The 129,773-nt window shown below is 30.1% G+C and overlaps 12 protein-coding genes and 1 long non-coding RNA gene across 17 annotated transcripts; 5 read left to right on the plus strand and 8 right to left on the minus strand.

Moving 5' to 3' along the window:
• Window positions 1-2,890: 2,890 nt before the first annotated feature.
• On the minus strand, window positions 2,891-4,973 carry LOC112776544 (uncharacterized). Its single transcript, XR_003190039.3, has 4 exons — window positions 4,797-4,973; window positions 4,040-4,098; window positions 3,498-3,706; window positions 2,891-3,183 (listed from the first exon to the last, which is right to left on the minus strand). It is a non-coding gene; the product is annotated as an uncharacterized lncRNA (long non-coding RNA).
• Window positions 4,974-7,198: 2,225 nt separating this feature from the next.
• LOC112775753 (beta-ketoacyl-[acyl-carrier-protein] synthase III A, chloroplastic) lies at window positions 7,199-11,254 on the plus strand. The gene is made up of 8 exons (XM_025819587.3): window positions 7,199-7,610; window positions 7,942-8,090; window positions 8,326-8,462; window positions 8,559-8,664; window positions 8,750-8,868; window positions 9,864-9,928; window positions 10,009-10,231; window positions 10,745-11,254. The coding sequence occupies exons 1-8, from the start codon at window positions 7,477-7,479 to the stop codon at window positions 10,964-10,966; spliced, it is 1,155 nt and encodes a 384-aa protein (XP_025675372.1). The 5' UTR covers window positions 7,199-7,476; the 3' UTR covers window positions 10,967-11,254.
• Window positions 10,512-13,195, minus strand: LOC112775752 (uncharacterized). 2 transcript variants are annotated; one of them, XR_003189664.3, is made up of 3 exons: window positions 13,036-13,174; window positions 11,292-12,790; window positions 10,512-11,198 (listed from the first exon to the last, which is right to left on the minus strand). XR_003189664.3 is itself a non-coding variant. In XM_025819586.3 (2 exons), the coding sequence occupies exon 2, from the start codon at window positions 12,763-12,765 to the stop codon at window positions 11,356-11,358; it is 1,410 nt and encodes a 469-aa protein (XP_025675371.1). In that variant the 5' UTR covers window positions 12,766-12,790; window positions 13,036-13,195; the 3' UTR covers window positions 10,512-11,355. The 2 variants fall into 2 exon arrangements, 1 of the variants encoding a protein (XP_025675371.1); XM_025819586.3 differs by having other exon boundaries at window positions 10,512-12,790; window positions 13,036-13,195.
• Window positions 13,196-14,281: 1,086 nt separating this feature from the next.
• On the plus strand, window positions 14,282-18,122 carry LOC112776248 (ACT domain-containing protein ACR11). The gene is made up of 10 exons (XM_025820326.2): window positions 14,282-14,910; window positions 15,721-15,778; window positions 15,923-16,048; window positions 16,231-16,325; window positions 16,487-16,571; window positions 16,676-16,735; window positions 17,048-17,103; window positions 17,293-17,398; window positions 17,526-17,594; window positions 17,911-18,122. Exons 1-10 carry the CDS (start codon window positions 14,738-14,740, stop codon window positions 17,971-17,973), a joined length of 891 nt encoding a protein of 296 aa, XP_025676111.1. The 5' UTR covers window positions 14,282-14,737; the 3' UTR covers window positions 17,974-18,122.
• A 1,011-nt stretch (window positions 18,123-19,133) lies between these two features.
• LOC112776249 (probable N-acetyltransferase HLS1) lies at window positions 19,134-23,138 on the minus strand. Of its 2 annotated transcripts, XM_072227074.1 has the most exons (4): window positions 22,692-23,047; window positions 21,873-22,003; window positions 19,815-20,191; window positions 19,134-19,709 (listed from the first exon to the last, which is right to left on the minus strand). In XM_072227074.1, the coding sequence occupies exons 1-4, from the start codon at window positions 22,905-22,907 to the stop codon at window positions 19,345-19,347; spliced, it is 1,089 nt and encodes a 362-aa protein (XP_072083175.1). In that variant the 5' UTR covers window positions 22,908-23,047; the 3' UTR covers window positions 19,134-19,344. The 2 variants fall into 2 exon arrangements, with proteins under 2 accessions (XP_072083175.1, XP_025676112.1); XM_025820327.3 differs by having other exon boundaries at window positions 19,134-20,191; window positions 22,692-23,138.
• Window positions 23,139-43,113: 19,975 nt separating this feature from the next.
• LOC112776975 (phosphatidyl-N-methylethanolamine N-methyltransferase) lies at window positions 43,114-45,193 on the plus strand. Its single transcript, XM_025821251.3, has 2 exons — window positions 43,114-43,647; window positions 44,656-45,193. Exons 1-2 carry the CDS (start codon window positions 43,403-43,405, stop codon window positions 44,903-44,905), a joined length of 495 nt encoding a protein of 164 aa, XP_025677036.1. The 5' UTR covers window positions 43,114-43,402; the 3' UTR covers window positions 44,906-45,193.
• A 139-nt stretch (window positions 45,194-45,332) lies between these two features.
• Window positions 45,333-49,482, minus strand: LOC112776974 (photosynthetic NDH subunit of subcomplex B 1, chloroplastic). Its single transcript, XM_025821250.3, has 7 exons — window positions 48,897-49,482; window positions 48,460-48,610; window positions 48,182-48,372; window positions 47,527-47,784; window positions 46,632-46,737; window positions 46,281-46,366; window positions 45,333-45,606 (listed from the first exon to the last, which is right to left on the minus strand). Exons 1-7 carry the CDS (start codon window positions 49,367-49,369, stop codon window positions 45,441-45,443), a joined length of 1,431 nt encoding a protein of 476 aa, XP_025677035.1. The 5' UTR covers window positions 49,370-49,482; the 3' UTR covers window positions 45,333-45,440.
• A 794-nt stretch (window positions 49,483-50,276) lies between these two features.
• Window positions 50,277-54,555, plus strand: LOC112775436 (uncharacterized). The gene is made up of 5 exons (XM_025819043.3): window positions 50,277-51,439; window positions 52,946-53,003; window positions 53,101-53,184; window positions 53,534-53,675; window positions 53,980-54,555. Exons 1-5 carry the CDS (start codon window positions 50,941-50,943, stop codon window positions 54,343-54,345), a joined length of 1,149 nt encoding a protein of 382 aa, XP_025674828.1. The 5' UTR covers window positions 50,277-50,940; the 3' UTR covers window positions 54,346-54,555.
• Window positions 54,556-55,306: 751 nt separating this feature from the next.
• LOC112775437 (probable WRKY transcription factor 40) lies at window positions 55,307-57,709 on the minus strand. The gene is made up of 5 exons (XM_025819044.3): window positions 57,321-57,709; window positions 57,166-57,228; window positions 56,491-56,832; window positions 56,254-56,370; window positions 55,307-56,055 (listed from the first exon to the last, which is right to left on the minus strand). Exons 1-5 carry the CDS (start codon window positions 57,402-57,404, stop codon window positions 55,699-55,701), a joined length of 963 nt encoding a protein of 320 aa, XP_025674829.1. The 5' UTR covers window positions 57,405-57,709; the 3' UTR covers window positions 55,307-55,698.
• A 17,656-nt stretch (window positions 57,710-75,365) lies between these two features.
• LOC112775872 (uncharacterized) lies at window positions 75,366-76,691 on the minus strand. Its single transcript, XM_025819769.1, has one exon. It carries the CDS (start codon window positions 76,689-76,691, stop codon window positions 75,366-75,368), a length of 1,326 nt encoding a protein of 441 aa, XP_025675554.1.
• A 107-nt stretch (window positions 76,692-76,798) lies between these two features.
• On the minus strand, window positions 76,799-78,181 carry LOC140181868 (uncharacterized). Its single transcript, XM_072227489.1, has 2 exons — window positions 77,238-78,181; window positions 76,799-77,072 (listed from the first exon to the last, which is right to left on the minus strand). The coding sequence occupies exons 1-2, from the start codon at window positions 78,179-78,181 to the stop codon at window positions 76,799-76,801; spliced, it is 1,218 nt and encodes a 405-aa protein (XP_072083590.1).
• An 18,360-nt stretch (window positions 78,182-96,541) lies between these two features.
• On the plus strand, window positions 96,542-98,823 carry LOC112775357 (V-type proton ATPase subunit D). The gene is made up of 2 exons (XM_025818930.3): window positions 96,542-96,701; window positions 97,670-98,823. Exon 2 carries the CDS (start codon window positions 97,697-97,699, stop codon window positions 98,483-98,485), a length of 789 nt encoding a protein of 262 aa, XP_025674715.1. The 5' UTR covers window positions 96,542-96,701; window positions 97,670-97,696; the 3' UTR covers window positions 98,486-98,823.
• Window positions 98,824-99,712: 889 nt separating this feature from the next.
• Window positions 99,713-108,301, minus strand: LOC112775358 (uncharacterized). 3 transcript variants are annotated; one of them, XM_025818931.2, is made up of 3 exons: window positions 107,805-108,301; window positions 107,526-107,715; window positions 99,713-99,899 (listed from the first exon to the last, which is right to left on the minus strand). In XM_025818931.2, the coding sequence occupies exons 1-2, from the start codon at window positions 108,165-108,167 to the stop codon at window positions 107,530-107,532; spliced, it is 549 nt and encodes a 182-aa protein (XP_025674716.1). In that variant the 5' UTR covers window positions 108,168-108,301; the 3' UTR covers window positions 99,713-99,899; window positions 107,526-107,529. The 3 variants fall into 3 exon arrangements, with proteins under 3 accessions (XP_025674716.1, XP_072083176.1, XP_025674717.1); XM_072227075.1 differs by lacking the exon at window positions 99,713-99,899 and adding an exon at window positions 100,403-100,814 and having other exon boundaries at window positions 107,805-108,216; XM_025818932.2 differs by lacking the exon at window positions 99,713-99,899 and adding an exon at window positions 106,372-106,581 and having other exon boundaries at window positions 107,805-108,216.
• Between the last annotated feature and the right edge of the window lie 21,472 nt (window positions 108,302-129,773).

The following is a 129,773-nucleotide window of genomic DNA, read 5'->3' on the forward strand; positions in this document are numbered from 1 at the left end:
AAACTAATTAAGTACAAATTATTTTATTGGTAACAACTCTATTATTAAGACCAAATAAAATCAACTGCGTTACAATTAAATAAAAATAGATTATTATGTTTATTTTTAAATAACAATTATGTTTATTTATGCTTTATCTTATGCTCCACCTGCAGAAGATGACTATGCACCATGTCTAGGGGTGGTAAAGCGGGCCGGCCCACCCCAACCCTCCTAGGCCCGCCCTATAAACGGGGCGGACTGGCCCGCCCACCAAATAAAATGGGTTCAAAATGCTAGTCCGTCCCACTTTATGGCGGATTGGCGGGCTAACCCGCTTCTTTTTTTTTGAAAAATAAAATTTATTAAAATTAACCAAAAAATAATAATTAAAAAATCAAATACAAATAAAAAATAGTCAAATTATAATATAATTTTTTTACTATTTTTTTAAATTTTTAACTTTAATAAAATTGTTCAAAATAATATTTGTCAATAGAATATCTTTATCTTAAAAAATAAGTCACATAATTTGAGTATATATACGAAATTGTAAAATAAAATAAATAAAATTAATAACTAAAATATAAGAATAAAAACAAAAAATGAAAAAAAGTGTTTAAAAATTTTATAATAGTAATCACTCTTTTATTTAATAAAAAAATAAAAAATAAAAATCTTCGACCCGCTTAGACCGGCCCGCCCTGCCCCGCCAAAACCCGCCAATTTGGCGGTGCAGATTTGGCGGGCTCCAAATCCTAACCCGACCCACCTTTTTTTAGCGGGTTTAGCGGATCGGTCTGACGGAGCTCGACCTGTTTTGTCACCCCTAACCATGTCTTTCACATCATATTTTTTATGTTTGTTATCAGTGTGCTGGGATTGGAAAAGAAAATATTTTATGAACACAAATATAGTAGAATGAAATCACAAAAAATAGCCTTAATAATGGTGAATCATAAGATTTTAAAGATTTAAAGTGTGCCAATTACTTCTTTCGTTTCGAAACTATATACAGGTACAATCACATAAACAAGGGGGCAAATAAATAATAATAACAATAATAAAAGAAGAAGAAGGTGCTATCTGACTTCATCATGAGAACATTTTGGATGAGTTTCAAAACGAGAAAGTGGTGTTATCACATTTAAGAATGTAATGTAAAAGAAAGAAGAAGAAACCGTGTTTTTTATATGAAGTAATGTAAAAGAAAGAATGAAATAATGTGAAAATTCAGGTGAAATCGACTTCATGTAAAGTTGATATCTGAGAGCTGTTATATAAAAATTTAGTCAAATCAATCAAATTATCTATCGGCTCTCAGTTATCAACTTCACGTGAAGTCGACTGCACTTGAGTTTCCACCATAAAACAATAACTAACTATGAAGTTAACAAGAAGTTAGAAAATTTTAAGTTTTTTAAATTATAAATATGTATCTAAAAAATAGAGATATATTTTTTTCAATATTTTATTGGTTCTTATTTTTTAAAATTTTACTTTAATTTATGTATTTATTCTTATTACACCTAACATTTTTTATTTATGTGTAATATACATTCTTATATATGTTATAAAAATATGATTTGATTCCATTAACTTGTCAATTTTTTTTTTTTTAAATTTAAAGCTAAAGCACAAAAATATATTTATAGATATTTTACTTTTTTAACTAAAAAATATAATATTTTTATCATATTTGTTGAAATTCTAAGTTAAATATGAATATTAATTTTTGAAATAGAATAAATATATTTTAAATTTTTTGCATCTAAAGATAATATTTTATCTATGTTAAAATTATTTAGATGGATAAGTAATTGTGAATATAGAATTATTTAGGATGGATAGAACTAAGTACATATTTTTATTGAAAATACGAATTTAAAAATATTATATTCAATTCTCAATAGTGAACCTCTCATTGAACTATTATATGTTCAAAAATTTTTTGAAGAAATGAAATAATTTTAGGTATATAATTTTTTGTAAAAATCTAATTAATTCAAGTTATTTATTGTCGTTGATTAAAAAAGTAAAGTGAAATGACAATTTAATATATATTTCTATACTCTTAAAATATTATTTATTTATTTTTCTAACATTTTTTATCATCTAATGATCATATTATTATAATTTAATTCAATAAATTTATTTATCATTATTTGATTGAATAAAAATTCTATTTTATTTGAAAATTTTAGTATTTCTCAATCTCAAGATCATCCATGTTAAATTATTAAGAAATATAACTGAGAGCGAGAAAACGTCACTTCATTCGAGAGCATAGTTGAGATAAGAGAGCTTAGCTCTTGTGCTTCTTTGATCTTCGTCAACCAAAATCTTCTGCATCCCTAATAGGGCTGAATCACAACTCCACTGTGGGAAAAGAGATACGGATACGAGTTTGATGTGTTGGAGACCAAAATTCTGAAATATTCTTTATATTTGAGTGTAACACTCATTAAACCCTAAAACTTAAATAAAATAGTATATATGGTTTTAATCTCATTTATCCAAATCAAAAGTAATAATGATTTATTTAATTTAATATTTATGACAATAAATGAGATAACCGTTATATAAGTCATTTAATGTGAAATTACTTAATTTGTGATTATAATTAATATATATGTATTATCCATAAATATATTAAGAAATAATAATTTCCTAACAATCTTCTACTTGGGCTATACATATATATTTGTTATGCATGTTAGCAAATCAAACTATGGGATTACATAGACAATAAATGCAACATGATTCCATGAAGTTAAATTCTCTCATGTTTGAAGCAAACATGATCTGGTTAGAGCAAACTTTTTTATTCTAAGTATGAGAGGATCCAAATCAATTCCGCAAGATAGAGAGATTAATGGTCTTTTCAGGGATATGATGGGTTTCTTTAACCTTTTATCAAACTAATTGCTGGTATACTTTGGTGGATTCCCACAATATGATTTGTTACAATTGGGTTTGGAAATTCCATCTGATATTTGTTTGCAACAATTCAACTATAAATGCCACAAAATGGGTCACATTGGTTTCAAACTGAACAGAAAATTGGGAATATTACATAATACTTACATTTAAATAACAAAAAAAACAGAGAGAATCTCTTATATTAGTTTTATAGTGTAGTGATCAGCTCCTCCATGCAGAAGATGCTTCCAAATCAAAATCTTCTTCCCACCATGTGCTTGCCTGCAATATCAAATGAGGCAGGTAAAAGATTTCAGGCATGTTTGACAAAAGTTTCTTTATAATTGAAAAAACTAAAAGTTGATTTTTCTTATATGCTACTATCTTCAGCTCCAACAAAATAAAAAAAGCTTAAAACTCGCAAAATCCTAATTATTTCTAAATTTTATCCAAATATGTGAAACCTGGCTTTCTTATACAGTATTTTGGCAAAATAAGCTGAAAAAAAGGACCCTTATATGTGAATAAGAGACGCCAACAAACAAGCCACAAGCATAAACAAAAACATAGACTGATAAACTAACAAAATAGAACACCTTGTAGCCTCTTCGAAGAAATTGTAGAGAGCTTCTCTCCTCTTCCAAAAAACATACACGAAGTAATTAAAGAAGATTTATATCTTACTGTAAACATCATACATAATAGAATTCAATGAAATTATTTAATTCATATAATCGACCCACCAAGTGAAATAAGACTTTGTTGATGTTGTATGTATAGCATTTGTTTGTGTCTTTGTGAATTCCTGTTTCAGAGGAAAAGGGAGGGAGAGTCAGGTCTTGAAATGTTACATTTTAAACCTTTACACTCTAAATTCTATAATTCTAACTCGCAAATGTTATAAGCATTTTTTCCCTGAACATATAAGTAACAGTAATCCTCTATTTTTTTTTTAACACAGCTTCAAAGGTTGTTATGCAGTGTCATAAACATATAAAAACGTCAAGAATCTTTGGGAGGGAAGCCCAAAAGGCCTAAATCGGCACTGTAAATTCAATACTAACTCTGTCAAAAATAATTGTATTAAAACTATGGATTTAGGCACAGCAACATGTATGTATATATAAAGAGAATATACCGTAGTGTGTCTAGTTCAAGATTAAATAGAAGTGTTGGTGTAGACACGGCAAATTTTTCCTGCAAAATTCAAGAGGTAACAACATATAAAATGAGTAAAATGAACATCATCCGTACTATCCAGAATAACCATCCGGATACTAGGGATAATAAACATCTCATGTTATAAAACCACTTATTTCAAAAGCTTAAGCTGATTTTGGGGTTCACCAAGAATCGAACTTTTAATCTTTTGGATCTAGAACTCTAATATCATATCATGAAACCATTCCTCCCAAAAGCGTAACCTGACAGGATAATGTAACACTAATGGTCATATCTCTAATACTTCCTAAACCTCCATTGTACACATTGTACGCTTAGACCATTGACTCTCTATACTTATTCATATAAAATACATTAAAGTAACTACCACCAACATGAAACGAGTCAGAAATATAACCTGATCAATAGCTAATAATTAAGAATTTAAGAATTGCTTATACAGCCAACAAAGGCCATCAAAATCTAGATTTGGAAGGAAATAGTATACAAAAAAGAGTGATACATGCTGTCCCAAAATCAAATGAAAGGATTCAAGCTTTATATTCCATTGCATATTATCACCAAAGAAAAAAACTAAATATTTTCTGAATGGATAAGCCAACAAGTCAACAACAACCCAATGCAAATAAAGAATAGCGAAATTTCATAAGCACATCAGATATTAAAAGTGAAAAGAGGTTCAAGAAACATTCCAAATGGCAGAGACATCATACCACATACTTCTCTCTATCTGCAGTTCAAGTATCAAGTCATGCCATTTTCCCCAAAATCCTGTTAAAGTGGGAGAAGCTTCTCTTTTTTATATCAGAGCCTGGTTTCGATCCAGGGACCTGTGGGTTATGGGCCCACCACGCTTCCGCTGCGCCACTCTGATGGTTAGTAATTATAAGTCGGTTATTTTAAAACTATTATGATCTTTATTAGTCTTGTTTCTAGCCTTGTGCCCTCACTTAATTTAAAAAAAAAAAAAAGCGTTAATATCAATGTTCGGAATAATTTATTATTACGTATGTCCAAAAAGAAAAAAAGAATAATTTATTAGGGGAATCAAATTTAACTATTGAGGTGCCTTGAGTCCTTGACTTGGCAAACATGCACAGGGTTAAGGGTCCCAAACATGGATCAATCTTTCCCCACCATTTATTAGTAGGAAAATTTGGTTTAGAAATTTATATAACATGTGAGCCAAATGTCATTGTAAATTAAAAACTCTCTCTTGCCCCTTCTTTCATATAAGATATTGACTTATTGATTGAGTATTTTTATTACTAAAAGAAGAATTTGATTTTTACATATTGAGGTTGTGTTTAGATAAAAGTATTTTAAAATTTTATAGAATTTTAAACACATAGACATTTATGTTTTAATTAAATTTTAATCAATTGCAACATTTTTTATTTGGATGAAATAAATATATTACTTGCATTTATAAAATTTTTTGTATGGGCAATGTAATTAAATTACTTCTATTGGTTTATTTTTCTCTCATTTGACTTCTTTTTTTGTTAATTTTAATTAAGATAAAAGAATGAGAAATTAAAATCCATTTACTATAAGTGAAAATTGAAATCCTTTATTTTAGCTAATTAAAATTATTCATTAAATTTTCTTAAATGTTATAATTCTTCTATTGAATGCCCAAACACAATTTTGTTATAAATTATTTTAAATATTTTCCATAATTATTTTCTTTTCTTTAATAATTTAATGACCCCATCCAAATACACTTTGAAAGTATATTTGATTAGAAGATAAGATTTATGCTACACTAGCTTTATTTTCATCTTTTAAGTTAATAATATAGTTAATTTTCACCCATATATATTATTTGATTATTTTAATAACTATGCAAGAAAAAATACTACAATTAGTTAATGAGCATAAATCTTTTTAAATTTGATAAAGCATCAAAGTCATACTCTAAAATAATTGATTAATTAAAAAGTATAGTTAGTAATACTCATAAAACATTAAACTATTTTTTGCAAAGCAGGTAGCCAGATATGTAACTACATTAATTAGTACTTTAAATTAAACACATGATTGTTGCTTGGAAGAATAAGGATGGTATTGGTGGGTAGTGGGTTACAACAATTGAACAAGCCACAAAAGCAGTTGGATCAATAACACAAGAAAAGAAAATGATGGTGATATTATATTAAAAGTGAGCTATCAATCAATTATTTATATAGATTATATATATTAGAATATAAACATATATTAAAAATATATAAAATAATATATGTAAATACATATAATAATTGTTCTTTTATACAATACTTTTATGTATATTTTCTTTCTTTTTTAAAAATTATATCTACTCAATGTATAATCATCTATATATTATCATATAAGAATAAGATATTAGCCACTAAATAAAAAGTAAAACTAAAAACAAAAAATTATGTCTTTATTTTTATTTTTCAAAACAACTTGTATGTTTTATATCTAATTATCTATATTATTATCAAATAAAGCCTACTAAATGAAAAATGTGTGTTAATTGATTAATTCTTCTATATTAAACAAAATAAGTTAATTTGAAAAGTTTAATTTTAACTTAATAATAATATAAAAAAATTTACATAGTCATTTGACTACAATTCCAATTTTTTAAATGATTATTAACATTTTAAGTGACAAAATAATTATCTGACTGATCTTTTAATATATGATTAGATACATGTGTATAATTTATTTAAATCAAATTAAATAAATTTAAAATTCAACTTATTTAAAAAATAAGTGAGTTGAAATAATAATTAGTTTGAATTAATCAAATAGTTAATTTATTTATTCACTTAAATAAATATTCAAATTTTATCTTATATAAATAATAATTCATTAATCAACAAAATGTTTAAATAAAATTTTGATTACATAAGATTTGGATTTTCTAAAGTTTGAATTTTACTTTAAAGAATAAAGTATAATCTTCTAGACTTGAATAGTTTCTCTTTTATATTTATTTTTAGTCTCACTTATGAAATAAATAATAAAAAATTACACTTTATTTTTTAAAGTAAAATTCAAATTTTAGAGGATTCAAATCCCGTGACATAATCTCTAATTTTTTTTGTTAATGAAAAAGAATTGACAGGTTTTTTTTTCTTTTGTAATCTCCGCCGCAAAACGGCGACACATTAGGCACCGCTTTTGTTTGGTTCAATTCGTGTGCGTGTTAGTTTCAATTCCCAACGACTCTGAAAACACATTAACATAACAAACAACATTAACATCTCTCTCACAAAATCTTACTTGGATTTTGACGATCTCACTCTTTTCTTCTCTTTTTTCAGTTCGTTTTTTTCTTTCTTTCTTTCTCATATGACATAATTCACACACAAATACATACATCAATCTCTTTTGCTTTTATAGTTTTCTGGTGCAAAAATGCCAAATGTATCTTCTACCTTCTTCCTTGCCCCTTATTCTTCACTTGGGTATCCCAAAGTTGTTTGCTTTAGTGCACTCCAAGGCAAAGCTTCTTCCATTGATTCTTCTCCTTCCCAATCTCCCATACCCAGGTCTCTTTCTCTTTCCAAGCTCCATTTTTTAGTCCTTTTTTGTGCTTAACTTAATTCTGCACATGCCGTGTTTGTTAATTTGCTCCACTGAACACTAGCTTTGACTTTCATACTCATTTTTTGGAATTTGATGGATTTTGGGATATAATAATTTCTTTTTGTTTTCAAAACTTATCTGATGCTTGTAATCATTTCTGCTCATTCTCAAAAGGTTACAATTTCTTGCATCATGGTTGAATTTGGATTTTCCAAGACATATGTAATTTCCTTGTTTTGGGGGGGTCTTTTGTTTTCTCTTTCTTATTTATACAAGTAAACTCTTTGTTTGCAGGCTTTTTAGCAGGGGATGCAAGTTAGTTGGATGTGGTTCAGCTGTTCCTTCTCTTCAGATTTCCAATGATGACCTCGCAAAAATAGTTGATACTAATGATGAGTGGATATCAGTTCGTACTGGGATTCGTAACCGCCGAGTTCTTTCAGGTTAGTGAATTGCTATTTGCTACTGCTAGAGCTACTATGGTTAGGTTACATAGCATGTTCTTAGGGTGGCTCTAGAATTTAGTTGCTGTAGAAGTCAATGGAGCATCGATAACTTATAAAGCAGGCCATTGTTTCCGTGGATTCATCACATAAATATATTGATAACAACTTGTTCAAAATATCATTCGAAGTCGTATTGTGTGGTGATGGACCTGGCTTGATGTTGTGCTTGCAGGCAGGGATAGCTTGACAACTTTAGCAGTAGACGCGGCACAGAAAGCTCTTGACATGGCAAAGGTTGATCCGGATGATGTTGATCTAATATTGTTGTGCTCGTCTACTCCAGAGGATCTTTTCGGCTCTGCCCCTCAGGTATGGGTTAAGGCTGGACTATAAGAGAAGCTGCACAACTGTATCAAATGATTGAATCACTTTCATGATCTCTTATATTGTCCTTATGAATTTCAGATTCAAAAGCACCTTGGCTGCAAAAGAAATCCATTGTCTTATGACATTACAGCTGCTTGTAGTGGATTTGTGTTGGGTTTAATCTCAGCGGCTTGTCACATTAGGGGTATGGATTCATTATTTTGTTGAAATGAGGTTGTAATATCTTTTTAATCTGGTGAAAAAATCTCTGTTTATCAATATGAATGTAGGTGGTGGGTTTCAAAATGTCCTGGTAGTTGGTGCTGATGGTCTTTCAAGATTTGTCGACTGGACTGACAGGGGGTCCTGTATCCTTTTTGGAGATGCAGCCGCTGCTGTACTAGTACAGGTAAATGTAAACCTTCCTAATGGTGTCTGTCATTTATAGCAGTATTCAATATTTCCATTTAATAAGTTGAACAGTCGAACATCATTTGTGACTGGGCAAAGTATTTGATGGAGCTCTTATAGAAAGTTCCATCAAATGGAGTTGACTAAAATATTTATAAATTGGGAACAAAACTCTTAAAAAAAATTTATTAACGACCCCTTCTTCTTCATGGTTGCAATCCTCACCAATTCACCATACTCTATTTTATCCAAACTCTGCACAGTTTAAAAATTTGACTCAGGTTTACTCATCTATGAATATTAATTTAGTATTTACAAAGTAATATTTTGTATTTAGTTGTATCGATCAGATCCACAATAATTATGTCACATTAGTAGTAACTTTGAACCAAAAAGCAACCTTTTTTATAGCAACCTTTGTTGGTCTTGTTTTATAACGATGACTAAAATCATCTTCGAACCTTGAATCTGTCCGGGAGACCCATTTTGGTCGCCACAGTGTTCCCACTGGCAAGAAAATCTTCCGACTGAAACAGAAGACCACCAATGGAGTTCTCAGGAAGAAGTTTCAACTGAGTTGCTGCCTAATGACCAGTAACAATTTCTCGTTATCTTTCTCTTCGTATTTCCATTATTGAATAATGAGAACACACTAATCTTAGTGGCTTAGTGGCAGTGCAAAGGGTAGTATTCTTTTGAGTTAAAAGATTTTTTTCTTTTTTCTGTTTAACCTCAACCATAGAGAAGAGACTGATAAAAAATTGTTAATTATTTTGTTCCCAATCTATAAATCTAGAAAAGTGAGATAGGACGAGTTTTAAATATTTTAGACAGCTCCATTTGATGGAACTTTTTGTGAGAGCTCCATGAAATACTTTGCCTTCTTACTGTTAATTTTAGCTTATTATAATGTTTGCATTGTTATCTTCTCAGTTTGAGTTGAAAGGAAACAAAAATTGATGACATTGCTCCCGTTTTACGATTATACTGCAGGCTTGTAGCGGTGATGAAGATGGTTTATTCGGTTTTGATTTGCATAGTGATGGTGATGGTCAAAGGTATGTGCTCCTTGCTCCTCAATTTTTTAATGCCATTCTCTTATGTTTTGTGACTAAGCATCTGATTTCACTTCCTGTAGGCATTTGAATGCTACAATTAAAGAAGATGAGACCAATGATGCAGCAGAATCAAATGGTTCGGTGTTCAACTTTCCTCCCAGGCGACATTCATATTCATGCATTCACATGAATGGCAAAGAAGTCTTTCGCTTTGCAGTGCGAACTGTTCCACAGTCAATTGAAGCTGCCCTACAAAAGGCTGGTCTACCTGCATCGAGCATCGATTGGTTACTTCTCCATCAGGTATCGGGAACATATCATCTGATATCTAAGAAAGTGGTACCACTGTTGAATGTTAATATAATCTTTATATGAATGTTGTCCAAACTCCATGATTCTTTTTCTGTGCCATCATGTGAAGTTCCATATAGCTATTAATTTCTTATTTATCTACTTTCTTGCTAAACCAGTAGGTATCGAGTTCATTCATTCTTTTGGTTTTTGTTAAATCCTATTATTGAAAATGAATTTAAAGGAGAAAAAAACCGTAGCTTGATAGAATTTTTTGCAACCACCAAATCACTAACTCCACAACACTGCTTTTTATAATATCATTTTGCTGAAAGAGAAGCAATAAGTACAAAAAAGGATGAGCATTCTCAACAAGTAGTCAAAATGACAAAGTTAAATCTTAAGATAAACCATTGAAGATTAAATATCAATGCCTTTGCATGACAAAGCTGAGTGGTAAAATTTAACTCATGATTAGTAGAGTATAAATTGGGTAACTTGCTCCTTATTTCTGAACAAGTGTAGGCAAACCAGAGGATCATTGATGCAGTCGCTGATCGGTTAGAAATCCCCTCGGAACGTGTAATATCAAATTTGGCTAATTATGGTAACACAAGTGCAGCTTCTATTCCGTTGGCTTTAGATGAAGCAGTTCGGAGTGGGAAGATCAAGGCAGGCCATACTGTTGCGACTGCCGGCTTTGGTGCTGGTCTTACTTGGGGATCAGCAATATTGAGATGGGGCTGAGCGAAAATTGAACCTGTCCAAACACTGTTACACACTTGTAGAAATGAGGGAGAGTTTTGCTGTTGGATAAAAGGATCATGCAGCATTCTCAATTCAATTAGTTCTTCATTTTTGTCTTCAATTCATAGTCTGATATTTTTTCCCCTTTCTCCGAGTTATGTATCTACGATTCGGATTGATCTTATAATGGCATTTTAGCCAAGAAGCTCTCTTGTTGCAAAATGAATTCAGACTGCAAAAATAAGAATTTGAATGTTAAAATAGTTTTTCCAAATGAAGTTTCAAGAAGTGGGCCTTTTATTTGTGTGCATTGGTTGCTACATACTCAACATTCTTCAGATAATGAGTTCAAATAAAAGACAGATTTGGCAGAAATCCATTACAGCATCCTAGCTTTTTACACCTGATATCAACCTTCCCAGACCCTCTTTTAGAGTGGGTGAAAGTGCAGGACAATAAGTCAAAACATCATATGACTGAATCACACCCTTCTTGGCAAGTAACTGAAGAGCTGATGATACACCCTTAGCTATGAGAATCTTATTCTCCACCTGAACATCATAGTTGTCCACAAGATATAACAAGAACTCAAGAAGATTGTGTGTGATGTCAATGTACTTCTGAATAGAATGCACCATCAACAAAATTGCAGGCTCTATGTTCATCACACTGTCAACACTTTCATCAAAAAAGAGCCAATCATAAAACAGAGCAAATTTAACACTTCTCTCAACATAACTGCTCCTACATGACTTCAAAAGCCAGCCTATAACAGCCCATCGAGGAACAATGTCTGATTGAATGATCTCATTAGGTGGATGGTGTGCACAACATATGAATCTAACTATATCAACTATGATAGTTTCTCTATCTGGTTCATGAAGAAACTTCTGAAAAAACCATATTTGGTGCCTCTTTTGATGTCCCAATTTAACATATGTCATCAAAAACCGCAATCTGGTCTCCATCTCAGGATTGATTCTAAGCAAAACATACTTGCTACAAGTTCTTGTGCGGTATAGCTGCAAAACATTTACAAATCTTGAAGTATTGAACTTTGATGGACAAAGCATCAAATCCTTCCAAATATCTCTAAACTCAAGAACATGAATCAAATCCTGCAACAACCGAATGAAATCCCTGCCGATTCTTAAACACAAGTGAAACTCTTCCCTCACAATCTTCACACACAAATAAACCTCCAACCTCCTCAAAGTCTCAAAATTTTGATCACTCGGCCTGTTGGTTCTACAATGATCAGCCAAAACTCTAAGAAACACATATAAAGCACATGACAAAACATTCGGTTCTTCTTCCAACAAGCACTGCCACTTGTTCAAGAAAAGTGTGGCCATCTTCAAACACAACCACAAATTTCCATCACTGAAATCACCTCCATTGATTTGCCTCAAAAGGGACACCAAAAGCGCATCGAAACCAATCCCCAACACATAAATCATTTCCTCAGCAACCCAAAGTAGCTGGCTTTTCACAGAACCAAGGAGCTTTGGGTACAACTGGTGAACTACTTTGATGAGTAAATTGATGAACATTGCATACCCATCTGTTATTATGCCATGTAAGTGCTTGATGTGGGTTTTTGCAAAGTGTGGTTCGGTTAGGATGCCATGGAGGATTGCACGGTTAAGTTGGGAGTATTGGTCAGGGTTTGGAATGGATATAGAGAAGGAAAAAGGGGGTCTTAGATTTGGTTGAAGGGACTCAAAAGCTTGTCTCAGAGATAATTCAAGTTGGTTTTCAGCTTCAAAAGGAGCCTCCACAATGAGCTTCGATGCCATGGAATAGAAGAAGCTTACTTTGATTCTGAAAAACCGTTAGGAGTTAGAACTGTGATCAGAAAAGTGATTGATAGGTTTTTTTTTTTTTTTCATTGTTTGGTTCATTCAAAGAGAAGAACACCATCAACTACTGTAACAGCAATCAATCATATTTCAACAAAAATCATATTTTGAAGTGAAATTTCAGTGTACAAATCCTTTGTGGTGAAGATTATAATGCATAATTGTAAATAAATGAAATTAATAAAATGAATTCATCAAATTACGTACCAATTCTCTCTGTTCATTGCTTCATGGAAAGAAATTGAAGGAAGGTTGCTTCTGGACCTCCACAAGAGAGAGCAGGGAGACGCGACGGCGCTAAGCTGAAGATATCACTTTTGCGGCGGCGCTGATGATTTGGGCCTTTCCGGCCCAATGGGCTCATGTTGAAAAAGATACAAAAAAAAAGGTGGCCTTTACATAGAGGCTAATTTTTTTTGTTATGGAAGTAGAAGTGGTGATATACTTTAATATTGTAATTTTTGGTATTTTTTAAAACGGTGAAAAATACACAAATTGGAGAGTCTGATTTCTGTACTTCAAATTTTTTTATTTTTTTTACCATAAATCAGACGGTCTGATTTGTGTACCTCTCACAAATCAAACGGTCCGATTTCTGTATCTCTAATAAATCGGACGATCCGATTTCTGTTTCTTTAGTTAAACGATTCCACATTTGAGTATAACACCCCAACAATCCATATTTTAAAAAAATACTACTACCACTCCAATATTAAAAATAAAAAGTTCTTACATAGCATGTAGCATTAGTTAGTAGTTGGTGAGTATAATTTAGGGTAAAAAACATATTTAAGTCAAGGGAAGAAACTTGTTACACAAATCAGCCAAATAAAAATCTGATTCATCAATCAACCAAAGCATATTATTATGTAATTCGAAGCAACTTCTTTCGAATTACATTCCTACATAATTCGAAACAATATAGTTCGAATTATGCATAAGCGTTTTGTGAAGGTATATCGAAGCAACTTGGTTCGATTTACTCCTTGGTTTTGTTTCTATATAATTCGAATGGGGCTGATTCGAATTACTATGCATTGAGCTATTACTCTATTACAAATTTTTATAGTATTCCAAACATATTTTAAGTTATTTTTAAAAATTATTTTACATAGAATAAAATTTTTTTTGTGGTATAATTTAAAAAAATATTAAAAAAATTTATTAAATTATATATTTACTCAAATTTTAAATATAATACTCTTCTACATAATTAATAATTTAAAAATTAAAAAATTATTTTATTTCATGCGAAATAATTAAAGAGAAGACTAAATTTAAAGATAAATATTTATGCATGTAGTCAAATTTTAAATAAAATACTCTACATAATCAATAATAATTTAAAAATTAAAAAAATATTTTATTTCATACAAAACAATTTATATTTACCTCAATCTATTATTTATACAATGTTATAGCATCTAAAAAAAAGTTAACAAAAAATTCAAGAAAAAAAATCTTTATTGAAATGTATAATATCCACCAAACGTGTCGCTTTTCAATGTTGCTTGTCCAAACAAAATCTCATCAAATCGAAGACACACTCTCCCAACAAGATCATGAATGGACGGCTCAGATTGTTCCTTCTCACTTTCTCTCTCATCATCTTCTCTAGAGAGAGAAACAAATATGAATGAAGGAAATGAATGAATGAATGAAACAATGCACAGCACATTGTTTTCTCTTTCTTCTTTCTCTATCCGAAAAAGAGGATGATTCACCCATTCTCTGCAAGTTCCCTCACCCACATTCATATTCCATGCAATTTCGCCACTTTTCTCTAACCCCATCTTTAAAAATCTAATCTTTTTCTCTTCCATTGCTTATTTTCTCTGCTAAAGTCAAAAGTTTTCACCTTAGCTTGAACTTGAAGAGATTTTATTACTACTATAATAATTACATTAAAATGGCTATAGCTATGGCTGCTTGGAGTCTTGGACCTCAATTCAGTGCTTTTGATAGCACCAACAGCTTTAGACCTTTGGAAAGGACAATTTGTGTTGCTCCTTCATTGAAGACTTCTTCTGGGTTTGTTGCAACTACTGCTACTAAGCTATCATGCATTATTCACAGCAGAAGGTAAACTGAGCTATTGATTACTTTTTATTTGTTGTTTTTTCAAATCTCTTTGACCATACTTGTTGATAGATAATCATTTCATAACAATTCTATTTTCTGTTGATGATTAGTTGATTTGAATGTTCTTTGGTAGTTATTGTTGTTGTTGTTTTTGCTGCTGTTTTTGTAATGCATGGAATTGTAATTTACTTAATTCAATTAGTACTTCTAAGAACTTTTTGTTAATAGTGATCCTGTGGTACTGATGTTTGGATCCTCTGCTCACTGCTTATGGTAATATTCAATTCTGGCAAATGATTTGTTCTATTTCTTCAGCCCCAATGTTTCTAGCTTGAATGATATCTGGTTGTATCATATGTAGAGTTGAAAACTTAATGGACTTATATGTAGTCAGATTCTGATTAAGGAGAAAAAAAAATTGCAGTTATTTCTTTTGAATTTTAGCTCATGTGCACTTTACACCACTAAAATTTCAAAATGTGTGATTTTTCGACACCCTGAGGTTGTCAAATAGTGCATAAAAAGCCTTTTTTTATTAAAGTTCCAAGATTGTAAACTTCACAAGCCAAAGTTCAAAGGGGTTAATTGTATATTTTAGTCTGATTAATTAAACTAGGAAGTAAAGTGCTGAAAGTGAACCATGAACTATTGAACTTCTATATTATTGCCAAATGTTGGTTTTTTTTTTTGAAGGCTATTGAACATGTAAAATTTGCAAAGTGAGTGTGGTAAGATGTAACCTTCAGCTAGGACTGCATCTGAAAGATGTGTCCATTTGTTTTATGTTAATTGTATGTACCCTTTTGTCAGATTGTCATCTTCCGGAACTACAATTATACCCCGAGCAGCACCTGTTACTGATGTGGAGGTATTGCTATTTAATGTAATATCAGCATATATGAATGTTGCTTGTTGCATGTGAATGATCATTGCTTCATTTTTTCTAGTCTTCTTGACTGCCATTGGTGAAAATTTGTTTTTTTTTTTTTTATTCTGTTTCTGTGGAGAACAGGATGGAAACCAAGGCATCACCGATACCGTTCCAACTCCAATAGTTATAATTGATCAAGACTCTGATCCAGATTCAACCGTGGTCGAGATAACTTTCGGTGATCGGCTTGGGGCTCTTCTTGATACGGTTGGTTAGCCATGCTTTGACTTAATTTAAGCTCTTATTAATTCTTCCTTTTTATATATATATAAATTTCTATATTGCCACAACATAGAATTTGTGGATTTCCAACTTTCTCTTTTATTTGGTTTTGTTGAAACATATTTGATAATGTGCATCAATAAAATTTACTCTCTGTATGGTTGCAGATGAATGCACTAAAAAACTTGGGTCTCAATGTTGTTAAGGCAAATGTTTTTCTTGATTCCTCTGGCAAGCACAACAAATTTTCGATCACAAAAGCGTAAGTGCGACATCATTACACATTATTTATGTGATGTTCATAATGCATGTTACTATCCAACCATTGTATGTCTCATTAGGACTAATATCTTGGATCAGGTTTTTCAATTAGCTTTTGTATTAATTCATTGGATATGTATGTTGCTGGAAATTTGTTTACAGTGATACTGGCAGAAAAGTGGAAGATCCGGAGTTGTTAGAGCAAATTCGTTTGACAATTATAAATAATCTAATTCAATATCACCCGGTATGCTTCCCTGACTATTCTCCTTATCATTGAAGCATGGTTTTGTTTAGATGCCGATAGCGATTCCTCTGCTGATTAGAGTTACATGTTTCATACTGGTTTAGGAATCAAGTTCCCAATTGGCAATGGGAGCAGCTTTTGGACTTTTACCTCCAAAAGAGCAGGTGATTAATGTCTACATTTTATTTTCACTCATTATGGTAATAATTGGTCATTGTAGAAATAGAGCTAAATTAGAAAGTAGGATCTGGTGTTCATTAGACCTTTAATTTCAATCTCTTTAATCTGTATTTCTTGATCTTAAACTGCAGCATAAAAGCTTGAGGAAGCGAAGACGGTAGAGTAAATTTTTAGGGCCACTTCTTGAATCTTAATAGAACTTGCAAATATTCATCAACAATGTAGTTGACTATTCATCTCTGGACTCTGATGACTAATCTTCTCTGAACTTAATGATCATTTTTCATATCTTTCAGGTTGATGTGGACATAGCAACCCACATAAACGTTTCCGCCGATGGTCCAAATCGAAGGTAAAGCATACATTTTCTTGCTTCTTCCTTACATAACTGAAATTCTGATCCAAATAGCCTCACATAGTTTTTGAGGTCTTAAAAAAAGTGCTCAGTTCCGCATTTGAATTATTATGTGTTACTTCTTCTGACCAATACATATATGCAATTGCTTAATGCTTTTTTTTTATATGTTTTTCCTTTTTGTAGTTTGTTATATGTTGAGACAGCTGATCGACCGGGATTACTGGTTGATCTTGTAAAGATTATTACTGACATAAACATTGATGTTGAATCTGGAGAATTTGATACTGAGGTATGTATATCATGTTACATTATTATGGCCTTCTAGTAATTCAAAACTATTTTTATCAATTAAATAACTCATTAAAAAAATGGTGAAATGTGCGAATCTTATCGAAAATCTTCGTTGCCGAATCTAGGGTCTCTTGGCTAAGGCAAAGTTTCATGTTAGCTACCAAGGCAAAGCAATTATCAGGCCTCTCCAGCTGGTAACATTATTCCTCCATTGATTCATAAGAAATCAAGATTTCTTTACATGCAAGTAACTAAATGTGTGTTTATTGAGAAAGTTGTAGGATTTGAATTATCTCTATAATTTCTATTATATGAGAATGAATTGTATGAGAGAAGTTGGTTTTACATGGTAAAATTACTAAAAGAAAAGTGTGGAATGGTTATTTATATTATTAAATAATTAAATACTTAGAGTCAATTTGATAAAATCATAGTAGTTGTGAAATAATCAACTTTTACTTATAATCATAAGCTTCAAAAGGTTAATTAACTTTTTCTACTAATTGGCAGGTTCTTGCTAACAGCTTGAGATATTTCTTAAGGCGTCCATCAACTGAGGAATCCAGTTTTTAATGGTATCTCTTGGTACAAAAATACAGAACAATGTATTTTCCCTTTGGAATACATGGCCACCATGGAATTGTATAATGCTTTGCATTCTTTTACTTTGGTCATTTAATGGAGAATGTAGTTAAAAAAAAAAACCCTTAAAACATAAAATTGTGTTTCACATGGATAGGATTGTAAATTACTACCGTCTATTTTATTATTATACAACTAAAAATTGTATGAAAATCTAAAATGCTAGAATTATGTGTAAAATGGTATGAGTCAAATCCAAACCGATCTAAATTAAACCGCTCATCCAATCCGATTCAATCCGAAAACCGATTAAAACCGCACTAATTCGGATTTGATTGGATTCTATTTTTTGTAAACCGCTGGATTGGATCGGATTTCGGATCTACTTTTTATAACGATCCAATTTAATCTAAACCGCACAATGTGCTATAATATTATTATTTTATTATTATATTTACAATTATATTTATAACATGTTTAATTTGTTATACATTTTTCTATTATTTATGTATTATTATTATTTAATAAATATTTTATATTCAAAATGTTATTTATTTATTTATTTTAACTAACCTATAATTTTATTTCTATTGTTATGTTATCATTAGTTTTTTAAGATATTGTTAAAACTTGTTATGTCATTGTTGATTATTTAAAATTTGATGTTGAGACTTGTTATATGTATTTAATTTTTTTTATTTAAAAACCCACAAATCCAAACCGATCCAAATCGCTTGTAATCGGATCGGATCGGATTTCCAAAAAAAATTTATCCAATTCAAACTACACCGCACATTAATTAAGCGTTTGGATCAGATGACTTTTTCCATTAAAACCGAACCAAATTGCACCGCGAACACCCGTTATGAGTTGATACCATGCCACCTAACGCTCACATAACAATTTTGCCACACCTAGCATCCATCTTTATTAAGTCCCTCTCACAACTTACACATGAATCTCCAAACATATTCACCTACCTATTTTCCAATTTTCACATGAATATTTGTTTACACTTATATACAAGACACACAACAACATGAAATGACTAGAATCATCAACAATTACTCTATCTAAAATTGTTAGTATTTGGATTGTTTAGTAGTAATTAAATTGTTCAATTTTGGATCAAATTATGGCTTGTTGTGTGATGATTATGGATAGAGCTTAATTAATCATTGCAATTTCATTAGTTACTTTACATCTTACATTGACATGAAAAAAAAAAGACTTTACCAAGATCTCCACCATTTGAACTATCTATAAGACTAATTCTGAAACTCAAACACTTCATTCAATTAGTAACTCTTCCTCTCTTTTTTTTTTTTTGTTTATTAGAATTTAGGGTTTTAGAGTTTAGAGTCAAAAATCTCGGGGATCAACAAAAATAACTGGAGAAGAGGATTTAGAAGTCAACCAATCGGACGGCTCACATTTCTTGTCAAGATTCTTGATGCACCACATGTCCTCAGCCCATGAGAACTTGGTCCAATGTGGGACAGCCTCTCTAACTGGGTCCCTTAGGCCCAACTCAGCCACAATGGCCCCACATCCACCATCATCTCTAGCCATATTGTGCACAAGTCCACATAGACCCTTCATGAGTTGTTTACCATATTTTCCCTCCATGTGTAGACCAAAAAGACAATAAACCCCAAATGGCCTAAAAACATCAGGGAATGAAGGTAACCTTAGCCATGGCATCCATTCATCTAACAACCTTGTACCTGCACAACAAGCATGTGCTAATGGTGACACACCCTTCAATTGCAATTTGAACACTTCTTTGGTGTTCCAAACACTTAGTATAGCATAGCTTGGAGGGAGAATACCCATTTTAAGATCGAATTTCGTCATATTCTTCTTTGGTATTGCTATAAAAGTCCCCAGATTGAGTTTGTTTGACAAAATTACGTCCATATCCTTAGGATAAAATTCCGAATTCGCGAAGATATAGTTGTACATCGACTCGGCTAGGCGCACTGGAAGCCGAAGCATGGCGATTTTGGAGCTTATTGGCTTGTAGTGAGCATGAACAGGTTGCACTAACATGGTTAGAGTCCTAAATTTTGAGTATCCACATTTTTTTGTGAACAAATTGAGTGAAGGCTCATTTGTGCAATCAGTTGCCATATATGCATAGTTAGCACCTTTTTGCTTGCACCATTCTTCTAAATGTTCAACTAACTTTGTGCCAATGCCATATCTCCTGCATGTGCCAATAGAACCTTTAAACTTGTTATTTCCTTCTCAACTATCACACCATTTTTATTTTATCTTTTGCTTTTGTCCTTTAGCTTTTAACTTCATTTCTTTATTTTTCTTAAAGTAGAGATCTATATTGAAAAGTATCAAACATGAATTATAATTAATCAATCAAGATTACCAAACTTTCTATTTATTTCATAAAATTTTGTGAGATCATATATCTATTATTTTTTCAGTATTTACATATAACCTATGATGCATAGACACTGACACGGACATGGGACACAACACGATATGGGACACGCCAACACGCGAATTTTAAAATTTTATATGATACGGGGACACGTATACATATAAAATATAAAGTATTTTTTAGATAAATCATAATGATATTTTGATATTTTATTGATATTAAAATATAAATTAAAATTTTTAATTATTTTTAATGTTTTATTTTAATTATATTAAGTATTTAAAATATTTTTTATTTTAATAAATAATAATATATACTATATCTAAATTTATTTTAAAAATATATGTTAAGAATAAGACAGGACATGCTGACACGTGATGGTATTTAGGTGTGTCCGGAAAAGAATTTTTTATTTTTTATTAAGACACGTTCGGACACCACAGACACGCGTGTCGGACGAATGTCGTCATGTCCGAAATGTGTCCGACACGCGGACACGACAACTCAACGAAGTGTTCATGCTTCATAGCATATAACTTATATTATTATATAATAAATTATGAAATAAAAAAATATATATATACTAAAAATAATGAAACAAGAATTAATTAAAATGAAGAGGGAGATGATGTGGATGATTTGAAGTGGGCAGAAAAAGTGGACTTTTGTGGAGCTTATTATTAAGAAGTTAGGACCAATATTTAGTGATATAGTTGAAATTAAGAATAAGACATGGTATCCTATCCAATTGTTAGTTTGTTGCTAAAGTAGCCTTGTATTAGTGGATACATGTGTCAATGACAGCCTAGCTTACCTCTCCTTTATTCACACTTTCCATGATACGAGGATCAATAACCTTCTCTTTTTTTTAGAATCTAATCTCCCCACCACTTCTTTTTCACTCCATTTTCTTTCTTTTTTTTTTTAATTATTTTATAAATAATAATAGGCAATGGCAAACAGAACAGAAGCAAAACACACTTTCTGAACTGACTTTTGTGGAGAATACACAACACTAAAAATGCTACTAACTTTTACTTGTGCTATTAAGAGATAATACTCAATTTGATCCCTGAAATTACACTCGAGTCTCAATTTACTCCATAAAATTTTAATTGCCTCAATTTAATTTCTAAACTTTTCAATTGATTCTGTGATGGAAACTACTGTAGGGACTAACGTGATTAAAATTTAAAAAGTTCAGAGACTAAATTGAGGCAATTGAAACTTCAAAGACTAAATTGAAGTTCGAGTATAACTTCAGGATCAAACTGAGTATTTTGTCTGCTATTAATAATAAAATGGTTTAATTTGTGACATCACAGAAAATTGGATATCATTTGTGTTATATATTATTGCATGTAATAAATGGGACCAAAAGACAAATGTTTTATATATTTATTGTGTATGTCTTGTAAACTAAATTAATAAATAAATAAATAAATAATATAATAGGAAACAGAGAATTTATTTAGAGAGTGTAACTAACCTGTGTAGAGGAGAGACTCTGAGTCCTAAGATATAAGCAAGCTTTATATGAAGTGATGAATTCCCCTTTGTAACTGTTTTCACACACCCTCTAATCACTCCAACTACTTCTCCTTCTCCATATTCTGCAACCTTTTTAAACCCCAAACATATAAAACTTTCAAACTTAAAACATAAATTATATATTATGCAATCTAAGCAATATACTCTACTTCAATTTGAACATCATCTATGGGTTCACATCTACTACTTTTCCTTTTTTCCAAAAAAAAAAAATTAAATTTATATTATATCTGTTAAAGATATAACCATTAATATCACATTGTCCTATCCATTGTCAAAAAGAACCGCCATTTTAATTCAAGAAATTGTGGCGGTTTTTAAAAAACCGCCGCAATAACTAGAATGGCGCTCAGAATTACGTCGCTTTACGAAACCGTCATTATTAATAATAATGACGGTTCAAACCGTTGTAAATACTAAAAAAACCGCCGTTTTTATCAAAAAAAATTTTAGTATAATTATTAATGTTACTTCCTCTTATCAACTTAAACTTTTAAAATGAGTAATTTTATGATAATATCAAATAAACAGTAAAAACAAGTTGAAAACTCTTGTCGATTAAAAATCGTTAAATTACAATTTACAACAATAACAAAATATTATCCCACTAAATAAAATCGACTATGCAGATCAAACGATATTATTGAGTTCGAAACGGTTCTACTAAAATATGTAAATTAAGGAAAGAGTTAGTAGATAAAGAACCTACTCCATTGACATTTGATGAGATTGGGTAGATATAATTATAAAAAATTACCAGCATGAGATGCAAGTGAAAGTGACGGATACGGCAAATGGGGTCTCCCATGAGGTCAGTGAGAAGAGAAGGCTTCCCTCTCTGTCCAACTTCACAAAGCTTCTCAAGTTTCTCAACTTCCATTTTGTGTCTCTCTTCATCATACTCTCTCACCTTCACTTCTTCCATCTTTGATGATGATGTTTCTCTTTCATCAGCTGCTATCTTCATAGACATGACGATTGATCAATGATGTATAGTTAATTATTTGCAAAGAAAGAAAGAAGAGTAGATACTAGATATATAGTGTATGTATGTGTATGTATGTTCCTTCTTGCGTGTTTGATGTGCTATAACTAACTCTATATATATATATACTCATCATATATTTATATGGTAAGTAGTTCATAGAACCACAAAGAATATATGTTGCCTTCAAGTGGTTAGAGGGACTCCAATTATCATATTAATTTAAATCCAACGTACTATATTATATATAAATAAAATTTATTATTTTTTACTAATATTTTGCCAATTTTAAATTCTACATGCTACATTTTATGAATAATAATATATAGTCAGAAAATATTATTATTTTTTGTTAGTATTTTATCAGTAATAATTTATACTTATATTTTCAGATATTTTACAGACAAAAAATATATAATTTATATTTATATCTTTTAAAATTTATACACATAAATTAATAATTTTTTTATTAAAGACAATTTAATATTTGTGCTAGTTAAATAATAACAAAAGATATTAAAATTTTTTGAGATAATATTCAATTTGGTCTCTAAAATTACACTTGAGTCTCAATTTAGTCCTTAAAATTTTAATTGTTTCAATTTAGTTCCCAAACTTTTCAATTGATTCTGTGACGGAAACCACTGTAGGGACTAACGTGATTAAAATTTAAAAAGTTCAGGGACTAAATTGAGATAATTGAAACTTTAATGACTAAATTAAGGCTCGAATGTAACTTTAGGGATCAAACTGAATATTTTCTCAAAAATTATTGATTCTCACAAATTTCTCAAACTCTGTATCACAAATTTTAAATCTCTAAATCATAATATATGATTATACTCATGAACCAAATGATTACACGTATTTAAAACTTTATTAAACTAATTATTATTAACTATTATATATATATGTATGTGTGTGTGTTCTTTTATTATTTTTTAATCAAATGTAATTGATATATATGAAATTAAATTATATATTTAAGCTACGAATTCTAATGGAATATGCAGAAGTGGCGTCTCCCCCACAAAGTCTAGTGGAGTTATATTATTTATTTACTTATTGGAAAAGAAACTATAAAGAAAATCTAGATTTGCATTGTGTTGTTTCTAGTTCCATATATGGTATTACATCATGCTAATATCTTCTTTTGTTTGTAGTGCGTGATCCAATACACCATCTCCATATTCAAATTAAATATCCACAATAATATAGTGCCCTAGTTTTTATATATATTGTTTTTGGGTATAGATAGAGATAATTAATTAATAAACCACAAATTATTTCCAATTATTTCAAGTTAAGAGGTACACTATATATTTAATTTCACAATGTGCAAAATAGTTGTGGGGATAATGATTTCTTGTAGTTTGTATGGTGATGTTTAAATGATTATTGATAACAACTATGACAACAAGGTAGCATGCTTAAGGTAAGGTTTATCTAAGGTCAAAGTCATGATGACCTAGCTATGCACAATAATTGTCCTTTCCTTTTTAATTTCAAGGGTTTATATCATCTCTATCTAAAATTTCAAGACTTTAAATTTCTAGAGTTTATTTGAACTTTGAAATTTGTAATAAGATAAGCCTTAGCTAGCTCTATAACTATGTCACAAGTTGAAAATACCAAAACAAACCAATTTTTGTTGTAAGATATTTTTTCTTCATTCTTGGAAAGTGAAACCATATAAGTTATTAGTACTATATTACGTATACACTAAAATTAACTATTAAAATTAAGGGTAAAGTATATTTTTTGTCCCTAAAATTTGGCAAAAGTTTTAAAAATATCTTTAAGTTTTATTTTATTTCAATTTTGTTCCAAAATTTTTCGATTTGCATCAAATATACTCCCAACGGCTAAATTTTCAAAAAATTTAAGACCAATCTAATAATAATCCATGAAAATGATGTTTGATTTGCTTATGTTGAGAGTTGTTCTTATGAGATTGTTATTGAATTTATCTTAAATTTTTTGAAAAATTACCCGTTAAGGGTATATTTGATGCAAATCGAAAATTTTTGGGACAAAATTGAAATAAAATAAAACTTAGACGTATTTTTAAAACTTTTATCAAACTTTAGAGACAAAAAATATACTTTACCCTAAAATTAATTATTAGTATAAAATATATATTGTAATATAATTAAATACATATTAAAAATAAATTAAATTATATATATATTTATATATAAATATATTAATAAAATAATAACTAATTTTAATGTATGAATAATATTTTTTTTATAAACTAAGGGTAACTTAATTAGTGTGGACTAGTAGATGGTTAAAATGTTCGAATACATGGCTTAGCCCACACATGAAGATTAATTATATGATGAGTTAAGATGAATACTAGTATGTTTTGGAAAAAAAAAGAAAGGACTACAAGATTTTTTAAAAATTAAGATGTGAGAAATAAAAAGTAGAACATTCTAAACTTAAAATTTTAAATTATAATTCTTAAGTCTAAACAATTGATGATATAAAATATAATAAATAAAAAATTAAAATTTATTTCATTAATAAATAATACAATACTACTTACTTAATAATAAAAATATTTAAGAATGAGCTGTTAAAATCTAAAATTAACCCATTTATTTGTTTTCCCCAACACTCATGAGGAAAATTTGATTAGTGCATATTATATGATTGACAAATGTTAGGATGAGTCTTAATATATGATTAATTAGAGTAAATTATTATTTTTAATAATAAAAAAATTAAATATTAATAATTCTAATCATAAAAAATATAAATTAACTTAATATCATTGTCGAACTAATCTAATCATTAAAGAGTGCTAAATTAATTTATATTTTTCATAGTTAAAATTTTGAGCCATCAAATCTTATATGAGTAAAAAATATATCAAATTGTATGTCTTTTTAACCATTTAACTTCATCTTGTATCTTTGGTAAAATCTAAAGATGACAAGTGTTGGGTCACTTTGTATTCTTGGAATCATGATGCCAAATGCATATTTTGAGATGCACCAAGTGTTTGGAAACCCATGACCCTAAACCTTAAGAAAACAAAATCTTTTCCTTTCACCAATTATTGAGGGAGGTGGCATATATATATATATATATATATATATATATATATATATATATATATATATATATATATATATATATATATATATATATATATATAGGTGTTTACCACCCATCATCATATGCACATATTGAGGCCCTTTTTTCAAATGATATAGTACCACCCTTTTGTTTGTTTATTTTTTAGGAAGAGTTTTAAGTATACCGAGAATATCGGTGTTCTAATTATTTTAACCGTTGATTTGAATTATAAAAAATATATATAATATATATTAATTAAAATCAACGGTTAAAATAACTGGAACACCAATATTCTTAGTATATTTGAAATTTTTTCTATCTTTTAAATGAAAGGAAGGTTATCAGGTGTATCGGGAATACCGGTATTCCAGTTATTTTAACCGTTGATCTGAATTATAAAAAATATATATAATATATATTAATTAAGATCAACGATTAAAACAATTGAAATACCGATATTTTCGGGTACACGTGATAACTTTCCTAAATGAAAAATGGTTTTGGCAAGTGTTATAGATATATTTAAAATAATAACTTCAAAAAAAAAAAAACAAATTAAAGGGCCTTCAATGGCTACACATGTCCCTAGAAGCTTCCCTCTACCCTATATATATATTTTTTAATATAAGATGACGTGTAATGTTTCTAAATAAGGGTAGCTTTTCATTTTTGTATATAGGACATTGTGGTCCAAATGTACTAGAAATTACCACTTTGGGAATATAAAAATTTATCATAGAATATTTAGAACAATATGAGTCCTAATCAATGCAACTACTTGCTCCAAATGATACATACAAATGGTACAAAAACAAAAAGAACACTTTCTTGGAGATGAGGAACAATAATAATTAAGAGAAGTCTAGATGCATGCATAAGAAAATTAAAATATGCATATACCAAAGTTTTTCGAAATTATTTGATGGTGTGAAATATCACTAAAATGTGGTGACGGTCATGTTGGAATTGCAAAATGTGATTTGCCATATTAATAATATTTACAAATTAAAGTCTATGAAGGTGTGATTAGGCTATGTAATAATTTGACATGAACAAGTTGTTGTGTTAATTTTTGGGTGTTGTCCTTTTACCATGACAAATTCCATCAAAGTTTTTAATTTTGGTAAATTAAAATCGTGTAGTTAATTAATTGCCTCTTTCTTTCTTTGTCCAACTCCTCAAGTATATTGTATAATCATACCAACGTGTTTAATGTTTTAGATCAAGATTTTGGTAATAGGCCAAACCTAATATTCTTTTTTTTTTCCTTGCATATATAATTAGATTAATTATTTTATTGGTTCTTATATAGTTTTATTAAATTTTTAATTAGGTCTCTGTATTTTTTTAATTGGGTATTTATATTATTTTTAATTTTATAATTAGATTATTTTCATATTAAAAACGTTAAAATTAACATAATATTTCTCCCAAAATACATACGATCAAAGATCTAATTAAGTTTTTAATTATAAATACCTTTAATTTATAAAGAAATATTCAGGTAACTCTAACATTTTTTATATTAGAAATGATCTAATTATAAAATCAAAAGCAGTGTAAGTATCCAAATAAAAAGAAAAAAAATATAAAAATCTAATTATAAATTTAATAAAATTATAGAGACCAATAAAATAATTAAACCTATATAATTCACTTTTGAGTTTTGGTATGGAATAAATTATTAGCTTTATATTTTTTTAAAATAAACAAAATTACAGGATATATTAAGTAGTCTATTATACTCAATGATTACGGGTAAATGAAAAAAAAAAAAAAAGATGTGAAACATTCTCAACTATATTGTTAAACAAAATTTTGAATAAAAAAATATAGTAGTTACTTTTATTTATATTATTGAACAAAGACAATAACCCTTAATAAAAGCATATATACTTCTGTATGTATATTTTTTTTTTTTTACAATTTTTCAAAACTATAAATTTTACCCAATAATATAAGTGTCATAAATCAAGGTGTCAATTAAGTTTGGCTGAAAGATTTTAATATTGAAGAATTATGGGTGTATATATATTTAAAATGGTTTTAATTACATTGTGTAATTAACACATATATGGAAGTAAGCAATTTGTTAGTGACTTAGTGGTAAAAAAATTAATGAAGGCAAAAAACTCTTTTCAGAGGAAGCTCAAGTAAATAATAAATTAATAATAGAGTTAACGAGTTTTTTCACTTATAGATTAATTTTTGATGTCCATATCTATGTATTATATTATTTTAACCCATCTTTTTGCAAAACACCATTTTTGTTTCCATTTAAAAAATAAAAAATGGTTAAGTTTAATTTATATCAAATTTTGTGAGTAAAATTGATCAAAGTGATTGGTATGATACTTAAAAGGAAAAGTATAGGTAACCAAGTGTGTAATCAGTCAAGAATTAAACAACTCAATTAATTATAATTATTAATAATTAATTTTAAATTTTTTAAATTCAAAATTTAAATAATTAAAAATTGATTAAGTAAATCTAATTAAAATTTATAAAAATCTTATTTTTCCATATCTGTAATACAAAAAATTCGAAAAATACATTAAAAAATATCTATTTAATATGAAAAAAAAAACATCATAATGTTTAGCAAAAAAAAAAATATCTATATATATCAACTTACCTTTGTTAAGACGGACTTCAAAATCCAATTTATTAGAAAATTAACAGAAATTGGCTGGATCCTAATTGATTCCCTAACAGAACTCTACTTAAAAATATTTGTCTAATTTATCAAAAAATTTAAAAATTAATATTTAATTTTAAAATATAAAAATAAATAATTATTAAAATTTTAAAATTTATCATAAAAAATAAAATAAATAAAAATTAAATACTAAATTATAAACACCATAAAATTCACTCCATCAACTATATAAAATGGACAGCTTCACTATTGCTTTTGAGAGTAGACTTTTGTGACAGATTGGTTTACATGGAAACTTTTTTTTCTATTAAAAAGAATAAAGTCAAAATAGTGAAGATGAAAGCCGTAATCTAAAAAACACATAAATATATCAAAACAAAAGATTTTTAATGCCAAATCTTTTGCAGAAATTTGATGCCTAGAAAACAAAGGAAAAATGATGTGACTGCTTTGGTGAGGTTTAAATGTTGCATATGCACTTGCCTACCAATTAAGCTTAGCTTGTGGTACTAACTTAAATTTAAATCACAAGTGAAAAGTAAACATAGATTCTTGTACCCAAAAAGGGAAAATTGGAAAAGATGTTAAATGATACTTACTAACATGCTTATATGTAGACACATGTAAATTTACATCACTCAGATTCACTATTATCTTCCTATATAACATTAAAGTTTATATTAGAGGGTACGTACCAAGTAGGAGAAATATAAGCCATTCATAAAATCTTTTTTTTTTTTTTTTAAATTAATGGCTAAAACAAATGGTGAATCTATGCTCTATGTTCTCACTCTTTTTATGATCAATATTTTCCATACTCCTAACTAGGGTTCTCACTCTTTTTATGATCAATATTTTCCATACTCCTAACTAGGGCTGGTTTAGAGTGTATCCTACTGTATCCTATTCGCACTTTATATATAACACATATTTTATAAAAATTAGGTATATAATGAAGAAAGTGAGAGTTGAATTCACAACTTTCTTTATGTAATGACTTACAATAAGTGAACAACCACTAAAACTAATTAGTTAATTTAGTAATTTAGAGCATTAGTTTTTTATTTTTTATGTTATTAATATATATACAATTCAAAATAATTGAATTTTATATTTATTTTAAAAAAATTTGATATTTCTGCGGGTAGGGTAGAGTAGGGTAGGGTTTAGAATTTTAGGGTGCAGGTAGAATTAGGGTTGAAAGATTCTCAACCCGCAGATAAAATAGAGTAGAATTATTTTAATAAAATTTTCAACTCATGGATAGAGTTAGGGTAGAGTCCAAACCTTACCCTACCCTACCTATTGCCAGCGCTACTCCTAACTATGATACATTGAAGAAAAACAAGTAAAATGTCCTAATTAAGTGTTAGATAAAGAAAAATCAAAGGTATAATATATATGTCCCTCCTTTATATTTATATTTATGGGGAGTCAATTTTTTTATTCAATGTCAATTAATTTTTTTGAAATTATTTTTTAAATTTAAATTAATTTAAATTCTGAATTTTAAAATTTAAAACTTGAATTTAAAAAAAAATAATTTTGCAATATATAAAAAATTGACTAATATTAATTAGTTAAAAGTTATTTTTTTATATTTATTTTATTTATTTATTTTGATGTTAAAATATCACGTTTTAAAATATGTTAAAAGCTAACTAAAAGTTATATATATATATATATATATATATATATATATATATATATATATATATATATATATATATATATATATATATATATATAAAATTTTCATTCACTACCACAGGCAATAATTGACTACAATAGCAAATAGATATTCGATTCTAAATTTACATATGATCAATGGCTTAGGTATATTGAATTAGGAAAAGTATATCGGTAGATAATAAGAATATTAAATAACATGATCAATAAATATGTCGGATATTTAATTTAATAGGTATGTAGATGATTATGTTCATTATTTTTAATTGGATGGTTATTTTTTTTTATTCGATTTACTCATGCACATTTAATAATGACTGAATGTTTAATTTACTAGATGTACAGATGATTATTCTAATATTAAAATTTAAAAAATAATTTGAGATATAATATTTTTTATTTTATTAGGTTAATTTTAGAATCCATTATTCACATTATTTACAAAAATCATTATCTACCGAGCAAAATTCAATTAATTATTGACTATATTCTTGCGTTCTCATTATTAGAGTAAACTAATAATAGAAACAAAGACTAACAATGCAACCATTCATGCCTTATATATTAGTTTTTGATGAATATAAGAATGTAGAAAAATATTAATATGGTCGGTAACGCGTAATTAGGGGGGAATGAATAGGAATTTATGCAAATTCCCTTGAAATAACTAACTTTGCATTATAAAATTCCATTATTTATATACGTTTTTTTTAGTTTCTTAAAGATTAGGGACTGACCTTAATTAGAAACTTATATATATAGGGTGTTACCAAAGTAAAAATAAAATACCAAATATTCTTATCATACAAATATTCGATCTTTTTTTATTTCCTTTGCGTTTTCCTATTATTTTTTCAACCCTATGAAGACAGAAATTTATAATTATGTAACAAGCTTTGAAAACTACTAGTATATACATAATATCGTTGGAATTCACAATCACCACAAGTATATAACATTAGTTGAATCGTAATATAAATTAAAAAATTTACATTACTAATACATTTAAAATTAAACTTATTAAATTATATCATTATATTTATAATTATTTTATGTATTTTTATTTATTAACTTAATTTAAACGTTTCGTTAGCTAATTATATATGTATAATATATATGGGTTTTGTACAATTTTCATCCATAAAAAAATTATATGTTTATTCCACAATTGTTTTTTCCAAAAAAAAAAGAAGATTAATCCAAATCTATGGATTGGTAAGATTCTTGTTATTAGTAAGCTATATGATCTTTGATATTAATTAATAAATTAAAACAAAGGACTTTAATTTGATTGCAAGAGGGATGCATGTTCAAAGAATGTGCCATTTACACTCAAAAGCAACATTCCAAATTAGAGATAGCTATGCATCTAAAATGTCCTTGTCATCACATTAGTGTAACACATTAATTTTTTATTTATATTTTTTTTTTATTTTTTGGTGATAACATCTATCATATGAAAAAAAAAAATTTTGGTTTGCACCAGGGTATCCATCAGGTCGGAAGTCTAATAACTAATCCCTCGAGTACTGCAAAGACAAAGTGGGCGACCCTCCCAAACAAGCAAGCTCCATTCTCATTCTCCGATGAGTATCGAACCCGAAAGAGATAGTTAAGAGACACAAAACCTCATCCATCTGTGCCAACTTGCGTTGGGATCACATGAAATTATTTATACCATTTATATAGCTTTCTTTTATTTTTGGGCTTTGGCATCACATGAACAAGGTGGTCCAACACCCAAAAAGATATCACAAGACATAAATAATACTACTTATCCCTAATCATTATACTGACCATAGATATATAAAATAAAGTATTCTATTCTCCCCACAATAATAAGTCTAATTAAATCCCTGTTTAATTTAATAATAAAAAGTCTTAACAAATTTTATGTGGGCATGCATAGAGCAAAGCAACAACAAATAAAAAATGCTAGTAAAGCAAACACATCTCAAGGTATTATGAAAGAGAAGTCTCTATTATTGGTTCCATTGTATGTACAAAATAACAAAAAGCATTGGCTTTCTGCTCTAAAAATACTAAATACTTTTTATAACAATTAATAAGCGACCATAAAAAATATAGTTGGACAATATTTTTTGGCACTATTATTGATTATAAAAGTCTAGACGGATCCAAAAAATTGAATATATAGAGATCGAATTTCAAACAAATTTTTTTAATTATTTTTTTGTTACATAAAAATAATTCAGACATAATATGTATATTTCACACAAAAAAAAAAATCTAAAATATGCAATTTAATTATCAATCTATAATAATATAAGGCTAATTTTTTATAAAATAAAAATATTATTAGTGTTTTAGTTAAAAATGGGTGCAATTAGTGTATTTATAAATTGGTGAACGTGTTAGAGAGAAGCTTCAACACGCAGGGGAATGTTTCTAACACGTGGGGTGTGCTGCCGCAGCACGTGGGAGACGTGTTGCCACGTGTCTCGGTCTGCTTGCTTGATGATGCAACATGTGGGGAGCATGTTGAGTCAGCACGTGTGGGCGTGTTGCCACGTGTCTCAGTCTGGTTGGTTGGTGAAGCAATACGTGGAGGGCGTGCTGAGTCAGTACATGGGGGTGTGTTGCCACGTATCTCAGTCTAGTTGGTTGGTGAAGAAACACGTGGAGAGCGTGTTGAGTGCTTCTCCTATATAAGACAAAGCTTGGTACCATTTCATTGTGAAGAAGAGAGTTGTTTGAGTGTGTTGCTAGTGTAATGGAGGGTATCGCTAATTTGGTGGTGTATCACAACAGTAAGATTATACGGAATACTCATGAGGGAGTGAGTTTTGTGTGTGAGAATTCGTTTTCGTTTGTGGTTCCATTTACCATGACGTTCATTGAGCTTCAAAATGGTCTCTATCAAAGCATGGAGAACGATATGTTCAGGAGAGTGAGCAATATTTTATATCAGAATCTCGTTATAGTTTTTGGTGGTCTAATACAGTTTGATATTATCCCGATCATTGATGAAGCAAGTATGCAAAATATGTTCCATATTCACTAGCAGACTCAAGTGCGACAGCCAAAGATTGAGTTTTATGTTGAGTTTAAAAATGTAGAAGAAGATAGGATTCAACATGATTCAGATATAGAGGATGATAGAGTTGAAGTGTGTGAAGGAATGAACAGTGATAACGAAAAGGTCTTCGAAGTTACTTATGAAGCCGACGACGAAGACGAGAATGGTGCTGTGGGAGGTGAGGCAGCAGCGGAGAATGTAGTGGTTCCTCCAGCGGTAAATCAACCGATAGCATTCCACCTTTTATGCGTATCTTGGATCTTGACGCCATGCATGCACTGAAATTTTCTGAATATGCAAATATAGGTACGTGATGAGTGAATAATATGTTTGTATTCATTTATATTTTGGATGGATCAATCAGTAACGATTTCTATTTTCTGTAGGTGTTGCCGATCCTGAGGACGGAGAATTTAGGATCATAATGGAATATAGTTCTAGAAAGTCTATCGTCGCAGCAATCAGAAGTTACACTATCTCTAGAGGAGTCGACTACAATATTTATGAGTTTGAGTCACAGACGTTCTATGCAAAATGCAAGACGTATGGGTGTGGGTGCGACTGGCTTATCCGAGCTAGCTTGATATAGAAAAAAGGTTGTTGGGAGATACGGAGATACAACAGTAGGCACACGTGCACCATTGGAACGATTTCACAGGATCATTCCAAGTTGGACTCGGACACAGTTGTTGAGGCTATAAGGCCATTGGTTGAGACCGACCCGTCCATCAAGGTCAAATCTATAATTGTGAAAGTCCAGTCAAGGTTCATATATACCATCAGTCATACTGAAAGGCTTGGTTGGCAAAGTAGAAGTCCATAGCCAAAGTTTTCGGTGGTTGGGAGGATCTTTACCAAGCTTTGCCATGGTGGCTCTTGGTCATGGTTCAGAAGATGCCGGACTCAATTGTCCAAATAGAAATACGACCTCTGTACAACGGGAGTGAGGAAGCGGACGATGTCAGAATCATCGTATATTTTGAAGTTTCAATCCATGCATTAAGGCGTTCAAGCATTGCAAGTCTCTAATTCAAGTTGACGGCACACACCTTTACGAAAAATACATAGGTACACTTCTGATTGCAATATTTATTTATTATAATATTTATTTATTAATATTTAAATTATTTATTAAATGTACAGAAAAATAATTTCATTATAACAAAAAAAGTTAAAAAAATTATATATTCACATTTATATAAAATAAAATATGATTATACTTGACAAATAAAAATATTATTCAAAAATGTTAATAAAATACCAAAAAAATAATAATAATACTAAAATAACAATGCTATATTTTCATATGATACTTAACAAAAATTTAAAAAATTTAAATATATAAAAAAATAAAATTTAGGGTAAAATATACTTTTTGTCCTTGAAGTTTGACAAAAGTTTTAAAAATATCCCTAAGTTTTATTTTGTCCCATAAGTTTTCAATTTGCATCAAATATACCCCTGACGGCTAATTTTTCAAAAATTTAAGACCGATTCAACAACAATTTCATAAGAATAACCCTTAACACAAGCAAATCAAGCATAATTTTCACGCATTATTGTTAGATTGGTCTTAAATTTTTTGAAAATTTAGTCGTCGAGGGTATATTTGATACAAATCGAAAACTTTTATGACAAAATTGAAACAAAATAAAACTTAGGGGTATTTTTGAAAATTTTGCCAAACTTCAGGGACAAAAAGTATACTTTACCCTAAAATTTATCAACTTACATAAAGTGGATGATCCAAATAAATGAATAATTGATAATATATTTTTCGGATGCAGTATAATTACGTACCATTTTTTACTAATAGAAACTAATATTTTTTTCTGTATAATCACTCTTTTTTTTTAAATAGGCTACACTAACACTACTAACCTAACTCTCTTTTTCTTCTTCTTCACTTCACCTTCTCTCTCAAACTCACTCGATCATATATCATTTTGGAGGAGGAAGATCTTTATTTAAAGAGCTTCGGTCTGTCGCTGATTTCCGGAGAAAGGAGCTGTCCCCTGCATGCAGACCGTCTTCAACACACTTACCCCTTGTTGACCGGACATCTATTGCTCCTCGAAAACGCGCACCAATCTCTGCAAAAGTTGGTGGGATTCCTGAAGCATCATGCTCCCCGCGTATTGGCAGGGCGCTGCCACGTCGCTACATCCTTGCTGCATCACGTCCTCCGCGTGTTGGTCGGGCTCTACTGCATCGCTGACGACCCTGCTTCATCACGCTCTCTGTGTGTTGAAAGGCTGCTCCACAAATCAGCAAAACACTCTCAATGTCAATATTTAACAAAAATATAACTCTATTTTTCATATTAAAAATAAATTCTGATAATATAATGTCAAATATATTAATATCTTAATATTATTTAAAAAACAAACAAATTTTTTGAAAATAAATATAAAGATGAATATGTAAAAATTAATTTAAAATATATAAAGGATTTAAATATACGATATTAAATTGATTAAGTAAAAAATACTAATGAACAAAAAAATCAAAACATAAATATTAAAATCACAATAAATCATGTAATATTTTTTATTTTTTTTATAAACACATATCTTTTATATATATATATATATATATATAATTGTTTAAATTTTGGAGACAAAAGAAAAAGTTGAGACACGCCACCCTTTATATTTGTCTCGGTGCATGTTATCAAAATAAAGTATATATATTGTTATGACTCGATCACATTTATATTTTTTATTTATTTAAATGAAAATAATGTATATATGAGATTATCTGTATGATTAACTCATGAGCATGCTTAAAGAGAACAAACAGAAAGAGGGTATTAGGGTAGCTATATTAGCTTAAGATAGACTAATGATAATTATTAATAATTAATGATGAAGTGATGTCAGCTTCAGGAAGCTTCAGCAACAATAATTATCCATATGGGAACCCTAATACATATAATTAACCACCATATCATTCATGTATTCATTCAAGAACTTTGGATTCTATCAATTTTATATTATCATCGCTCACCATCTTTGAATGTTCTCGTGTAGTGCTCAAGTATGGAGATTATAAACGAATAATTTAATTTTCATGTAGATCATATCATGGTTTTGAGCGTTAAATATATAACTATTTAGAATTTTTTTGAATTAAATATTTTTATGACACTGAATTTTGAAAATTCACATATCTAATTGAAAAAAAGTTCTTTGTTTAAATTAGACTAAATACTCATTTTGGTTTTTGAGATTCACGCAATTATTCAATTTGATCCCTAAAATTCAAAATTACCTATATTAGTCCTCCAAATTCAGATCCAGGCACCAATATAGTGTCCCTCGATTCTTTTCGATGATGACTAGGCAAACGAAGTGCTGATATAGCACCCTTCCTACTACATTGGATGATGAGTAAACGATGTCGTTTACTTTTAGTGCCCAAACAAGTCAAAAATGAAGAATAGTGGAGGTAGAGGAGAAGAAGAATACTTTATTTTGGGTCTTCATTGTTTCTTCTACCTTCGTATACAAAGCGACGACATTTCTGACTTGTTTGGATGCCAAGGGTAAACGACGTCGATTACTCATCATCCAGCGTAGCAGGGAGGATGCCATCTCAACATTCCGTTTGTCTAGTTATCGCCGAAAAGATTCGAGGGACCACATTGATGCCGAGATTTGAATCTAGAGGAACAGTATAGATAATTTTGAATTTCAAGAGCCAAAATAGATAATTGCGTGAATTTCAAGGACCAAAAATAGAAATTTAGTCTTTAAATTATCATTTTCATTAATATATAGAGCTGTATGTTTTCTTTAGTCTTACTTCAATAATTAAATTAAATTAAAGTGAGTTATCTTTATCGTCTTCGATTCGATTCTTTGTTAACCTAATTATTTTATGCGATCTCCCAATGCAAAATCATATTAATAAACATTAACATAGTTCTGGAAAAAGCGTGTGGCTGGTGCCTACTACCTCTCAGCAATTTCAATTTAATTTAGGGTTAGGCATAGCTTAGGCATGCATCTATATGAAATAATAATGAGAATCAATTTCAATTTCATTCGCATGGTCACACTCACATATACATATGTAAAACGCATGAAATTAAATTGCTTTTTCAAGGCTTTTTAGGTTCCTTTTTCGTGTAAGGCACGAGAAAGTTTATGGCCATAGAAAGCTGGTCCATGTAGCATGATTTATGAATTACCAACATTTTGTTGAGTTATTGTATTTATATATTGATTATTGATATTTATTTATTTAATATGTATTTTTTTTGTTTAATCGTGTTCTGATAAAAAATAAAAATACTTTTTTGAATATATTTAGACACATTTAAATAGTATTATATATTGATATGTATAAGAGTTACCTTTAATCACTCTCAAGTGACGTAAACAGCGTTGAATGATGTTCTGGACAAGATTCAGAAGAGGCTGGCCAACTGAAAAAGAAAATTTCTTAACAAGGCGGGAAGACTATGTTTGATCAATTCAGTAATAGTTGTGATTCCTTTTTATCGCATGCAAGTATCTTTGTTCTCTAAAGGGATATCCAATAAGATAGAATCTATAATGTGGAGATTTCTCTGGAAATGCCAAGTTGATAGTAGAGGCATGAATCTGATTAGTTGGAAGGTGTTGGCCACTCCTAAGAAGTTTGGTGGTTTGGGGATTTGAGATCTGTTTTGCGCTAATGTTGCTCTTTTTGAAAAGTTAGTTTGGCAATTTTTTTATCATCCAAACAAGTTATGGATTCAATTGTTGGCAGAAAAATACCATTCCTCTTTCGGAGACTATTTCATTCGGTCTCGAAACACGGACTCTTATGTTTAGAAGAGTATACGTAAAACTTAGGATCTCTTGAAGGATGACTTTGTTTGATGTATTGGGGATCTAAACCAGAACTTTTGGTTTTCTAATTGGAGAAAAGATATGCAACTTTGTCATAAGATGGATTATGTTCACATTTCTAATTTGGATATTCAAATCTTGGATCTTTAGTTATCTGGACAGGCACCTTCAGAATATCTATTCTCCTCTAAACCAGTTTTTGCAAGGCAACATTCTTTCCTATAATCCGGATGTGCAAGCAAGTTTAGTAGTATGATGGTTTTTGTTTGATGCGACGTCAAAAGTTTATGACTCTCGTAGTGGTTACTTGTGACTTAGTAAGAAGAAATTTAGTTGGGAGGATCAGGGGAATTGGTTTTGGCTTTGGCGTTAGCTTATTTCGATAAAACATAAATTCTTGGTTTGACTTTGTTTTAAGGAGGCTCTACCCACTGCTACTTTTCGTTTCAGAAGAGACATCTCACTGACGAATAGCTGTCCACAATATTTTTCTGGTCAGGAATTGATTGTTCATTGTATTCGGGATTGTTCGAAAGCTCAACTAGTTTAGCAGACTTTGAAGATTTCTGATCAACCTCTGGATTTGATGAAATGGTTCTTGTTTCATAGTAAAGAGCGCCCTTCTAGATTCTTTTCTGGTTTTATGGTGGATTTGGCGTTCTAGGAATAATGAGATCTTTTATCTACACAAGCCTTGGCCTCTAAATAAGGTGACTAATATGGTTTTGTCCTTGGAAAATGAGTTTTAGAATGTTTTTGAGTTGCAACGAGTTTCTATGCCTCTACCATTAATAGCTTATAGATTCCCTCTTCGATGGGTATTTTTAAGGTTAATTGCGATACAAGTTATCCTGGTATTGGTGGTCACGTTGGTTATGCCTGTGTTAACAGAGATTGGAATAGAAGTTGGCAATGAGACTGTTTGAAAACAATTGAGAGTTATAATATTCTACAAGGAGAGTTGTTTGTTATTTGGAAAGGATATCTTCTAGCCTGTGACATAGGATAAAAAGATGTTATTTGTGAAACAGATTATTTGGATACTTTTACTCTTGTCAATAATTTTCAAGATAACTCTGATTTTGTTGATCCATTAGTGCCGAAAATCGGGGACATCTTATCTTAAAAATGGCGTGTTGACTTTCGATTGATCTTGAGAGATACAAACAAAATGGCAGACATCATCATGACAAAGACGGCAATGAGAACTCATACTCACCAAGTGGAGCTCATGTTGCATTGGAAGAAATTTGAGAGTAACACTTAGCGAGACTACATGCCTTACTTCTTAAGCAGTTTTTTGTTTTTTGTTTTTTGTTTGTTCTGTTATTATTTTCCAATCACAAAAAAATATATCGATATGTCTAATCTTATTCTTATTTTTTATTTTTAAAATGAATTAAAAAATTATATATATATATATATATATATATATATATATATTTTATATTTTATATGTCATATATATTTGTGTGTATTACTAAAAATTAAAATTAGTATATATGTATGCTCTATTGCTCTGTATTATATCAGTATCTGTATAATCTATAATTAATAAAGGGTTAACGATAACTTAGAATTTAAGTATGAGAATTATGATAATTGAATATTTAAATTGATATGATCACTTACGGAGAAGATAACGAGATCTGAGAACTACATTTAAATTAATTATTAGTAAGAGTAAAATTAATTATTATATTTCTATATATGTTTATTTTTAAAAATATAATTGATTATATAGAAATTAGTTTATGTAATAGTTTTGTAAAAAGTAAATTTAAAATAATATGTTTTGTTTGGATTATTGTAAGAAAATAAAAAGGGTGCCTTTAATTAATAATTATATGATAAAGCAAGCTATCACTAAATCAATACTCTAATTACTCTTTATCCCACAAACATGAAATGACACATTAAAAGAAAAGTTGATTCGAGTAAATGTACATGTATTGGATGCTAGCTAACTTAAGTTTTCCATTTTAGCTAACTTAAGAGTTTAACTGAAATGCATAATTAATGTAACAACATTTTAATTTGTTGTTCTATTATCACATCAATTAGTAGGTTTGATGACAAATTATACTAACTTAAATATCTAGACCATTCTATGAGACTACATCATTTTTTTTTTTCACGATATCCTCTAATTTAATAGGTAAATGTACGGCTGTACACGGATTAGATCGGATCGGATATAGCCTAAAATTCTATCCGATCCGCACTGTACTCATCGGATCAGATCGGATACGATATCCATAATTTTTCAGGCCGGATCCGACTTGTGGATCGGATCGGATCGGATATCGGGTATATCCGCATAATTAAAAAAAAAAAATGTTTCCAAATTCCATTTGGCTGTTTTTACAAAAAAAAATTATTTTTCACCTGTTTAAACATATTTAATTCTAAAATATTATCAATAAAAGTTCTCTTGAATAACAAAAAAAATAATAACACAAGATTTAAGTTTAATTATTCTAAGTCGAAGTGCAACATAAAAAATAAAAAACAAGATATCATAAAATTCATAAAACAACACACTAAAATTCATATCACATTAGGGTTTATTTTGTTAAACTATGCTATTTATATGTGATGTGCGGATATGCGAATTTGCGGATATCACTACCAAATCCACAATCTGATCCTACCATAGTGCGGATTGGATCGGATCTGATCCGATGGCTCTGCGAATCAGATAATATCCACAAAATTCAGATCGGATGCGGATAATTACCGCAGATATGCGGATATTATCCAATCCATGTGCAGCCCTAGATAAATGACTAGTTTATTGCGAATTTGAATTTTGATAAATTTAAAAATTTGTCGCTAATTAATAAATTACTGTATTCACAAGGCAATATTCAAATCCAAACACTTACTTAAACAAACTATTGATAAGACACACATTGTATTTCTGAAAAAAGTTAGTACCAAGTTTCGTACAATTTTATTGCAAAATCTTGATAACCATACATAAAATATAGATATAGAAGTTGATATATGCAAATTAGGTCACTAATATGGTCCATTATGGCTCATGTGGAGCCATGCATGTTTTATAAAATAAAATAAAATAAAAACAAACCCAACAACACCACCTGAGAATTTAAAACCTAAAAAAGCTTATGTGTTGTTAGGTTTGAATTTCATTACTTAAAATTTGATTTCACTGTTTAGAATTGATTCAAGAAAAGGTAAAAATTGAGTACTTTCTATGAAAATTTTTTTATTAAGAACTACTAAACATATGTTACCTTTGGGAATTCAATGAAGAAAAAATTGGAAGCCGTGGTCCGTGAAGATGAGGAAAGATAGTTGATGGATTGTATTTAGAAAATGTTTAATTATTCTGTTAGTCTCTATAGTTTCATAAAATTTTTAATTTAGTCATTTTTTTTTTTAATTGGGTCCTTACACCAATTTTTTTTCAATTGAGTTTCTACACTTTTTTTTTCCCTTTTATTTAAGTCCTTGCACCAATTTTTTTTTTAGTTGGGTCCCTATATAATTAAGTCAATTACTATCAAGAGAGACCTAATTGAAAAAAAAATTTGGTGCAAAGACCCAATTTAAAAAAAAATATAAAGACCTAATTGAAAATTTCACGAAACTATAGAGACCAACAGAATAATTAAATCATTAAAAAAATGCATATTGTTTGTATTTAGAAACAAGTTAATAGTATAAAGTAACAATCGAAATTAAATCAATTTTAAGAGGGTAGAATTGATTTTGTAATTATCTTTAAATTTTACCATCTGCACGCGAGTCTTAATTTAATTATAAAGTTTTAATTATCTCTATTTAGTCTTTAAACTTTGCGAATGTGACTCATGTTAGTCTCCGAAATAATTTTTTACGCACAAAAGTTAACAGAAAGCCGACATAAGCAGCCAGATGCCATATTGGACTATAGAAAATGATGTTGTTTTTGTTTTGCCACTCAAATAGCTCAAAAAAAACTATTGTAAGTGGTATTTATTAAAAATTTTCCTTCCAAAGCAAGGAATTCAACGTCGTTTTTGGACTATTTCAGTGCCAAAATTAAAACGACATTGTTTTACAAATTTTAGTGTGGCATTTTGTTATCCATGTCAGTATTTTATTAATGTTTTGGTGCTGAAAATTGTCTAAAGACTAATGTGAGTCACGTTTTCAAAATTTGGAGACTAAAAAAAATAATTGAAATTTTAGGAACTAAATTGATATTCACGTACAAATTCAAGAATAAAATTGAATATTAACTCATCTAACATTGATTGCAATTTTTAAAATTTTGATTCAGGAAAAAAAAGGTAAAAATCGATGTTTTTTTATCAAATCACTTTTATAAAAAACTACTAAACAAATTCTTTTGTACATACATAACTTGTAACGAATATAGATATCACATCTTGTATTCTAGATCTTATAAAATGTATGATATATACAAAATGAATGACAATATTTTATTAAATTTCAATGTAAAAACAATTTGTTCACATTAAATTCTGAACTAAAGATAATAATTTTAATACATTATTAAGGAAAAGGAGCATCTAATTATCTGTCACTCCGCTAACGAGCTATAGTTCAAATGGCATAATTTTTTCATACTCGTCTAAAAGTTACGAGTTCGAATCTCACTTCCGAGTTTGAAAAAAAAAAAAATCATCTGCCACTCCATGTGTGGCTAAATTATCATATCAGTAAATTTTGGTAAGTGAAAAATAATATGATGACCTTGAAATAAATTTTGTAAAAAAAGGCTTCTTCCCCTTTTTATTTTGGTCTGAGGTAAATAATAATAGAAAAAAATAAGAAGAAAAAAAAAGGGTCTCAAAATAGAATCCAACAAATCTGGACTTAGGATTGGGCCAGATAGCAAAATGCACAATCCAATAACAAAAGATACATACATTATCACCTTCCCTTTTATTTTCATAATTCCAACTTTTTAGGATCCATTCCCTTTTTTTAGTTATTTTTTCTTTATTTTCAGATGAAAAAAGGAAGAAGATCTGAGTGATAGATTTTGCAGGAAAAGCAGAGAGAAGGTAAAGGTAAAAACAATAGAAAAACAAAAACAAAAAAAAAAAAGAAGAAAAGGAATCTGCTTTGGATCCCCAAAGAAAGACGCACACTAAGTGTTTGTGAAATTGTGTGAGTGAGAGTGATGGGGATTTTTGCGGCTGTTGGAGTGTTGTCACCATTCCCATTCTACTGGTGGCTATGGAACTGGCCCCAGTCATGGGTTGACCTCTGTGGCAAAGACCGTGACCCTTCTAAGGTCATGGCTCTCGTTGCTCACTTCTTGAAGCTCATTCAATTCATCTCTCTCTTCTCTGTTTCCACTCTCCATTGGCCTCCTCCTTTCTACTTCTGGCCCCTCTTTGCCTTTGGCCAATTCCTCAACTTCAGGTATTCTTCTTTCTATATCCATATATTTGTATATATATGCATATGTGAACTGTTTTTCATTGATTCTTTTCTGGGTTTGCTTGATCTAATAATGGGGTTTTGTAAATTTGGCTCCTTTTTTTACTTTGGTATGTTATGGATTTTTTAGAAATGGAAGTAACTTTTACTATACACAAAGAAAGTGCTATGTGGATCTTATAGTTATACTTTAATCAGTTAAGATCATGATTTAATGTCAAAGGTTTAGCATTGCTGATTTACATAAAGGAGAGCAATGATATTGGTAAGCTAGAGGTGGTGGATATTATAGAAAGAGAGAGACTTAGAGAAATGGTATTGCTTATTTTTTGCTTGAGGAATAATTAGCATTACTACTTGTATAAGTGTGTTGTTAATGATTGAGGCCTATTGATTATTTGGAGATTGAGGTATGATGTTATGGTTTGGAAATGGCTGTTAAGTGTATTGTTTAGGAGATAAGAAAAGTACTTGATGATGGGTTGATTGATGATACTTTTTAAGATTTTGGTAATCTCTCCCACGTTGCTACGGTTGGTTTGTCTTTCTTTTACTGTTTTTGGTGGAATGAGATAAAGATGTGAGCTTACTGATTATGACTTGGAAGGGAATCATTTGGAAATGGTCCAACAGATAACAAATGATTGGCTAGTGACAAATGCTGCACACCTTGGGGTAACTCGGTAGATTTTTATTATGAGAAATGTTTTTTATACTCATTTTCTTGTACAAATAACACAACTCACACCGTAGCACTGCCTGATGGGGGAAGGGAGATATGATAGGAGATATCATTTAAACTGCTATTAGTGCACATGTCTACAAAAACTGAAATAGGCAGAGTATAAAGACACTAAGCATTATGATTGTTTGTGATTATGGAATAGATGTTCAAGTTTGATACAATACAATGATTTGTCTATTTTTTTTCCTTCAAACTTTGTTGATGCATAATAGTAAATTAAAATTGATGAAATGTGAAATGGACAGGGTTTATCAGTTACTTGGTGAGGCTGGCACATACTATGGCGTACGCTTCGGAAAAAGCATTCCATGGGTAACGGAATTTCCATTTGGGGTCATCAAGGATCCTCAATATGTTGGCGCCATTATGAGTCTTGTTGCATGTCTCTCTTGGGTTCCTTTACAATACATTCTCCTGTGGGTTTTAGGATATTTGTTTATGATTATTGTGGAATCAAAAGAAGACCTGTCTACTCGTGCCAAGCCAATTCATTAATGTAGCTTAACAATGTGGGAATAAGACTGTGTAGATTTACCTTCCCCAGCCATATCAAGTGGGAGCCTTGTGTGCTAAGCCGCATTTTTTTCGGGTTAGAAAGAATTGGAGGAACTCGCAGCATCCAATGTGCCAATTTCTTTGCATCTTGCTGTTTCATTCCTCTTCTCTAGAATGACATTACTATTTTGGTAGTTTATAATTCTTCATTGAGGATTAAGGGTTATGTTTCTGATTCCTTCAAACTATTTCTCATGAAATGCAAACAATCCTTTCATTCGCTGGTGACTTTGACATTGTTTCCATAACATGATTCAGCATTCATTATAGATAATTTAGGATTTATTCTGGTGCTTTTCAAAGTTTTTTCTATCCTATGGTATTCATATTTCCTGCTTTATCATAAGAACACTAAGTGAACCATGAATTTCTAGAGAGAAATATGTCTTTCCTATTAATTTCAAAGTTAAACGACAACATTTGATACAATCACTTAACAGGAAGTGCAGAATCCTTCCTTCTTTTCCCTCATCCACTACACTAAGGCTAGAGAGACATTGAAAGTTTGCATTGCATTTGATACAGCCTCAACATCAATATCAATCAACTTCCCTGTCTTTGATGATATTATAGTACATTTCTTCTCTTCTGCATCAGGCACAAACTTTTTTCCCTTCTCTTCAGAACAAAACAATGCAATACTGCATCATAAGAGGAACAATTTCAACTTAGGAATTGGAATGCATGTGTTGTTTGATGGGAATAAATCCTGGCATGTGAATCACTTAATCTTTATATATTTATTGTCATTTATTTGGATCTCACCTCTTTAATTATGGTAGATCTATGTTAAAAACTCATACTAGAGAATCCACACCTTTTGATTGGTTTTTGAAATAAGCATTTTATGTGGTCATCAAATTCTAAATAAATGGCCCCTTAAGGAGTTAAGGTAGCATTTGTTTTGAGATACTGAGACAAAGACTGGGAGACTGAGACTCAGTATCATGTTTGTTAGTTTAGAGACTGGTACTAAAATTTCTGTCTCTGTCCCCAAAATTTCAGTATTTCAGTGCCTCCAAAAAGTGGGGACACAGGGGATTAAAATTTTTAGAGATGGAGACTGAAATTTTGATAATATTTTATACCTAAAATACTTTTATTTCAATTAATTAATTTCAATTTAACCCTTTGTACAAATTAAATTAGAATTTCATTCTTGTTTCAATTTCTGTCTCCCACTTTGTACCAAACAGAATACTAAGATTTATTTCAATCTCTGTCTCTTAGTCTCTGTGTCTCAGTCTTTTTGTCTCTGTCTCTCCACCAAATGCTACCTAAGGGACACTGATCATTAATTTGATTAATAAATTACCTTGGTTTGTCTCTTGCATTTGCAAGTTGAATGGCTGCTGTATTTGTAGCTATCACTCCAGCTGAGTCATTGATAAGAGCAGCCAACTGATGCATACATACAAGAGAATGAAATGCTATCATTGTTGTATAATGAAAAGGTTTTAAAACAATTTCTATCAATTAATTTATTCATTATTTTATTTTCTATCTAAAACTATAGTAAATGCCTTACTGTGTGTTCAAAAGCCTATTGCTCTCTATCAAAGGTCTTATTTATTTTAATAATTAATTCATTCATCTTATTTACAATTTAAATAAACTATCTAATTTTACTTCTTAGTTCTTACAAAAGAAGAGTATAGTTGAGTACCTGTCCAGGGGTGGTGATGAAGACTATGGAAGCATCTTCTCCAACAACTTCCTCCACATTTTCCCTTTCTTTCTCATGTGGAATCACAAAAACTGGAGTAAATTCCCTGTTCCTCAAACATTAAAAACATTTCGGTAACATTCATAATAATGGTAATAATCCTGAGGGGATGTTTCAACAGAACATGTATAGTAAACATAATTACCAAAGTTAAGCATGATGCCTTTTTTACTTGTTTAGTAAAATGAAAAGGCCGAAAGCTTAAAATTATTGAACAAGACAAACTCTTACATCACATTAAAAATGCTTTTGAGTCGACATCTTTAACTTGCTGTCACAAGTCTTCTATGCTTGAAGCAATAATTAACAATTAGTGTATTTTGGTAATAGTTTTTTTTTTTTTTTCAAAATGAAAAATGTAAACAATATTGACTCAAGAAACTCTTGATCATATGTTGAACTTGAAACACACCCTTAGATAATTACTCTATACTTTTCATGATTGATTAATAAAAATGGACAAGATAAAGATAAAGAAAATCGAGATTTTACGACAAATTAAACACGTAAAATATAAAATTTATAACAACATTCTTTTTCGTGACTCGATCATAACAATATTTAAAATGCAAAAGGTGAAAACTCAGATGCAGTTAACTTCATGTGAAGTTAATAGCTGAGAGCCGTTAAATGACAATGTAGTCAAACCTGTCAAATTATTTAACGATTTTCAGCTATCAACTTCACATGAAGTTCACTGCAACTGAGTTTTCAACAATGCAAAATTGTCCGATCTAATAACAAAATTTTAAAATTAGTTAACTCATTTAAAATCATAATATCAACCGATTTTAAGAGTTAAATTAAAATCCTTGCTACTATGAAAAGTTTGTACCTTATCTCATATGCAATATCAGCCCAAACTTGAATGGGAAGCAAGCTATCATGATCACCCCTAGATTGCATGTTGGCCTTAGAATCTGATTGAATGCCATGAATGACAATATATTTCCCTTTTTGAGCACCTGCATTTGTGTATTTAGTCTCCACAGCCTCCTTCACCTTCTTTGACAGTGATACCCTTAGGGGTGGCACTGGGGTCCTTGGAACACTTCTGAATGGCCTTCCCAACCAATCATTCATTTGTTCATACCTACTCAATCAAACTCATAGCAACAAAAAAAATCTCAGTTAGTATGTGTTTTGATTCACTTATCTTAAGGTTTAGTTACCTTAAAAATTATATTTTCACTTAATTTTCAGTGAAGCTTTTATGATCTAAATTTGTTTGAAAATAAATTTATATTAGGAATTTGATTGAAAAAACTTATATAATCAAATACTTTGTTAAAAATGTTTAATCAACACAGACCAGGTTACAAATTTGTATCCTAATATAGATAATTAACTGCAAATTTTTAAGCCTAATTAAAAATTGAATAAAGTATAGGACCTCCATAGTAATTTAACACATGCTCCTAACCAATGGCATGAAAAACCTACCTGATATGATTTAGTAAATCTTCCTGTTATGAAGCTATAAAACTCACATATAATATCCTCCATCTGAGAGATTCAAAGTTTCTGGAGTGAATGTTTCAGTTAAAAGCAATCCTGCCCCAGCAGCATTCACATTTGGGTACACATAGCTTAATTTATCTCTTGCTGTTGTCATAAACAAGAATGCTGCATGCCCAAGCCCTGCTAATTTTGTGCTCAAAACCATGTCATAGAATCTATTCTGCAATCACAATATATATAATGCAAACAATTCATCACTAGTTAACACAGAATAAAATTATTTAGAAGTAAAAATGAAAAAATGTACCCTAAGAACTCCAAGCATATCAGTATACTCTGCAGGCTCAGGCCATTCATCATCAGGATCATAAGCATTTGCCCACCTCACATTCTTATTCATTTCATATGTCTGCTTCCCCCTCTCTGATGCCAACACATCAATCTGAACTCCAGGGTATCTGTACAGTGATCGATCTAGAAAATTTTAAAACAAAATTTCGTACAATTTTTGTGTTAAACTTATTAGCCTAGGTCTACTTACTATTTTTTCAATGTCACTATCTATTTTATCTTAAAACACTTATCAAAAACTACCTATTATCTTAAAACTACTATCTCATAATTAAAAACAAAATAAAGAGTCTAAAAATAACAGAGAAAGAAATGAAAAATTGGGCAAGTTTGCATTCTCTATTCTAAAAGACATATCAAACACAATTTTAGATTCATGATGATGAAGTGTACCTATCCTTGAGCAACTGAATAGTTGGGAAAAACAAGAGGTTCTCATAAACACCACCAGAGATAACACAGCAGCACCTCCTAACATCACCTCTGACTTTGAGACCCAAAGAAGCAATCTCAACAGCATAACCAGCTGGGAACTTCAAGAATCCATAAGGGTTGTCAGGGTCATCTGGGGGCCTTGGATCCTCCTCTTGCTTCCCATCAGCAAACAATGATCCATACTCCATGTCAGGATCCTCACCATCATCAAAAGGGTCTAACCATGGATTCTTCTTCTTCTTGGCATTGCTCTGAAACAATGATGATGATGATCTTGTTGGCCTTGTTCTAGTGATGGATGAGTATGAAGAACAATATTGGGATTGGTCAAATGAGACATGAGTGAGGTTAGTGCATGGAATGGAAGGTGGGTTTGTGAGGAATGATGATAAGGATTTTGGATTTGACACTAAATTATACATTGCAGCCATTGAAATTTGTTACAAAGTTGCTTCCTTTCTTTTTGTTTAGTAGTAGTAGCAAAGGGAGGGTGATGAAATGTTTGAATGTGTGGAAAAGCGTTGGATAAGTGGGTCCCATTTTTTCTACATTCTAGTTGCGGTTTATTAGTATGAGTTATCAGTTTTTTTTTTGTTTTTTTTTTTGTTTTTTTTTTTTTTTTTTAATTTTTCCGGCAATATCTTCCAATTAGATATGTCAATACTTCGAATAGTTAGTTCACTCGTTTATTTAAATAAGTGATAAAAATTTAAATTTTGTCTTATAAATGTAATAATATATTCATCAACAACAAACTCTTAAATGAAAACGACAAATTAATCACAAACTCTTAAATGAAAACGACGAATTAGTCGTTAGCCTGCTGCTGATATGATTAGGGGTGTAAGTTATCGAATCTGACCGAAAATTACCGCAAACCGAACCGAAAATTACAACAACTGATTTAAAAACCGAAAAAATTGGTTTTTTTTGGTTTTTTTCTAACAAAATCGATCGGTTCGGTTTAGTTTTCGGTTGGCTCGAATCAAACCGAACCGAAGATATGCATCAATTTCAATATTTTAACCATTTTAACCTTTAACCTAACAACAAAAATCTCCAACTCCTAACCATTTCAATATTTTACTCTTATTATTTCAGTTTATTAATTATTTTAAACCTCTAATTATTGTGATTTATATTTTGTTCATTAGAAATTAAAAACCGAAAAAATCGACCGAACCAAACTGCTGTTAGTTCGGTTCGATTCAGTTCGATTGTTGTAAAAATAACAAACCGAACGATTGTGTGTCTGTAGGAACCGAATATATTAGTTCGGTTAATTTTTGGTCCAAAACCAAACCAAACCGAACCAATAACACCCCAAGATATGATAACAAAATATACTATGATGATATAGAAAAAAATAATATACAGAAAAAATGTGTCCTATTGTCCAAACTTTCTCTCTCATACGTTTCACTTCATGATTGGTCAAGTTATAACCTTTTCCTTTCTCTCTCATATGCTCTTCCTTGATTCGTTGCTTTCTTCACCAAACTTACCTTACCACCCCATTTTTTTTAGACTTTCCCTTTTCCAATTCTTCTTCTTCACTTTCACTCACATTGTGTTTTTTTTTTTTTAAATTTTCCTTTCACTTTCTCACCCTTTCTCATAAACTTTCTCACCACTCTAAACACACTCTCCACCATTTTCCGCCACTCTCACTCAAGCACCCACCCCATAAACAGAACAATCCAAAGCTTCAACCTTTTTCACTCACACAACAAAAAGAAAATCACAAACCCCAAAAAAAGAAGCTCAGTTTTCAGCAATGCAGCTAAAAAGAAAAAGACACACTAGGGTTTTGCATTGAATTGAAATCTTACCACTCAATTAGGAATTCAAATTTTCAAACCCAACAAAAACTCTTCTTTTTTTTTTTCCGATTGTGTGAGTGAAAGCCTTAAATTTTGAATTTTTATTCCTGTGGTGTTTCGTTATTCAGCATTGTTGACCTTCGAGAGAGTTTTCAGAAGAAGGTTCTAGAAGAGCTGTAATGTCGGGTCCACCGAGAGTCCGATCCATGAATGTGGCTGCCGCCGGCGACTCTGAGCTCCGGCAAGTGCTCGTCCCCGCCTGCAACAAGGCTCGTGCCGCCAGCGACGGGAGGAAACCTGTGAAAAAGCCTTCGCCAGAGACTGTGTCAAAGGAGAAGAAGCCTTCGCCGGCGGCGGCACCGGCAATTCTGAAGCGGCAGGAGCGCCACCATCAGGCACTGCTGAAGAACCTGTCAATGAATGCCTCTTGTTCATCCGATGCCTCGTCGACGGATTCCTCCACTCACAGCGGGGCTTCATCGAGCGGAAAGGCTGCGGCCGTGGCGGCGCGTCGGGTCAGTGTGGTGGCTAGGAAGAAGCAGGGTAGTGTCAAGGCTGAGAAGGTTGAGAAGGTCAACAATTGCAGTGTGGCTGCTGCTTCTGATAATGGTGCTGAGGTGGATTCATGTGATAGCTTGGAGGGCAAGAAAAGATGTGCTTGGGTAACACCAAATACAGGTATCTTTTGACTTATATTGCTGCTTCATGTTCATGAATCATGATTTTGTTTTAATGTAGTTAGTTTGCAAGTTGTGACATTGATGTTGTTGGTTATAGCTATAAAGATGAGATAGATAGGTATTAGTAGTATGTTATCTAATGTGGTTAATAATGGTAGGACATTATGGTGTTGTCAAATTTATGTTGCTGACCCCACCTAGGTTGTGTCTGGATTAGTTATTAGATTAAAATTACTTCAATAATTGATAGTTGATTATAATAGATATGATTGATTTTGGAAACACTTAAGATGGATAGGTTTTAATATGTTATGGTATTGTTTGAATAATGTAGCTGACTCCATCTAGTGTTACAATGCTTGGATTGTTATTTAAGAGTTATTATGTATACAATGGCATGGTTTCACTGGTAGGGTCTAGAGAGTGAGATAATGGAACAAAAATAAGAAAATAGCTGAACATGCTTCTAAAGTTGATGGGATGTGAGAAATATGTGGTTTTAGGAAAAGCAAGTGCAATGGTTATTAGAAATTTCCCGGTGTTTAAGTTTAGTGAACCAACTAGTTATTTAGCAGCTTTGTAAGTTAACTACTCAATTAGGATGTGAATATTGTGGGGATTTGTCCATAGAATAGCCATAATTGGACAGAAATTTGTGCTTGAATCCAGTATGGTAGTTGACACTTGACACTGTTTCTATTGAGATATGTTCTTAATTTTGATAGTTTCCATCTTTTTGTAAAGTCTAATTAACATCTGGTGTTTGAATATTACTAAATGCTAATACGTTTTCTCTTGTTCATCCCAATTTCAAATTATGAACTATTGGTCAAAAAGCACCTTCAGGCTTCAGCTTTGTATGTCATGTTTTTTTTACATAGAGCAAATGACAATGATAACATTAATGCCCAAAAAGGGAGAACAATAATTTTTTTTTGGGGGATGGGGTGTTGTAACTCACCATATCAAGCTCTGTTTTCCACAGATATGCCACATTCACATCTTTGATAGGCATAAGCATAAGTCATATGTATTGATTGCAAAGGAAACTAGTGGCTGCTAGTGTAGTTAAAATTGGATCATAAGCTAAAAAAAATTATTCCTCCCCCCTCCCCAATCCCCCCAAAAAAAATTATTGATGATTAATTGCTCTAAACATGTGTTCAAAACAGTTTATTTTGTTTCACCGAGATGGTAATTGCTATTGCCACTGTGAATTTGATGCAATGATGTCTGGCAAAGCAGGGTGCTATAGCAGCGAGTTAGCATCACTAATTTTCTTTCATTCTACCTCATACTGGGCATCTAAGGTGTTTTATGTCAAACAATAATTCTAAGATTCATAATTTTGCATTGGTCATATGCCTTGTTCTTTAGTCAAAATTTCTGTACCTTTAAACCTAGGGGAGGATAAATAAAATGTTATAAGTTATCTATTGCATTAACATTGTAACTATCATTTCTTGTTCTTCTTTAATTTCTGATATATTCTCATTTGTGCCAGAACCAAGTTATGTTGCTTTTCATGACGAAGAGTGGGGAGTTCCTGTTCATGATGACAAGTATGCCAGTTTGTTTTGGTGTTTGCAGAGTCTTTTCTTTTATTTTCAGCTTCTGTGTTGAATCTCTATGAATGCTGGAATTCGGTTTTTTGTGTAGGAAACTGTTTGAGTTGCTCAGCTTCTCTGGAGCCTTGGCTGAACTTACATGGCCTGCCATTCTTAGCAAAAGGCAGTTATTTCGGTACTGACATAATTTTCTTCGGATTTTATGTATTCTGGATTCAATCATATTTGTATACGAGCTCCACTTTATAGTAAAAAACAATTTGGTACAATGTTCAGAAACCCGACATGGTGGTAGACTGCACCATGACAAAAATCAGTGTGAAATGACAGTACAGACTTGTTTTCGTATTAAATATCGCTTCTCTATTAATATTACTTGTATCGGAAGAGAATGGTCATTAAATAATTAGCATGTTAATATATATTTCCAGTACTATTTGGTTTTTCATTGATTCTGAAGATTCTCATATGTAGCAACTGCTCAAAAAATTCTATTAATTGTTCTCATGTATTCCTGAACACAGTGAAGTCTTTTTGGATTTTGATCCAAGTTCTGTCTCAAAACTGAATGAGAAAAAGATAGTTGCACCAGGAAGCACTGCCAGCTCATTGCTGTCCGATCTCAGGTTGCGATCGATAATTGAAAATGCACGCCAGATTAGTAAGGTACATACTCTATAATATGGTACATCTTTATTTTCTTATACACAGAATGGTTCCTTAGTCATTGTCAAAAGGTTCTAGCTTCAGGGAATCAACCTTTAACACTTAACTTTCAAACTTTTCTGCTACCTGCCATAGAAAACATTTAGAAAATGAAAGAAACCTACTTCCTGAGACCCTGACCCACATATGAATTGATTAAGAAGACTTGGTTGAGAAAGAAAAATGTTCTTGGTCCATAACTACATACCTTGAGGCTTTCTGCACTGTCTTTAACATTTTTTTGTCTTCTTCAATTGCAATGCAGCTAATTGAAGAGTTTGGTTCCTTTGACACATTTATTTGGAACTTTGTGAACCACAAGCCAATAGTCAGCCAGTTCAGGTATCCGCGCCAAGTACCAGTCAAATCTCCAAAAGCCGAAGTCATAAGTAAAGAACTTGTAAGGAGAGGGTTCCGGAGTGTGGGTCCGACGGTCATTTATACATTCATGCAAGTAGCTGGACTAACAAATGACCACCTAATCAGTTGCTTCAGATTCAAGGAGTGTGCCTTAAACTCGGAACCAGTCTGCAAAGAAAGCTCCTTCAACTCCAAGGTCAAGGAAAAAGCAAACGACGAATCAACGGAGACAGGTCTATTGCTAGCCGTGAACAAGTTGAGCTTCACCTGAAATTAGAGTTCTAGAACTTTGATCAATGATCATATTGTCAAATGAGGTAGTTGTCAGGGAACAGGGTAGGTTGTGGAGTGTACAAAAAATCCATAGAGATATGAAGTTAGCCGAAATGCAGATGTATTTGAAAAATGCAAAATGACCTTTGGCAATTTCTTCAAGTTCTCTTGTATTAAAGATTCTTGAAATAGTCATATTTTGCTCTTAGCCTACCCTTTTATTTTTATATGCTGACTAATGTGAGATTGATCAAGGTAATGGTTGATTTGGTTATTTAATCAAATGGAAAAGATTGGTAATGAGACTTTAATTAAGTCAAGTCCAATTTCTGATAAGAACAACTTGGAAATTGATGGTTTAATTGGTGGATTAATCAGGATCAAAATAATCTTATTTTATATGCTCATGATTCATGAAAACTATTCAATTTACCCTATGATGGGGACAAGACAAGGGTACACCTTGTGATATCTTATTCCCATAGGTACTCTTTCTTTCAACAATGTCCAGCATTACCTACCTGGTCATTGGTCATCATGGTAAAACAATGGACTAAGTTGAAAGTTTTGATTGAGCACCTCAACAATGTGGGCCCCTATTAGTATATCACTTTCTAACTTCTACCTAATGTCATGTAATCACTGTTAGAATATTGAAGAAGAGATCCCAGGAATCTTGACCAAATTTGGTGGTTTGATCAAAAATGAAATTGTCTCAGCAAACAAAATACAATGAATGTTTCAAAAGTAATTAGGTTTGAGGCAAGATACTTAACAGCTAAATCAACCTTTTCTTCCAAATGTGACATACTTATAATGTTTAAGCTAGATTCAAATAAGTACAATGTTTATAGGAGCAATTGAAACAAGTATAAAACTAGATCAATTTTGTAACTTAAAAAAATTGCATAAATGTACAGTTCTTGATTGATGTATAAGATAAATTCCAAAATGCAAAATCTCAAACAAGGAGCCTGAATCTTTGTATTGAACAGCTTGGAAAATGTCCTAGCTTTACATCACTCCTATTAAATCATCTATATATAATTGAAAGGAGAAATTATAAAGCCATCAGAACTACAAACTGTATGAAAGGAAATTCTTTGGAAATAACTCAATTTGGAAAATCAAATTTGAAGTAACCTAGATCTTTTCCATGATGCAGAATCCACATCCTCAGTGGATCTTAATTTCCACTTATAGGATCAAACTGAGAAATATGTCTCAATTTTTCTAATGTTTGTATTTACATATATAATAAGATCCTATTTTCTAAAAATGAACCATTTATGGAAAATGTCTAAATTGTTGGCACTATGCTAAATAGCTACACTTTCACCAAATTCTCAATTCAATTATTGTGCATCAATCTTCCTGAAAGGGCAGCAACAAGTGCTGCTCTGAAATTTGGATCTTTGGTCAATGAACTAGCCATCTGTTCCACCAAAACATTAGGTACTTGTTCAGGTGAATCAACCTTTGGTTTTGTTGTAATCTTGGAATCATTGTTGTTGTTGGGCTTGGATTTTGTCAAGTCAAGAGTAACTGTTGGTGCAGAAGAGCTAATTGATGCCGAACAAGGCACCGAACCTATGGTCATACAACGGTTCGAGCCGGATGTTGCCTCCATCTGAGAAGGGAGGGGGTGGTTGTGCTCACCCTCGTAAGTCGCAACCAGCACAGATTGATCTTCAACACTTCTTTGCACCTGAAGTAAACCAAGCAACAACAAAACTGACTTAGCTTGTGATGAAATTTTACATCAGGATAGTAGCCACTAACTTCAAGGAACCGAGGCTGGGACAGATATCTATCCTGTACTTATCCCGGACTCGGTTTCTATATGAAGGTCCTATAATGACAGATATTTAAAGACAATTTTTTTTCTTTCGTTTGTCGGATTTACCTTCTTCTTTACAGGACAGCTTGGAGCAAAAGAGCACTTGAAATATGCTCTTGGAGAAGGGTTATCTCTTGTTACTTTTTGTCCATATTTCCTCCATTGGTATCCATCTTTCACAATCTGAAAAATACATAAAAAGAACAAACCCTATCAACAATTGCACAAAATCATTCATAATACTACTATCAAAAAAGGTCGGCTACACAGATCAAACAACGCTGTAAGAGTAAAGAATCTTACAAGGCTTGTATCGGATGCTTCCGTCCTAACATAAACTCTTGAGGTCTTAGCCTTGATGGTTTCTTCCCTTGGCTTCTTGCATGATTCTTCGTCGGTCGAGCTGCTCTCGGAGTTCCCATTGTTCGACGCCAATGCCATCGGATCACAATTGTTGTTGCTGCTCTCAGATTTCCTCTTCTTTGATGAAGGGCTAAGCTCCTTCTCAGGATTTTTCTTCATGTATTCCATCAAGTGGTTCCTCAAAGTGTTGTAATTCTCACAAACCACAGAGAGCATTTCAGCCAATTTCTTGTTTTCGGCAGTCACACGCTTCAGTTCCTCTTCTAAGTAATCGGTATTGGACTGAAAATAGCAACACAAATTGGATCATTCACAGAATTCTAAATAAAGATGCATGAATAATTGAATACCAAAAGTTCATCAAATTCTACAGTTTTCCATGTTTACTTTCCTGAATCGAGTTTATGAGTTGAGTTTTACTATTTAAGTTTACCTAAGTTCTACAAATTTATGCAAACTCTTAAGAGATTGATAACCTTATCTTATATTAAACTACAAACACAACCAATCATTTCAATTAGAAACCACAAAAGAGATCTATTTTGCATATTCTAATCATTGAAAATCAATCAATTCTTCTAGATTGTTGCTAACAGATGAAATTACTAAACTAACCTCTTCTTTCAAAGGAACCATGGACAACCCCAATGAGAAAACATTGCTTTCAACCTGTTTCTTCTGAAATCAACAAACACAAAAAAACACAAAGAATTAATCTCCATCTCAAGACATTGTTCTTACCAAAGCACTTCACATATAACAATACTTACAGGAACTTCCTCGTGATGAACTCTATGATGATGAGGATTAATGTTGAGATCCAAGGAAGTGTTAATCCAAGAAGAACAATCCATAGTTGTCAAATCTATCGAATTCAAACAAAGTAGAAGAACTTTCCCAAATAATAAGCACTTAATAACCAAGATGAAGAAAAAACCCTTAGAAAAATTAAAGAGTGAACCAATTGAGACTAACACAAAGCATGTGTATATATATAGATAGAGAAAGAGAGAAAGAGGAATAAAAGCCAATAAGGTATCACTTTTTTCAATGAATGAATCCAAGTTGAAGAAGGAAACTGAGTGGAAAGACCACACATGGGGAAATATATCCAACCACTTGCTTATAATTAATTAAATAGCTGGCATTTGCAATGTACACAGAAACTGGTCCACTTCCTTTATTTAAATAAGTCTGAACATTTTTGAATTCGACATTTTTGTCTCTAAAAAAATTTTAAAAGATAAATAGGTACTTAACTTTTTGTCTTACGAATATTTTTGTTTTTGACCATTAAAAAATATTTTTAAGTCCCTAATCTTCACACAATTTGAACGGATCAGTCCCTGACGGAGGCATTTGGACGGAGGGATTGATCTGTCCAAATTTTGTGAAGGTCAGAGACTTAAAAATATTTTTCAATAGTAAGGGACAAAAATGTCCACGAGACAAAAAATCAAGGACCTATTTGTTTTTTTTTCAAAATTTTATTACATCGAAATTTTAAAAATTATAAAAATAAGACATATTAATTTTTATCTTAGTTAAATTTATTGTTTGTATTTAGACAATAAATTTTTATAAATGTAATGTAAAAATTTATATTTTATTTTTAAAAATTCAAAAATTTTAATATAATAAAATATTTTTAGAGATAAAAATATCCGATACAAAATTGATGTAAAACCTATTTAAATATATATTTTTTATTTATTATTCAATTCAATTTTTCTCTTTTAATTATTTATCCCATTTTCTTCTTCTTGTTTTTTCTTTCTATTTTAATACATAGCCAGTAAAACTAGATAAGGAGACGTACGTGGCAATTCCATCTATTATTTTATACAAAATAACGTTCAAGCATAGGATATAGTTATAGTTGTTACATATAATATACAAATTTATTTTTAATGAATAACTATTCACATAGTTAATATAAAATTAGTTATTTTACTAGGTATTACTTAATTAAATATATATATAAGTATTTTATATATACAAGAGAATTATTGTATAGTGAATTGAGTTATCGAAAAAAATAGCATATATTATCCGAAAATGACGAGACAGAATTATATTCTTGGTAGAATAAAAACAATGGAAATGAATTTTTCAAGTCAAATACACACACCTCTCTGCTCTCTCTATCAATAATAATAATTCGAGAATTCAAAAAACTACCACTAATATGACATTTACAATAAATACATAAAACTTTTGAAGGTTTTCTATATACGTATTAGGACTCTAATTTTGTTTTGGATTTAGCTGTTATATACTGATTTTTTTTTAGAAAAAAAGGAAATTGAATTATTATCATATAATAAACAAGATCTATGTATTTGGTATGTCTTTTGAGGTAGTAAATTAATTAATAAAAACCAATTACTTTTAGATGTGGCAAATTTAAAAATAAATAAAATTGAATATTTATATAATTTTTTTATATTAAAAGAAAGAGCCACTCAGATAAAGATGTCAAAAACGTCTTTTTTTAAAGATATTTTTTAATAATTAAAATTTAACACATATAACAGGTTAAATTGTGTTATTTTTATTAAAATTAGACAGGACAAATCAATTTTGTTGAAAAACTAATAAATTAATTTTGAACCGGTCTAAATTAATATTTTTTATAAAAATAACTATAATATTCCTATTATAAAAAATAAATAAAATATTCCTATTATATATATATAAATTTTAAAAACTCTAAATCTTAACCCTATAACAGCAGAGAAAAAAAGGACTAGAATTTAGAATTTTCAAAATTAATATATATAATAAGAATATTCTAGTCATTTTCTATAATAAGGGTATTGTAGTTATTTTTTATAAAAAAAATAATATTAATTTAGACTAATTCAAAATTTAGTTTACCATTTTTTTCGGTTAAAATTAATTTATTTGGTCTAATTTTGACAAAAATTAACACAATTTAAATGATTATATATGTTAAATTTTAATTATTAAAAAATATCTTTAAAAAAAGACATTTTTAAAATCTTTATCTGAGTGGCTCTCATTAAAAGAATATATCATTTAATTTTGTTACGTTAATTAGTGTAAGAATTTTCACTTATTTGATAAGAATATTCATTGAAAATAATAGTAACAAATTAATAAGATGATGCTACTTGGAGAGTTAGAGTGACTAGAAAACCTAGAAGCTCTTTATTGACCAAGCGATTTGTCGTCTTCTTTTACTTAGTTATTATTAGTATTAGTATATTCTTTAAAATTTTAAGTCTTTATTATTATTAATAATAATATATTAGTGGGTGTTTCTATTGTGTTTGTGGTCCCTTGATTCTTTGTTTACACGTTTACTATTTCAAACATTTTCCACGTTGCATGAATTGTATATATATAATTATTAGAGACTATAGAATAATAGAGATATATACCTTTTCTTTTCCTTTTTTTTTTTTTCTCTCTTACAGAATTATTGACTTCTCTGTACTTTACTTTTACCTTATACGCGTCATCTTTATAGTATACAAATGGGAAGCTCATTTGCTGACGTGGCGCTCATACGTTGAGTCTGGGAGTTTTTTTGCTTACGTGTCGTCACTAGAAATTTTTGGATTTATATTTATAAATTATAAATTATTATTTGCTTAGGTTGTTATTTTCAAATTTTAAGTTTGGGTTGTTTTACTTAGGTTGTTATTTTTTAAATTTTAAATTGTTTTATTTGTTTGGATTGTTTTACTTAGGTTGTTATTTTTTAAATTTCAAATTATTTTATTTAAGTTATTTTTTTTTAAATTTTATTTAGATTTTACTTAGATAGTTCTTTTTTATATTTTAACACTATTTTTTAAAAATCTGTTAATTCTTTTTAGAATTATTTTTTAAAATTTTGTTGATTTTTTTTAAATTGCAGCTACATAAATTCTTTTAAAGAAATTTAGAGTTTTAAAAAAATTTACGTTAATTATTCTTCGGTTGTTACATACTAATATTACTATAAATAAAGATTTACGTTAGTTTAGAATTTTTAAATTATTATTTATTTAGGTTGTTATTTTCAAATTTTAAGTTTGGGTTGTTTTACTTAGTTTGTTATTTTTTAAATTTTAAATTGAAGTCAACCAAATTTAAAAAAATTTAGTTATGATGCAACTATAAAAGGATAAGTTATGAGAGATGTAAAACACCACAATTTAAAGTACATCAATCCCTTTTTTTACATATATCCAAAATCTCCATACTTATTCCAATGGCTGGTATTCACAAAATTGCTGACATCAATCCTACAATCGACAATTTGTGTGTACGTATACGAGTGATACGGTCATGGACACTATCAAGTTACAAAAATTCTCCATTGCCATACTCAATTGAGATGGTTTGGCTCGATGAAGACGCAAGTTTTCTACTAATATCCTTTTATCCATGACTCTAAGGTTATTTATTTATTTTTTTAAATTAAAGTCTATGTATATTGGATTAGATATTGAATAAGTCTATATTTAACTTTTTTTTATGTTATTTTCTTTTTAAGTAGGTATCGAATAAAGCTTGATGTCATTGATGATTCTGACTATGCATGTTATGTAGTCTTTGACAAGGAGGCAAAACAAGTTTTGGGAAAGAGCTGTGTAGAGATACTTGATCCACTCCTATTGATAAGATCTTTCTCTTCATCGTTCAAGTTCAAATATCTGATAATCCACATTTTTCACCTTCTTATAAAGTTAAGAAGATAACTGATAATGTGGACCTCATAAATAAATTCAAAGAGGCTCACCCTATTCAAATTTTGAGTATATATAAGTGTACTTTCTATTAAAAATTAATTTATTTTTTGCTTCCTTGGTCATTAGTAGTATCTAATTTATAAATAATAATTAATTATAATTTTAGGATGTTGACTATATCGGTGGTTTGCTTCCAATTTCAAAGACATCCTCAATCATTGAAGGGGAGAAAGTAGAAGGTGCTAAGGTATTTGTTCAAAAAATAATTTTTTTTTGTTTGTTCTCTCAAAATTAGATCTTAATTTTATTCAAAAAATATTAGTGAGATAAAATCAAAGGTTAGAAAGAAGTCTTTAATTTAACGTGGTTTTTTGTAAAGAATTTGTTGCTTGAATTCCAATGAAGTTGCGGCCAATGATGAATCCGAATTGTTGGAAAATGCTATTACACCAACTAAGCGACTATCCTCGGAGTCGGAAGATTCGAAGGTGGAAGGAGATACCTCAACTTGCAAGAAGATCAAGATTGAGAAAGAAACTTGAGAATTTTGATGCACATGTTTTGGAATCCCTTTTAGAGTCTATCTAATAGAATAATGCCAAGCATATGTTTGTTTTGGTGGAAACATTGTCTTTTCTTGAGTTGTTATTTTTCTTTTGGTTCTTTTCGATTTTTATGTTTGGAATTTAGAATTTTTTTAAATATAAATTGAAGTTATTTGTAAATAGAATTATCAGTCTTATTAAGATGTGAAGTTATTTATACTATTTTAAAAAAATATAATACTGTTTAAATTTTAGAAAAAGTATAATAAAGTTAATAATGTTTATGATAAAACTAAAAAAAATCATTTTTAAATTTACAAATTTCTATATTTCTAATGGACAGCGGACAACGGACGTTTGATTAGAAAAATTTATTTAAAAATTTAAAATTTATATTAGCTAATTAAAAAATTTTATTTAAAAATTTTAAATTTGAATTTCTAATACTAATTTCTAATTAAGTTTTTAACCATTTCGATTTTTAAATTTAAATTTTTTTACTTGCCATATTTATAAATTTTTATTATTATCTTTTAGATTGTAGAAGTACTTTCATCTTTTTCTCTTTTTTTAAGTATTTTTTTCTAAATTTACGTAATTTATAAGGTTATTAATTTTTAGATTATATTTAATTTTATTTATTTTTACCGATAAATAATAGGATTGATACTATTTATGACGAAACTAATAAAAATTATTTTTAAATTAACAAATTCCTATTTTCTTAATGAATAGCAAACGTTTAATTAAAAAAGTTTATTTAAAAATTTTAAATTTATACTAGCTAATTAGGAAACTCTATTTAAAAATTTGAAATTTAAAATTTTAATACTAATTCCTAATTAAGTGGCTTCTTAACCGTTTTGATTTTTAAATTTAAATTTTTTTATTTGTCACATTTATAATTTTTTTCTATTTACTCCTTTTACATTGTTATTTTTTAGATTATCCCAGTACAACAATAGAGGTACTTTCATCTTTTTCTCTCTTCTTACTTATAAGTTATTCATTTTCAATCTCTTTATTTAAGGAAATAAAAAAAAAAAGATTTTAACTATAAGTTGAATTTATTGATTGTGAGATTAAACTTATATTTTTTTTGAAAAAAGATACTTTTGTAGAAAAATATATATTATTTTCCGTAAAATATGTTTAAGTAACTAAATAAATGAGAATAAAAAAGAAATTAAAGCAGCCATTGAAAATAAAACCTGTGCGATTTTACATAGACATAAGAAGACACTAATTTCATATTCTATTTGGTAAGTTAGACATGAAAAAAATTATAAAAAAATTAGTGTCTCAAGTTAAAAATTAGTGTTTCAGCATTTTATTTTAGAGAGACACAAAATACATGTTTTTAATGGGTGTTTGTGTATGACTATGTCTTTCATCATTTTTATCTCAATAAACAAACACCATACATGTACTCCTGTGTACTCCTGTGTCTATGTTTTGATGGACATGTATACCAAAAACAATCGCTGTCATATGTGTACTACTTTATTTTTTTTAATAATATAAAAAATTTGATAATAAAAATGTATTATGTATAATGTATATATATTTTTAATTGGTTAAAAAATTTATTTATTTAATATTTTTAGGTATATATTGAAAGATGCAAGAAGTCCAAAGAGAAGCAAGATTATATTGAAGAGAAAATTGATATTAAAAGACAAAGAAAATACAAAGCGAAGCACAACTTAAAGTAGATTTCATATAAAAAAATAAATTGATTATTTTATCATTTTTGTTTTTAGGTTAGAATAATATATTTGGTAGATCCTGTTCAGCACCCAAAATTGTTTAGAGCTGTATCTACATATATGATTCATGGACCATGTGGTAGAGCATTCTCAAAATCTCCTTGCATGAAAGATGGGTATTGCACCAAATATTATCCCAAGACATTCAGTAAAAACACAGTTATCGATGATAGTGGATACCCATCATATAGAAGACGAGACACAGGGGTGGTTACTGAGAAGAAGGGAGTCCATATGGATAACAGGAATGTGGTTCCATACAATGCATATCTGCTGATGTCTTATCAAGCGCATGTTAATGTAGAGTACTGCAACAAGTCGAATGCTATCAAATATTTGTTCAAGTACGTGAATAAAGGTCCAGACAGGGTAGCAGTTGGAGTTACAAAGGAAGTTTCCAGTGGAGAGGATGCTCAGGTTATTGATGAGATCAAACAATTTTATGATTGCAGATATTTGTCTGCATGTGAGGCTGTGTGGAGAACCTTAGCGTATGATATTCATCAAAGGTGGCCTTCAGTGATGAGATTAACCTTTCATTTGCCTGGAGAGCAAAATATCATCTTTAAAGATGATGATGATCTTGAAGAAATCGTGGAAGAAGAGGAAGGAAAATGTACAATGTTCTTAGCATGGATGGAAGCTAATAAAAAATTTGAAGCAGGTCAAATTTTGACGTATGCTGAGTTTCCAAATCAATTTGTTTATGATAGAGAATCAAGGGAATGGCATCCACGCAAAAGAGGGTATTCTATCGGGGGGTTAAATTATGTTCCACCGGGTACAGGTGATATTTATTATATGAGATACTTCCGGTGATTCCGAAAGGAAGTAGACACGATATATTGGCATCCGCTATTAACTCATCCCATTTGTGGTCATTTTGTAAGGTTCTGAAACTGCATACGAATATGAGGCTTCTAATGTCTTCTTCGGATCAAGATGAAGGTGAAATGAAGAGATTTGCTAATTGGATACTTGATGTTGGAAATGGAAATATTGGCTCTGTTGTTGGTGATGAATCAGAAGTTGAAATTCTAAATGATCTATTGATTACAACTACTGATGATCCTCTCCCTCATTTGGTAGACTTTGCATATCCAAATTTATTGCAAAATATGTCAGATTACAGGTATTTTCAGAGTAGGGCAATTCTTGCACCCACGCTTGAGAGTGTCGAGAAGGTAAACGATTTTGTCTTGACAATCTTTCCAGGGATGGAAAAGGAGTATTTGAGCTCTGACACAACATGTCAAGCTGATGAGAATGAAGATGTACAACAAGAGTGGTTCACACCAGAGTTCCTAAATGACATCAAATGTTCGGGACTACCCAATCACAAGTTGACTTTGAAGCCAGGAGTCGCTGTAATGCTACTGCGAAACATAGACCAGACTTCAGGTTTATGTAACGGGACAAGATTAATAGTTAACGAACTTGGCAGCAACGTAATTGGAGCGACGGTAGTGACCGGTAGAAATATTGGAGATAAAGTGTACATTCCAAGAATGAACTTGATCCCTTCAGATTCAGGATTGCCATTTAAGTTCCAACGGAGACAATTTTCATTGACAGTATGCTTTGCAATGACCATTAACAAGAGTCAGGGTCAATCATTATCACATGTAGGGCTTTATTTGCCAAAATCAGTGTTCACCCATGGACAACTTTATGTTGCTTTGTCAAGAGTTAAGAGTCGCAGTGGCCTCAGGGTTTTAATTCTAGACGAAGACGGCAATCCAAAGTCATCAACAACAAATGTTGTGTTCAAAGAGGTTTTTAATAATATTTAGGTAAGAATAATATTATTTTTATTTTAATAGCATGTTATGATTTATACTTTTGTACAAATATTTACTATAGATATAACTAATTTATCTATAACTCTTTTTTCAGATTTGAAATGAAGTGTGTAACAAGGAGCCCAACATCCTATGCCAATTGCTTTTCTAATGAAGTTAGTAAGATACTAGATTATCGATCGATAAATTTTTATTAGCTTTTTATATAAAATTTAGTGTAAAATTAACATGCTATTATTACAGTTATATATGTTCTTATTTTTTTCATATCTCCCTCCTTATGCTTTAAGAATATTATAAACTTCAAACTCTTCTATTTATATTTTACTTTGAATAAAGATAAAACAACATATTTAACACGTTTATTATATAACGACGATGATAGTGTTATACTAAATTTAAAAAATATATGGTTATAAAATATTATTTTTAATTTAACTTATCAAATTTAAATATAAGCCCGTGCATCGCACGGGTTTAACACTAGTATACATACTTTTGACAATCTTTGTCGACACCCAATTTATTTTTGTTTTTAAATTTAAAAAAATCACCGATTTTATTTATATTAATACAGTATTTTAAATATACCACATGTTTAATTTATTCATTCTTTTTCTTAATAATGTGATAAAAGTTACGTGTACACCACATCTTTTTACATATATATCCTATAGAGTAAAATGTTTCAATAATTTTAGCTGTTAAGTTTAATTATTAATTTTAATTATAGTATATATATAATTTATATTAATGGTTAAAAATATTAGAATATTCGATATTATAGTATACTTGAAATATTTTCTATTCTATATATATTTTGTTCTTATATTAAATAAAAAAATTATTATTTCAAGTACCTATGAAGAGATAATGGATAAAAGCAAGTAAAATTAGCATTGTTATTTTTTTTTCAAAAAAGGAGGACGTTAAAAAAATATAATAATTAAAAATATTATGCGTATATAAAAAATAATTATCAAATTTTATATATAAATATATACACCTGTTTAACTTATTTTTAATATATATTTTATAATAATAATAATAATTAATATTTGTGACAAATTTTAAGGTTAAAGTGTATTTTTTGTCCTTGAAGTTTGACAAAAGTTTTAAAAATATCCCTAAATTTTATTTTATTTAAATTTTATCCCAAAAATTTTCGATTTGTATCAAATGTAGTCCTGACGACTAATTTTTCAAAAAATTTAAGACCAATTCAATAACAATTTCATAAGAACAACCCTCAACACAAGCAAATTAAGTATAATTTTCATGCATTATTGTTAAATTGGTCTTAAATTTTATGAAAATTTAGCCGTCGACAATATATTTGATGCAAATCAAAAAATTTTGGGACAAAATTGAAACAAAATAAAATTTAAGATATTTTTAAAACTTTTGCCAAACTTTAGGAACAAAAAATATACTTTACTCTAAATTTTAGTGTACACTTAACATAGTTATTTTTTTAATAATACAACACTACGTATTTAATTTAGTGATGGTATAACAATTTTTTCATGTATGAGTTTTATTTTATTTAAAATGTTGGAAAATATAGTAGGTGACGTGGAGCTGAAAGAAAGCAAAAAATGAGAAAATTATTTAGGTGACTGAGATAAGCCTCTGTTGAATTTGACTTCCAAACACGACTTCCACGCGAAAATTCAAGTAAAACTATTTTTTCCCCTTTGCTCTAGGCTTTACTTTATTCAGTCTATGCCTCTATGTATATGTTTCTTCCTTCATTCGTTTTTTTCTGGTGGCCACATTTAAAGCAAATAATAATGGAAATGGAAAATATGTTATATTTTATTACTAATTAATTGACATTCATGACTTATACGTACACTATTATTAATTGTGAATGCATTGTAGCAATAATATTCCACATTGTGCATGAATTTAAAAGAAAGAACCACTCAGATAAAGATACTAAAAACGTTTTTTATAAAGATGTTTTTTAATAATTAAAATTTAATATATATAATCGATTAAATCGTGTTATTTTTGTTAAAATTAGGCTAGACAAATTGATTTGACCAAAAAAAATAGTAAATTAAATCTTGAACTAGTCTAAATTAATATTATTTTTTTTTATAGAAAATGACTATAATATTCTATTATAGAAAATAACTAAAATACTTCTATTATATATATTAATTTTGAGAATTCTAACTTTTAGTCCTTTATTTTTCTATCATAGGATTAGGATTTAGAATTTTTAAAACTAATATATATATATAATAAGAGTATTTTAAATATTTTTTATAATAAAGGTATTATAGTCATTTTTTATAAAAAAAAATAATATTAATTTATATCAGTTCAAATTTGATTAACCATTTTTTCGATTAAATCAATTTGTCTATCCTAATTTTAATAAAAATAACATGATTTAATCGATTATATATGTTAAATTTTAATTACTGAAAAATATCTTTAAAAAAAGACGTTTTAGCCGTCTTTATCTAAGTGACGCCTTAAAAGATTACAATATGTTGCCTTTGGAAAATTAAAAAAAAAAAATAGAATATGTTTGTTGATATAGTGCATGAATAAATATAAAATTTAAATATATATTTTAGTTATGTTTAAAATATTTAAATGCACATTTTTTTTATGTTAAATTCCATTTTTGTTATATAATATGCAATATACTATACAGTTTATTTAACGGATTCATTCAAAATGAAGAGGACCAAATTGAAGTACAAGTTAAATAATATAAAATAAAAATAAGGAATTTTTATAAATAAATAAATTAAATATTTTATTTATCAATATTTTAAAAAATATTTACAGTTTTAAATTATATTATATATCTTGTTTATTGTGTAAATAAAATAAATATAAAATATATATTATTTATACTGTAAATAAAATAAGTAAGATTTTAATTGATTAGATTATTTTATTTGTAAAATAAGTAAGATACGAACAATTCACAAAAAATATATTTTATTTATTGTATAAATGAATATCTATTTATAAATGAGATATGTGTACAATAACAATAAAAAAATATTTACAGAATGATTTAGATCGATTGAAAAAATAAAGTTGATATAATGATGTTTTGATTTTAAATGTGTGAAAATTGGAATTTATTCGTTAAGAATGAGAAGGGAAGGTTGCTACGGCTATTTTTTTTTTTTTATATATATATATACGAACAAAATTGGCATGTAATACATAGTTATTGAAAAAAGGTTAGTTAGTATTTTTTTTATTGGAATTATTTTTTTTTAAATTATTATTGAACAAATCAAACATGGAATTTGTTAAGAAAAGAGAAAGAAAATAGAATTTGAGTGAAATACATAAAACTGAGAGTTAGATTTGTATGTTAAAAACTTTTAAAAATTAATTAAAATCTACAAATCTAAGGATCAGATTCAATATACATTATAAATATTTTAAAAATTCAGTACATAAATTTAAAGATTAAATTTGTATTTTAAATAATAAATTTATGAGTAAATTATATTTGTTTCTAAAATTTGACTAAAATTTTAAAAATATTCTTAAGTTTATTTAATTTTGTTTTAATTTTGTGTCAAAAACTTTTAATTTGCATCAAATATATTCTTGACAACTAAATTTTTAAAAAAATTAAGACTAATCTAATAATAATGCATGAAAATTATACTTGATTTGCTTATTTTAAAGGTTATTATTATGATGAAATTGTTGTCGAATTGATTCTAATTTTTTTTAAATTAAAAATTAGTCTTTAAGGATATATTTAATACAAATTGAAAATTTTTGGGACAAAAGTAAAATTTAAAAATATTTTTAAAACTTTTACCAAATTTCAGAGACAAAAAATATACTTTATCTTAAATTTATTAATTTAATTTACATTCTACACATTAGGCTTAAACATATCATCCTTCAATAACGCATAAAATATCTTTATCTCTCTAATATTTATCAATAATACTAAAAAGATAAAAAAATAACAAAAATTTATCTTATTTAATATTTATTAATTATTACAATAATTAATAAATACTAAAATAAATTTTGATCACTTTTAACTAATTTTTTTGTTATTAAAGATTTTTAAATATTTATTAATTAGTGGAATTTTTTTTTGGGTGACTTATTAAGAAGTGGATTGCTGCAACTTGGGCCATTTTTAACAACTACTATTTTATTTGTCAGTATTTATTTTGCAAGGAAAAAGAAGAGAGAATGAATCTTACATAAAAGTCAAACACCGACACCATGACTTATCTCCAGGAGTTGTTAACCATACACTCAGACTCAGTCCTGCACAGAGATTGTCTTCATACCATTTCTCACATTTCTTTTATTTTTTAATATTTTTTTTTTATTTTTCACTGTATTTTTTAGTCCAACAAGTCAAGGACTAATCCGTCGCGATAGTGAGTCCTATTTAAGGGTTCGTCACTGTCTAATAGATTATTGCATACACAAAAATTTTTTAATATATTTTTAATGATAAATAAAAATACCAACGAATTATAATACAAATGACATAATCTTTTTATATTTACTTAGGTAACATTTGTTTTGAGGTATTGGGATAGAGACTGAAAGACTGAAACTCAGTATCATGTTTGTTGGCTCAGAGACTAGTACTAAAATTTCTGTCTCTGTCTTCAAAATTTCAGTATTTCAGTACCTCCAAAAAGTAGGGACACAGAAGACTGAAATTTTTAGAGACAGAGGCTGAAATTTTAATAACATTTTATACCTAAAATACTCTCATTGCAATTAATTAATTCCAATTTTACCCTTTGTGCAAATTAAATTAGAGTTTTATTCTTGTTTCAATTTCTGTCTCCTAATTTACACCAAATAGAATATTGAGATTTATTTCAATCTCTGTCTCTTAGTCTCTGTCTCTCAGTCTCAGTATTTCAGTCTCTGTCTCTCCACTAAACACTACCTTAGAGACCGTAGATTCGAGTCTCACTTTTAACTTTAAAAAAAAATAATAAATAAAAATGTCTAAATTTTTTAGATCTGAAGTGTTAAATTGTTGTAAGTTTTAAGAGATTAATCATTAAGGTTAATATCTAAAAAAGATTCGTATAAGATTTTAAATTTGCCTACTACACTAGTAGTTAATTTTAAAAGATTAATACTTAGGTTATTATTATTAACCCTTTATTTTTCTAAATGAACAAAATTTTACTATTTGTTATAAGAACTTAATTAAAGTTTATTTGTAAAGCTTTCCGAGATGTATTTTCTATTTGTTTATTTAAAACAATTTAAATTCCACAATTTACATTTCGTAATTTACAATTTAATTATTTATCTTTAAAATAGTGTAAAGTTTATAAATTCATTAAAGAACTTAGAGTTCTTTTTATGAATTTTTAAATTACAGCTCTGTTAGTCTATTTAATTTTTATTCTTTACTTTTAAACCTATTTAATTTTTACTCTTTATTTTTTAGCTTATTTTTAGTTGTGGACTGTAAACAATTATTAGTATGCCAACGAATTATAATTCAAATGACATAATTTTTTTATGCTCAATTAAAGACTGCAAATTCGAGTCTCACTCCTAACTAAAAAAAACTGTTATTAGTAAGTGATTTAATTTAAGCACTTCAAGGTGGCTAATAAAACTATAAAACCAGTAATTGTCATTATTTTTATAATTCAATTCCCCTTTAATATTATTGTACTTACATACTAATATAAAAACTAATTAAGGGACACTTTGATAATCCTCGTAATTGTCATTATTTATTTAAACATACTTATTCTATTTGTTTGTATCTATTTCTTTGATTGAATATACACTCATTAAAAAAAATTTGGAATTAAGAATTGTTCCTGTATGAGAGTTGACTCTGAGGTATAGCACGTTCTGATAACACACAGACTGGCTTTTCTTAGAGTGATGGGAGAGGAACATCGTCTTCTACTGGAGGGGCGGCGTTGGGTACCTGAAAAGGGACTCCGACACTCAAGTAAATATCAGTATGAGAGATTTCAGGAGGAAAACTAGAGTGAATAGCGTACCTACAACTTGAGTATGTAATCCGTATATATTGGGGTTTGTTGAGGGTGGTTATGCGGATTTGTTGGAGTGGATGGAGCCTCCATCCGTTGTGTCCTTTATTTTCGGAGTTGAGGAGAGATTTGGGGAAGGTTCATGCGTTAGTTCAGTTCCGAGTTTGTTGTTGTTTGTTTTGCTTTACTCTAACGGACCATAGCCCCCAAGGTTGACCTGTTTCTCGATTTATGAACAGGTTAAACTTATACTCGTGGGTTATAACTCGGAACTGATTTTCGCAGAAATTTTTGGTTTTTGTGCCGAGCTATAACTCGGAGCCCCCAATCTTAACTTGTTCACTGCTTTTACTTCAAGTTGTTGTGATTTGAATTTTCGCGCGGAGTGCTTAGTAGGAGAGAGAGTTTTTATTTTGGAAAATGAAACTGCATTAAATGCGCTTTGGGTTTTGGAAAAGAGTGTTTAAGATCGGGCCGTTGATTGAATTTGATGATCCGCACGTTGGACGGCTAGGGTTTGGTCTGGGAGGTGTAACGCTTGCGGTGGGGGTAGTGGGCTAACTGTCTGGTTTTTTGTTCTATCCATTTGCATGTGGTTTTTTGTTTTTTCTTCTCTCTTGTTCGCAGAAGATGAGTAAAGGTTAGTTGTGCTGTCCCTTTATTTGCTTTGTCTTGTCGTTGTTCTTTGTCTTCTCTTCGATATTGTTGTTTGAAAATGGAAAAGGGGAAGAAGGTAGAGATAGGCGCAGTTGTGAAGACAGAGGTAAATCTGGTTGAAGACGTGTGGGTTTGGGATCCTGTTAATCCGTATTCGTGGGTTGCCGAATCGGTGAAGGGCTATGCCTCTGTGTTTGATGATGAACTTAGTGTTGCTCAATTAGGTTCTGTTTCTTCCTGGGTTAGAGAGGGTAGTGATTTGAAACTTAAGTTTCTTCCTTGTTCCGCTGACGATCGTGTATTCCATCGTGGAGAGGGGTTTGAGTTCTTTTTCATTTATAGCTGTATTTTTGTTGACCTGGGCGTTAGGTTTCCTTTTTTTGAGTTTGAATGTGGTGTGTTGATGCAGTTGAAGTGTGCCCCGTCACAGTTACATCCTAATTCGTGAGCATTTGTTAGGGCTTTCCAGATTTTGATGAGTTGTTTGGAGGTTCAACCGTCGCTGGAGGTTTTCTTTGCGTTGTTTCAGTGTAAGGGGGTTAGGCGGGGATGTTGGTTGAATTTGGCTAGTGTTCCTGGGCGCGCCATCTTTAGTTTGTATAGGTCCTCCTATAAGGGTTTCAAGTCAATGTTTCTGAAGGTAGGCGTTGTAGAGGGTGAGTATCCGTGGTTTGTCGACGAGTGTCTTTTGGAGAGGTTTCCTCTGTTCTGGGTTCCGAGGCCTAGGCAGATACTTGGTATGGACAATATGGAGTATAGGAATGAAATGCTTGTGGAGTTTCTGGTGAATCATATTTCGTCGTCGAGCTTGCTGTCTGTTGTCGATCTTCTTGACTTAGAGGGTGATAGTGATGCCCTTGATGGATATATAGGTAACTGCTTTCGACCGTTTTGTGTGTTGTTACTTGGTTATGAATAATGATGTATGTTCTTTGTGTTTTTGTAGTTGAGAAGGTGCCGAAAGTGACCTCGTCCAGTTTGCGAGCTTTCTTCCGAACGAAGAATGTTGAAAAGCAAGGTTCTACCAGTCAAGCTATGGCCGAGAAAGGTGCTGAGGTCGACCAACCTTCGCCTAAGAAGGTTAATTTTAAAAGAAGAAGAGGAGAGGTGAAGAAGAGTAAGGTTATGGCCGAGGAGGAATTAGAGTCCGAGGTTAACTTGGATCAAGTGAAGAGGTTTACAAAGAACCAGATGGTGTTACATAGCTATAGGGGTGATGATGATTTGACGTCTTTATGGAGTGAGCATTTTCCGTTCACTTTGATGGCGGATGAGCATGTGCAGAATCCTTCAGATGTTAAGCTTATTCACGAAGTGGGTGAGGTTGGGGTTGCCCAGTATTTGCAGGTATAATTGACGGGCTTTCTTTTTGTGTTATACTTTGTTTTGCTGGTTTATATCTTTGTGTTTTTCTTTAGGTTATTGGAGCGCGCTTGATGTGTGTTGGTCGGACTGAGGAGTTAAAGCGCTTCAGGGTTGTCTTTGACAAAGCTGCAATGGATCAGCTTATTCGTGAAAATGTGAAAAAAAGTGGTAAGCTCCAAGATGCATTGGATTTGGTGAACCAGCTAGGGGAGAAGCTTAAGGTGGCTGAATTGTCATTGAAGAAGTCTGGTGAGGAAAAGGCTGTGCTTGAGGGTAGGATTGTTGAGCTTGGGGTTGAAAAGAAACAAGCTGAGGATGATAAGGAAAATCATGGTCTTGAAATGTTTGCGACTGGATTCGATAGGGCTGTTGAGCAAGCAAAGTTCTTGTTACCGGATGGTGATCTGTCGAAGATGGACCCTTGTAAGGTCATTGTTGGGGGTGAGTTGGTTGAAGATGACGACGATGTCGAGGGTCAAGGGGAGAATCCTGCTTCATAGAGAGGAAGGAAAAGAAAAAACTTTGACTTGTGTATGTTAGTTTTTTGTATTAGGTTAGTGTTGCCTTTTTGAAGGCCAACTTTGTTATTTGAATGTTTTGATTGAAACTTGTTCCTCGGGCAGAGGTTTGGTTATTGCTGTTCTGGTATATTTTGAGTAAGTATTATGCCTACTATTGTGTATTGGTGCATTTGCGCAGGGTTTTAGATTGATTGTGTTTGCTTATTTGAGAGGTTGAGTTGTTGAGTTGTTATACCCGTGTTTTATTTTTGACAAGTTTTGCTTAAACATTGAAAATGTGACGTTTGCCCTATTGGGACTTTGATAAAGTAGTGCCAATAGGAATAGAGTCATAGTATTAATATATTCGGAAAGTGCGGGATGGTGTGCCTCATTAAAACCTCTCCAGCAAAACCCTCCTTAGGGAGAAAATCTGGTAGTAGGAAAAAGAGTGCATCACCATGTCCGACTTATACATTAGCTGAAATATAATTTCAGGGATGATATGTTCCATGTGTTTGGTAGGATAGTTCCATCGAGCTTTTGTATTTTGTAAGCCCCTTGCCGACGACTTTGTGTACTTTGAATGGTCCTTCCCAATTTGCGCTTAGTTTGCCATGTCCGTGTGGCTTTCTTATGTCTTCGACCTTTCTGAGTATGAGGTCGCCTTCTGAAAATGTTCTTGATTTGATTTTCTTGTTGTATTTTCATGCTATAGCTCGTTTTGTTGCTAGTTGTTGTAGTGTTGATTTGTTGTAGTCTTCTTCCATCAGGTCGAGCTCGGTCTTTCTTCTTTTTATGTTGTCATTTTCATTCGTGTTTGTGGTCTTATTGCTTTGCAGGGATACTTCGATTGGGACCATAGCATCGCTCCCGTACACCAGTCTGAACGGGGTTTCTTTTGTTGAGGACTGTTCCGTGGTGTTGTAGCTCCAAATTACTTCAGGGATGAGTTCGGCCCATTCCCCTTTTGAGTCTTCTAGTTTTTTCTTAAGGCCCTGCAAAATTACCTTATTGGCGGCCTCTGCTAGACCGTTAATCTGTGGATGTTCAACTGAGGAAAATTGTTGGGTTATTTTGAAATTTTGCAAAAAGTTGGTGAATCGTTGATCTATAAATTGTCTTCCATTATCAGTGATGATGGAGTGAGGTATACCAAAGCGACACAATATGTTTTTCCATACGAAAGAAATCATTTTTTCAGAAGTGATTTTTGCTAATGGTATAGCCTCTATCCATTTGGTAAAGTAATCTATAGCAACAATTAAAAATTTGACCTGGCCCGGAGCTGGAGGGAATGGCCCGAGGATGTCTAGTCCCCATTTGTTGAATGGCCAGCATACCTCGGATGTATGTAACTGCTCGGCTGGGTTGTGGATGATTGGTGCATGGCGTTGGCATTGGTCGCAGTGGGTTACTTTGCGCATGCAATCTTGTTTTAACGTCGGCCAATAATAACCGGCTCAGAGTATTTTTGCGGCTAAGCTTCTGCCACCAATGTGAGTGCCACAGACTCCTTCGTGGACCTCGTCCATGGCCAATTTTGCTTCGGCGGTGCTTATGCATCGGAGGAGGGGTCTCGTGAATCCTCTCTTGTATAGATCGGTTCCTAATATGGTGTAGAAGCTAGCCTGTCTTTTGAATTTCTTTGTGTCTTTGATGTTGTCGGGCATTATTCCTGTTTTCAGGTAATTAACTATTGGTGATCTCCAGTCGTCTTCCTGCATAACACTTGCAACTGTTGTTAGGGTAACACTGGGCTCATCCAGTGTTAACTGTGATAATATGGGGTTGTTGTATTGACTTCTTGTTGTTGCCAATTTGGAGAGGAGATCTGCTCTGTTGTTTTGTTCCCTTGGTATGTGAAGAATATTGAATATATCAAAGTCCCTTATGAGGTTGTTAACCATTGTATTGTATTTTTCAAGGAGGGGGTCTTTTACCTGAAACTTACCCGTCACCTGTTGCACCACCAAGAGGGAGTCGCATTTGACGTTTATTTGTGTTATTCCCATGGTTTGTGCTAGGCGTAATCCTGCTATTAAAGCTTCGTATTCTGCCTGGTTGTTGCTTGCGTGGAAGGTGAATTGAAGCGATTGTTCGAGTTGTATTCCTTGGTTGTTTTCGAGGAGTATCCTTGCTCCGGAGCCTTTGCTGTTTGAGGCCCCGTCGACGTATAGCGTCCATGGGTTTTCTTTAGGAGCTTGGTCTTTTTGTGTCAGCTCGGCGACGAAGTCGGTTAACGTTTGTGATTTGATGGCGCCTCTGGACTGGTATTGGATGTCGTATTCTGATAATTCGATGGACCACTTGATTAGCCTTCCTGCCAGTTCGGGCCTCGTCAGTATCTGCCTTAGGGGTTGTTCTGTTCTGACTATGATGGTATGGCTTTGAAAGTAGTGTCGTAGTCGTCTGGCTGTCATGACGAGTGCTAAGGCTAATTTCTCCAGCTTTGGATAGCGGGACTCGGCGCCTTGAAGTGATTTGCTGACGAAGTATACCGGGTGTTGTTGTTTGTCTATTTCTGCTACTAAAACGGAACTGATAGCATGGTTAGTGATTGATAAATACAAATATAATGGTTTACCTGTTTTTGGTGTTCGGAGGATTGGAGGTGTTGTGAGTAGGGTTTTGAGTTCTGTGAAGGCTGTTTCTTCAACTTTTTGAAAAAGTGATGCGATCATTGTGCTATACAGGGTAGGAACCTTGCTAGTGCTGCAAGTCGGTCGGTTAGTTATTGTGCTTCCTTTATTGTCCTCGGACTTCGCATATTGAGAATGACTTAGCATTTTTCTGGGTTTGCCTCTATACCTCGGCACGTGAGCATGAAGCCGAGGAATTTCTCACTTTGTACCCCAAAGGCACATTTCTCCAGGTTGAGCTTCATATTATATCTTCATAGTTGTTGGAAGATCTCTGTTAAGTCTTCAGCGTGGTTTGATGTTTGTGTTGATTTTGCCACCATATCGTCGACATAGACTTCTATGTTTCGTCCGATTTGTTTTGAGAAGATCTTATCCATGAGGCATTGGTAGGTGGCGCCTGCGTTTTTGAGTCCGAATGGCATGACCTTGTAGCAAAAGTTGCCGTTGTCAGTGATAAAGGCAGTCTTGTCTTGGTCTCCTTCATGCATTAGGATTTGGTTGTAACCAGAGTAAGCGTCCATAAAGCTTAAGCATCGGAAACCAGAGGAATTGTCCACGAGTTTGTCGATGCATGGGAGGGGGTAGGCATCCTTTGGGCAGGCTTTATTGAGGTCTGTATAGTCAACACACATCCTCCATTTGCCATTATTCTTCTTTACCATCACGACATTGGCCAACCATGTTGAGTACCTGAGTTCCTTGATGAACCCGGCGGATAATAACTTCTGGGTTTCCTCCAAAGAGGCTGTCCTTTTGTCAGTTCCTAGGTGTCTCTTCTTCTGGGCTATTAACAGGTTGATCACTAGTTTGTGGCAGATAACGTTTGGGTCTATTCCAGGTCTATCTGCTGGGGTCCAGGCGAATAAGTCAACGTTTTGTCTTAAGAGCTCCACCAGTTGAGTTCGTTCTGCCTCCTTTAGTGCGTTTCCGAGGTATGTGTATCTATCTTTGTTGTTTGCCAACTGCACTTTGGTGAGGTCATCAAGGGGCATAGATCGTTCCTGGTTGTTGGTTCTTGGGTCCAGGTTTGCCAAAGGAGGTAGCTGATCCGAGTTGTATACTGCTTGGACATATTGCTGGTCGAGATGTTTCGGTTGTTCGTTTTTTAAACTGGCATTATAGCACTGTCTGGCTTCTTTCTGGTCTCCATGGATTGTCACCACTTTGTTGTCCTGCGAAATAAACTTGACACACAAATGTACAGTGGAAACAACAGCGTTGAACGCGTTCAACAACGGTCTGCCTAGGATAATGTTATATGGACTTTTGCAATCTACCACCAAATATTGTATTTCTAAAGTTCTGTTGTTGGGGTAATCCCCGAAAGTAGTTTGTAACCAAATGTAACCTCGGATAGAGACTCGCTCACCTGAGAAACCTACCAATTCCCCGGATGACGGTTGCAGGAGTTTGTCGCTCAGGTTCATCTTTTGGAAGGTTGAGTAGAATAGTACGTCGGTGCTGCTCCCCGGGTCCATGAGGATCTTTTTTACCAGGGGTTCTCCGACTTGTGCTGTGATGACTACGGGGTCTTCTAGGTTTCGGTCGGCGGCCTTGTAATCTTCGGGGCTGAATGATATTCCTGGTTTGTCCGCGTTGGTTGGCCAAGGTATTGTTGATTCTGTTATAGTCATCATACCTCTTTCTTGCCGAGCTTGTGCATCCTCCACCTGCAAAGCCACCAGAAATATAGTTTATTATTCGGCGGGGTAGATTGTTATCATTGTCTACCTTTCTCCCCTTGTATCGAGGGTTGTCGGTTGTTTTTTGTTGGTGGCCGAGTTCTTTGGTGTTTTTTCTTCGAGTTCGCGTGTCGATATACTTGTCCAACAGTCCCTGGCGTGCTAATTTTTCGAGGACGTCTTTTGCTATCACGCAGTCGTCTGTTGTATGGCCGTACTTTTGATGGAAGGCGCAGTATTTGGATTTGTCCACGTGCCTTTGGTCCTGGTAGGTACCGGCTCTGCTTGGGGGTTTGATGAGTTTAGAGTGTAGTATATCCTTTACTATGTTCTCTCTTTTTGTGTTAAAAGGGGTGTATGTGTCGAATTTAGATGTTAGCCTGAACGGCCTTTGGTCTGTCCTGCTGGTTGGATGCCTGCTTCGTCTATCTTCTTCCCTGTTTGGGGTGGATTTTTCGGCCCTCCGGAGTGCTCGAAACTCTTCTACCTCGATTTAAGTTGTTGCTTTTTCTCGAAACTCGGCTAGGGTTTTGGGCTTTGCTATGACGATGGACTCTTGGAATTTCCCAGGGCGGAGGCCACTCTTTAGAGCGTGAAGATGGACTTCGGGATTCAGATTGGGTATCTCATTAGTCGCTTCCGCGAATCTGGTCATGTAATCCTTCAGCCTTTCATTCGGTCCCTGCTTGATTGTGCTGAGATAGTCTGAGTTGTGGACATAGATTTTTGAGGCCGCGAAGTGGTTGACGAATTGGTCGGCTAACTCATCGAAACTTGAGATAGAACCTTCAGGTAAGTTGGAAAACCAGATGAGTGGGCCCCGTCTAGGAAGGTTGGAAAAGTTCGGCAGAGGATGGGGTCGGACTCTTTATTCATGAACATCATGGTGTAAAATTTGGTTACGTGGACGTTTGGGTCTCCTATTCCTTGGTAAGGTTTTAGGGTTGAAGGTAGGGTGAGATTTTCGGGCATTTTGAAGTTCATAACTTGTTTTGTGAAGGGGTTGGTTCTTTTGACTATAGTCTTTGTCGTTTTGGGGGTGGTTTGTTTGGTTTCGGAGGAATGCTCGTCATTTTCCTCTTTTTGTTCGGTGTTTTTGTGTTCACCCTTTGCACGATCGTGCTCCATTTGTCGCAGGAGTTCGGCCATCCTTTGGTTCTCGGCTCTGAGGGCCTCATTGATTGCTAACATCTCCGGCTGGTTGATGTCAGAGGGAGCGTGGCTTTGTTCATCCGCATTGTTTGTGTCCTGCAAGAAAGGGGGATAAAAAATGCACAGAGTAGAGGAAAAAATGGGGTTAGATAAATCTTGCCCCACGGTGGGCGCCAAATGTTCCTGTATGAGAGTTGACTCCAAGGTATAGCACGTTTTGATAACACACAGACTGGCTTTCCTTAGAGTGATAGGAGAGGAACGTCGTCTTCTACTGGAGGGGTGGGGTTGGGTACCTGAAAAGGGACTCCGACGCTCAAGTAAGTATCAGTATAAGAGAGTTCAGGAGGAAAACTAGAGTGAATAGCGTACCTACAACTTGAGTATGTAATCCGTATATATTGGGGTTTGTTGAGGGTAGTTATGCGGATTTGTTGGAGTAGATGGAGCCTCCATCCGTTGTGTCCTTTATTTTCGGAGTTGAGGAGAGATTTGGAGAGGGTTCATGCGTTAGTTCAGTTCCGAGTTTGTTGTTGTTTGTTTTGCTTTACTCTAACGGACCAAGAACAATTTAAAGAATACTATTACGAAATTACTGGTGGAGAGAGAGAATATTAGAGTATAATTCTTAATATTTTAATATATTATAGTTGACAAATAATAAAGGTTACATATAGAAAAAAATGAGAACGACAGGTTAAAATTAAAAAAAGGGCATAATATAACTCGGATTCAAAAGTTGCGTCAAGTAGTGTTGGCATTCTACCTTTAATTAAACAATTTATCGTAATTAAATTCTTAATTAATCTGACTAAACTTGTTTATTAAACTAACCTCTTATTGTCACGTTCCTCCTTTAATATTGATATATTATAGAAATTTAAGTTATAATAATGTAGCACATGCTTATTGTTGCAAAACTTTTTAAGTCTTTCATATTTCCGCATTTGATATAATTAATCTAAAATATGGAAATGAACCTATAAAAAGAACTCAATTATTTATTCTGTAGTCGTTGTTTTCACATTTCAATAATAAAATATGAAAACTGGATTAAGAAACTGTGGGAAACATGGGTATTATATCATAATCTCTTGATAAAAGTAAAAATATAAATTAACGAGAATATTAGTAGTTGGCAAATTATACTGTTTATTTTTTATTTTAAATCATCATCATCAAAACATAAAATATAAATATTACAGTATCTTTTTTAAAAAAATCTCAAAGCATGCAATAAAATAAATTCTAATATAATTATTCATATATTTTTTTATTAACTTAACTTTTTGAAAAAAATAGTACCATAAAATAGTATCAAAAAAAGATTTAGAACTTGATACTTATCCATCCAAAATAAAATTCAATTTAAGGCCAAATAAAAATAAATAAATAAAACCTATAAAAAAAGAGACCACTTTAATAAGAATGCTAAAAATATCTTTTTTTAAAGATGTTCACACATGTTATGTTATTATTGGATATTTTTATTAAATTAATTAATAATTTATTTTTTAATAAATCAGAACAAAATCGGTTTATTATAACAATAATAATAAACCAAATTATCTATATTATAATTATTAGACCTGATTTAATCCGATTGAATTATACAATTTAAACTAATATCTTTAAATTTTTTTATAAAAAGACAAATATATCCCTGATTTTTTGTTTTACAGATATTTAAATCACTAAAAATTTAAAAATACAATTAAATTCCAAAATAATTTGATTTATTGTTATTGTTATAAAAAAATCGGTTTTATTTTAATTTGTTAAGAAATTCAAAAATAACCGGTTTATTAATACGTCTAATAATAATGCGACACGTAAGTATCTTTACAAAAAAAGACATTTTACGCGTCTTTATAGGAACATCCCGTAAAAAAATTACATAAACCCAAAAGAGACAAAATATTGAGTTGACCATGTTTGACCCAAGCATGTTATGAATAAAAAATATCTCACAAAACAATAAGCCAAGCTTGAGTATCTCCGTTTAAGCCATGTATTCGCACCATATAATTTGATTTTGACATACATAACATAATGCAAGAAAATCATTAATCTTAGTATAGATAGAATAAATTGTGAATGGTGAAAAGTGGGGAACATAATGGAAAAAAGTGGGTCCCACAATTGAATAATGACCATGACCAAAAAAGGTGAGTGAAGCACACCCTGGCCAGCCTAGATAGGTAGCCAATATATAAATTATAAACATTTTTGGTCAATTCATTGAATTGAAGGCAGAAAAACAAAAGAAGCCGCTATTAGGATCCATAATTTTCTTAAGGTGTGTTGTGACTTTTTGTGTTCACATTGACGAAATGGTATAAATATATGTCGACGTCCGAATTAATTACAGCACCCTATTATGGACAAGTAATCCCTCCAAATGGAATTCAAATAATAATGTTTAGATGGTCTTAGTTCGCAACACATGCAAGAGAAAATTATTAGTATGTATATGAATGGATAGATGGGTGGATTGGTTGAAGTTGAACCACAAGTTGCATTGTTTGGTTTGTTTAAATGTTTGTAATAAAGTTGTTGTCGTTATTTGAGAAGGAAGGAGCATCAACTTACACACACTACTTGACTAGCTAACGCCGGTGCATGTCTTTGACTCTTTTGCTTTCCTCTTCAAAAAGTGTGGTACCAATTACTCGCTCACGGGTGGAAAAAGGCCAGACGATTTGCTAGGGTCCTGTAACTTGGCCTGTATTTAATTTGGTCTGGCCTGATCTGTTATAAAATAGACAAAAGTTCATGTTCTTATAAAAGTTTTATTATGTTAATAGGCCAGATTCAGGCTCATTAATTAGTCTTATTAGTCTGTCAAACTTGCGTGGGCCTTTTAATACATAATTATATATATAAATAATTTTTTTATTATTAACAAAATTATGAGATGCCAAGAAGCAATAGCTCAAATAGCATAGTCTCCCCATACTCAATTAAGAGGTTGCGAGTTCGAGTCTCTATATCTTTGGTAAAAAAAAAACAAAAAAAAATTATGAGATATTTTAAATTTATTATATTTAATTATAAATAGTTTTGTATATTTTAAATACTTTAAAATTTAAAAAATTTTATAAATATTAAATATGACATTTTATATATAAATATATTTATTAAAAAAATTTTAAATAATATTTTTATTTTTGTAAAAAAAAAATTAGCAGGCCTTTTAACAGGCTTTAAACTAGACCAGGTTTAGTACTTTGAAAAAAGTCTATAATAGACTGCAGGCTCAGGCCAATTAACTACATGACAAGCCAGACCTGTTAAGAACAAAGTCTGGCCTGACCTGACCTGTTTTACTCCTACTCTCCCTATACATTTTTATCAATTTTTTTTTATATGTAATTTTTATCATATTATTTTCCTATATTTTTTGTTGTTTTTGCTTAAAAAATTTTGTTTTTATATGAGTCTAATTACAAATAAGAAGTCAAAAATTAAAGTCTAATTTTTACACAACTTACTATAGAGCATGTTTTTGTTTAATTATCAGGTTATATTACCCTTTTTTCGCGTATAAATATCACCTTAAATAACATTTCTAACCAAAGAATCAGTAACATTTATACACATGCTGACTTTATCATTAGAATTCTGAAGAAACTATCAGTAAATGTGAAAGGTACCAGAAGCTCCTAGGAGAGTAAATAGCAAATGGAGAATCAAAAAGAAATAAATGGATGTTTTCAATATGAATATAAAAAATGAGAAAATGAGCTTTTCTTACACTTATTACACTGTAGCTCAATATTTATATCGGTTTAAACTTTAAAGTTCTAATTATAACAGTTATGTAATATCCTACCACACAAAATCTTACGCTTAAGTCGTAAAACAGAAATGATAAGGTATTACGATCTCTAAAAAAAGACTTGTATAAATATAATTGAAAGAAAATTATATCTAGGAGTCTTGAAGAATAAGCTAGACAAAAGAAAACAGAAAACCATTTCACCCTCGCGTGAATAATCGTAAAACGGATAAGTAAGCTCAAAAAAATGCTAAAAACATAATATACAGATCAGAGTTCCAAAACACAGATATCAAATTTCAGACTCGACCTGCGAAGCTAAGGCCGGCCAGAATATATAATTATATATATTTATACAACCCAAAATATAACTCAAACTACAGAATAAATACCTGTTTCTCTAAGTCAACCTCTAGGAGGGACTAATATAAAATATATACAAAAGAGAATCTTTATACATATATACATAGCATAAATACAAAATACAACATCCCAAAATAACCACATTTCGCTTGCACAGAAAACTCCAAACGCTCAGCAATGTGCTTCTCGACCTGCATCTGAAAAACAATAGAATATATATGAAATGAGAACCGGAGGTTTTCAGCATGGTAAAGATGCCCGCATAGTTAATATAAAAGGTCCCGAAAAATCCAGAGGCATTCCTAAAACTTCGACACTCAGATTTCAGCTTAAAGATCCAACTAAACCAGAAATTAAGTAGGTTATTTAAGGTATTCAAGTTCTAAATCTAACTTTAACTTAACACTTCACTTTCTATCTCCTCCAATCCTCCGAATCACCGGTGGAACAATCCCCCTCCCCCCTCACACCACCTCCAAGAGGGGTCTCTCAGAAAACATATACATACAATTCAAGCAAGAAAAACACAAATAGAGGTGCAATTACAATAAATAGAACAAGTAGTAGATAAGCAGAGTTAAGCAATTAAGCAAACCAAAACAATGCACATCCAAGCAAAACATACAAATGCACATAATGTATGCCTATCATATGGCTGATGAGTCTCATCTGTCGGTTATATAGCCAACTCGACATGTCCTGGTAGTTAACCATTGGACAGTCTCTCTATGCGCGCATCCTCAACTTCAAAAATAATATCCATTGAGTCAAACTCCAAACTCAATAATTTTCATGGAGTCAAACTCCAAGCTCCATAGAGTCAACCTCCAAGTTCGATAATATAATATTCAAAATCCATATATATATATTTGCCCATGGGAGAACCGGGGAGTTAAAGTGCCCAATCACATCTTGCGACAGAGGGTCAATAAATAGTCTCAAATACACAAGCCACATAATAATCTTTTTCTTTTTAAAATAACACTTCAAATCAAAACTCCAATTCTTATAGAAATTTCGGCAATATCTCCTCTAAAACTTAAACTTCTGCCACTCTTCAAGGATCCCAACCACCAAACCAAACACCTCTCAGTCATTCAAATCATTTCTTGTATCAAATTATTTCATAATAAAACCAATCCCAATATTAAATCTTTTCTCAAAATCAACCAACTCCAATAGCAAATTATTTACAAAAGCCGAACCACACATCTTATACCATATACACAATAATCCATCAATAATTCATTCAGTTCATTCCTATCTTAAAGTCTTTTAGCCTAAGTTTTCACGTGACATTAAACATTAACTACGAGAAACCAAAACCATACCTTGGCCGATTCCTCCCTAAGTTCGGAACACCTTAAAAACCTCTCATTTCACAAGCTCCAAGCCTCCAAACGTCAATTTCTCAAACCTAATTACCCGGATTTCATTTCAAACTACCCAATTGAACTCCAAATCAACCGGAACACAATCTATTTCACACAATATCACTATAATCATCATAGAGTTTACTAATTCAATGATTCACAAGGGTTTAACAGTTTCTTACCTTACCCATGGATCTATTGGACAAAACTCAATGATTACCCACTGTTAGAGTTCACCTAAATCATAAAAAAATCATTCAATTCCTCAATACCCAAATCCTAAAATCATGAAATTGAGGAGAGGAAGAACTGGAATAGAAATGCTAATTTCTTACCATTTTGTTCAAATAGAATTAAAGAGAATTTTGAGACAAACACGTGGCCACTGACAGTTCGTTAATCGGAGCTTCGGATTGAAAGTTATGAACGATTGAATTTCTTGGAGACGTTAGGATTTGTAAATGTGATTCTCCCACTTCTTCAGCACTCTCTTGGCTAAAATGAAGGAGAAGGCTTCGTATGAGTGCTATATAGGTTGGGCCTTGAGTCGGTTTGAGTCCAGTCCGATCGGTTCGGTCTGTTGGTCTATTTTTAAACCAAAATCTTTAAAATTAATGTCAAAATTTGTATTTTTAATATTTATACTCCTCTAGATTATAAAAATTTAATTTTCTAATTTCTTTGAATAATAATTAATTTATTGACTAATTATTTATTAATTTTTGGGGTTTACATCCTACCCACCTAATTAAGAATTTGTCCCCAAAATTCATATTCAGTTACCTGAAAATAGGTGTGGGTAGTCCTTTTTCATTTCTGACTCAAATTTTCAAGTGTGTTCCTCAATTCTAGCTCGACTCCAAGCAACTTTTACTAACGAGACTTCCTTTCCGCATAATCACTTAATACTAGTATCGTCAATTCGAACCGGAGTCACTTGAATCGTCAGATCCTCTTTCAATTGAATTGATTCAAGTTCTAAAATGTGGCTAGCATCAGAGGTGTATTTCCGAAGCTGCGACACGTGAAACACGTCGTGCAGGTTCGAAAGATGTGGTGGTGGAGCTATCTGATATGCCACTGGCCCGATTCTCTTCAGGATTTGAAACGGACCGATATAACGAGGATTTAATTTCTTTGCCTTGATCGCTCTACCCACTCCTGTTATTGGAGTAACTCTTAGGAATACATGATCTCCTTTATCAAATTCTAATGGTTTCCGTCTCTGATTGGCGTAGCTTTTCTGGCGATTCTGACCGGTAAGCATTCGACTTCGGATTTTCTTAATCTGTTTGGCGGTTTCAGCTACTAACTCATGTCCTAACAAACTTGTTTACCCAACTTCATATCAACATAGCGGAGATTAGCACTTTCTCCCATATAGAGCCTCATATGGAGCCATTTCAATGTTCGCATAGTAACTATTATTATATGCAAACTCTATTAGCGGCATATATCGATCTCAACTTGCTGGTTAGTCCAAATTGCAAGTCCTCAACGACGACTATAGTAACTATAATAACTAAAATTTTTTAATAATATTTATAAAATATTATTATTATTTATTTTTAAATTAAAAATATTATTTTAATTTTAAGATTTTTTTAGAAGAGGGGGGGGGGGGGGGAGGAGAGGAAGTGACTTTTTCTTTTTGTTTTCCTTTTAACGTACACATAATGTAGCTTTTTGAATTTCTAACAAAGGGAATAAGAACCAAAAAGCACCGAAAAAAATTAGTTACGTAGCAGATTGGAAGGATTACACATTATTTGACTTGAGAAGGACTTTGAAGATACACCTTTTTGACTTTGTCAACTTTAATTTGTCTTACCACTTATTCTCTTTCGGCTTCATTGTGCATATTATTTGCAGATCAATATTTTTTAAAATAAAAAAATTGATAAAATAATAAAATAAAAAATTAATCATTTTTAAATTAATAATAAAATACATATTTTATAAAATTACAAAATTAATAATAATTAATTTTTTATTTTACTATTTTTTAATTTTTTTTAAAAGATCTAAATTCATTATTTGCAATTTATAAACTATATCCCTTGTTTTTGGAATAGCAGAATTATGACCATTTTTTTTTAATATAGAAAAGAATATTATTCCAATAATAACATCAATTCATATAATTGCTTTAGGTAATATAAAATATAAATTAGTTGAATTTTATCTGAAAAGTGAGTGTTACCCGAAACTTATTAGCTACTATTTTCGTTATTTTTATCTTTTTAGGCAAAGACTATAAAACACTTCCCTCGTTATGAATTTTAATTAGTCACTAGACATATTGGTGAGGTGGTTCAATAACAATTAGTACATATTAATATAGGATATGTTTTGCCATTTTATTAAAATTACAGGACAATTTACACAAATAAAATGAATAAAAATAAATATTACGCAAATGTCTTAACTACAAATTGATTACGTTTTTTTTCTTAATAAAATATAACCTATTTACAATTAGGATATTTGCGTAATATTTGCAATTAGTACATATTGATATAGGATATATTTTAACATTTTTATTAAAATTGAGTAGATTTGATTTTTATTAAACAATGTAGTTAGATACATAACTACTCATGAATCTGTTTTTAAAAAAGTGATTCTTGTGTGAATAAATATGTTAAATATATATAACTATTTAAATTTTTAAGATATAAGCCTTGGTTTTATTAAGATTGTAGCAATAATACAAGACTTTGATTTTTGGTATCTTCTAGTTATGAAAACTGCTGTCATAAAATTATTTTTTTTAGAAGTTTGAGTTGATAGGAGAAAGTAATAATATAAATAATTATATTTTTAATACGTTCTATCAAATAAAAATCTCTTTTTAGATTTGTTTAATTTTTTGTATGGACACTTTTTTTTATTTATCTTATATTTTTTTTGGACTTTGATAAAATTGTGAAAGAATATAGGAAAAGAAAAGAAAGGATGAAGAAATTTTATTAATTGTTAATTGATTGAATTGTGAAAGTAAAACTAAATATATATAGAGTATTGCCTACGAAAGATAAAAGTAAATATAAGATAAAATAAGAAGATAACATAAAGATAAGATAAGATAAGAAAGACTAAAATTGTAACTAAATTTATGTATTTTATTGGGCTAAATTTGTGGGTCACGAGACTTCTTTATTGTTGATACGGGTTAAAGTGGAAGAGTAGTTTAATAGATTTCACTACGGGTCGAACTATTCTATATTTTTTTGGACATAAAACTCTGATACTAGCTATGTCATAAAATAATTTATCCTAAAATTTTAAATTAATAGAAAGAAATAATATATATGAATAGTTATATCTCTAACAGAAATTAATATTTAGATTATCTTATTAAATAATATTTTAATAATAACTTTAATTTTATTATTAAATAATGTTTTAAGAATAACTTTTATAAAAGGGAGAGTAATAATTAAACATTTAAACTTTACCAACTTAGTATGCAAATTTTCATTTTTATCCCATTCTTTTTACATGTCTTTTAGTCTCCTTTTATTGGGTTGTTGTAATTCAATCTTCTATATATAATATTTAATAAAGCAAATTAAAAAGCTATAAACCCTGCTAGCAATCTAATCCAATTTGTGATTCTTGCATGTATGGCATGTCTATCTATATATAATACTATATGAAAAAAAAAATTTAAGATGTTATTTTATAATTAAGTTTCACTATTTTTTTTTTATATTTTTTTCTCATTTTCTATCGACTTCTTCAATTAAATTTTTAGTTATCAATCCTTAAGTTATTAGATTAACTTAAACTTAATTATCAAAATATATTACTATTATTATTATTATTATCATCATTGAACACATGCATAAGCTACTTAATAATTAAATCAACTAACACAAACACATTGATTGCATACTTGACCGAAGCAACACATACACACTAATTATTAATTCACTAATTTATTTGATAACTGTCTTTTGTTATATACAAAAATTTGATCCAAAAAGTTAAAGCTAAGAGATAGGCTGCAAATGAGATATGCATGTGACTAATTTTTTTTTTTAGTGTCTTTGCATGTGACTAATTAGTAAAACTTATTATTCCGCGGACACTTTTGTTTTTGACCATTAAAAAATACTTTTAAGTCCCTGACTTTCACAAAATTTGGACGGATCAGTTTCTCCGTCCAAATGCCTCCCGTCAGGGACTGATCCGTCCAAATGCCTCTATCAGGGATTGATCCGTCCAAGTTTTGTGAAGGTCAAGGATTTAAAAGTATTTTTCAATGATCAGAGACGAAAATATCTGCGAAAAAAAAAGTCAGAGATCTATTTGTCATTCTCTCTGATTTATATTGAATAAGGACATCTACAATATATTTTTTTTTTAAATGCTAAACTCATCACCACCATGCATCATGTTATATACTTATATGTCATTCGCCTAATTTGATGTGTCAAGTCAAAAAGCATTTCTTGTTGGGTGTTAATTAATCACTAAACAAATGTCAAAAACAAAAAAGGTTTAGGAAGAAAAAATAAAACGGTCACTGCAAAGTGATGGCATGGATGAGATAAGCAACGTCAACGCCCCCTTCATCAATTCGGTTATATAATTCAGCCAAACACACACACTTTCTGAATTATTATGTGAACGTATTATATAAGAGGAAGAGTTTTAAGTGTACCAAAAATATTAATATTTTAATTATTTTAACTATTGATTTGAATTATAAAAAATATAAATTAATTGAAATTAATGTTAAAATAATTGGAATATCAATATTTTTGATACACTTAAATTTTTTTTATATAAGATACAAAATAATATATATAAGTGGAAAAATATGTATTAATAATTATTTCTCTCTCTATATATAAATTATCTAAGATATTATATATATAATTAAAAAATACATAGAAAATATCAACAATTATTTATTATAATTTAATATCAACAAAATATCTTTTATATAAGCGCCCTAGCTACATATTATTATTATTATTATTATTATTATTATTATTATTATTATTATTATTATTATTATTATTATTATTATTATTTCGTGATGTCGGCTGTGATCAATTCTTTTTTTATATGGTAGTACTTTAATTTCTGTTCTTGACCTTTTTTAGCCAAGATTTTTGTTTAACCTGTCTCTTGCATATCACTATTTTTATCTTGAGTAGTGTTATCTAAAATTCTATAGTTAGTGTTATTATTATAGTTTGTATGAATGTGCTAATAATATGTATAGAGTTTTGAAGGTTACTTGTTAAGATGGTTTGTAATAAAAGAAGTTATAAATTAATTTTCTAATAGTACATTGCAAATGAGTAGTATATTTGCTAATACTTTTAAATAATACATTAAATTGGTTTTAACTATTTTTATTTTGAATAAGTTAGCCTCTATCACAAACAAAATTGGCAAATTAATTCCTAACTTTTTAAAACATTACACAAATTATTAGTTCCTAACACAATAAAATATAAATTTAATTATACATAGTGTCTAATAACATTTTTTAAAAAGTGAAAAATTATCTTTTCATTTTATTAAACTTGTTTGACCTCTAATATTTTTTTCTAAAAAAAAATTGAATAATAATATAGTTTAATTGAGTGACTAATTAAATTGTCTTATATTTTTAAGAGATAAAGTAGCGCAAATATACATGAGTGTGTGTGTGAATTTTTATTGTATAAAAACTCCAAAAGAGGAGTGTTTTTATCGAATTAAACTACTGTTCATGACGTTGAATTAAAATTCAAACCATATTAATGAAATCAATTTGAGTAGTCAGTGATTCAAATTAAAACCAAACCAAACCAACAATTAAAGGTAATTTGATTCTCAAATTCACGAGTTCTTTTTTTTTTTTCAACTTAAAATATATACATCCAAATGATCCAATATTATTAGTCATGTCATGTATGGGTTCAACCTCTTTTTTCTTTTTGTTTAAAGGGAAAAAAAATTGTATATCTGGATATTTTCACAATTAAAATTTTAGTAATTAAATCATTCTAAATTTATTTTCTTTTTCTGCAAATTTTAAAGTATTTATTATCTCGATGGTATTATTAAGTAATACAATCTCATAAGTAAATATTATATATTTATATATATTATTGCAAGATTAAAGTATGCCATTTAACTTTAAACTACGACCCACACCAAACTAACCTAATTTTGATAAAATTGGTTTTCTTTAAATTTGCTTAGAAAATTTCTAACCTAACCAAACCAACCTAATTATTTAGTTTTGATAAATTCAAATTTATTTATTTTATTTTTGCCAAAATCTTCTATTTATATTATGACTCTAAATTTCTCAATTTAATAATTTAAATTTCATACATTATTGTTATAAAAATTTTAAATAGCCATTTAATTATAAATTGATACAACCGTTAAAGTATTTGACTAAATCATCTATTGATTTGAAAATTCTACAAATTAAATAGAACCATCTCATGCACATGGGAATAATATAAAATTAAATTCTCTTTTTGTCAATATATATATATATATATATATTGTTGCGAGTAAAATATTGGCCAAACCCAATTAGGATAGTTTCATTTACTATAAACAGAAATAGTAAAAATATAATAGGGAGAATTAAATAATTTATATCTTTTCCTTTCTGAAATTCTAATTATCTCTTTCCCTCTTAATTCTCTCTAATTTTCTCAGTTTGATTTAATTCTTTCTATATTCAATTTCTTTCTCCAACATATATATTTACATATGTATGTATTATAAAGTTGTAATCGGTAAGAGTAACATCTTTATATAATTATACATGTTTAGAAAATGTATTATATGATAAGTACTCAATGATATGTTGAGTTGAAAACACACACACACATATATGACTATGTTACGTATACATCAAAATCAGTCATTAAAATTAGTCACTAGTATAAAATATATATTAAAATATAAATATATATTAAAAATAAATTAAATCACAATAAATATTTATACACAAATACATTAGTAGTTAATTTTAATAACTGATTTTAGTGTATAAATAATTTTTTTGATATATATTTTTTAATTTTGATGCACTGTCAATATAAAATAATTTTATACGTACATCTAATTATGTAATATTACATTAATAAAAATAACTACATTTTATATTAACTGAATAAATAATCATTCAAAAAAAATATAATTATATGACTATGTAAAATGTTTTATACTGTCAAGTATATCAAAATATATATATATAATAACAACAACATGAAGGGCAAACAAGTTCTTAAGAAAATGACAAAGAAAAAAAAATGGTTTATAATAAATAATACTCCCCAACTCCCACTATAGTAGTGTGATTGAATCAAAAACTTCAAACCGACCACTGCAAACCAATGAATTAATATAGAAGATTCAGAGAACTTAACCAAATCCTACAAGAAAAAAAGGTTTTGCATTGAATAAATTTGTGTTAGGAAGTGAAAATAAAAATGTGTTTGTAATTTATATAGTCAACGAATGCAGAGTATTAAACTCGTTCCAGCCATTATAAAAATTGGTCTATGCATGATATTTACATTCAATTAACCTAGCTACTATATGTCAGGCTAGGTTGACGAATATGCTATTCATGCAAGAAAGAAAATTATTGGAATTCAAATTCCATAGGTCTTAGTCTTAATTACTATTATTATATTTATTGTTAGCACATGTTTTTGGCTATATATACAAGTAGCATATAGGTCTAGTTAAAACATTGTGGGTCCTTATTAGTTGACACAACTTTCAATTTAAAAATCTGAAAATGTTTTTCATATATTAGAATGGGCATAGAGTGTGTATTAATTAATAATTGTCTAGACTTTTATCTTCATAATTTTCTTTTTCTCTTTGTTCTCAACGCCGCTTAATTTTTTGGAATTAGTCACCTCAACACTCTTCAATGGTTATACAAGTATACAAAAATACGAACGAGATGTATGTTTATTGTCCCAATCATTCTTGTTAGTTCTAATCCCAAAAAAAAAAAAAATTTTTTTTACAAAATTTTTGTGTTTTCAATTCCTAATCGTAGTGCTTCTTCCTTCATGCCGCCTATTGCTACTAGTGGAGTAAAGATAATCTAATTCCATAATATAAGTATAACATTTCGCTTAATACTTAAAAATCTATAATTGAATGATATGAGGCTGCATTAATCGAGATACACGACAGAAAATTTTTTTTTATTTGTAAACTTTACCTTCAGCAAGCATCGATTTTTTCTATTTTTTTACGAATAAAATAATGTGTTTTTCTCATTTGACTAAAATCGATAAAAAAATAATCAAATCACACCATTTCTATAATAAATTTTGCTATTTTTTTTTAGTTGAAGGAACAAACTAGATTTTTACTTTATTTTTGGATAAATTACACTTATATAGTTTACCTAAAATTTATCAAAACTATACATATATATTATTTCTTTATTTATATATAAAAAATAGTGGATAACTAGTTTTTACTAAAATAGTTACTAGTTGAAAAATATAAGTGGATCTAGAGAGATTAACATGAAAAATGTACATGCTAAACTATAATTACAAAAATAATGACAAATTTTATTCGTATCAAATAATTATTAAAAAAAAATATCATATCCATAATTGTAGTCACTCAATAAAAATAAAATAAGACACACAAGAAATCATAATTCTCTCAATTTAAATAACTATGACTAAAATAATCGACTACTCTCCCTTTTTAATATGAATTTGGGTAAGTGCTTAATATTCCGCGTATCTATGCCCTTGATATCTCGCTCCTAATAGTGCACTGGTCTTTTTAGCTCAATTGAGCAGTGTATTGTTTTGTGTCGCGTCGTTCCTGAATATGGTACGAAGAGAGGGATGAAAAACAAAAATTTATCCGTAGTTTATCCATATGGTATTATTGTATCCATTCCCGGCCACTTCGAATTTTAAAATAAAAACAATAATGATGCAATGTTGTTCAATTATTATTTTCAAAAGTCTTTATTATTCGGAGTAGTATAACTTTTAGATACTTCTTATTTTTATTTATGTTATGACAATGTGATTTATGACTGAATGTCTATAATGTTAAATTATACACAATGCAAACAAATGGATTTTGATTTAATTTCTCTTGACATTCTCCTAACTTTTCTTCACATGAAAAGAAAATATTTCTTGTTGACCAAAAAAACTCTTATGCAATGCATGAAATAGACTTTAATTTTTTTTAAGCATTCTTTTAACATTACTTTGACTTTGGAATGTATTGAGTTCAAACCGGTATAAAAAAGTGGAAGTTTCCTTCCTTTACTAAAGGTTCTTATCCCAAAAGTTTTCTCGATTACCTTCTCTTACCGAAAGATTATCCCGATCGATCACTTTTTCTTACCGAAAGATCATGTCGATATCTTGTCTTTGGGGTAATCTTCCCTTATCGAATGATCATTCCCTCAGTTTTTTAATGCACATAAGATGTTTATTATAATGCATAATGCGTATGAAATAAAGAGATGTTATATCATGACATGCAATGCTACCATCTATATTCAGAAACATTTAAGATATGACATATGAAAAGATAGTATAAAACCCTTGCCTCCTGATTTCTGTAGAAATCCTATATATATTCCAACGCAAATAAATACGATTTGTTAGTAAAGAGAAACTTGTTTCATGGTTAGACTTTGCGTATATTCTGATGTAGGTATGAATCTTTGACTGGATAGAAAGGAAATCTCTATATTCCGTAGTTTGCATAGTTCAGAGGAGTTTGGCGAAGGGTTTAGAGTGAGAGTAAAAAAGTGAGAAGAAATAATGATTTTTCTTATAATAAAATAGAAAAAGTATATGAATGACAACTTATAGACATAATAGAAGATAGAGAAGGTAGGTTATTTAGAACGTTTTGTATATAAAAATAAAGAATAAAATGAGAAAGAAAGGACTCGAATAGTTCTTAGGTATGTACAGATTGTGTTAGGAGAGTCTAACTCGCGTTTAGGTGAAATCTTCAATCCCAATCGTCACTTTGCAAGTCCTATAAAGTTTATATGTTTGGAATTTGAAAACAGCTATTAGGCGCAAATTTATAGATAATTTAGTTAGCTTTAAAATGAACTTTAAATGAAGTCAATCGCATAACCACAGCTTGAGATATTCACAAAATACTATTAGACTATTAGTATATCAGGCTGACTGGTTAGAGTGCGATTTTCTACTATGAACTTATATTATCTACTTAATTTAAATTTGATTTTACACTCAATTTAAAGAATAAAAGTTAGTTTTCTTATCTTTTCTTATAATTAAAGATCATTCAATCCAATAAATATAGAATTAATTATGACTATATCTTAAAAGATTATTTATTGTCAATTAAAAGAAATTCACTAAAATTAGTATTTTTATATTTTTAAATTTTAAATTAAATATGCTAGTTTTTTAAATGTATTATTTTTTAATATTTTATTATGAAATTAAAATTTAAATTATTATAAACTTAATTAATTAAATAATAAACATAATTAAAAAAACTGAGATGTTAAAAAAAAAAACCAACAATATGCTACGGACTTATACATCCCAAAATATTAGATTCAAGCTCAAACCTGGGTTTGGAAGTTTGAAACTTGAAAGAGTTATAAACAATAATACAATTATTCCTTGCAAGAAAAATCATATTTGACGAAATATATTCAAATTCCTTTATAAGAAAATGTTTAACATACATTTAAACAACGAGTATGTGTTTCGAATTATGCATTGACTTAATGCTAATGTCAATGCAACGTTCTAATTAATGTTTTAAATTTGGTACTCATCATGGCTTTAGAGATGCTAATAGATCAGAAACTTTTAAGAAGCTTAACCATGTTAACATTAAATATTACAGAGCAACATATTCACAAGCCGGTTTATGAAATTTTGAAAAATAATACTCATGGGTTGTCATTCTACTTATTATTTATCACTATGTCTGTCATGGTAGAAATCATCTATATTTGTGGTAGAAGCTCATCACCATTCTAATATGCATTGTCTTTTTTGTTGGGTTTTTTTTCTCTCCTTTGTGAGGTCCAAACCCAACATTTTGAGGGTGTTTCTTTGCATCCATTGTGCCACAACTCTATCAAGTGAGAGAACATAAGATAAAAAAACACCACATCCAACTCAAAACCTTAAGATATTAAATTAATGGGTCTCTCATCTTATAAACTATTCACTCTTTCTTACTTTCTTTGATGTGGGACTAACTTCAACACTCCTCACATTTCTAACACTATTTTAATTAAAGACACAATTATGTAGTTGCAAGTGAAGAGACTAGGAAATTCCGGAAAGAGGAAACAAACCATAAACAATTAAACATACTAGAATTGGTGGATTAAGTAACTCAGAAGGTCTCGATTGAAAAAACAAGTCCAAATTTTTTTTTGGTAGATTGAGGGGCCAAAGGCCCAAGTCCAAATTTAAAAACTCACTCATGCAAGTGTCATATATATAATGAAAAAGAAAAACTTCTTCTTTTTGGACTCGAACACGATATTTGTCTAAATGGGAGTTTATTAGGCCTTTTTGACAAGCCCATTTATAGAAAAATAAAGCCCACTAATAAACAATAAAAAATAAAAATCACAGAAACATGTCCAGGTAAACAAAAATATGAAAACCTCACATATCCATCACCGAAAAAAAAAATCATATTCTAATTAAGCAAGCCTCTTCTCTCTCTCTCTCTTGCTTCATTCTCTCTCTCTCTCTCTCTCTCTGCTCTTGATCGATCTTCGAGCGCCAACTGCTCTTTGCAGGTGAATCTCCAGTTCTTCTATGTTCCTCTCTCTTTCTGCTACCCTCAATTCAGAGTTGCTTTCAAATTTTAATTTCACCATTCTGAATCTGATCTTTTTTTATTGAAATTAATTCCTATTGTACTGCATCATCATCCACTCACATCTAACTATTTGATTGAAAACCAAAAAAAAAAAAAAAAAATCCCAGCACTTTCACTCTTCTTCATTTTGTTCTTTTTCTGTTCATAGGTCTCTCTGGTTAGCTTAATTTTACTTGCGAATTTCTACTCTCTCTTTTTAAAAATAATTTAGGGTCTGAAACTGAGTTTTTATCTTTTACATAAAATAAAATTTGTAAATTTGTTCAAAGTCATTAGCTTAAGTTGAAACAGGGCAATGAAAGGGATATGTTGATATGCATTTGGATCGGTATGTGTAAGAATGATCTAATTCGTAGTAATAGTAACAGTATCATGAGTACTTGAAAATTTTGATGTCGCATTTTATTTTATTTTTTTGCTGAATTATAGTCCACACATTATTGGGTTTGATTTCAAAGTTTTTGAATGGTAATGAGACAAGAACCTTTATGAATTTAAATATCTTCATGATTTGACACTGGAAATGAAAATATAATTGTCTAATCTTTCTATAATAGATGTAGCATATTGAACTTAGTGAGAATAGATTTACATTTATGGTGTGTGTGGTTGGCGGAATTATAAATAATTCCTAGGAATTTTAAGATGGGAATATTATATGCTTATGTTTGGTTCAAAGTTTGAAAAGCTATTTTCATGCAAGTTTGATTCTAGGGATCAAAATCTCATCATTTCAATTCCCACCTTCCTCTTGGGTATATTTGATTCCCATGGAAATGGAATCTTTGTAAGAAAGTAATACTTGAACCACACACCCCCTTACTGATGATCGGTCAAAGGGAACTGAAATCCTTGTTTATTTGTGTGGTTTGTGTTTGGGATCAGATATTGTTAGGGTTGAAAGAAAGAAAGATGTCGGGGCAAACACAGCGTCTGAATGTTGTCCCCACGGTGACGATGCTGGGAGTGGTGAAGGCTCGTTTGGTTGGAGCCACGCGTGGTCACGCTCTCCTAAAGAAGAAGAGTGATGCACTTACTGTGCAGTTCAGGCAGATCCTGAAGAAGATTGTGTCTACCAAGGAATCAATGGGGGACATCATGAAGACCTCTTCTTTTGCTCTGACCGAGGCAAAGTACGTTGCTGGTGACAACATTAAGCATGTTGTGCTCGAGAATGTTCGTGAGGCCTCCCTCAAGGTCCGATCCCGGCAGGAGAATGTTGCTGGTGTTAAGCTTCCCAAGTTCGAGTATACCAATGACGGCGAGGTTAACAAGAATGACCTCACTGGATTGGCCCGGGGTGGCCAGCAGGTGCAGCAGTGCCGAGTTGCTTACATCAAGGCAATTGAGGTCCTTGTGGAGCTTGCCTCTCTTCAGACATCCTTCCTCACACTCGATGAGGCAATCAAGACTACAAACCGGAGGGTTAATGCCCTTGAGAATGTGGTGAAGCCTAGGTTGGAGAATACCATTAGTTACATTAAGGGAGAATTGGATGAGCTAGAAAGGGAGGATTTCTTTAGGTTGAAGAAGATCCAAGGATATAAAAAGAGGGAAATCGAGAAACAGATGCAATCTGCCAAGATGTTTGCTGAGGAACAGGTTGCTGAGAAGCTTGCGTTGCAAAGAGGTATTTCACTGAATAATGCTCAAAACATTTTGTCTGCAGCAACCCAGAAAGACGAGGATATCATTTTCTGAATGTAGAGCATTGGTTTTGTTTGGTTTTCATTGTTCTGAATATAAACTTGGCTCTGTTGTCGTGTGCTGCCGCTGCATCCTCTGGGTGAGAAACTTACTTACAATTGTTTAGACGATAGTGTTCTGTACCATGAATAAAGGAGCTTGGTATATGTTCAATTATTTGTTTGTTATTTATGAACATCATTTATATCATATTCAGAGGTATCGAGACAATCAGCACTCCAAAGTATGGTTCTTCTAGTATCTTATGAATGTTAGGTATGTGGTGATTACCTTTGATTTCCCATTCGAAAGTATGTTACATGCTATAATGGAATCTATTTGTTGTAGCTGAATCATGATTTATGGAACATGTGGAAGAGCAAATTTATATTTATTAGGACTTATATCTTTTGTGATGCTGATTGCATTAGTTTAGTCTTCCAATGACACTTTCGTTGTATCTAAATTGTATTTGGAGCTTATTAGCTGTATTTCACATTATTGTCTAATCCATGTTCCACCTTGGAGGATAGGCTCTGCTGTTAATTTTTGTATCATAAGTATTTTACTTGTGTCAAGACCTCATTGGCAAAATAGTTTTGTCTATTTTGAGATGGTAAAAAAGGGCTGAGAGTAATGCACATCAGGACAAGAAAGCAAAAAGTTTGTTTCTAAGGATCTTGATTGTTATTAAGTTTTTATTTGCTCATTTAATGATAATCCTCCACTAGATGCTCCTTTTTTCAGTGTGTGTTGGTTAGTGGTTAAGAGTTGCTGCATAAACTTAAGCTGTAATGCAGAGAACTTACATGTGCATCATAAAATTGAAGGAAGAAACTGAATGATAATGATAATGTTAGTTGAAGGGGAAAAAAAAATGCATTATCTATTCAGCATCTCTGCTTTTGTTTTTGTGTACATATGTCCTGTATTAGCACCTTAAATTCAAACATTTTCGTGCTTCCCTGTTTCAGCAATGTACAAATTTTGCTACATTTTGACTATTCTTTTATACTTAAATTGAATTTCGTTTAGACTGAAGCAATCAAATACATATGTTGTGTGAAATTCTGAGAGCTGCTCGGTCCATTACTTCACATTTCAATTTTATTATTTTGTAAATTTTGCTTAATTGGTTTAGTTCAACCGAAATTTGATTGTCCATTAAGTTAAATGATTTGCTTTTGGACGTTCTTTTATATTGGTTAATTCCTGACAACTAAAAAAGGTTAATCCATTGAATTTTCTAGACAAAACAATTAGCTATATTCTCAATTAACTTTGTTTTAACCGGAAAAACTAGTGTTATTAACAACTAAACCAAAGTATTTTTTTTTATAAGAACCAACTAAACCACAATTTTATTGGGTACACATAATCCATCACTGCGACTTGGCTCCGCAACTTACACCTGAGATGTACCAGCTCCCTGTATAAATAAAGAATGAATTTCAGTTTGGTAACATTAACTCCAATGCAAATAATCAATGTAGAAAAATAGACTAAGAGCACCAAAGAAGGAGGAAAATGTTTAAATATAATACTTAATAAAAAATATGAAATACTTGAAACTATGACATTTTTTATTTTTTATTTTTTATTTGTCAACAACTATCAATATATACAAAGAGCACGCTAAAATTAAATGAAATATCTTGATATAAAAAAAATAGATGGAATACTCATGCAAACAACTTAACAATTACAAATAATTATTTGAGTCACGATGTATGTAAACTTTATGATAAAATAATCACAAAACAAAATTACATTGTCAAAGTAAAAATGCATCCACACACAAACAACATTTTATATATGGTGAAGTTTCCTATACTTTCTTTAAAATAAAAGGTAAATTATTTCTAGTGACATATATAGTGATTATCATAAATAATCCTTTCACCAGAACTTCAAGATTCACGTTATCTTCTCTTTTCTTTTCAATTGACGCTATGTTTCTCTTAAAATTTGATAACAATATCATTACATTTTTAAAAATATTTACACATAGTACCAAAAACATTGCTTGACAAAACAGATTTCTCTACTGCAGTAGAATTGAGGGATGAAGTAGCGTTTACAAGATTATTACTATTTGGACCACTGTCGCTACTGCCCTAAGTGAGTCCACCAGGGAGACTCAGAACCATTTGATAAATTGCGGTTACGATGAGAGTAGCAACTATCATGACAGCGTTGCGTTGATGTTCCCTTATTTGCATTCTACCACGACCCATTAGTATGAAAACAAGTGACCGAAGTGACTTAAATTTTAGTTTGTCTTTACGGTTGGAATCATCATCAACCGCTGCACCACGTTTTGCTTTAACTTTCAATAATGTTTCTGTAATCGTTAGCAAAGCATGAACTTCAGCTAAGTCTAATCACTGTATATATCGCGAGGAGTAATTTATTCTTTATTTTAAAGAGGGTAGAGTAGAATTCACGTATGTATGTATATATATATATATATATATATATATATAAAAGTTAAATTTCTTTTGGATGAAATTGATAACTTCGGTGGATGAATTGGATATTTGCTTACAATTATGCTTCATCAAATTATCAATAATTGTTTATATAGATGAAATCATTCAGTTATCATATCAAAATTAAATATTGTTATGTTGCTTAACTCTAATTTATAAGATATAGATAAAAATAAAAAGATGTATATATAAAAAAACATGTAATCATGACAATCATATATTATTTTTATAAAAATAATAATTAAAGACGCGGGACAAATCATATATAGTTGCTTTGCCAGTTGAGAAATTAGTATGTATATGAGTGTGTATTTTGTTTTTTATTTATTATAGATAAGGAGACTTAAATTTACGATTTTTTTAAACGAGTATAAAGAGATTATGTTATTTGAATTATAATTCATTATCATGAATGTTTATTCATGACTTGGGAATTAAGATACTATATGCCATGGGATAAATTCCTTTAACTATGTCTTGTTCTTATCTTCAGAAATGCCACTATTTTATTTTATTTTATTTTTATTGTGGTCCATATCTTATCTACTCTTATGTAAGTTAATGTTTTTTCTACAGAAATTATTTTATTTATAAACTAATTTCAAGTTAATTTAGCTTAAATTAACGGAACCAAATTGGCAAAATATCAGGTGCTCCGTTGTTTCTATATTTGTCTTCCCCACTTGTCTCACTTATTATTTGTTAATTCATGAAAGTGAAATTTGGTTTTCACTGTGAAAATGTGATTGTTGGAGTTTGTTAATGATTAATTGCTTATTTATTATAGTAATTCTATTAGCATGACTAAGATATATATAGTTAGATCATTCATTTTATATTTTTACTCTATTAGTTAGAATAACAATTTTGTTAGTCTCTTGTATATAAGGCTATTCTTTGTTTAACAAGCTCCAACAGTGATGGTGGTACCAAACATATGAAAGTATGTATATATAATTTTATTCAATTTTGAGCTATAGTGCCACAAATATTTTTAAATTATATATAAAGGGAGTGATCAACATCTATAAAAAGATAGTATATCTGTATTTGATTCTACAATCATCCATACACTGAAAATTAGTAATCACTATGCGGAAAAAAAAATATTCAACATTTTATAAAAAAATTTATTATATATTATAAATATATTTAATTATTTTTCTATTATAAATTTAATTATTTTTTATAACAAATTAATTAATTCCGTTTATGTTACACTTGCGGTATGTAACCGGTCCCAAATCCGGATAAAGAAGGAAAGTTGTGTTAGGTCTTCGACAACCAACATAAAAACATAGTCGAACCCCCATGACATGAATCAAAGACATTATTGTACTAAAACTAGGTCGTTGCCCGGAAGCAACGCGCTATATGGCTCGAGTACGGTGTCAAATGAGCAAGAGCTGCTGCATCGGGTGTCCGGATGTAGTGTTAAATGAGTAAGAGTTCCTGCATTTTCGTGAACGGACGAGGGTAAATGAGCTAGTTCACAAAGTAAAAGGTAAAGGTTGGAGCGACAGAAGGTTGAGATTTGGGACATGAAACATAGGCACTCTAACAGGAAAGTCCATGGAGGTGGTGGACACCATGACAAGAAGGAAGATTAACATTATGTACCTACAAGAAACAAAATGGCTTGGTGCGAAGGCTAGAGAGTTGGATACTTCTAGTTTCAAATTTTGGTATACAGGAAATGTGAAGATTAAGAATGGGGTTGGTATTATTGTGGATAAGCAGTGGAAGAAGGACGTAGTGGATGTCAAGAGGGGGGAGATCGGATCATCTCTATCAAACTTGTGGTGGAGGAAGGTACTTTTCATGTGATAAGCGCCTATGCACCGCAAGTGGGTTCGGACGAACAACACAAGATAAGGTTTTGGGAGGATCTAGAGAGTTTGGTCCAAGGCATACCTTCGTCAGATAAGATTTTTTTTAGGAGGAGATTTAAATGGTCATGTTGGAAGAGAAATGACTGAATATGGAAGTATTCACGGAGGCCATGGTTTCGGGGTGATAAATGCCGAGGGTAAAACTATTTTGGACTTTTCCTCAACCTTTGACCTTCTCATCGTAAATACATGTTTTAAAAAGAGAGACGAACATCTTATAACCTATAAGAGTGGCATGACAAGCTCTCAAATCAACTTCTTATTGAGGAGAATCGACCGAAAATTTTGCATTAATTGTAAAATTATCACGGGGAGAGTTTGACAACACAACATAGAATGCTCGTCATGAATTTTCACGTTGAGCAAAAGTTGAAGAAAAGACATCATACAAAGAACCCAATGACGAGGTGGTGGCAGATGAAAGGTGGGGAACAAAGAAGCTTCCTAAGACAGGTAGGAAAAGAGGCAAATTAGGATGAGAAAGGAAGCGCGGAAGAGATGTGGAGGGAGATGGCAGAAGTTATTAGAAGAACAGCAAAATAAAATTTTGGTGAATATAAAGGAATAAGACCAAGAGACAAGGAGTCTTGGTGGTGGAATGCGAGTGTATAAGAAAAGATAAAGATAAAAAGGGTGTTTTAAAGAATGGTCTTTATGTCGCAATGCAGATAATTGGGAAAAGTATAAGGTGGCTAAGAAAGAGACAAAAGTGGCTGTAAGTGAGGCAAGAACAAGAGCATATGAGGGTCTCTACCAGTCTTTGGGTACGAAAGAAGGAGAAAAAGATATATATAGAATCGCAAAGAGCCGTGAAAAAAGAACAAGAGATTTGGATCAGGTTAAGTGCATAAAGGATAAGGATGGAGAGATGCTAGCTCAAGAGGAGAAGATTAATGAAAGGTGGAAGAGCTACTTCTACGAGTTATTTAATGAAGGACAGAAGACTCTTCCGAGCTTTGGTCGGTTATGCACAAGGGAAGAAGATCAAAACTTTGACTACTATCGAAGGATTCGAGACTTCGAGGTAAAAGAGACTCTAAAGCAGATGAAAAATTGCAGGGCAGTAGGACTTGATAATATCCCGATTGATGTTTGGAAGGGCCTTGGAGGGAAAGACATCAACTGGTTAACCAAGCTTTTTAATGAGATTTTAAGGTCAAAGAAGATGTTTGATGAGTGGAGAAAAAACACATTGGTACCTATCTACAAAAATAAGGGGGATATACAAAGTTGCAGAAACTATAGAGGGATCAAGCTCATGAGCTATACCATGAAGTTATAGGAAAGGGTGATAGAACAGAGATTGAGAAAAGAGACACAAGTAATAGAGAACCGAAGCGATATACTTGTTAAGAAGGATGATGGAGAGATATCGTAATAATAAAAGGGATCTACATATGGTTTTTATTGATTTGGAAAAAACATACGATAGGGTGCCAAGGGATGTTTTATGGAGGGTTTTAGAAAAGAGGAGAGTAAGAATCGCATATATTCGTGCAATTAAAGACATGTACGATAGGGCCACAACTAGTGTGAAGACTCAAGGTGGTGTGACAGAGAAATTTTCTATTGGTATAGGATTACACCAGAAATCATCCTTAAACCCATATCTTTTCACATTAATCTTGGAAGTACTCAAAGAGCACATCCAAGAACCTGTGCCATGGTACATGCTTTTTGCCGATGATATCGTCCTTATGGAAAAGTCAAGAGAAGACCTAAATAAGAAGTTGGACTTATGGAGAGAAGCTCTAGAAGTGTATGGTCTGCGCATAAACCGTAGCAAGACGAAATATATGAAATGTAAGTTCAGTCTGAGAAGGGAAAACCCTAATATAGAGGTGAAAATTGGAGAAAACATCCTACCAAAAGTTAAAAGTTTTAAGTATCTTGGATGTATCATACAGGATAATGGAGAGATTGAAAAAGATGTAAATCATAGGATCCAGGCAGGTTGGTCGCGGAGTGCATATAGTTTTATATGCGACAAAAAAGTGCCTTTAAAACTTAAAGGTAAATTCTATCGCACTGCTATGAGACCGGCTATGCTTTATAGTACGGAGTGTTGGGCAGCCAAAGGGGAGCATAAACATAAGCTGAGTGTGGCAGAGATGAAGATGTTGAGATGGATGAGTGGTCATACACGATTGGATAAAATAAGGAACGAAGATATAAGGGAGAGAGTTGGAGTAGCACCCATTGTGGAAAAGATGGTTGAAACGCGTCTCGGGTGGTTTGGACATGTGAGAAGAAGACCGACAGAACACCCAGTCAGGAGGGTGAATGAGATGGAAGATGGACAATGGGTAAAAGGAAGAGGAAAATCTAAGAAGACCATCCATGAGGTAGTCAAACGAGATCTATAGGTAAACTGTCTCTCTGTAGATATGATACATGATATAGTACAATGGCGTCGTTTGATTCATGTAGCCGACCCTATCTAGTGGGACAAGACTTTGTTGTTGTTGTTTATAACAAATTAATTATTAAAATAATTAATTATTAAAATATATAATATATAAATATATAATAATTAATTTAGTGATTAATTTTTAGTATATACGAAATATTTTAATTAATTTTATAATTAAATAGATTTGATTATTTAAAATAGAAAGATGTGATGAGTATACATCATGTTTTAAGTAATTACTACAAGAGCATGAGTAATTATTAGAAATTTTAATTCATCTTTTAATACTTAATTAAGTAAAATTTAAAAATACATATGATTTAATTTATTAAAAATATAAAAAATTAAAAAAATTAAAAAATTATAAAACAAATTAAAATTCTTAATATATAATTTTTAAAATGAGATATCAATTATATTTAGTGAATTAGGATGAATTGAAAATGTATTTTTTTAATTGAGAGAATAAAATATAATCTTTCATATTTTAATATTTTTTTGGTTTTATTTACAAAATAAATGATAAAATATCATAGTTTATCTTCTTAAAAAAAATTGAAAAGATTCATTCTGTAAGAGAATTTAATAATAATCATGTATGTATTTCAAAAACCACTCTTCACAAATAGAATTTTTTTTGTTCAAGTCTCAACATTGAGGGTGTCAACTGTAGCGTTGTAAGATTAGTTTGACTGTTCGATCGAGTATCAAGAGCAAGTAGGACCTCACCATCCTCCTTCTAATAAGCTTGGTTGCAAAATAAGTTCTTGATTTTCAGACCCAATTTCACTCATGATTTGACTGTTTTGGTTGAAGATTAAGAGAAAATATCTAGTGGTAAGAATTTTTTCTTTTTATTAAAGTACAATTATTGTTGGGTTAAAAGTTAATACACATTGTATTATTTTATGAGTGTTAGAATAATAAAAAATATTACTTGTTATTTTTTATTCGGTCTTTAAATTTAATATTATATTATTTTAATTTTTTAATTAATTATGTCTCTTATTTTTAAAAAATTATTATTATTTTTAATTAATTTAAATTTTATATTTATTATTCTTATAAATTTTAGCGCAAGAATTTAGAACTTAAGACACTAAATAAATATAAATGTACTAATCAGCTATCAGTTATGTTTATCATTGTGCTAATTCACATAGTACTATTTCATGAGTATTAAAATTATATAACAACATCCGAATTTTTCTATGTCAAGAACCATAAATAAATACACAAATAGAACATAGACCTAAACTCATATTTTACTACTTAGGTTTCAGATGTACCAACTTCTTGAGATGTACTAAATTCCTAGATAAATACATTAAAAGAGTATTTCAGCATGTTATATTAACTCCAATAGAAATAATCAATGAAAAAAAACCAGAATAACCACATGAAATACAGGAGAAAAATGTTTAAAACAAAATCAAAACTATCAAATACTTTATGCCAATTATCAATATATATACAAGAAACATAAAACTAAAATCAAATGAGATATCTTAAAACAGAAAAAAATAGAAACAATAACAGTTTTTAATAAACGAACCACAATCCACATGAAAAGTAGAAAAAAAATACTATGTTTAATTAAAATTATGAAATACTTGAAGTCATAACAGTTTTTAATTTTTATTTGTCAACAATTATTAATATATACAAAGAACATCACGTTAAAATCAAATGAGATATCCTAATAAAAAAAATGGAAACAATATCAATTATATTTTGATGATTTTATGATAGGCAGAAACTATGATTACTCATGTAAAGGAACTTCACAATGTATGCAAATTGCAAACCTGATGATAAATAATCACAAAGAAAAACAATATTATAAAGGTTTAATTACTCTATTGGTTCTATAGTTTCGCAAAATTTTCAATTAGGTTCCTATAGTTTTTTTTCTTTTAATTGAGTCCTTGCACCAAAATTTTTTTTAATTGGATTCCTACACTTTTTTTCTTTTTATTTAGGTATCTATACCAATTCTTTTTTTTAGTTTGGTCTCTATAAAATTAAACCAATTATTACTAAAAATAACTTAATTGAAAAAAAAAATTTAGTGCAGGACTCAATTAAAAAAAATATAAGGACCTAATTGAAAATTTTACAAAATTATAGGGATTAACGGAGAGTAATTAAACCTGTTATAAAACTACAAATGCATCCACACACAAACAACAAAATCATAACTAAAACAAACAATATGCCAAGATACATCATAAAAATTAGATAAATCATGATGATACCTGCTTAATCAGTTGCCATCTCACAAAACGTGACTTCTGTTCCAAAATTCATTATTTTCATCCATACTCCGGCGTCAAAGGTTTGAGGCGCATTATCTCCAGAATGTGCAGTAAAAGTAATGTAATACATCATGCCAGCAACAACATGGCTACTAGCCTTCACAAGGTGATCAAGCTCATAACTCGCATTCTACATGGTAATAACAATAATCATTAGTGAATGAGATTATAAACATAAATTAAAATCAATAAAGCAAAAACCATCATCATAGACAATACGTTTTGGTCATTGTATACTTGCAAGGCTTGTTTAGCATAATTGCTCAAGAGTTTCTCATATCTTTCATCTATGTTAATGTCTGCACCTCCGCCAACCGGAGGATGCCTCCTATGTCCGGATTCAACTGAATCTGAATCTGAACCTGAACCTGAACCTGAATCTGAATCTGAATCTGAATCTTCATCAGAAGAAGTTACTACTTCCACCGTGTTATTCAGTTTATCATCAATCTCGTAATCTGAATCTAAATCTGAACCTGATCCTGAATCTGAATCTTCATCAGAAGAAGTTATTACTTCCACCGTGTTATTCAGTTCTTCATCAATCTCGTCCCTACTACTTTTATCTCCAACAGTAGCCATAAGAAAACGCACAGGAGAAGCACGCGAAGTTTTAGTCAATGATGCACAACAAATCACAAATTAGGGTTCTTAATTTCCTATTTATTATTTTTTGCCGTGCCTTTTTTTTTTTGGCACCTTCGATTGACGGAGGTAAGTGTTGGGCTTATAGGTTGGGCTTTTTATTGGGTACCTTTAGCATTCTGATTCTGTTTATTGGGCTTATACTTTGATTTTTATTTTGGGACGAAGCTAATTTTTCGTAAATATAATTCAATAATGATACAAATAATCACAAATCAATTAAATTATATATATATATATATATATATATATATATATATATATACTGCTGGTTTAAGTGCCATTAAATCAATTAAATTATATTTTTTTATTTTTTAATGTCATAATTAAATATCTAAATATAAAATTATTTTTAGTTTTATAAAAAAAATTTTAAAAGAATATCATTTAAAAAAAAATTCGAGAACGCGGCCAAACAAACTCAGTGGCTAGAAAAAGAAACTGTGTGTGTGTAAAAGGCGATGAAATGAATATTAAAAGAACAAAGAAAAAAAATATTAAAAAATATTAAGCTATAGTTCGGCCGCCTCAATAATGTGAAGAAAATATCTGCCAAAAAAAAATCTGAAGAAAATATAAATCATTATTACTTTGTGCCGCCTCTTAAACTAATGCATGTATATAATATGTATGAGTAATGAGTTTGGAGGATAATTTTAAAAAAAATATATATTATTTGTACATTAAAATTAATTACTAAAATCAGTTATTAATATATTTATATATAAATATATATAATTTAATTTATTTTTAATATATATTTATATTTTAATATATATTTTATAATATTATTAATTAATTTTAATAGTTAATTTTAATGTATATATATACATTGGTCTGACAAAAAAAAAAATAGCAATGTAAATATAGAAAAAAACAAACACAGATTACAAAGAAGAATTTATAATATTTATATGCGTCTGCAATTAGCTAGCATGTAAGCTCATGATTGTTCTTTAATTATTTCCTCATATATACTTCTCTGAAATGGATGAAATTGATATGTATAGATTATCCCGCGATTATTTGCTAACACAATTTTAGTTAAGCTGAAATTTAAAAAATTTGAATGAAGAAATAATAGTATTCTTCCTATTTAAAATAATAAGACTTCATGTTCCTCTAGCTTGATATGATATCATCATCAAGGGATATGTGAATGAAATGTTTTACAAATTTTAAATTATAAATATATTTTTTCCCATCCAACAAAAGAGAGAGACAGAGAAAGAAAGAGAGAAGGAAAAAATTAGTTAAATATGAATCAGAAAAAGGTTTGATTTTTAATTTAATTTAGTTAAAAATTTTAAGATTTTTTAATCTCAATTTATGTTAAATTATTAAAAAAAAAAATTTAAAAGTGTGGAATCGTACCTGAATTTGTGAGTATAATCGAGAGAGTTTAGTTTTTTTATTTTTTTCAACCAAAGCTTTATAGATTTGTAATATGACTGAATCAGAGCCAATTTTGATGTATTGAATACCAAAATTCTGAAGTCACTATTTATATTTAAATATGACACTCATTAAATCTTAAAATTCAAATAAGATAGTATTTCTGTTTTTAATTTTAATTAATTTCAAATAAAAAATAATAATAATTTATTTAATTCAGCATTTATTACAATAAATAAGATTATTATTATATAAATAATTTAATGTAAAATAACTGAATTTTATAATTAAAAATTAATATATGTATTATTTATAAATAGGTCATATTTTAAATATCTAATATTTTATAAGTTAATAATATAGGAGTTTAATTTCTTTTGGATGAAATTGATAACTTGGCTGCAGTGGATGAATTGGATATCAGCTTACTATTATGCTAAATCAAATTATCAATAATTGTTTATATAGATTAATTTATTCAGTTATCATATTAACTTATTGCTATGTTGCTCAACTCTAATATATAAGATAGAGATAGGGAGAGGTATATATAAAGAAACATGTAATCATGACAATCATATATTATTTACAAAAATAATAATTAAAGACGTGGGACAAATCATATATAGTTGCTTCGCCTGGATATATTGGAATTCAGAAACTATTAATTATATATAATGAGTGTGTATTCATCACACCTTTGAAAGATACTATTTTATCTACAAAAATGCCACTATTTTATTTTATTTTATTTTTGTGGTCCATCTCTTATGCAAGTTTATGCTTTTCTACAGAACTATTTTATTCATAAATTGATTTCAAGCTAATTTAGATTAAATTAAGTGAATCAAATTTGTCAAAAATCAGGTGCTCGTTGTTTCTATATTTTTCTTCGCCACTTGTCTCATTTATTATTTGTTAATTCATGAAAGTGAAATTTAGTTTTCATTGTGAAAGATGTGATCACTAACTTTTTTATTTCTATTGGTTGCGGTGTGGTGTGTGAGGCACGCATTCTTGTTTTTATTATGAAAGTTAGGGGTGTGCATGGATCGGATCGTATCCGCAGATCCGCGGTAAATATCCGCATCCAATCCGAAAATTGTGGATACGATCCGATTCGCACCCTTTGCGGATCGGATTGCGGATATCTGCTCTACATCCGCGTATCCGATCCGCGGATTCGCAGATCTGCACTATAATAATTAAAAAATAAATAAATATATATGTTTGGTATTATATTTATTTGTTTGTATGTTTTAGTTAGTAATTATTATTCATATATTGTATTATTTTATTTTTGTTATTTAGAGAAAGTTTGATTAAAAATACTTTAGGAATAAATAAGTTTAAAAGTATGAAAGAAATATTTTTATCAAATTTTTTTTCATAGAAATATAATTAAAAAGAGAAGGTTTAATTATGTGGATATATCCGATATCCAATCCGATCCGATCCGCAAATGTGCGGATCAGATCCGGCACTAAAAAGTACGGATATCATATCCGATCCGATCCGATGGAAATTGTGCGGATCAGATCGAATTTTCGGCCATATCTGATCCGGTCCGATCCGCGGATACCCTTAATGAAAGTATATATATATGCAAATTTATTCAATTTTCCAAATAAGGTTTTATATTTATAGACGGAGAGATCAACCTCTATAAAAAGGTTGGTATTTGATTTTATAATTAACTAAGTTTGATTGTTTAAGATATAGTAGTTATTTGAGCGTTATTAAATTAAAATATTTTATTTTAATAATTTTTTTTATTTTTTAGTGTGTTTGATAAATTTTTAATAGTAAAAATAAAAATATTAAAAAAATATATCTTTTTGAGAAGTTATAATTTATATCTTTTTAAAAAAATTTTTAAAAAAATATTTTTTACATAATAAATAAACAAAAAATATTTTTATCTTATTTTATCTAAACATAATTGATAAATAAAAAAAATAATTTTATATGACATATTTAAATATAAAATTATTTTTATTTTTATAAATAATTTTTTAAAAAATATTATTTAAAAAATATTTTTTTTAAAAATAACATCCAAACAAATACATACAAATAAAAATGTGATGATGGCTACTATAAATAATACTTCAAGTAATTATTGTAGAACCTTATTTAATTTATACCAATAATAACTAGATATTTTACGTATTTAAGTGTATGCAATAGATTAAATTATCTTAGGGAGACTCTTAATTTTTCATTTCTTTTATAGGATTTGCATCCATCAAACTGAATCAAGTTAAGATGAAGTTCTAATAACAGAATTTGGATGCTGATAATAATCATATCTATATTAAAAAAAAGGAAAAAGATATAGATATGTATAGTATTATAGTTATATAGATAAGTAATTTTTGTCATATAATATATATCTTTTAACTTCAAACGTTTTTGTCATGTAAAATCATAATTACAATTCTTCATGTTAATCTAAACATGTAAAGCTATGGTATAGTCGTCCAAAGTACATATTTTGCAACCAAACGACCTCACCATATTCTTAATTATCTTAACTAATTAATAATAAAATAGTTAAGTTCAATTGTGGCTGGACTAATCAACATGTGAGAAAACAATCAATTAAACAATCAAAATTCTAGAAAAAAAAAAAAAAAAGCTAGCAATGCGACAAATAAACCTATTTCAAATAGGAGACCACTTTAATAGAAATACTAAAAATGTCTTTTTTTAAAAACGTTTACATGTGTCATATTATTATTTGACATTTTTATTAAACCGATTAATAATTTATATTTTAATAAACTAAAATAAAATCGATTTATTATAGCAATAATAATAAATTTAATTTTTCGCATTATAATTATTAGACTCGGTTTGATCCGATCGATTTATACAATTTACTTTGAACTTATTTACGTTCAAATTTTTTTATAAAAAGATAAATATATCCCTGAGTTTTTGTTTTATGGACATTTAAATTCTTAATAATTTAAAAATACAATTAGGATTATAAAACGATGTCGTTTGTGGAAGTAAAAAAACCAAAAACAAATTATGGTCCAACCCGAGTCATGTAAATTAATCGATTCAATCGAATCTAATATCAATTAGGTTTATTATTGTTATAAAAAAATCGATTTTATTTTAATTAATTAAAAAATTTAAAAATAAGTAAATAATCAATTTATTAATACGTCGAATAATAATATAACATATAAATATCTTTATAAAAAGATGTTTTATGCATTTTTGGAAGCATGCCTTTGAAATAAGGTGTTATGAGATATTTTCTCCGCGTTATTTTATGGTTGTGACGCTTTGCAAGCCATCAATTTGCAATTCTATATATATTTAATAATTTATCTACAAAACCATGATCAAATATGCACATCGATTTGGAAAAAGTTCGCTGTTGCAATATCATTAATGATTAAACTATGTATCGACTTTGCTCTAAGTCACATTATTGTTGGAATTAAAAGCCCACCTTTTTTGTTGAATATATAATATTTTTTTGTTAAATATATGTAAAAATATAAAATAAAAATATTATTTATATATTAAAAATAATTATTAAAGTTAATTATTATATATTTATATATATATAGTTTAATTTTTTTAAATATATATATTCTGTATTAATAATTAATTTTAATAATTAATTTTAGTGTCCATCTAATATAATTAAATATAAAATAATTGTTCGCAGCCATACGGTTGCTGTAGCCTGTAGGGTTCTTATATTTAAAAAATGAATTCGGAGTTTATCGTCAGCGATTGTTCATAAGTAGGAGCTGCTACAAAGGTTGAAAAAGTTATTCAATATCCAATTTTTTTTATTTCAATCATTTTAATAAGTGTGATCTCATTATCATATATACAACATATATTTGGTGTGAATTACATTTTATAAGACCAACTGCGATAAAATATATATATATATATATATATATATATATATATATATATATATTTTCAACAAGTATCGATTAAGTTGACTATATAAGAAAATCTATTTTTAGTTGTAATTTGTTTTATTTTTAGCGATAATATATAGAAATAGCTCCTAACAATATATTTATGGTAATTAGACATTAATCATCTTTTATTTTATCATAAAAAAGTTTTAGTGATGACAATTATAAAAAATGCAGATAAAAACCTTCTCAACGATGATAAATCTTGTAACTTATAATAATAATAATAATAATAATAATAATAATTGCAAAAAAATAAATTAATCTGGAATAAATAGTGATGTTATTACCACTTAATAATTTGCCAAAAAAATAGTTTGTTGTAGCGATAGAATAAAAATATGTATTAGAATTGTAATAAATGCGATAATATGATATTTTGTAACAGTTGGTTACTGTAATTATTAAATGGAAGTTCCCATCAGAAATACAAGCCTCAACGAGATGCATGCGTTTGATTGAGACAAGCCGGACATATATGCTTACACATTATTCAGATTTAAGATACATTGAATAAATGACACACTGAGGATATATCAACCCTTCCCAACACATTATTAAATTCAGTTTTGTTTATCATCCATCTAGTTCTAAACAAGCGTTTAGCATAAAGTAAGCACATTAATTATTAAAACACAATTTAAATATTTTGGTATGAGTTTTGTTAATTTACGTCCTAAAGATATATATTAAAAACACCATAAAAAATATTTTATAAAAGTTGTTGAAAGAATAAATATTTTTATATTTTAATATATTAAATATATCAATAATTAATATTAAAAAAATTTATTATTATATTTTAAAATACTACAAGAAATTATCAGTATAGCAACCAATATTTCTCGAAAATCGGTCAATATAAGTTTAGCGACTGATTTTGGTAGTTGCTAAAACCTTAGCTTGATCACTAAATTTAAAATAGCAACCAATTTAGTGACTAATTATTTTAAAACCAGTATTTATAGTTAGTTGATAAATTGGTTGTTATCTTAATCATTAGTAATCGATTTAGTGGCTACTTGCTTAGCGACCAACAGTTTTTTAGCCTATTTTTCTTTTAGCTGCAAAATCGATCGCTAAATTAAAAAATAGCGATCGATTTCATGATCGACAGACCCAAAGACTAACTTCTTTATGTGTTTTGGTCGCTAATTCAGTCGCTAAGTTAATAATTAGCGACCGATTTTAGCGATCAATTCTTTTCTGGTGGTATAAAAAATTATGGGTCGCTAAATCGGTTGCTATTAGTGATCGAATTAATTGGTAGCTAAAATAGATCGCTGAGTGTAATTTAGTGATCGATTTAGCGATTAACTTTTTTCTGGTCCTAGAAATTTTATATCAATCACTATTAACAACCAATTTTTTCGGTCGCTATTCTAATATTTTTTATAATAAAAATATACTCTTAAAATACGAGTTAGCTAAATTCTTTTAATATTAATTAAACTTGAGTGACTGTGTGAAATTATTTTTTTACTGTTTCTTCCATTTACTTCTTTTCATTTGATATAAGTTGTTTTTGAAAATAAATTTATTATCCAAATTTTTTAAACGAATATTTATTTTGGTCTATGTGATCGAATCAATTATTTTTTTTACAAAAACAAATTTTATTCATAAAAATATTAGATTTAAATCTAAGGAAAGAAATAAATAGTCTCTATATTGAACTTTATATTGATAGTATATATAGGAACAAAAAATGAGTTTGACTCTCTTTAGTTCCTCGATATATACAAAAAGTGTTGCAACAATGTGAGATGTTTTTTTTTTTCTTTTATTCGACTAAATTTGCACATTTTTTTATCCGAATTTTTTTTTTCCTTGAATAAAAACACTTCCGATTTCTTGATGTATGTATCTTTCTTTCGAGTCTAAATGTGTGATCAATAACGATTTTTTTTCACAAAAGCATAATATTTCACCAATATCCGTTTACTAATTATAACATTGTTATGGTATAAATTAATGAAATTTCTAAAGAATTCAATTAGATCACACATTATACACAAATCACAAAATGCGAAAACATAAATTATACCCTAATCTAACCTTATTATTTATTCTAGTGCTAGCTAACTCCATCTACTATCACTACCATTTCTTTTCAACGTCATCAACCTATTGTATGATTTAGTTAATACTTAATATATACTAGATAGACATGCGTTATGTTTTATTATTTTTCTGATTTGTGTATGATGAGTGGTCTAATCCCAAATTTGGTAGAGATTATGTTAGTTTATGCACTAAAAAATATACTTAGTAAAAATAATGTAGGTGAATAATATTGTGTATTTATAACAGTTTTGTATTTATAATAGTTTTTTGTTGAATATTTTTGGATTCAAACTTTAGTATATAAGAAAGGTGAATAATATGAATGGGGTAGGTATTATCGTGGATAAATAATGGAAGAAGGACGTAGTGGATGTCAAGAGGGTGGGTGATCAGATCATCTCTATCAAATTTGTGGTGAAAGGAGGTAATTTTCATATGATTAGCGCCTATGCACCGTAAGTGGGTTCGGACGAGTAACACAAGATAATGTTTTGGGAGGATTTAGATAGTTTGGTCCAAAACATACCTTCGGAATATAAGATTTTATTAGAAAGAAATTTAAACGGCCATATTGAAAGAGAAGTGACTGGATATGGAAGTATTCACGAAGGCCATAGTTTTGGGGTAGTCAATACCGAGGGTAAAACTATTTTGGACTTTTTCTCAACCTTTGACCTTTTCATCGTAAATACATGTTTTAAAAAGAGAGACAAACATCTTATAACCTATAGAAGTGGCATGACAAGCTCTCAAATCGACTTCTTGTTGAGGAGAGTCGACTGAAAATTTTGCATTAATTGTAAAATTATTTTGGGATAGAGTTTAACAACACAACATAAGATGCTCGTTAGGATTTTCGCATTGAGTAAAAGTTGAGGAAAAGACATCATACGAAGAACTCAAGGACGAGGTGGTGGCGGTTGAAAGGTGATGAATAAAGAAGCTTCCTAAGACGGGTAGGAGAAGAGGCAAAGTGGAAAAAGGATGGAAGCACAGAGGAAATGTGGAGAGAGATGGCAGAAGTATTAGAAGAACAGTAAAAGAAAATTTTGGTGAATCTAGAGGTATACAACCAAGAGACAAAGAGTTTTGATGGTGAAAATGTGAGTGTACAAGAAAAGATAAAGGCAAAAAGGGAATGCTTTAAAGAGTGTCTTTTGTGCCGCAATGCAGATACTTGGGAATAATATAAGACGGCTAAGAAAAACACAAAAGTGGCTGCAAGTGAAGCAAGAATAAGAGCATATGAGGGCCTCTACCAGTCTTTAGGCACGAAGGAAGGAGAAAAAATGTGTATGTAGAATCGCAAAGAGTCGTGAAAGAAGAACGAGAGATTTAGATTAGGTTAAGTGCATAAAGGATAAAGAAAGAGAGGTTTTGGCTCGAGATGAGAAGATCAATGAAAGGTGGAAGAGCTACTTCTACGAGTTATTTAATGAAGGACAAAAGACTCTTCAAACCCTTGGTCGGTTATGCATAAGGGAAGAATATCAAAACTTCGACTACTATCGAAGGATTTGAGACTTCAAAGTAAAATTAAAGAGGCTTTAAAACAGATGAAAAATGGCAGGGCAGTAGGACCTGATAATATTCTGATTGAAGTTTGAAAGGGCCTAGGAGAGAAAGGTATCAGTTGGTTAACCAAGCTTTTTAATGAGATTTTAAGGTCAAAGAAGATACCAGATGAGTGGAGAAAGAGCACATTAGTACCTATTTACAAGAATAAGAAGAATATACAGAGTTGCGAAAACTATCGAGAGATCAAACTCATGAGTCATACCATAAAGTTGTGGGAACGGTGATAGAACAGAGGCTGAGACAGGAGATACAAGTAACAGAGAACCAATTTGATTTTATGCCAAATAGATCCACCACTGAAGCTACATACATGTTAAGAAGGATGATGGAGAGGTATTAAAGTAATAAAAGGGATCTATATATGGTGTTTATTGATTTATAAAAAGCGTACGATAGGGTGCTAATGGAGGTTTTATGGAAGGTTTTGGAAAGTAAGAGAGTAAGGATTGCATATATTTGTGCAATTAAAGACATGTATGATGGGACTACAACTAGTGTGAAGACTCAAGGTGGTGTGACAGAGAAATTTCCTATTGGTATAGGATTACACCAGGGATCATTCTTAAGTCCATACATTTTCATATCAGTCTTGGAAGTACTCACAGAGCATATCCAAGAGCATGTGTCATGGTGTATACTTTTTGTCGATGATATCGTCCTTATGAGAGAGTCAACGGAAGACCTAAATAAGAAGTCGGATTTATGGAGAGAAACTTTAGAAGTGTATGGTCTGCGCATAAGCTGTAACAAGACGAAATATATGAAATGTAAGTTCAGCCGTCGAAAGAAAAACTCTAATATAGAAGTAAAAATTAGAAAAAATATCTTACGAAAAGTTAAAAATTTTAAATATCTTGATTTGTATTGTAATATTTATTTTTTATGGATGATTATTTTTAGGGATGAGTACTTTTTTCGTCCCCAATATCTGGGGTCGAAATCAAAATCGTCCCCGATCTTTTTTTATTATTAAAATTATCCTCAACGTTCAAAAATGCTGTAAAATCATCCTTTCCCAAATTTTTGGACCAAAATACCCTCATCATCATCATTCTTCTCTTCACCTTCCTCACCCCACCACCTCCACTGCCACCAACATTACCACCACAACCACCATCAACACCACCACCACCAACACAAACACCACTACCAACACCAACCAATACTAACAGCAACAACACCATACCACCACAACCACCATCAACAGCAACAACACCATACCACCACAACCACCATCAACACCAACACCACCACCATCACCAGCAGCATCAAGCCCCTCACCGTAACCCCCCACCCCTCACCCCACTCCCTCACCCCTCACCATAACCCCCCACCCCTCACCCCTCACCGTAACCCCCCACCCCTCACCCCAATCTCCTTCCTCTTCTCACTCTTCCTTTCTTCACCACCATCACCACTGCCACCATAGCCATTCATTACTCATAACAAAACAAAATAAATTAACAGCAACATTTACAAAACAAAATAAATTAACAAAAAAATCAGAAGCAGAAGAACCATAACAATTTCAATAATCACAACAATTTCAATAAACAATAATTCAATAATCATCAATTACAATTTTAGTTTTCAGATCCAAAAATAGCAAAACAACAGAAGCAGTCACAGATGACTACAGAAGTTCAAGCAGAAGCAGGGCAGAAGCAGAAGAAGAAGCAAAACAAGCAGAAATAGAAGTTCAAGCAGTCACAGAAAAAGAAGCAGGGCAGTCACAGAAGAAGAAACAGCGCCGGCAAGATCCCCCTCCTGATGACCACACGGCGGCAACGACGGCGGCGGCAGCGAACCCTAGAAACGAATAAGTAGAGCAGCGACGGTAGTGAGAAGAAAAATTGAAGTTGAAATTGGGGTTGGAATTTTGAAGAGAGGGGCATGAGAAAGGTGATGGGGGTGACGGGAGTGGGATGAGGGGGTGAGGGAGTGGGGTGAGGGGGTAAGGAAGGTACGAGCGTCGGGAGTTAGGAATGGGGTGTGGGGTGAGGGGTGAGGGAGTGGGGGTGAGTGAGGGAGTGGGGTGAGAGGGTGAGTTACGGAGGGAGGGGAGGGGAGGGGTGGTTTAATATTATTTTTAATTTTAATTATTTTTATTAATAATGAAGGATAATATGGTAAAAAAAAAATTAAAGCAGAAAAGGATGATTTTATAACGTTTTATAACGTTGAAAATGATTTTAATAACAAAAAAATGTCGGAGACGATTTTGATTTCGACCCCAGACGTTGGGGACGAAAAAAGTACTTATCCCTTATTTTTTATGTACACATGATTGAATTTTAAATTGTACTCCTTGTAACGATTACATAAAGAGTCACTCTAGTGTAAAGATCTAAATTTATACAGATGTACAGATATTCCTTTTCAATGTATCTCCTTTTAACACCTGTTGTTTTCCTTTTGTATGATGAAGCAGAATGTCAGCAATATATGGGCGCTTATGGGATCAGCTGAGCCGAACGAGATTTTCATTGTTTTGCTTTTCGTCAGTGCCAGCTTGGAGATTTGGGCCTGATTGGTTGTTGGGTCATGTGATGTTTGATCTTTTATTATATGGCTCATAGATAATAAAAGGAAAAAATGAATGTCCGGGAGAAAAGCACAACTAGCATGGTTGGCAGAAGAACATTGACAAAGGTGGGATGATCAAAAACAGAGTGTTCTTTTTATTAGATGAAATTTATTATTAAAGTTTCCTTTATAATATTTTGAATTTTTAAGAACTAAATAATTGTACATATAAATTAAGAATAATATTTTAAAATAATAGTTAAGACGTTTCTTTAAATTTGTTCGAACATTCCAACTTAAAAAAATGACAAAGATAAAGCTAATTTAACATTAACTGAATTTATTTTATTTTAATTAGGGGATGAGCATACACAAATAATATTATAAATTATTTTTGATAATTTTGCTTCAAACAAATTAATACTTAATTGTTAAAATGACTTGATCACATAACATTATTAAAGATAAAATATCAATTTAAAAAAAATTAGATGATATATCATGTAACAATCAAATAATAAATTAGAATAATTGGGATTTTTTTAATTAAATTTTAAAAAATAATTATTTTTCAGAAACAATATATTCCATCTTTTTAATTTGCATCTTACATCGAATATTATCTTGATAAATATAATAACAATATCAAAATAATAATTATTAATTACTATATTACAAATAATTATTTCAAATTACTATATGCAAAATAACATAAAATAGTCTTTTATATCTTAAATTCGTCAACATATTCATACAAAAAGAGAAACAAAATTAATAAGTCTCAATTCGAACTCATTTCTATAGAAAAGTTATATCTACTCTCTGAATTAAAATCTTTTGATATAAATTTGATCAACATCTGTAGTCGAATATCAAACAAGAATTAAATAAAACAGTTCCAAACAAATATGTATATATTCATAAATAAAGTTAATTTAATTTATTTTAGAGATTAATTAATTAATTAATTAATTTTATTATAAAAAAATTTCTTCACATAGAGAAATAACAAAACATGGAATTGGGTTGCAAGATATACCGAAAATGTCTCATCTTTTTAAATTTTCTTTGGACTATATATCTTCAATATAAAAGGATTGGATTATAACTAAGATGGATTATGTTACGTGTACAATAAAATCAGCCACCAAAGTCAGTCACCAGTATAAAATACATGTTAAAATATAAATACATATTAAAAATAAATTAAACCACACATGTATTTATACACAAATACATTTGTAGCTAATTTTAGTGTACAAATAGCATTTTCTAACTAGGATTTGATTTGGTAAAATTTTTTAAAAAGATGTTTGTATTTTTTAAAAGCACAAGTATCTCGTTGTGCATCTAGTAAATTAAGAAGCTCATATACTAATACTTGCAATTTTTAAAATTATGAGTGCTTTTGAAAGCACTTAAGATAAAACTTTTAAAGTTAGCTTGTTCTTATTGCCAAAATTAAAAAAGTTTAATATAATCTCATACATTAATTAATATCTAAATTTAATTTTTATATTAACGTTTATTATAGTATTTTTAAATTTTAAAAATTATTTTACCAAATACATTTGTTGTTGTTTATATTTATTAAAAGTCAATTTTATTTTAATTTATTTTATTTTTAATATTTGATAATGAAAAGGTAATCTGATTATTTTAATTTTATTTTTTTTAATTCAATGTTTGACACCTAATAATCAACTTGATAACTAAATGTGCAATCAAAATATGAATAATCAAACTTAAATTGAATTTGTGGTCTTTTTAATTTTTTGAGATTAAAAAAAATATGTTTATAAGTTAATTCTTTTTTTGGAGTTAGCTTCGATTTTGACAACTATTCCATGGCAAAATCTGAAATAAGTGGATTGAGCTAAATTAGAGGTCCCAAAAGCTTATGGTAGGCGATCTTCGACTTAGTTTACGCTTGGGGGCCGTCGTCCGAGTTAATTGGTATGTGTGTTGGAGAATAGGGGGTGGCACCTGCAATGACACTCTGATGCCTAAGTTAGCAAGGGATTAAGCAGGTTTAAAAGTATTGGAACTTAGGTTTACCTGAGTGCATCAATGTATTTATAAGTGATGGACTAATAACCACCGTTGAAATAGTTCCACTTCTGATGGTGGATAACCGTCCCTTTATCTTAGGGTTGTTGAGATATCTCTTCCAGAAATGGGTGAGAGATTTGTTGGGGCAGTTATTTATTTGAATCTGCCAGCATGTGTCGAATCCGACCTCTTCAAGAGGTCAGGTGGATTTTGGATTGGACCTTGTTGGCTTAATTGGATCTGGCCATTGCATTAGGACAGAGTATGAATAACAACCATAATTAAAACTTAAAAGTATTCTTTGCTAAGAATATTAAAATAAAGAGTCAATTTTGTAATTGTATAAAAGATGAATAATTTTTTAAATGATTATTTAGTAACATATATGAAAAGAAATATTATACTTTTTTAAAGAGAAAAATTTGGTAAAATGAGAAAATAAGGTTCTAATATAATTTTAAATCAAAATAACAAACTCGCACCTTATGAAAATTATAAATTCAATAATGATTGAGATCTTATGTTTTTACTTTAAAAGATCATTTTCTTAAAATGAAAATGCTTTATTGAATTGACAATAAAATTCTCCTATATTTTTTAAAATATAAAACAGAAAATAAATAAAATTTCAATAACTTTTTTATTGTTTTAGATTATTAAGTTCTTTTTAATAGATATACTAGTCAAATAATTTAAAAATTGATTATATTTGTCCACGTAAAACCGATTTTATCGGTTCAATCAATAACTTATTGGTTAAATCAAATAAGTAGTGAATCAATATTTTTTTTTTGTTCGGTTCTTTTAACTAAGATTTAACCCACTCTATTGACCGGTTTATCGGATCATGGTTTAAAGCTAACAGACTTCGGAATACGAAATTCGATTTACATATTCAAATTCAAGATTCACATCTCATCCTACATGGCTTAGGGTTTATGTCCAGCATACAGTGTTATGGTGTTATTTCACCAAACAAGATAGACAAATCAACTGCAATTTACGATTTCGGATATGGTGTTCATAGAATTTGGTTCTTGGGCTCCCCGCCGATGGTTCACCATTTTTGCGGTAAGGAGTTTCGGGTTGCGCATGTGGGGTTCAGCTAGCAGAATTAGTCTTGCCGTGTACTGTCTCCAAAAGAAATAAACAAATTAATTGACTTTTTACGGTTTAGGATTCGTCTTCTAGAAATTTGTATACATCATTTCGTCTCTCACGGGTATACAAATCGTGTTTCATGGATTAGGGATACGAGTTCCGTTCTTTCGGTTTTTCCTGTTTGGGGTTTAGGGCTCATGGTTGAAGTTTATGGGCTTAAGTTTACGGTTGAGTGTTTACGCTCTCCTATTTGCGATTTGATGTGACATTTTATTTTCACCACAATGAATTAACAACTCGTTTGCGTTAATCATGAATCTCATCTTCATTTTGTCTCATCATTACTTCTTCCACTATTTCATCACCTCCACTTAGAATACATTGAAGACCGACTGTTTTCTTATTTTACATTCTATGTGTCAACAATTTTATTTTCACATCAGAGGCATAGCCACATCCATACTAACCAAGCTCACTTTTTCTTTTCCCTCCTTTTAATTAACATTAATACTTAGAAAGAAAAAATAAGTCACCGTAACAATGCACACTTGACTAAAAGTTTTGCATTCAATAATTATACCGCAAACTGATGATGGACACCGACAAATTTATATTACGGTGCAAAAAGTAATACATAAAAATATTAAGGTTTAATTACTCTGCAGGTCCCTATAGTTTCACCAAATTTTCAATTAAGTTCCTATACTTTTTTTCTTTTTAATTGAGTCCCTATACCATATAATTTTTTTTCAATTTAGTCCCTACCGTAACAAAAACGTTTAAAATAACGGAATATTCTGTTAAATAAACGAATATTCTCATATTTAAAAAAAAACTAATCAAAGATACCATCATATCTTAAAAATTCCCAAAAAACCCCTTATTATTTTGTCCCACACTCACCCCGTCCTAACCCAGTAGCCCTAACTTCTTAAGCTCTCGCTGGATCCACCGTAAGGTCCCCTCTTGCGGCATCTCCTCTGCTCGGCGTCCCTCCCATGCTCGTCGCCACTAGAAGAAGGCCATTCATCCACTACCAGCAACAGTCGACGGAACAAAGATGAATCAAGGTTGGAAGTATTAGCGACAAATCTTGGAGCTTCGATGCCGTAACAAAAATCACTTAAGCTGTGGTTCTTTCTCCTAGGAAAATATTTTGTTGTGGCAAAGACAGTGTGAGGATGCATTGTATTCCCTGTTCACTTTTGGTTGTCGACGGCCTGTGCGTCACTTGGCATCAGTTACAATGGCAAAGATCATATCCAACGGAGATGGAATATCTGTTTATGCTAGAGTAAGCAGCCTCTAGGGATTTCTTTCTGATGGTACTTATTACCATAAGAAAAATTCATTTCTTCAATATACTTGTTTTTGAGTTTTTGTCAGCCAAATTGGTTCTCTTGTTTGAGGAATTATATAGAATTCAATTTTTGTAAACAATTTTACTTATTATTCTATCAATGATTCTTGTTACCATATGCCATATGCAAGTTCTTTCATTATGTTGGTCATAATAAATACTTGAGTGATGAAAATTGAATTTTATATTATACTTATTACTACTATTTCTCTGTTTCATTTTAACCATTATTTTTTTTATATTCTTAAGATAAGGTATTTTGAAAGTAAAAAAAAGAAAGAGACGGTATTTTTGGTACAATTTGTATATAAATAAGAAAAAAATGATAGTGATAAAATAAAAGGGATTATAGAAATATTTTTTATGTCGTAGAATCATTAAATAGGGATTATAGGAATATCTTTTATTGAATATTTATAATTTTTTTAAATTTTCAATTAGGTCCCTATATTTTTTTTTCTTTTCAATTAGGTCCCTAGGGGTATACAAGTAATTTCACAATTCACTAACATTTTTTTAACGTTTAACGTTAACAAGGACTAAATTGAAAAAAAATAATGTATAGAGACCCAATTGAAAAGAAAAAAAAGTATAGAGACCTAATTGAAAATTCAGTGAAATTATAGGGACCTACAGAATAATTAAACTAAATATTAAATTAACTTTTGTTTCTAAATCCTAAACTCTCAAAATCTAAATATTAAATTAACTTTTTGCTTCAAAATCTAAACCCTACACTCTAAATTCTAAAATCTAAAGTATATTACCTTTAAAAGAATTTTTCATTACAATTTTTTAGCAAAATTGACTATGTCATACATCTATTTTTAATATAACAGTGCCGAACACATATTAAATATTGTTTAACTCATATTTATTATATTAAATTAATAATTTTTTTATCCTATATATATATATATATTTTTTTTTTATTTGGGTCAGAAACCCTTCAATTATATGTTCTTCGTATAACATCATTTGATCATTTTTTTTTTGTCTCCAGACCTATTCATTGCAAATGCTTGCATTGGTCCACTTATATGAAGCTTGTCAAAAAAAAAATTTAGGAAAAGTATAGGGTACCAACATATTATCTGCCAACTTCTGCCAACTCTTATTTATAATTGTGTTTCATGGAAGTGTGTTCGTGGATGTGTCTAATAATTAATATATTTTAAATACATATATAAAGAGACACATCCAAAAAATATATCTATAAAGACACTTCTATTAAATACAGCTATAAAAAAGACATTTTTATTAGACACATCCATGAACACACTTCCATAAAACACAAATATAAATAAGAGTTGACAGAAATTGGCAGATATGCTGTTGGTAACGTAGCGCAACCGAAAAATTTAAAACCAAACGAGCCTTCCCCTGCCTCAACGTAGGAAGCTCGGCTCTGTGGTGGGCACAAATCATTCTCCACACAATTTCATGCTGCACCCACTTGCATGGCTCATGGACACGTGTTGTCGTTGCCTTCTTCCCATCCAAAATCTGTAAATCTTTAAAGATTAGGGATCTGTACATTATAATTTCCCTTACATAAAATAAAACAAGACAAAATGTAACTAAAAATTTAATTTAGTGCATTAATGTAATATTATGGCTATTCCTTTTATTTAAGAAATTTACAATAATTTTCGTTACAAAACAAATTAAGTATTAAGTACAAATTATATATTAGATTCATGTATCATGCATGTTTATATGTTGGTTGGCATTATTGAATGGCGTATATAATAGCTATTCAATTTCGGGAAGTTAAGATTTAAAAGCATGAAAACATGGAGTCATAATATATAATAAGTGAGAGGCTGAATCAGATCACAAGTGATAGATTGATTCCAATCCTCAACACCCATTCAAACCAGACCTACATGGCTATACATCTCTTATCTACCACTCATACATATATTATAGACTAAAAATTAAATTAATTAATATATTAAAGGGACAATCTAAACTACCGGTCACTATGGCTGTGTTTGTTTTTAAAAACAGAACAGGATAAGACATTGAGAATAAGATAGGACAAGACATTGATGGACAGAGATACAAAATTTTGTGTTTTTATATTGTGTTTGGTGATAAACCAGAACAAATTATAAAAATTCAATTTATTCTCATTTTTTTCATTCAAAAAATTTGAGATAAAAATATAACAATAAAAAATATAATTATAAAAAATTAACAAAATTAGTGAAAGAAAAAAATAAAAAATAAATTGTGTCTCTTGTTAGTGTCTCCGTGTCCTTCCTGTCAGGATGGACACAAAATACACTAATTCAGTGTCTCTGGACACATTGTCTCTGTCCATGTCTTTTCTGCCAAATATTATTTTGTATCTCAATGTCCTTATCTTAGTGTCCTGTCTCTGTAAACAAACGCAGCTATATGCACCCATGTTAATGTGGACATTGTCAATGGAATTGAGACATCAACTAGGCTAATAAGATTCTCTTCCAAATCTGAGCCACAACCATGCATGGATTCTTTTTTATTGTTTTTATTATTAATTTTGGAGGTTTCATGAGTATTATTAGCTGTAATCGACTCAAGAGCACGTCAGCACCAGTCCCACTCCCACTTACTTTTATTCATTTTGGATAGCATGGGACATTGTTGAGAGCCCCTAGTCCCCTACCTCCACTAATCATTATTATTAAGTGAACTATTTTAATTTTTAATCATTTGTTAGAATTAGTTAATAATGTATATATGTCTTGTTACTTATGCGGCCACATTTTAATCAAGTTTTATTAACCTATGTTATTTGTTAAGAACCAAACTGACAATTTAAGATAGAAATCGATTAAAAAAACTAAAAAATTAGTCAGATTTATTTAATTTTTAATAATTAATTAATTTATTATATACAATTTAATTTTAATTAAATCTCAATTAAATTCGTAAATATTTAAAATTTTAGTTCTGCTATTTTAATTACTGATTCAGCTTTTAGAATTTTAACCTGCACTTAGAAATTGAAGAATAAAAAGAATATTTATTCATAGTTAGGGGTAAAAACAGCTAGGCCAGTTAGGAGTAGAAACAGCTAGGCCAAACTAGACTTTGTTCTTAACAGATCTGATCTGTCATGTAATTAATTAGTCTGAGCCTGACTTGCAATCTGTTATAGATTATATATAAAGTATTAGGTCTGGCTTGTTATTCAGCTTGACTTGACCCGAAGTATGTTAAAATGTCTGATAATATTTTTTATAAAAAATAAAAATATTTATATGTAATATGTCATATTTAATATTTATAAGAATTTTTAATTATTTAAAGTATTTAAAATATACAAAAATATTTATAATAAAATATAATAAATTTAAAATATTTCATAATTTTGTTAATAATAAAAAATTATTTATATATTTAATTATATTTTAATAGGTCCAGATAGGCCAATAAAACTAATTAATAAGCTTGGACCTGACCTATTAACATATTAAAACTTTTAAAAGAGTCTGAATCTGTACCTATTTTATAACAAGTCAAGTCAGATTAGACCATACTAAACTATAGACTCCTGACAGATCGCCTGACCTTTTTTCACCCTACTCATAATCATACTTTAGTTAAACTATCTACAAGATCTTCAATTATAATTAATGTATGTATTAATTCAATAAAAGTTTGTGTACTAAATCACTACTACTTCCAATTTCTATATATGATATGGATAACAAAATATATTTTCTTAAAAATTATCCATGATGAAAGATATGTTAAACAATAATTTATTATTTTTTTAAATAAAAAAATTGTGAAAGAATAAGAAAAGAAGAGAAAAAAAATATTATACTTTGTATTTTTTGATTGATTGAATTGAATTGTAAATTATGAGAATAAAATTAAATATATATAGAGCATTATTCTATGAAAGATAAAAGCAAATAAAGATAAGATAAGAATAATTAAAGATAAGATAAAGAAAAGATAAGATAAGATAAGATAATAAAGACTAAAATTGTAATTGAATTTATATATTCTATTGGGTTGAATTTGTGGATCACGATATTTTTTTATTGTTGTCATGGACTAAGATGGAAGAGTAGTTTAATATTAAATATTAATAATGTATAAAAATGATATCTACTTCGAAATATTGAGTTGAAATTTCATTTTGAGTCAATCGAATTCAATAAAAAATAAGAATTAAATTTTGATGTATTAATTATATACAAATGATTCAGTTACTTCTTAGATGCAAATTCAAATAATAAATTTTAAATTTATTTTTTAACATGAAAATGTATATAATGTACAATTAAATATGGCAATATATATAAATTGAATCCAAATAACAAATCTCAAGTTAAATAAATTCTTTACACAAATAAAAATAAGAAGAAGTTGGAAAATACTAATAATTCAAGCTTATATAATAATAAATAAATAGAAATTTTTTTAAAAATTATTAATTTTTTAGTATTTTTTATTATTATTATTTGACTAATATAAATATTAAATTATTTTAAAAAATATAAATATAAATTATATATTTTTGTGTGTAAAATTTTTATAAATATAAATATAAATTATTATTAATTAAATATTAATAAAAAATAATAATATTTTTTGACTATATAATATTAATATAATAATAAGGATAATGACTAGGTGTGAAAGAAAAAAAATAGGAATGCAATTGCAAAAGGTATACCATAACCTAGACGGCAAGAACAATGGTAGTACAAATAAGATAGCCGCACTCCAAAACCAAACAAACAATGATGATAAGTGGCTTTTGTTCCACGTCATCTCCACCTGTTTCAAATCTTGTTCAACTATATTTTCTCATTTTTGGCTTTTCTAGATATTTCTGATTTTTCTCCCACCTACTTTTGTTTTCATAATAATTGGTCCACCTTTTAATAGTTTCCCTTTTGTGAAGAAACATCACTAATATATTACAATATAATTAATTAAATATATATTTCATAAACAAAAACTTAAATGATTAAAACCTTTTAAACAGCATACAATTAATTAAATATATAATACTAGAGACTCAATAAATATGATGTATTTTTGTAATTTAAATATTAGCATTTTTTTCTCAACAAATATCTTTAAGATTATTATAATTATAATTAAAAAAACAATAAGATAAATTTGCAATAAGAAAATAAATTTTAAATATTCTTAATATTGAATAGATCCAAATTTTACATTTTAATAACAAATCAAATATATCAAAAAATATATTTTAACTAATATTATTTTAAAAGATATATATATATATATACTTACTAAATTAATCATTATATACTTATATATATATGTATTTGATTTTTATTTTGTATTTAAAATATGAGTTTAATTTTGATGCATCGACAATGTAAAACTCGTGCAATCACAACCATTTTTTAGATAAACATTCAAACGATTAATATAAAAGATATTTATTTTTGTCAATATAACCTTATGTGATTAAATGTATGTGTAAATTAGTTTTAAACTAATCGTGTATCAAAATTA

Source organism: Arachis hypogaea, chromosome 19, assembly GCF_003086295.3.
Source record: "Arachis hypogaea cultivar Tifrunner chromosome 19, arahy.Tifrunner.gnm2.J5K5, whole genome shotgun sequence".
Taxonomy (NCBI): Eukaryota; Viridiplantae; Streptophyta; class Magnoliopsida; order Fabales; family Fabaceae; genus Arachis; species Arachis hypogaea.

Excerpts from the sequence above, each read along its gene's own strand:
- LOC112775753 (XM_025819587.3), top strand. The coding sequence starts at position 7,477 with ATGCCAAATGTATCTTCTACCTTCTTCCTTGCCCCTTATTCTTCACTT. Across the intron at positions 8,463-8,558 it reads TTTTCGGCTCTGCCCCTCAG|ATTCAAAAGCACCTTGGCTG; the intron begins GTATGGGTTAAG and ends TATGAATTTCAG. Across the intron at positions 8,665-8,749 it reads AGCGGCTTGTCACATTAGGG|GTGGTGGGTTTCAAAATGTC; the intron begins GTATGGATTCAT and ends ATATGAATGTAG.
- LOC112775752 (XM_025819586.3), bottom strand. The coding sequence starts at position 12,765 with ATGGCATCGAAGCTCATTGTGGAGGCTCCTTTTGAAGCTGAAAACCAA.
- LOC112776248 (XM_025820326.2), top strand. The coding sequence starts at position 14,738 with ATGGCTATAGCTATGGCTGCTTGGAGTCTTGGACCTCAATTCAGTGCT. Across the intron at positions 16,326-16,486 it reads AAATTTTCGATCACAAAAGC|TGATACTGGCAGAAAAGTGG; the intron begins GTAAGTGCGACA and ends ATTTGTTTACAG. Across the intron at positions 16,736-17,047 it reads TTTTACCTCCAAAAGAGCAG|GTTGATGTGGACATAGCAAC; the intron begins GTGATTAATGTC and ends CATATCTTTCAG.
- LOC112776249 (XM_025820327.3), bottom strand. The coding sequence starts at position 22,907 with ATGTCTATGAAGATAGCAGCTGATGAAAGAGAAACATCATCATCAAAG. Across the intron at positions 22,004-22,691 it reads TTCACTTGCATCTCATGCTG|GTTGCAGAATATGGAGAAGG; the intron begins GTAATTTTTTAT and ends GGGTTTAAAAAG. Across the intron at positions 20,192-21,872 it reads AGAGTCTCTCCTCTACACAG|GAGATATGGCATTGGCACAA; the intron begins GTTAGTTACACT and ends TGGCACATGCAG.
- LOC112776975 (XM_025821251.3), top strand. The coding sequence starts at position 43,403 with ATGGGGATTTTTGCGGCTGTTGGAGTGTTGTCACCATTCCCATTCTAC. Across the intron at positions 43,648-44,655 it reads GGCCAATTCCTCAACTTCAG|GGTTTATCAGTTACTTGGTG; the intron begins GTATTCTTCTTT and ends TGAAATGGACAG.
- LOC112776974 (XM_025821250.3), bottom strand. The coding sequence starts at position 49,369 with ATGGCTGCAATGTATAATTTAGTGTCAAATCCAAAATCCTTATCATCA. Across the intron at positions 46,367-46,631 it reads TCATCACCACCCCTGGACAG|TTGGCTGCTCTTATCAATGA; the intron begins GTACTCAACTAT and ends TGTATGCATCAG. Across the intron at positions 45,607-46,280 it reads AATGCAAGAGACAAACCAAG|TATTGCATTGTTTTGTTCTG; the intron begins GTAATTTATTAA and ends CTTATGATGCAG.
- LOC112775436 (XM_025819043.3), top strand. The coding sequence starts at position 50,941 with ATGTCGGGTCCACCGAGAGTCCGATCCATGAATGTGGCTGCCGCCGGC. Across the intron at positions 51,440-52,945 it reads TTGGGTAACACCAAATACAG|AACCAAGTTATGTTGCTTTT; the intron begins GTATCTTTTGAC and ends CATTTGTGCCAG. Across the intron at positions 53,676-53,979 it reads ATGCACGCCAGATTAGTAAG|CTAATTGAAGAGTTTGGTTC; the intron begins GTACATACTCTA and ends ATTGCAATGCAG.
- LOC112775437 (XM_025819044.3), bottom strand. The coding sequence starts at position 57,404 with ATGGATTGTTCTTCTTGGATTAACACTTCCTTGGATCTCAACATTAAT. Across the intron at positions 57,229-57,320 it reads TTCATCACGAGGAAGTTCCT|AAGAAACAGGTTGAAAGCAA; the intron begins GTAAGTATTGTT and ends TGTTGATTTCAG. Across the intron at positions 56,056-56,253 it reads GCTGTCCTGTAAAGAAGAAG|GTGCAAAGAAGTGTTGAAGA; the intron begins GTAAATCCGACA and ends GGTTTACTTCAG.
- LOC112775872 (XM_025819769.1), bottom strand. The coding sequence starts at position 76,691 with ATGCTAAGTCATTCTCAATATGCGAAGTCCGAGGACAATAAAGGAAGC.
- LOC140181868 (XM_072227489.1), bottom strand. The coding sequence starts at position 78,181 with ATGACTATAACAGAATCAACAATACCTTGGCCAACCAACGCGGACAAA. Across the intron at positions 77,073-77,237 it reads GGGTTCATCAAGGAACTCAG|CTTTATGGACGCTTACTCTG; the intron begins GTACTCAACATG and ends CCGATGCTTAAG.
- LOC112775357 (XM_025818930.3), top strand. The coding sequence starts at position 97,697 with ATGTCGGGGCAAACACAGCGTCTGAATGTTGTCCCCACGGTGACGATG.
- LOC112775358 (XM_025818931.2), bottom strand. The coding sequence starts at position 108,167 with ATGGCTACTGTTGGAGATAAAAGTAGTAGGGACGAGATTGATGAAGAA. Across the intron at positions 107,716-107,804 it reads AAGTATACAATGACCAAAAC|AATGCGAGTTATGAGCTTGA; the intron begins GTATTGTCTATG and ends ATTACCATGTAG.